This window comes from Heptranchias perlo, chromosome 42 (assembly GCF_035084215.1).
Source record: "Heptranchias perlo isolate sHepPer1 chromosome 42, sHepPer1.hap1, whole genome shotgun sequence".
Taxonomy (NCBI): domain Eukaryota; kingdom Metazoa; phylum Chordata; class Chondrichthyes; order Hexanchiformes; family Hexanchidae; genus Heptranchias; species Heptranchias perlo.
The window spans coordinates 11,941,738-12,066,737 of record NC_090366.1 but is presented as its reverse complement, the minus strand read 5'-3'; the positions used below and the strand labels follow the sequence as shown (position 1 = coordinate 12,066,737).

Below are 125,000 nucleotides of genomic sequence, written 5' to 3'. Positions count from 1 at the left end.
CGGGTTAGATCGAGAGTAAAGCTCCCTCTACACTGTCCCATCAAACACTCCCAGGGCAGGTACAGCACGGGTTAGATACAGAGTAAAGCTCCCTCTACATTGTCCCATCAAACACTCCCAGGGCAGGTACAGCACGGGTTAGATACAGAGTAAAGCTCCCTCTACACTGTCCCGTCCAACACTCCCAGGGCAGGTACAGCACGGGTTAGATACAGAGTAAAGCTCCCTCTACACTGTCCCGTCAAACACTCCCAGGGCAGGTACAGCACGGGTTAGATACAGAGTAAAGCTCCCTCTACACTGTCCCATCAAACACTCCCAGGACAGGTACAGCACAGGTTAGATACAGGGTAAAGCTCCCTCCACACTGTCCGGTCAAACACTCCCAAGGCAGGTACAGCACAGGTTAGATACAGAGTAAAGCTCCCTCTACACGGTCCAGTCAAACACTCCCGGGGCAGGTACAGCACAGGTTAGATACAGAGTAAAGCTCCCTCTACACTGTCCCATCAAACACTCCCAGGGCAGGTACAGGGTTAGATACAGAGCAAAGCTCCCTCTACACTGTCCTATCAAACACTCCCAGGGCAGGTACAGCACGGGTTAGATACAGAGTAAAGCTCCCTCTACACTGTCCTATCAAACACTCCCAGGGCAGGTACAGCACGTGTTAGATACAGAGGAAAGCTCCTTCTACACTGTCCCATCAAACACTCCCAGGGCAGGTACAGCACGTGTTAGATACAGAGGAAAGCTCCCTCTACACTGTCCCGTCAAACACTCCCAGGGCAGGTACAGCATGGGTTAGATACAGAGTAAAGCTCCCTCTGCACTGTCCCATCAAACACTCCCAGGACAGGTACAGCACAGGTTAGATACAGGGTAAAGCTCCCTCTACACTGTCCAGTCAAACACTCCCAGGACAGGTACAGCACAGGTTAGATACAGGGTAAAGCTCCCTCTACACGGTCCAGTCAAACACTCCCGGGGCAGGTACAGCACGGGTTAGATACAGAGTAAAGCTCCCTCTACACTGTCGCATCAAACACTCCCAGGGCAGGTACATAAGATGGAAAGTCTGACTATCCAATAGCACAGGCGTTTTGTCTCATGGTTCCTTAGGGACCCACATTAGGATAAAATCCCTGTTCTCATTAATTTCCATCTTTCCTAAGTTTCTTACACGAACAGATCTGATTTAGGAATTTTTTATATCAACCAGGCAAGGCCACCAAGAACAGTCTTTTCGAAACCTCAAGGCCCCAAAAAAAACTCAAACAGGGTAAACCAGTCAGTAAGAAAAGGAAACACAAATCAGACTGAGTTACCTGGATGTCGAGGACTGAAATTTTCGGACTGATGGGTCTTTAGATCGGATACCCGAACTGCAAAATTGTGCTAAATGTCTGAATTAGTGTTTGCTGAGGTTTTCTCTTATACATCTGAGACAAGGAAATAATTCTCGTGTCCGTCACGCTCACACCCATGTAAAGTTGAACCATTTCCAATTTGTAATGTAACTATATCGTTCTGTTTGACATCCACTCCCCTCGGGTGTGACGATCATTCGTGCTTTACCGAAGGTTAACACACCTGTTTCTCAACTCTCAGTGGGTCTTGTTCTGGGCTGCTCCGAGGAACATAGGAACAGGAGGAGGCCATTCAGCCCCTCGAGTCTGTTCCGCCATTTAATGAGATCATGGATGATCCGTCCCCTCACTCCATTTACCCGCCTTGGATCCATATCCCTTGGTGAGCAAAAATCTATCGATCTCAGATTTAACATTATTAATTGAGCGAGCATCTACTGCTTTTTGTGGGAGTGAGTTCCACACTTCTACCACCCTTTGTGTGAAGAAGTGTCTCCTAACTTCTCTCCTGAATGGCCTGGCTCTGATTTCAAGGTTATGTCCCCTTCTCCTAGACTCTCCCACCAGCAGAAAAGGTTTCTCTCTATCTACCCTATCAATTCCTTCCAAAATGCTAAAAACCTCAGTCAAATCACCCCTTAACCGTCTATATTCCAGGGAATCGGAGCCCAGTTTATGTAATCTCTCCTCATAATTTAACCCTTGCAGCCCTGGTAACGTTCTGGTCAATCTGCACTGCACTCCTTCCAAGGCCAATATATCCTTTCGAAGGTGCGGTGTCCAGACCTGTAAACACTGCTCCAGTGGCCTCTCCCATCCTTCCCGATAGTGTGTGTTGAGGGTGTGGATGTGGCAGGGTGGTGAAGAGGGCACGCAAGGCACAACCTGCGAGAGATTAACCGATTACTAACCATCAGGCAAATATCTACCAAAGTCCTTCCTTGTTCCTGCACATCCATTTGGCTTATTTTCCCAACATCAAAGTTTTTATTAATTCTTGGGATGTGGGCGTCGCTGGCGAGGCCGGCATTTATTGCCCATCCCCTAGTTGCCCCTTGAGAAGGTGGTGGTGAGCCGCCTTCTTGAACCGCTGCTGTCCGTGTGGTGAAGGTTCTCCCACAGTGCTGTTCGGCCGGGAGTTCCAGGATCTGGACCCAGCGATGGCGAAGGAACGGCCGATCTGTGTCCAAGTCGGGATGGCGTGTGTGTGACTCGGAGGGGAACTTGGAGCTGATGGTGTTCCCGTGCACCTGCTGCCCTTGTCCTGTTGCTGCAGTGCGTCCTGTAGATAGGACACACTGCACTAAAGTGTGATACGATTCCCTCACCTCATGTTCCCTGATACCACAGTCTCCCAAGCTCTTCAGTTCTGATGATACCACGGAATGTGTCAAAGGACTTGTGTTGATGTCCATCTCAGGATGCCCCAAAGCACTTTACAGTGATGTTGTACAGTCATTATATTGAGATGCTGTCACCATTGTTATGTGGGTAAATATAGCAGCTGATTTGCATATAAAGTCCCACAAACAGCAAGTGAGATAAATGATAAGATAATCTGTGTTTGAGGGAGGAATATTGACTGTGCACCAATCACTGAAAGCAAACATGCAGGTGCAGCAAGCAGTTAGGAAGGCAAATGGTATGTTGGCCTTCGTTGCAAGAGGATTTGAGTACAGGAACAAGGATGTCTTACTGCAGTTGTACAGGGCCTTGGTGAGACCACACCTGGAGTATTGTGCACAGTTTTGGTCTCATTATCTAAGAAAGGATAATCTTGTCATAGAGGGAGTGCAGCGAAGGTTCACCAGACTGATTCCTGGGATGGCAGGACTGTCGTATGAGGAGAGATTGGGTCGACTCGGCCTGTATTCACTCGAGTTTATAAGAATGAGAGGGGATCTCATCGAAACATATAAAATTCTGACAGGGCTAGACAGACTGGATGCAGGGAGGATGTGTCCCCTGGCTGGGGTGTCCAGAACGAGGGGTCACAGTCTCAGGATACGGGGTAGGACATTTAGGACTGAGATGAGGAGAAATTTCTTCACTCAGAGGGTGGTGAACCTGTGGAATTCTCTACCACAGAAGGCAGTGGAGGCCAAGTCATTGAATATATTTAAGAAGGAGCTCGATAGATTTCTAGACACAAAAGGCCCCAAGAGGTATGGGGAGAGAACGGGAATATGGTATTGAGATAGAGAATCAGCCATGATCATATTGAATGGCAGAGCAGGCTCGAAGGGCCGAATGGCCTACTCCTGCTCCTATTTTCTATGTTTCTCTTATAGTTCCGAGACAATGAAATAATTCTCGTGTCCGTCACGCTCACACCCATGTAAAGTTCAACCATTTCCAATTTATAATGTAACTATATTGTTCTGTTTGACATCCACTCCCCTCGGGCGTGAAGATCATTCTTGCTTTACCGAAAGTTCAAACCTGTTTCTCAACTCTCAGTGGATCTTGTTCTGGGCTGCTCCTCGGAACATAGGAACAGGAGGAGGCCATTCAGCCCCTCGAGCCTGTTCCGCCATTTAATGAGATCATGGATGATCCGTCCCCTCACTCCATTTACCTGCCTTGGATCCATATCCCTTGGTGAGCAAAAATCTATCGATCTCAGATTTAACATTATTAATTGAGCGAGCATCTACTGCTTTTTGTGGGAGTGAGTTCCACACTTCTACCACCCTTTGTGTGAAGAAGTGTCTCCTAACTTCTCTCCTGAATGGCCTGGCTCTGACTTTAACGTTATGTCCCCTTCTCCTAGACTCCCCCACCAGCAGAAAAGGTTTCTCTCAATCGACCCTATCAATTCCTTCCAAAATGCTGAACACCTCAGTCAAATCACCCCTTAACCGTCTATATTCCAGGGAATCGGAGCCCAGTTTATGTAATCTCGCCTCATAATTTAACCCTTGGAGCCCTGGTAACGTTCTGGTCAATCTGCACTGCACTCCTTCCAAGGCCAATATATCCTTTCTAAGGTGCGGTGTCCAGACCTGTAAACACTGCTCCAGTGGCCTCTCCCATCCTTCCCGATAGTGTGTGTGGAGGGTGTGGATGCGGCAGGGTGGTGAAGAGGGCACGCAAGGCACAACCTGCGAGAGATTAACCGATTACTAACCATCAGGCAAATATCAACCAAAGTCCTTCCTTGTTCCTGCACATCCACTTGGCTTATTTTCCCAACATCAAAGTTTTTATTGATTCTTGGGATGCGGGCGTCGCTGGCGAGGCCGGCATTTATTGCCCATCCCCTAGTTGCCCCTTGAGAAGGTGGTGGTGAGCCGCCTTCTTGAACCGCTGCAGTCCGTGTGGTGAAGGTTCTCCCACAGTGCTGTTCGGCCGGGAGTTCCAGGATCTGGACCCAGCGATGGCGGAGGAACGGCCGATCTGCGTCCAAGTCGGGATGGCGTGTGTGTGACTCGGAGGGGAACTTGGAGCTGATGGTGTTCCCGTGCACCTGCTGCCCTTGTCCTGTTGCTGCAGTGCGTCCTGTAGATAGGACACACTGCACTAAAGTGTGATACGATTCCCTCCCCTCATGTTCCCCGATACCACAGTCTCCCAAGCTCTTCAGTTCTGATGATACCACGGAATGTGTCAAAGGACTTGTGTTGATGTCCATCTCAGGATGCCCCAAAGCACTTTACAGTGATGTTGTACAGTCATTATATTGAGATGCTGTCACCATTGTTATGTGGGTAAATATAGCAGCTGATTTGCATATAAAGTCCCACAAACAGCAAGTGAGATAAATGATAAGATAATCTGTGTTTGAGGGAGGAATATTGACTGTGCACCAATCACTGAAAGCAAACATGCAGGTGCAGCAAGCAGTTAGGAAGGCAAATGATATGTTGGCCTTCGTTGCAAGAGGATTTGAATACAGGAACAAGGATGTCTTACTGCAGTTATACAGGGCCTTGGTGAGACCACACCTGGAGTATTGTACACAGTTTTGGTCTCATTACCTAAGAAAGGATAAACTTGTCATAGAGGGAGTGCAGCGAAGGTTCACCTGACTGATTCCTGGGATGGCAGGACTGTCGTATGAGGAGAGGAGCCGAGCCGAGCGGAGGGACCGTCCGATAAAAGGCGGGATTTCAGAGCGCTGAGTGCAGCTGAGAGGAGCCGAGCCGAGCGGAGGGAGCGTCCGATAAAAGGCGGGATTTCAGAGCGCTGAGAGGAGCCGAGCCGAGCGGAGGGAGCGTCCGATAAAAGGCGGGATTTCAGAGCGCTGAGAACAGCTGAGAGGAGCCGAGCCGAGCGGAGGGAGCGTCCGATAAAAGGCGGGATTTCAGAGCGCTGAGAGGAGCCGAGCCGAGCGGAGGGAGCGTCCGATAAAAGGCGGGATTTCAGAGCGCTGAGAACAGCTGAGAGGAGCCGAGCCGAGCGGAGGGAGCGTCCGATAAAAGGCGGGATTTCAGAGCGCTGAGAACAGCTGAGAGGAGCCGAGCCGAGCGGAGGGAGCGTCCGATAAAAGGCGGGATTTCAGAGCGCTGAGAACAGCTGAGAGGAGCCGAGCCGAGCGGAGCTGCGACCGAGTTCGAAGTGACGTCAGGAATCAGATCGGGACGCGACACAGGGGAGGCACCTGATTGGTGAGTAGGTTCAGGTGAGTATTTCTCCTTATCTACAGTAACTGAAGTAAAAGGAAAGGGAAGGTCTGCAGGTCTTATAGGAAGTAGCGTTTATTTTTTAGTGAATCAAGGTCCCTAGTGTAGTTAACATTCTCTAAATTGAGAACAATTTAAAGGAGTAAACTCCTTAAAGGGAGTGGTAAGTAGTTTTTCTTTCCTTTTTTTTTCTCTTGACATTGTAGTTGTTCTTAAGCTAATTTAAGGGTTAAGTCATGGCAGGAGATCCCAGCGCCGTGTCATGTTCCTCTTGTGGGATGTGGGAATTCAGGGCTCCTTCCTGTATCCCTGATTCCTTCACCTGCGGGAAGTGTGTCCAGCTGCAGCTATTGTTTGACCGCTTGACGGCTCTGGAGCTGCGGATGGACTCACTTTGGAGCATCCGCGATGCTGAGAAAGTCGTGGATAGCACGTTCAGTGAGTTGGTCACACCGCAGATAAAAATTACTGAGGGAGATAGTGAATGGGTGACCAACAGACAGAGGAAGAGTAGGAAGGCAGTGCAGGGGTCCCCTGCGGTCATCTCCCTCCAAAACAGGTATACCGTTTTGGATACTGTTGGCGGAGATGGCTCACCAGGGGAAGGTGGCAGTGGCCAGGTTCATGGCACCGTGGCTGGCTCTGCTGCACAGGAGGGCAGGAAAAAGAGTGGCAGAGCTATAGTGATAGGGGACTCGATTGTAAGGGGAATAGACAGGCGTTTCTGCGGACGCAACCGAGACTCCAGGATGGTATGTTGCCTCCCTGGTGCAAGGGTCAAGGATGTCTCGGAGCGGCTGCAGGACATTCTGGAGGGGGAGGGTGAACAGCCAGTTGTCGTGGTGCATATAGGCACCAACGATATAGGTAAAAAACAGGATGAGGTCCTACAAGCTGAATTTAGTGAGTTAGGAGTTAAACTAAAGAGTAGGACCTCAAAGGTAGTAATCTCAGGATTGCTACCAGTGCCACGGGTTAGTCAGAGTAGGAATGACAGGATAGCTAAGATGAATACGTGGCTTGAGAGATGGTGCAAGCTGGAGGGATTCAAATTCCTGGGCCATTGGAACCGGTTCTGGGGGAGGTGGGACCAGTACAAATTGGACGGTCTGCATCTGGGCAGGACTGGAACCAATGTCCTAGGGGGAGTGTTTGCCAGTGCTGTTGGGGAGGGTTTAAACTAATGTGGCAGGGGGATGGGAACCGATGCAGGAAGTCAGTGGGAAATAAAGTGGTGACAGAAACAAAAGGCAGTAAGGGAGAGTGTACAGAACATGACCGGACAGATGGTCTGAGAAAGCAGGGCAAAGACCAAGGGAAGTCTAGATTAAACTGCATTTATTTCAATGCAAGAAGTCTGATGGGCAAGGCAGATGAACTCAGGGCATGGATGGGTACATGGGACTGGGATGTTATAGCTATTACTGAAACATGGCTAAGGGAGGGGCAGGACTGGCAGCTCAATGTTCCAGGGTACAGATGCTATAGGAAAGATAGAGCAGGAGGTAAGAGAGGAGGGGGAGTTGCGTTCTTGATTAGGGAGAACATCACGGCAGTAGTGAGAGGGGATATATCCGAGGGTTCGCCCACTGAGTCCATATGGGTAGAACTGAAAAATAAGAAGGGAGAGATCACTTTGATAGGATTGTACTACAGACCCCCAAATAGTCAACGGGAAATTGAGGAGCAAATATGTAAGGAGATTACAGACAGCTGCAAGAAAAATAGGGTGGTAATAGTAGGGGACTTTAACTTTCCCAACATTGACTGGGACAGCCATAGCATTAGGGGCTTGGATGGAGAGAAATTTGTTGAGTGTATTCAGGAGGAATTTCTCATTCAGTATGTGGATGGCCCGACTAGAGAGGGGGCAAAACTTGACCTCCTCTTGGGAAATAAGGAAGGGCAGGTGACAGAAGTGTTAGTGAGGGATCACTTTGGGACCAGTGATCATAATTCCATTAGTTTTAAGATAGCTATGGAGAAGGATAGGTCTGGCCCAAAAGTTAAAATTCTAAATTGGGGAAAGGCCAATTTTGATGGTATTAGACAGGAACTTTCAGAAGTTGATTGGGAGAGTCTGTTGGCAGGCAAAGGGACGTCTGGTAAGTGGGAGGCTTTCAAAAGTGTGTTAACCAGGGTTCAGGGTAAGCACATTCCTTATAAAGTGAAGGGCAAGGCTGGTAGAAGTAGGGAACCTTGGATGACTCGGGAGATTGAGGCACTAGTCAAAAATAAGAAGGAGGCATATGACATGCATAGGCAGCTGGGATCAAGTGGATCCCTTGAAGAGTATAGAGATTGCCGGAGTAGAGTTAAGAGAGAAATCAGGAGGGCAAAAAGGGGATATGAGATTGCTTTGGCAGATCAGGCAAAGGTGAATCCAAAGAGCTTCTACAAATACATAAAGGGCAAAAGGGTAACTAGGGAGAGAGTAGGGCCTCTTAAGGATCAACAAGGTCATCTATGTGCGGAACCACAAGAGATGGGTGAGATCCTGAATGAATATTTCACATCGGTATTTACGGTTGAGAAAGGCATGGATGTTAGGGAACTTGGGGAAATAAATAGTGATGTCTTGAGGAGTGTACATATTACAGAGAGGGAGGTGCTGGAAGTCTTAACGCGTATCAAGGTAGATAAATCTCCGGGACCTGATGAAATGTATCCCAGGACGTTATGGGAGGTTAGGGAGGAAATTGCGGGTCCCCTAGCAGAGATATTTGAATCATCCACCGCTACAGGTGAGGTGCCTGAAGATTGGAGGGTAGCAAATGTTGTGCCTTTGTTTAAGAAGGGCGGCAGGGAAAAGCCTGGGAACTACAGACCAGTGAGCCTGACATCTGTAGTGGGTAAGTTGTTAGAGGGTATTCTGACGGACAGGATCTACAGGCATTTGGAGAGGCAGGGACTGATTAGGAACAGTCAGCATGGTTTTGTGAGAGGAAAATCATGTCTCACAAATTTGATTGAGTTTTTTGAAGGGGTAACCAAGAAGATAGATGAGGGCTGTGCAGTAGACGTGGTCTACATGGACTTCAGCAAAGCATTTGACAAGGTACCGCATGGTAGGTTGTTACATAAGGTTAAATCTCATGGGATCCAAGGTGAGGTAGCCAATTGGATACAAAATTGGCTTGACGACAGAAGACAGAGGGTGGTTGTCGAGGGTTGTTTTTCAAACTGGATGCCTGTGTCCAGCGGTGTGCCTCAGGGATCGGTGCTGGGTCCGCTGTTATTTGTTATTTATATTAATGATTTGGATGAAAATTTAGGAGGCATGGTTAGTAAGTTTGCAGATGACACCAAGATTGGTGGCATTGTGGACAGTGAAGAAGGTTATCTAGGATTGCAACGGGATCTTGATAAATTGGGCCAGTGGGCCGATGAATGGCAGATGGAGTTTAATTTAGATAAATGTGAGGTGATGCATTTTGGTAGATCGAATCGGGCCAGGACCTACTCCGTTAATGGTAGGGCATTGGGGAGAGTTATCGAACAAAGAGATCTAGGAGTACAGATTCATAGCTCCTTGAAAGTGGAGTCACAGGTGGATAGGGTGGTGAAGAAGGCATTCAGCATGCTTGGTTTCATTGGTCAGAACATTGAATGCAGGAGTTGGGATGTCTTGTTGAAGTTGTACAGGGCATTGGTGAGGCCACACTTGGAGTACTGTGTACAGTTCTGGTCACCCTATTATAGAAAGGATATTATTAAACTAGAAAGAGTGCAGAAAAGATTTACTAGGATGCTACCGGGACTTGATGGTTTGACTTACAGGGAGAGGTTAGACAGACTGGGACTTTATTCCCTGGAGAGTAGGAGGTTAAGGGGTGATCTTATAGAAGTCTATAAAATAATGAGGGGCATAGATAAGGTCGATAGTCAAAATCTTTTCCCAAAGGTAGGGGAGTCTATAACGAGGGGGCAAAGATTTAAGGTGAGAGGGGAGAGATACAAAAGGATCCAGAGGGGCAATTTTTTCACTCAAAGGGTGGTGAGTGTCTGGAACGAGCTGCCAGAGGCAGTAGTAGAGGCGGGTACAATTTTGTCTTTTAAAAAGCATTTGGACAGTTACATGGGGAAGATGGGTATCGAGGGATATGGGCCAAGTGCAGGCAATTGGGACTAGCTTAGTGGTATAAACTGGGCGACATGGACATGTTGGGCCGAAGGGCCTGTTTCCATGTTGTAACTTCTATGATTCTATGATTGGGTCGACTCGGCCTGTATTCACTCGAGTTTATAAGAATGAGAGGGGATCTCATCGAAACATATAAAATTCTGACAGGGCTAGACAGACTGGATGCAGGGAATATGTGTCCCCTGGCTGGGGGGTCCAGAACGAGGGGTCACAGTCTCAGGATACGGGGTAGGACATTTAGGACTGAGATGAGGAGAAATTTCTTCACTCAGAGGGTGGTGAACCTGTGGAATTCTCTACCACAGAAGGCTGTGGAGGCCAAGTCACTGAATATATTTAAGAAGGAGCTCGATAGATTTCTAGACACAAAAGGCCCCAAGGGGTATGGGGAGAGAGCGGGAATATGGTATTGAGATAGAGGATCAGCCATGATCATATTGAATGGCAGAGCAGGCTCGAAGGGCCGAATGGCCTACTCCTGCTCCTATTTTCTATGTTTCTCTTATAGTTCCGAGACAATGAAATAATTCTCGTGTCCGTCACGCTCACACCCATGTAAAGTTCAACCATTTCCAATTTATAATGTAACTATATTGTTCTGTTTGACATCCACTCCCCTCGGGCGTGAAGATCATTCTTGCTTTACCGAAAATTCAAACCTGTTTCTCAACTCTCAGTGGGTCTTGTTCTGGGCTGCTCCTCGGAACATAGGAACAGGAGGAGGCCATTCAGCCCCTCGAGCCTGTTCCGCCATTTAATGAGATCATGGATGATCCGTCCCCTCACTCCATTTACCTGCCTTGGATCCATATCCCTTGGTGAGCAAAAATCTATCGATCTCAGATTTAACATTATTAATTGAGCGAGCATCTACTGCTTTTCGTGGGAGAGAGTCCCACACTTCTACCACCCTTTGTGTGAAGAAGTGTCTCCTAACTTCTCTCCTGAATGGCCTGGCTCTGATTTTAAGGTTATGTCCCCTTCTCCTAGACTCTCCCACCAGCAGAAAAAGTTTTCTCTCAATCGACCCTATCAATTCCTTCCAAAATGCTAAAAACCTCGGTCGAATCACCCCTTAACCGTCTCTATTCCAGGGAATACGAGCCCAGTTTATGTAATCTCGCCTCATAATTTAACCCTTGGAGCCCTGGTAACGTTCTGGTCAATCTGCACTGCACTCCTTCCAAGGCCAATATATCCTTTCTAAGGTGCGGTGTCCAGACCTGTAAACACTGCTCCAGTGGCCTCTCCCATCCTTCCCGATAGTGTGTGTTGAGGGTGTGGATGTGGCAGGGTGGTGAAGAGGGCACGCAAGTAACAACCTGCGAGAGATTAACCGATTACTAACCATCAGGCAAATATCAACCAAAGTCCTTCCTTGTTCCTGCACATCCATTTGGCTTATTTTCCCAACATCAAAGTTTTTATTGATTCTTGGGATGTGGGCGTCGCTGGCGAGGCCGGCATTTATTGCCCATCCCCTAGTTGCCCCTTGAGAAGGTGGTGGTGAGCCGCCTTCTTGAACCGCTGCAGTCCGTGTGGTGAAGGTTCTCCCACAGTGCTGTTCGGCCGGGAGTTCCAGGATCTGGACCCAGCGATGGCGAAGGAACGGCCGATCTGTGTCCAAGTCGGGATGGCGTGTGTGTGACTCGGAGGGGAACTTGGAGCTGATGGTGTTCCCGTGCACCTGCTGCCCTTGTCCTGTTGCTGCAGTGCGTCCTGTAGATAGGACACACTGCACTAAAGTGTGATACGATTCCCTCACCTCATGTTCCCCGATACCACAGTCTCCCAAGCTCTTCAGTTCTGATGATACCACGGAATGTGTCAAAGGACTTGTGTTGATGTCCATCTCAGGATGCCCCAAAGCACTTTACAGTGATGTTGTACAGTCATTATATTGAGATGCTGTCACCATTGTTATGTGGGTAAATATAGCAGCTGATTTGCATATAAAGTCCCACAAACAGCAAGTGAGATAAATGATAAGATAATCTGTGTTTGAGGGAGGAATATTGACTGGACACCAATCACTGAAAGCAAACATGCAGGTGCAGCAAGCAGTTAGGAAGGTAAATGGTATGTCGGCCTTCGATGCAAGAGGATTTGAGTACAGGAGCAAGGATGTCTTACTGCAGTTATACAGGGCCTTGGTGAGACCACACCTGGAGGATTGTGCACAGTTTTGGTCTCATTACCTAAGAAAGGATAAACTTGTCATAGAGGGAGTGCAGCGAAGGTTCACCAGACTGATTCCTGGGATGGCAGGACTGTCGTATGAGGAGAGATTGGGTCGACTCGGCCTGTATTCACTCGAGTTTATAAGAATGAGAGGGGATCTCATCGAAACATATAAAATTCTGACAGGGCTAGACAGACTGGATGCAGGGAATATGTGTCCCCTGACTGGGGGGTCCAGAACGAGGGGTCACAGTCTCAGGATACGGGGTAGGACATTTAGGACTGAGATGAGGAGAAATTTCTTCACTCAGAGGTTGGTGAACCTGTGGAATTCTCTACCACAGAAGGCTGTGGAGGCCAAGTCACTGAATATATTTAAGAAGGAGCTCGATAGATTTCTAGACACAAAAGGCACCAAGGGGTATGGGGAGAGCGCGGGAATATGGTATTGAGATAGAGAATCAGCCATGATCATATTAAATGGCAGAGCAGGCTCGAAGGGCCGAATGGCCTACTCCTGCTCCTATTTTCTATGTTTCTCTTATAGTTCCGAGACAATGAAATAATTCTCGTGTCCGTCACGCTCACACCCATGTAAAGTTCAACCATTTCCAATTTATAATGTAACGATATTGTTCTGTTTGACATCCACTCCCCTCGGGCGTGAAGATCATTCTGGCTTTACCGAAAGTTCAAACCTGTTTCTCAACTCTCAGTGGGTCTTGTTCTGGGCTGCTCCTCGGAACATAGGAACAGGAGGAGGCCATTCAGCCCCTCGAGCCTGTTCCGCCATTTAATGAGATCATGGATGATCCGTCCCCTCACTCCATTTACCCGCCTTGGATCCATATCCCTTGGTGAGCAAAAATCTATCGATCTCAGATTTAACATTATTAATTGAGCGAGCATCTACTGCTTTTTGTGGGAGAGAGTCCCACACTTCTACCACCCTTTGTGTGAAGAAGTGTCTCCTAACTTCTCTCCTGAATGGCCTGGCTCTGATTTTAAGGTCATGTCCCCTTCTCCAAGACTCCCCCACCAGCAGAAAAGGTTTCTCTCAATCGACCCTATCAATTCCTTCCAAAATGCTAAAAACCTCGGTCGAATCACCCCTTAACCGTCTCTATTCCAGGGAATACGAACCCAGTTTATGTAATCTCTCCTCATAATTTAACCCTTGGAGCCCTGGTAACGTTTTGGTCAATCTGCACTGCACTCCTTCCAAGGCCAATATATCCTTTCTAAGGTGCGGTGTCCAGACCTGTAAACACTGCTCCAGTGGCCTCTCCCATCCTTCCCGATAGTGTGTGTTGAGGGTGTGGATGTGGCAGGGTGGTGAAGAGGGCACGCAAGTAACAAGCTGCGAGAGATTAACCGATTACTAACCATCAGGCAAATATCTACCAAAGTCCTTCCTTGTTCCTGCACATCCACTTGGCTTATTTTCCCAACATCAAAGTTTTTATTGATTCTTGGGATGAGGGCGTCGCTGGCGAGGCCGGCATTTATTGCCCATCCCCTAGTTGCCCCTTGAGAAGGTGGTGGTGAGCCGCCTTCTTGAACCGTTGCTGTCCGTGTGGTGAAGGTTCTCCCACAGTGCTGTTCGGCCGGGAGTTCCAGGATCTGGACCCAGCGATGGCGAAGGAACGGCCGATCTGTGTCCAAGTCGGGATGGCGTGTGTGTGACTCGGAGGGGAACTTGGAGCTGATGGTGTTCCCGTGCACCTGCTGCCCTTGTCCTGTTGCTGCAGTGCGTCCTGTGGATAGGACACACTGCACTAAAGTGTGATACGATTCCCTCACCTCATGTTCCCCGATACCACAGTCTCCCAAGCTCTTCAGTTCTGATGATACCACGGAATGTGTCAAAGGACTTGTGTTGATGTCCATCTCAGGATGCCCCAAGGCGCTTTACAGTGATGTTGTACAGTCATTATATTGAGATGCTGTCACCATTGTTATGTGGGTAAATATAGCAGCTGATTTGCATATAAAGTCCCACAAACAGCAAGTGAGATAAATGATAAGATAATCTGTGTTTGAGGGAGGAATATTAACTGGACACCAATCACTGAAAGCAAACATGCAGGTGCAGCAAGCAGTTAGGAAGGCAAATGGTATGTTGGCCTTCATTGCAAGAGGATTTGAGTACAGGAACAAGGATGTCTTACTGCAGTTGTACAGGGCCTTGGTGAGACCACACCTGGAGTATTGTGCACAGTTTTGGTCTCATTACCTAAGAAAGGATAATCTTGTCATAGAGGGAGTGCAGCGAAGGTTCACCAGACTGATTCCTGGGATGGCAGGACTGTCGTATGAGGAGAGATTGGGTCGACTCGGCCTGTATTCACTCGAGTTTATAAGAATGAGAGGGGATCTCATCGAAACATATAAAATTCTGACAGGGCTAGACAGACTGGATGCAGGGAGGATGTGTCCCCTGGCTGGGGTGTCCAGAACGAGGGGTCACAGTCTCAGGATACGGGGTAGGACATTTAGGACTGAGATGAGGAGAAATTTCTTCACTCAGAGGGTGGTGAACCTGTGGAATTCTCTACCACAGAAGGCTGTGGAGGCCAAGTCACTGAATATATTTAAGAAGGAGCTCGATAGATTTCTAGACACAAAAGGCCCCAAGAGGTATGGGGAGAGAGCGGGAATATGGTATTGAGATAGAGAATCAGCCATGATCATATTGAATGGCAGAGCAGGCTCGAAGGGCCGAATGGCCTACTCCTGCTCCTATTTTCTATGTTTCTCTTATAGTTCCGAGACAATGAAATAATTCTCGTGTCCGTCACGCTCACACCCATGTAAAGTTCAACCATTTCCAATTTATAATGTAACTATATTGTTCTGTTTGACATCCACTCCCCTCGGGCGTGAAGATCATTCTTGCTTTACCGAAAGTTCAAACCTGTTTCTCAACTCTCAGTGGATCTTGTTCTGGGCTGCTCCTCGGAACATAGGAACAGAAGGAGGCCATTCAGCCCCTCGAGCCTGTTCCGCCATTTAATGAGATCATGGATGATCCGTCCCCTCACTCCATTTACCTGCCTTGGATCCATATCCCTTGGTGAGCAAAAATCTATCGATCTCAGATTTAACATTATTAATTGAGCGAGCATCTACTGCTTTTTGTGGGAGTGAGTTCCACACTTCTACCACCCTTTGTGTGAAGAAGTGTCTCCTAACTTCTCTCCTGAATGGCCTGGCTCTGACTTTAACGTTATGTCCCCTTCTCCTAGACTCCCCCACCAGCAGAAAAGGTTTCTCTCAATCGACCCTATCAATTCCTTCCAAAATGCTGAACACCTCAGTCAAATCACCCCTTAACCGTCTATATTCCAGGGAATCGGAGCCCAGTTTATGTAATCTCGCCTCATAATTTAACCCTTGGAGCCCTGGTAACGTTCTGGTCAATCTGCACTGCACTCCTTCCAAGGCCAATATATCCTTTCTAAGGTGCGGTGTCCAGACCTGTAAACACTGCTCCAGTGGCCTCTCCCATCCTTCCCGATAGTGTGTGTTGAGGGTGTGGATGCGGCAGGGTGGTGAAGAGGGCACGCAAGGCACAACCTGCGAGAGATTAACCGATTACTAACCATCAGGCAAATATCAACCAAAGTCCTTCCTTGTTCCTGCACATCCACTTGGCTTATTTTCCCAACATCAAAGTTTTTATTGATTCTTGGGATGCGGGCGTCGCTGGCGAGGCCGGCATTTATTGCCCATCCCCTAGTTGCCCCTTGAGAAGGTGGTGGTGAGCCGCCTTCTTGAACCGCTGCAGTCCGTGTGGTGAAGGTTCTCCCACAGTGCTGTTCGGCCGGGAGTTCCAGGATCTGGACCCAGCGATGGCGGAGGAACGGCCGATCTGCGTCCAAGTCGGGATGGCGTGTGTGTGACTCGGAGGGGAACTTGGAGCTGATGGTGTTCCCGTGCACCTGCTGCCCTTGTCCTGTTGCTGCAGTGCGTCCTGTAGATAGGACACACTGCACTAAAGTGTGATACGATTCCCTCCCCTCATGTTCCCCGATACCACAGTCTCCCAAGCTCTTCAGTTCTGATGATACCACGGAATGTGTCAAAGGACTTGTGTTGATGTCCATCTCAGGATGCCCCAAAGCACTTTACAGTGATGTTGTACAGTCATTATATTGAGATGCTGTCACCATTGTTATGTGGGTAAATATAGCAGCTGATTTGCATATAAAGTCCCACAAACAGCAAGTGAGATAAATGATAAGATAATCTGTGTTTGAGGGAGGAATATTGACTGTGCACCAATCACTGAAAGCAAACATGCAGGTGCAGCAAGCAGTTAGGAAGGCAAATGATATGTTGGCCTTCGTTGCAAGAGGATTTGAATACAGGAACAAGGATGTCTTACTGCAGTTATACAGGGCCTTGGTGAGACCACACCTGGAGTATTGTACACAGTTTTGGTCTCATTACCGAAGAAAGGATAAACTTGTCATAGAGGGAGTGCAGCGAAGGTTCACCTGACTGATTCCTGGGATGGCAGGACTGTCGTATGAGGAGAGGAGCCGAGCCGAGCGGAGGGAGCGTCCGATAAAAGGCGGGATTTCAGAGCGCTGAGTGCAGCTGAGAGGAGCCGAGCCGAGCGGAGGGAGCGTCCGATAAAAGGCGGGATTTCAGAGCGCTGAGAGGAGCCGAGCCGAGCGGAGGGAGCGTCCGATAAAAGGCGGGATTTCAGAGCGCTGAGAACAGCTGAGAGGAGCCGAGCCGAGCGGAGGGAGCGTCCGATAAAAGGCGGGATTTCAGAGCGCTGAGAGGAGCCGAGCCGAGCGGAGGGAGCGTCCGATAAAAGGCGGGATTTCAGAGCGCTGAGAACAGCTGAGAGGAGCCGAGCCGAGCGGAGGGAGCGTCCGATAAAAGGCGGGATTTCAGAGCGCTGAGAACAGCTGAGAGGAGCCGAGCCGAGCGGAGGGAGCGTCCGATAAAAGGCGGGATTTCAGAGCGCTGAGAACAGCTGAGAGGAGCCGAGCCGAGCGGAGCTGCGACCGAGTTCGAAGTGACGTCAGGAATCAGATCGGGACGCGACACAGGGGAGGCACCTGATTGGTGAGTAGGTTCAGGTGAGTATTTCTCCTTATCTACAGTAACTGAAGTAAAAGGAAAGGGAAGGTCTGCAGGTCTTATAGGAAGTAGCGTTTATTTTTTAGTGAATCAAGGTCCCTAGTGTAGTTAACATTCTCTAAATTGAGAACAATTTAAAGGAGTAAACTCCTTAAAGGGAGTGGTAAGTAGTTTTTCTTTCCTTTTTTTTTCTCTTGACATTGTAGTTGTTCTTAAGCTAATTTAAGGGTTAAGTCATGGCAGGAGATCCCAGCGCCGTGTCATGTTCCTCTTGTGGGATGTGGGAATTCAGGGCTCCTTCCTGTATCCCTGATTCCTTCACCTGCGGGAAGTGTGTCCAGCTGCAGCTATTGTTTGACCGCTTGACGGCTCTGGAGCTGCGGATGGACTCACTTTGGAGCATCCGCGATGCTGAGAAAGTCGTGGATAGCACGTTCAGTGAGTTGGTCACACCGCAGATAAAAATTACTGAGGGAGATAGTGAATGGGTGACCAACAGACAGAGGAAGAGTAGGAAGGCAGTGCAGGGGTCCCCTGCGGTCATCTCCCTCCAAAACAGGTATACCGTTTTGGATACTGTTGGCGGAGATGGCTCACCAGGGGAAGGTGGCAGTGGCCAGGTTCATGGCACCGTGGCTGGCTCTGCTGCACAGGAGGGCAGGAAAAAGAGTGGCAGAGCTATAGTGATAGGGGACTCGATTGTAAGGGGAATAGACAGGCGTTTCTGCGGACGCAACCGAGACTCCAGGATGGTATGTTGCTTCCCTGGTGCAAGGGTCAAGGATGTCTCGGAGCGGCTGCAGGACATTCTGGAGGGGGAGGGTGAACAGCCAGTTGTCGTGGTGCATATAGGCACCAACGATATAGGTAAAAAACAGGATGAGGTCCTACAAGCTGAATTTAGTGAGTTAGGAGTTAAACTAAAGAGTAGGACCTCAAAGGTAGTAATCTCAGGATTGCTACCAGTGCCACGGGTTAGTCAGAGTAGGAATGACAGGATAGCTAGGATGAATACGTGGCTTGAGAGATGGTGCAAGCTGGAGGGATTCAAATTCCTGGGCCATTGGAACCGGTTCTGGGGGAGGTGGGACCAGTACAAATTGGACGGTCTGCATCTGGGCAGGACTGGAACCAATGTCCTCGGGGGAGTGTTTGCCAGTGCTGTTGGGGAGGGTTTAAACTAATGTGGCAGGGGGATGGGAACCGATGCAGGAAGTCAGTGGGAAATAAAGTGGTGACAGAAACAAAAGGCAGTAAGGGAGAGTGTACAGAACATGACCGGACAGATGGTCTGAGAAAGCAGGGCAAAGACCAAGGGAAGTCTAGATTAAACTGCATTTATTTCAATGCAAGAAGTCTGATGGGCAAGGCAGATGAACTCAGGGCATGGATGGGTACATGGGACTGGGATGTTATAGCTATTACTGAAACATGGCTAAGGGAGGGGCAGGACTGGCAGCTCAATGTTCCAGGGTACAGATGCTATAGGAAAGATAGAGCAGGAGGTAAGAGAGGAGGGGGAGTTGCGTTCTTGATTAGGGAGAACATCACGGCAGTAGTGAGAGGGGATATATCCGAGGGTTCGCCCACTGAGTCCATATGGGTAGAACTGAAAAATAAGAAGGGAGAGATCACTTTGATAGGATTGTACTACAGACCCCCAAATAGTCAACGGGAAATTGAGGAGCAAATATGTAAGGAGATTACAGACAGCTGCAAGAAAAATAGGGTGGTAATAGTAGGGGACTTTAACTTTCCCAACATTGACTGGGACAGCCATAGCATTAGGGGCTTGGATGGAGAGAAATTTGTTGAGTGTATTCAGGAGGAATTTCTCATTCAGTATGTGGATGGCCCGACTAGAGAGGGGGCAAAACTTGACCTCCTCTTGGGAAATAAGGAAGGGCAGGTGACAGAAGTGTTAGTGAGGGATCACTTTGGGACCAGTGATCATAATTCCATTAGTTTTAAGATAGCTATGGAGAAGGATAGGTCTGGCCCAAAAGTTAAAATTCTAAATTGGGGAAAGGCCAATTTTGATGGTATTAGACAGGAACTTTCAGAAGTTGATTGGGAGAGTCTGTTGGCAGGCAAAGGGACGTCTGGTAAGTGGGAGGCTTTCAAAAGTGTGTTAACCAGGGTTCAGGGTAAGCACATTCCTTATAAAGTGAAGGGCAAGGCTGGTAGAAGTAGGGAACCTTGGATGACTCGGGAGATTGAGGCACTAGTCAAAAATAAGAAGGAGGCATATGACATGCATAGGCAGCTGGGATCAAGTGGATCCCTTGAAGAGTATAGAGATTGCCGGAGTAGAGTTAAGAGAGAAATCAGGAGGGCAAAAAGGGGATATGAGATTGCTTTGGCAGATCAGGCAAAGGTGAATCCAAAGAGCTTCTACAAATACATAAAGGGCAAAAGGGTAACTAGGGAGAGAGTAGGGCCTCTTAAGGATCAACAAGGTCATCTATGTGCGGAACCACAAGAGATGGGTGAGATCCTGAATGAATATTTCACATCGGTATTTACGGTTGAGAAAGGCATGGATGTTAGGGAACTTGGGGAAATAAATAGTGATGTCTTGAGGAGTGTACATATTACAGAGAGGGAGGTGCTGGAAGTCTTAACGCGCATCAAGGTAGATAAATCTCCGGGACCTGATGAAATGTATCCCAGGACGTTATGGGAGGTTAGGGAGGAAATTGCGGGTCCCCTAGCAGAGATATTTGAATCATCCACCGCTACAGGTGAGGTGCCTGAAGATTGGAGGGTAGCAAATGTTGTGCCTTTGTTTAAGAAGGGCGGCAGGGAAAAGCCTGGGAACTACAGACCAGTGAGCCTGACATCTGTAGTGGGTAAGTTGTTAGAGGGTATTCTGACGGACAGGATCTACAGGCATTTGGAGAGGCAGGGACTGATTAGGAACAGTCAGCATGGTTTTGTGAGAGGAAAATCATGTCTCACAAATTTGATTGAGTTTTTTGAAGGGGTAACCAAGAAGATAGATGAGGGCTGTGCAGTAGACGTGGTCTACATGGACTTCAGCAAAGCATTTGACAAGGTACCGCATGGTAGGTTGTTACATAAGGTTAAATCTCATGGGATCCAAGGTGAGGTAGCCAATTGGATACAAAATTGGCTTGACGACAGAAGACAGAGGGTGGTTGTCGAGGGTTGTTTTTCAAACTGGATGCCTGTGTCCAGCGGTGTGCCTCAGGGATCGGTGCTGGGTCCGCTGTTATTTGTTATTTATATTAATGATTTGGATGAAAATTTAGGAGGCATGGTTAGTAAGTTTGCAGATGACACCAAGATTGGTGGCATTGTGGACAGTGAAGAAGGTTATCTAGGATTGCAACGGGATCTTGATAAATTGGGCCAGTGGGCCGATGAATGGCAGATGGAGTTTAATTTAGATAAATGTGAGGTGATGCATTTTGGTAGATCGAATCGGGCCAGGACCTACTCCGTTAATGGTAGGGCGTTGGGGAGAGTTATCGAACAAAGAGATCTAGGAGTACAGATTCATAGCTCCTTGAAAGTGGAGTCACAGGTGGATAGGGTGGTGAAGAAGGCATTCAGCATGCTTGGTTTCATTGGTCAGAACATTGAATGCAGGAGTTGGGATGTCTTGTTGAAGTTGTACAGGGCATTGGTGAGGCCACACTTGGAGTACTGTGTACAGTTCTGGTCACCCTATTATAGAAAGGATATTATTAAACTAGAAAGAGTGCAGAAAAGATTTACTAGGATGCTACCGGGACTTGATGGTTTGACTTACAGGGAGAGGTTAGACAGACTGGGACTTTATTCCCTGGAGAGTAGGAGGTTAAGGGGTGATCTTATAGAAGTCTATAAAATAATGAGGGGCATAGATAAGGTCGATAGTCAAAATCTTTTCCCAAAGGTAGGGGAGTCTATAACGAGGGGGCACAGATTTAAGGTGAGAGGGGAGAGATACAAAAGGATCCAGAGGGGCAATTTTTTCACTCAAAGGGTGGTGAGTGTCTGGAACGAGCTGCCAGAGGCAGTAGTAGAGGCGGGTACAATTTTGTCTTTTAAAAAGCATTTGGACAGTTACATGGGGAAGATGGGTATCGAGGGATATGGGCCAAGTGCAGGCAATTGGGACTAGCTTAGTGGTATAAACTGGGCGACATGGACATGTTGGGCCGAAGGGCCTGTTTCCATGTTGTAACTTCTATGATTCTATGATTGGGTCGACTCGGCCTGTATTCACTCGAGTTTATAAGAATGAGAGGGGATCTCATCGAAACATATAAAATTCTGACAGGGCTAGACAGACTGGATGCAGGGAATATGTGTCCCCTGGCTGGGGGGTCCAGAACGAGGGGTCACAGTCTCAGGATACGGGGTAGGACATTTAGGACTGAGATGAGGAGAAATTTCTTCACTCAGAGGGTGGTGAACCTGTGGAATTCTCTACCACAGAAGGCTGTGGAGGCCAAGTCACTGAATATATTTAAGAAGGAGCTCGATAGATTTCTAGACACAAAAGGCCCCAAGGGGTATGGGGAGAGAGCGGGAATATGGTATTGAGATAGAGGATCAGCCATGATCATATTGAATGGCAGAGCAGGCTCGAAGGGCCGAATGGCCTACTCCTGCTCCTATTTTCTATGTTTCTCTTATAGTTCCGAGACAATGAAATAATTCTCGTGTCCGTCACGCTCACACCCATGTAAAGTTCAACCATTTCCAATTTATAATGTAACTATATTGTTCTGTTTGACATCCACTCCCCTCGGGCGTGAAGATCATTCTTGCTTTACCGAAAATTCAAACCTGTTTCTCAACTCTCAGTGGGTCTTGTTCTGGGCTGCTCCTCGGAACATAGGAACAGGAGGAGGCCATTCAGCCCCTCGAGCCTGTTCCGCCATTTAATGAGATCATGGATGATCCGTCCCCTCACTCCATTTACCTGCCTTGGATCCATATCCCTTGGTGAGCAAAAATCTATCGATCTCAGATTTAACATTATTAATTGAGCGAGCATCTACTGCTTTTCGTGGGAGAGAGTCCCACACTTCTACCACCCTTTGTGTGAAGAAGTGTCTCCTAACTTCTCTCCTGAATGGCCTGGCTCTGATTTTAAGGTTATGTCCCCTTCTCCTAGACTCTCCCACCAGCAGAAAAAGTTTTCTCTCAATCGACCCTATCAATTCCTTCCAAAATGCTAAAAACCTCGGTCGAATCACCCCTTAACCGTCTCTATTCCAGGGAATACGAGCCCAGTTTATGTAATCTCGCCTCATAATTTAACCCTTGGAGCCCTGGTAACGTTCTGGTCAATCTGCACTGCACTCCTTCCAAGGCCAATATATCCTTTCTAAGGTGCGGTGTCCAGACCTGTAAACACTGCTCCAGTGGCCTCTCCCATCCTTCCCGATAGTGTGTGTTGAGGGTGTGGATGTGGCAGGGTGGTGAAGAGGGCACGCAAGTAACAACCTGCGAGAGATTAACCGATTACTAACCATCAGGCAAATATCAACCAAAGTCCTTCCTTGTTCCTGCACATCCATTTGGCTTATTTTCCCAACATCAAAGTTTTTATTCATTCTTGGGATGCGGGCGTCGCTGGCGAGGCCGGCATTTATTGCCCATCCCCTAGTTGCCCCTTGAGAAGGTGGTGGTGAGCCGCCTTCTTGAACCGCTGCAGTCCGTGTGGTGAAGGTTCTCCCACAGTGCTGTTCGGCCGGGAGTTCCAGGATCTGGACCCAGCGATGGCGAAGGAACGGCCGATCTGTGTCCAAGTCGGGATGGCGTGTGTGTGACTCGGAGGGGAACTTGGAGCTGATGGTGTTCCCGTGCACCTGCTGCCCTTGTCCTGTTGCTGCAGTGCGTCCTGTAGATAGGACACACTGCACTAAAGTGTGATACGATTCCCTCACCTCATGTTCCCCGATACCACAGTCTCCCAAGCTCTTCAGTTCTGATGATACCACGGAATGTGTCAAAGGACTTGTGTTGATGTCCATCTCAGGATGCCCCAAAGCACTTTACAGTGATGTTGTACAGTCATTATATTGAGATGCTGTCACCATTGTTATGTGGGTAAATATAGCAGCTGATTTGCATATAAAGTCCCACAAACAGCAAGTGAGATAAATGATAAGATAATCTGTGTTTGAGGGAGGAATATTGACTGGACACCAATCACTGAAAGCAAACATGCAGGTGCAGCAAGCAGTTAGGAAGGTAAATGGTATGTCGGCCTTCGATGCAAGAGGATTTGAGTACAGGAGCAAGGATGTCTTACTGCAGTTATACAGGGCCTTGGTGAGACCACACCTGGAGTATTGTGCACAGTTTTGGTCTCATTACCTAAGAAAGGATAATCTTGTCATAGAGGGAGTGCAGCGAAGGTTCACCAGACTGATTCCTGGGATGGCAGGACTGTCGTATGAGGAGAGATTGGGTCGACTCGGCCTGTATTCACTCGAGTTTATAAGAATGAGAGGGGATCTCATCGAAACATATAAAATTCTGACAGGGCTAGACAGACTGGATGCAGGGAATATGTGTCCCCTGACTGGGGGGTCCAGAACGAGGGGTCACAGTCTCAGGATACGGGGTAGGACATTTAGGACTGAGATGAGGAGAAATTTCTTCACTCAGAGGTTGGTGAACCTGTGGAATTCTCTACCACAGAAGGCTGTGGAGGCCAAGTCACTGAATATATTTAAGAAGGAGCTCGATAGATTTCTAGACACAAAAGGCCCCAAGGGGTATGGGGAGAGCGCGGGAATATGATATTGAGATAGAGAATCAGCCATGATCATATTAAATGGCAGAGCAGGCTCGAAGGGCCGAATGGCCTACTCCTGCTCCTATTTTCTATGTTTCTCTTATAGTTCCGAGACAATGAAATAATTCTCGTGTCCGTCACGCTCACACCCATGTAAAGTTCAACCATTTCCAATTTATAATGTAACGATATTGTTCTGTTTGACATCCACTCCCCTCGGGCGTGAAGATCATTCTGGCTTTACCGAAAGTTCAAACCTGTTTCTCAACTCTCAGTGGGTCTTGTTCTGGGCTGCTCCTCGGAACATAGGAACAGGAGGAGGCCATTCAGCCCCTCGAGCCTGTTCCGCCATTTAATGAGATCATGGATGATCCGTCCCCTCACTCCATTTACCCGCCTTGGATCCATATCCCTTGGTGAGCAGAAACCTATCGATCTCAGATTTAACATTATTAATTGAGCGAGCATCTCCTGCTTTTTGTGGGAGAGAGTCCCACACTTCTACCACCCTTTGTGTGAAGAAGTGTCTCCTAACTTCTCTCCTGAATGGCCTGGCTCTGACTTTAACGTTATGTCCCCTTCTCCTAGACTCCCCCACCAGCCGAAAATGATGTGGCGATGCCGGTGATGGACTGGGGTTGACAATTGTAAACAATTTTACAACACCAAGGTATAGTCCAACAATTTTATTTTAAATTCACAAGCTTTCGGAGGCTTCCTCCTTCCTCAGGTGAATGTAAATTCCTCCTTCCTCACATTTACCTGAGGAAGGAGGAAGCCTCCGAAAGCTTGTGAATTTAAAATAAAATTGCTGGACTATAACTTGGTGTTGTAAAATTGTTTACAACCAGCAGAAAAGGTTTCTCTCAATCTACCCTATCAATTCCTTCCAAAATGCTAAAAACCTCAGTCAAATCACCCGTTAACCGTCTATATTCCAGGGAATACGAGCCCAGTTTATGTAATCTCGCCTCATAATTTAACCCTTGGAGCCCTGGTAACGTTCTGGTCAATCTGCACTGCACTCCTTCCAAGGCCAATATATCCTTTCTAAGGTGCGGTGTCCAGACCTGTAAACACTGCTCCAGTGGCCTCTCCCATCCTTCCCGATAGTGTGTGTTGAGGGTGTGGATGCGGCAGGGTGGTGAAGAGGGCACGCAAGTAACAAGCTGCGAGAGATCAACCGATTACTAACCATCAGGCAAATATCTACCAAAGTCCTTCCTTGTACCTGCTCATCCGCTTGGCTTATTTTCCCAACATCAAAGTTTTTATTGATTCTTGGGATGTGGGCGTCGCTGGCGAGGCCGGCATTTATTGCCCGTCCCCTAGTTGCCCCTTGAGAAGGTGGTGGTGAGCCGCCTTCTTGAACCGCTGCAGTCCGTGTGGTGAAGGTTCTCCCACAGTGCTGTTCGGCCGGGAGTTCCAGGATCTGGACCCAGCGATGGCGAAGGAACGGCCGATCTGTGTCCAAGTCGGGATGGCGTGTGTGTGACTCGGAGGGGAACTTGGAGCTGATGGTGTTCCCGTGCACCTGCTGCCCTTGTCCTGTTGCTGCAGTGCGTCCTGTAGATAGGACACACTGCACTAAAGTGTGATACGATTCCCTCCCCTCATGTTCCCCGATACCACAGTCTCCCAAGCTCTTCAGTTCTGATGATACCACGGAATGTGTCAAAGGACTTGTGTTGATGTCCATCTCAGGATGACCCAAGGCGCTTTACAGTGATGTTGTACAGTCATTATATTGAGATGCTGTCACCATTGTTATGTGGGCAAACATGGCAGCTGATTTGCACACAAGGTCCCACAAACAGCAAGTGAGATAAATGATAGGATAATCTGTGTTTGTTGAGGGAGGAATATTGACCCCAGGACACCGGGAGAACTCACTGCTCTTCTTCCAATAGTGGCCATGGGATCTTTTTCACCCACATGAGCCCGCAGATGGGCCACAAAGAATCATCTTCCTTTGCGCTAGGTGTGACTCCAGCCACTGGAGAGTTTTCCCCCTGATTCCCATTGACTTCAATTTTACTCGGGCTCCTTGGTGCCACACTCGGTCAAATGATGCCTTGATGTCAAGGGCAGTCACTCTCACCTCACCTCTAGAATTCAGCTCTTTTGTCCATGTTTGGACCAAGGCTGTAATGAGGTCTGGAGCCGAGTGGTCCTGGCGGAACCCAAACTGAGCATCGGTGAGCAGGTTATTGGTGAGTAAAAGTCGCTTGATAGCACTGTCGACGACACCTTCCATCACTTTGCTGATGATTGAGAGTAGACTGATGGGGCGGTAATTGGCCGGATTGGATTTGTCCTGTTTTTTGTCGACAGGACATATCTGGGCAATTTCCCACATTGTCGGGTAGATGCCAGTGTTGTAGCTGTACTGGAACAGCTTGGCTTGAGGCACAGCTAGTTCTGGAGCACAAGTCTTCAGCACTACAGCTGGGATGTTGTCCGAGCCCATTGCCTTTGCCGTATCCAGTGCACTCAGCCGTTTCTTGATATCACGTGGAGTGAATCGATTTGGCTGAAGACTGGCTTCCGTGATGGTGGGGATATCGGGAGGAGGCCGAGATGGATCGTCCACTCGGCACTTCTGGCTGAAGATGGTTGCAAACGCTTCAGCCTTGTCTTTTGCACTCACGTGCTGGACTCCGCCATCATTGAGGGTGGGGATGTTTACAGAGCCTCCTCCTCCCGTTAGTTGTTTAATTGTCCACCACCATTCACGACTGGACGTGGCAGGACTGCAGAGCTTTGATCTGATCCGTTGGTTGTGGGATCGCTTAACTTTGTCTATAACCTGCTGTTTACCATCGCATATACACCAGTGTTGTAGATTCACCAGGTTGGCACCTCATTTTCAGTTAAGCCTGGTGCTGCTCTTCTGCACTCCTTATTGAACCAGGGTTGATCCCCTGGCTTGTTGGTAATGGTAGAGTGAGGAATATGCCGGGCCATGAGGTTACAGATTGTGCTGGAATACAATTCTGCTGCTGCTGATGGCCCACAGCGCCTCATGGATGCCCAGTTTACAGCTGCTAGATCTGTTCTGAATCTATCCCATTTAGCATGGTGGTAGTGCCAGACGACATGATGAATGGTGTGAAGAGGGGACTTTATCTCCACAAGGACTGTTCGGTGGTCACTCCTACCAATACTGTCATGGACAGATGTATCTGCGACAGGTAGATTGGTGAGGACAAAGTCAAATAGGTTATTCCCTCGTGTTGGTTCTCTCACCACCTGCCGCAGGCCCAGTCAGGCAATAACCTTCAGGACTTGACCAGCTTGGTCAGTAGTGGTGCTGCCAAGCCACTCTTGGTGATGGACATTGAAGTCCCCCACCCAGAGTACATTCTGTGCCCTTGCTACCCTCAGTGCTTCCTCCAAGTGGTGCTCAACATGGAGGAGGACTGATTCATCAGCTGAGGGAGGACGGTTGGTGGTAATCAGCAGGAGGTTTCCTTGCCCATGTTTGACCTGATGCCATGAGACTTCATGGGGTCCGGAGTCAATGTTGAGGACTCCCAGGGCCACTCCCTCCTGACTGTATATCACTGTACCGCCACCTCTGGTGGGCCTGTCCTGCCGGTGGGACAGGACATACCCAGGGATGGTGATGGAAGAGTCTGGGACGTTGGCTGAAAGGTATGATTCTGTGAGTATGGCTGTCAGGCTGTTGCTAGACTAGCCTGTGGGACATCTCTGCCAATTTTGTCCCCAGTCCCCAGATGTTAGTGAGGAGGACTTTGCAGGGTCGACTGGGCTCGGTTTGCCTTCGTCGTGTCCGCGTTTGATGCCTTGCCAATCAAGAACAAACATAAGAAAACATGCGATTACAACTTCGAAACAATCGATTGGCTTTGAACACTTTTAATTCCTAATTTAGCTCTGAGTCTCTCCAACCCCGTCACGGGCCTGCACTGTAGGCCTTAGGCCTGGATCTAGGTTTCTCAGTAAGAGCTGCTTTTATGTTGATGCGGACAAAGATAATTGGCACCAGCTCCCAATACCCACACCCCAAACAGTTTTAACACAACCTGTTGGGAAAGTTGCCAGGATTTGTTAAACCAGTGGAACAGGAAGAACTGTAAACTCTCAGGTGGCATCAGAATATAATCGCAGCCAGAATAGAGTTAAATTCCGAGGACAGGTTGCACAGACTAGGCTTGTATTCCCTCGAGTGCAGACGAATAAGGGGTGAGGTGAGGTTTAATTGAGGTGTTTAAGATGATTAAAAGGAGTTGAGAGGATAGATAGAGAGAAACCATTTCCTCTGATGGGGGGAGTCCAGAACAAGGGGGCAGAACCTTAAAATTAGAGCCAGGCCGTTCAGGGGTGATGTCGGGAAGCACTTCTTCACACAAAGGGGAGTGGGAATCTGGAACTCTCTCCCCCAAAATGGCGGGTAGATGGAGTTAAGATACAGATCAGCCATGACGAATGGCGGAACAGGCTCGAGGGGCTGAATGGCCTCGTTCCGTTCCTATTCTCTACCCAGAATGAAACATGACACAATCGCACATGATTAATGGAAACTTGCCAGGATTTTCTAAAGCCAGTGGAACATGAAGAACTTGTGAATAAATCTCGGATGCGAGCAGAGTATCATAGCAGGCAGAGAGAAATGAGACCATCACACACGATTAATGGTACAGAGTAAAGCTCCCTCTACACTGTCCCATCAAACACTCCCAGGGCAGGCACAGCACAGGTTAGATACAGAGTAAAGCTCCCTCTACACTGTCCCGTCAAACACTCCTCTGCTACTCTGTAGCACAAATCAGTTTTTTTTTTATTTATTCGTTCTCGGGATGTGGGCGTCGCTGGCGAGGCCGGCATTTATTGCCCATCCCTAATTGCCCTTGAGAAGGTGGTGGTGAGCCGCCTTCTTGAACCGCTGCAGTCCGTGTGGTGAAGGTTCTCCCACATTGCTGTTAGGAAGGGAGTTCCAGGATTTTGACCCAGCGACGATGAAGGAACGGCGATATATTTCCAAGTCGGGATGGTGTGTGACTTGGAGGGGAACGTGCAGGTGGTGTTGTTCCCATGCGCCTGCTGCTCTTGTCCTTCTAGGTCGCAGAGGTCGCGGGTTTGGGAGGTGCTGTTGAAGAAGCCTTGGCGAATTGCTGCAGTGCATCCTGTGGATGGTACACACTGCAGCCACTGTGCGCCGGTGGTGAAGGGAGTGAATGTTTAGGGTGGTGGATGGGGTGCCAATCAAGCGGGCTGCTTAATCCTGGATGGTGTCAAGCTTCTTGAGTGTTGTTGGAGCTGCACTCATCCAGACAAGTGGAGAGTATTCCATCACACTCCTGACTTGTGCCTTGTAGATGGTGGAAAGGCTTTGGGGAGTCAGGAGGTGAGTCACTCGCCGCAGAATACCCAGCCTCTGACCTGCTCTTGTAGCCACAGTATTTATATGGCTGGTCCAGTTAAGTTTCTGGTCAATGGTGACCCCCAGGATGTTGATGGTGGGGGATTCGGTGACGGTAATGCCGCTGAATGTCAAGGGGAGGTGGTTAGACTCTCTCTTGTTGGAGATGGTCATTGCCTGGCACTTGTCTGGCGTGAATGTCACTTGCCACTTATGAGCCCAAGCCTGGATGTTGTCCAGGTCTTGCTGCATGCGGGCTCGGACTGCTTCATTATTTGAGGGGTTGCGAATGGAACTGAACACTGTGCAATCATCAGTGAACATCCCCATTTCTGACCTTATGATGGAGGGAAGGTCATTGATGAAGCAGCTGAAGATGGTTGGGCCTAGGACACTGCCCTGAGGAACTCCTGCAGCAATGCCCTGGGGCTGAGATGATTGGCCTCCCACAACCACTACCATCTTCCTTTGCGCTAGGTATGACTCCAGCCACTGGAGAGTTTTCCCCCTGATTCCCATGGACTTCAATTTTACCAGGGTTCCTTGGTGCCACACTCGGTCAAATGCTGCCTTGATGTCAAGGGCAGTCACTCTCACCTCACCTCTGGAATTCAGCTCTTTTGTCCATGTTTGGACCAAGGCTGTAATGAGGTCTGGAGCCGAGTGGTCCTGGCGGAACCCAAACTGAGCATCGGTGAGCAGGTTATTGGTGAGTAAGTGCCGCTTGATAGCACTGTCGACAACACCTTCCATCACTTTGCTGATGATTGAGAGTAGACTGATGGGGCGGTAATTGGCCGGATTGGATTTGTCCTGCTTTTTGTGGGCAGGACATACCTGGGCAATTTTCCACATTGTCGGGTAGATGCCAGTGTTGTAGCTGTACTGGAACAGCTTGGCTAGAGGCGCAGCTAGTTCTGGAGCACAAGTCTTCAGCACTACAGCCGGTTTGTTGTCGGGCCCCATAGCCTTTGCTGTATCCAGTGCACTCAGCCGTTTCTTGATATCACGTGGAGTGAATCGAATTGTCTGAAGACTGGCTTCTGTGATGGTGGGGATATCGGGAGGAGGCTGAGTTGGATCGTCCACTCGGCACTTCTGGCTGAAGATGGTTGCAAACGCTTCAGCCTTGTCTTTTGCACTCACACGCTGGACTCCGCCATCATTGAGGATGGGGATGTTTACAGAGCCTCCTCCTCCCGTTAGTTGTTTAATTGTCCACCACCATTCACGACTGGACGTGGCAGGACTGCAGAGCTTTGATCTGATCCGTTGGTTGTGGAATCGCTTAGCTCTGTCTATAGCAGGAACACAGTCTAATGAGACTTGTCACATGTGATTGAACTGAACTCGTGCCTGGTTAATATAGATGTCGATCAGTTCGATAAGGCAACCAATAACTTTAATGCTCAACTACAATTAGTTACAGACAGCTACAAGACAATAAGTGCAAAAGGTGACGATCGCCTCAATCCTTTGGGGAATGGGCAGACATATGTTGGAACGTGTTGTTCTCTGCCTCTTTACGCTCGTTCTTTATCGACCCACAACCACATGCGGCATCCACATGACCATGACATCATCCACGCTCGGACAATCCGTGGCCCCATTTAATCCATATACGGACCTGCTTCCATTTTGCTTCTCCCCGAATCATTCCAAACAGGCCCAAATCGAAAGAAACTGCATCAGGACAGTTTGGGATTTGGGTGTCGGTCGGCCAATCGTGCCTCAGCCGAGCTGGCGCGGCATTGAGTCCGCGGGCTATTCGACCATGTGTGCCAGGAGGGGAGGTGGGGTGGGGGGGGTGGAGATTGTAGCTGAGACCAATGCAGTCTACATCTGACCTCTACACACCTCCAAGGGTCACAGGATAGCCATCGTCTGCCTGATGTTGCCGAGCCCAGTTACGATGAGTCCAGATGTAACCCACCTTCCCCCCCACCCATGCCCCCTCCCGCCCCCCTCCAATTGAGATCAGACAACTCAGTACAAGACCAGGGATTAAACGTAGCACCCCCTGGCCTGTATGGTTTAGTCCCAAAACCCAATGAGAGTTTTACTCACTCGAGCCTCATAATGAAGTTTAAATGTGGTTAAAGTAAGCAGAGGAGGTGACATCATCTTAATGCTCCAACAATTTGCATTTATATAGCGCCTTTAACGTAGTAAAACGTCCCAAGGCGCTTCACAGGAACGATTATCAGACAAAATTTGACACCGAGCCACATAAGGAGATATTAGGACAGGCGACCAAAAGCTTGGTCAAAGAGGTAGGTTTTAAGGAGCGTCTTAAAGGAGGAGAGAGAGAGGCGGAGAGGTTTAGGGAGGGAATTCCAGAGCTTAGGGCCCGGGCAGCTGAAGGCACGGCCGCCAATGGTGGAGCGATGGAAATCGGGGGATGCGCAAGAGGCCAGAATTGGAGGAGCGCAGAGATCTCGGAGGGTCGTAGGGCTGGAGGAGGTCACAGAGGGACCGAGGCCGTGGAGGGGTTTGAACACGAGGGCGAGAATTTTAAAATGGAGGCGTTGCCGTACTGGGAGCGGATGTAGGTCAGCGAGCACGGGGGTGGGGGGACGATGGGCGAACAGGACGTGGTGCGAGTTAGGATACGGGGGGGGGCACCAGCGTTTCGGATGAGCTGAAGTTTAGGGCGAGCCGAAGGTGAAGGTTTGAGAAGAGATTTGCCGAAGGTGGGGGGAGATGCTGGGTTGGCTCCAGAGGCTGGCGACCGTGCAAAAACCCCACATTTCCTGAAGCTCTTCATCGCACTGTTGCAGTTCGGTGCAAACTCCTCGTGCAAGACGCAACTCGAGAACGTTAAGGACAGGAGGAGGACCCCTTGCCTCTGCTGCTCTGCCGACTCACGATGAGCGTCGGCTTGAAGCAGCTGAACTGAGCCAGGACCTTCGCCATCTCGTGTCGGAACTTGACCCCGATAAAAGCGTAGAGGAGCGGGTTTAAGCAGCAGTGGATGAGCCCCAGGCTCTGGGTTATGGTCCAACTAATGTCCAGGGTGTTCAGCATGGAGCAATGGGTCTCAATCGCGCCCAGCGACTGGAGGGTGTCGACGAAAATCACCGCGTTGTAAGGGAACCAACAAGCGATGAAGGCAATGACAATGGCCACGATAACCTTCAGCGTCTTCTGCTTCTCAAACATGTTGGCGTGCCAGAGTGTCTTGAATATCATACAGTAGCAGTGCAGCATGGTCACCACTGGGAGGAAGAACCCAATGACGTGGTGAACCATGCGCAGGGCAAGCTTCCATTGCTCTGCGCTCTCCAGGCTGAAGGAGTAGGTGCAGGCTTTCATGCCCGAATAGCTGGGCTTGTAGACTTCGCGGAAGATGAGCTCAATGACCGCCAGGAGAACGCAGAAGACCCACACGAAGAGGCAGGTGGCGTGTACGTAGACAGGCTTGCGTTTCTTGTACATGTGGACGGCGTGCACGATGGTGAGGTACCGGTCGAAGCTGATGCAGACCAGGAAGAGGATGCTGCCGTACAGGTTGAGGGCGAAGACACCCCCCATTATTTTGCACATCGCGTTCCCAAACACCCAACCTTTGACAGCCTCCACCATCCAGAACGGGAGAGTGAAGACCAGAAGGAGATCAGCGATGGCCAAGTGGAGAATGAAGGTGTCGGTGATGGTCCTCGATTGTTTGTAGCGGCCAATAATGAAGATCAACATGCCATTCCCGAAAGCCCCCAGTAGCAGGACAATGGAGTAGACAATCGGGATGAAAAGGCTGTTGAAATGTCCGATCATTATCGGTTTGCAAGGCTGGGCGATCATCAAGTTACCTGGCCATGTATCATAATAGTCCTCCTTCAAAAGAGCAGAGTTCGATTATAGACCAACAATGGATTGCAGTTCCACCCGCTTCAAATTCCTCATTCATTGTTGAGGATTTTTACGCTGCTCACAGTAACAGGTGCCAGTGTAGATAAAAGAAAATATCGTCTCATTTTGGGCACCCAGAGTGGAGACTGAAGCATGGGTTAGATACAGAGTAAAGCTCCCTCTACACTGTCCCGTCAAACACTCCCAGGGCAGGTACAGGGTTAGATACAGAGGAAAGCTCCCTCTACACTGTCCCGTCAAACACTCCCAGGGCAGGTACAGGGTTAGATACAGAGTAAAGCTCCCTCTACACTGTCCCGTCAAACACTCCCAGGGCAGGTACAGGGTTAGATACAGAGTAAAGCTCCCTCCACACTGTCCCATCAAACACTCCCAGGGCAGGTACAGGGGGTTAGATACAGAGTAAAGCTCCCTCTACACTGTCCTGTCAAACACTCCCAGGGCAGGTACAGCACGGGTTAGATACAGAGTAAAGTTCCCTCTACACTGTCTCATCAATCACTCCCAGGGCAGGTACAGCACAGGTTAGATGCAGAGTAAAGCTCCCTCTACACTGTCCCATCAAACACTCCCAGGGCAGGTACAGGGTTAGATACAGAGTAAAGCCCCCTCCACGCTGTCCCATCAAACACTCCCAGGGCAGGTACAGGGTTAGATACAGAGTAAAGCTCCCTCCACACTGTCCCATCAAACACTCCCAGGGCAGGTACAGGGTTAGATACAGAGTAAAGCTCCCTCCACGCTGTCCCATCAAACACTCCCAGGGCAGGTACAGGGGGTTAGATACAGAGTAAAGCTCCCTCTACACTGTCCTGTCAAACACTCCCAGGGCAGGTACAGCACGGGTTAGATACAGAGTAAAGTTCCCTCTACACTGTCTCATCAATCACTCCCAGGGCAGGTACAGCACAGGTTAGATGCAGAGTAAAGCTCCCTCTACACTGTCCCAGCTAACACTCCCAGGGCAGGTACAGCACGGGTTGGATACAGAGTAAAGCTCCCTCTGCATTGTCCCATCAAACACTCCCAGGGCAGGTACAGCACTGGTTAGATACAGAGTAAAGCTCCTTCTATACTGTCCGATCAAACACTCCCAGGCCAGGTACAGGGTTAGATACAGAGTAAAGCTCCCTCTACACTGTCCCATCAAACTCTCCCAGGGCAGGTACAGCACGGGTTGGATACAGAGTAAAGCTCCCTCTACACTGTCCCATCAAACACTCCCAGGGCAGGTACAGCACGGGTTAGATACAGAGTAAAGCTCCCTCTACACTGTCCCATCAAACACTCCCAGGGCAGGTACAGGGTTAGATACAGAGTAAAGCTCCCTCCACACTGTCTCATCAATCACTCCCAGGGCAGGTACAGCACGGGTTAGATACAGAGTAAAGTTCCCTCTACACTGTCTCATCAATCACTCCCAGGGCAGGTACAGCACAGGTTAGATGCAGAGTAAAGCTCCCTCTACACTGCCCTGTCAAACACTCCCAGGGCAGGTACAGGGTTAGATACAGAGTAAAGCTCCCTCTACACTGTCCCGTCAAACACTCCCAGGGCAGGTACAGGGTTAGATACAGAGTAAAGCTCCCTCTACACTGTCCCGTCAAACACTCCCAGGGCAGGTACAGGGTTAGATACAGAGTAAAGCTCCCTCTACACTGTCCCATCAAACACTCCCAGGGCAGGTACAGCACGGGTTAGATACAGAGTAAAGCTCCCTCTACACTGTCCCATCAAACACTCCCAGGGCAGGTACAGCACGGGTTAGATACAGAGTAAAGCTCCCTCTACACTGTCCTGTCAATACTGGAAGTCATGCCCTGTACATTATCTGGGAGTGCATTGTATAGCACAATCCTTACCGTGGCACTCGATATAACACGATTCTGAGTGTAACACTCGCTATACAATACACCTCTCACTGTGACACTCTGTTTATTATGGACACTCCCCTGATCCCTGTGTTATGCAGGGATGGGTTGTACATTGATAAATGCAAAAGTACACCTTTTCACTCGCTTTATTGCACAGTGCACAAACACAATAGTGCAGTGAGCATGTTATACGCAGTACAATGTATATTATTACATAAACAACCTGATTATAATGCTTGGAAAAGTTTAGATTAATATTAATAACATATCTCAAATTCTGAGTGATTTGGTTACAGTTTCTGCGAGATGCACTTTAATGGCAGGTCTAACAAAAGAGGTTTAGAGAGAAATTGTTCTGGGCGTAGCTTTTTAATATTCTGTTAATGAAGCTTTCTTTATGATTTTGTGCGCAAATGTATCAGCTCGTGTGCGACTGAGCGACTCGGCTGGGATGACTCAGGAGTTAATGTCCAGTCAGTGCTCTGTTAGTTGTCCAGGGTGAGTCTGGGAGAGAGAGAACAGCAAATTCTGCCAAGGTGCCTGCTCCCGATCACTTTTCAGTGAGGCCTTGTCATAGAATCATAGAATGATACAGAAGGAGGCCATTCGGCCCATCATGCCTGTGCTGGCTCTCTGAAAGAGAGATCCAATTAGTCCCACTCCCCCACTGCTCTTTCCCCGTAGCCCTGCAAATTTTTCCTTTTCAAGTATTTATCCAATTCCCCTTTTGAAAGTCATTATTGAATCTGCTTCCACCGCCCTTTCAGGCAGCGCATTCCAGATCAGAACAACTCGCTGCGTAAAAGACATTTCTCCTCATCTCCCCCCTCTGGAGGACGGAACTGACGTCAGCTGTGACACCCTCCGTGTCCAAACGACCCGCTGACGCTAACCATCGAAGGTCGCACATGAAGAAGGGGGAATTATCCACCAGGGAGCATGAGCACTTCAGGAGCGAGGGGAGGGGAGTGGGGGGAGGTGGCGGTGGTGGGGTTTGGGGGTTACGGCGGGGGAGGCGGTGAGTGGGGGAGCAGAGAAAGAATCTCGAGTAGAGGGGACTGAAGTACGATGAGAGAGAAAATAAGACTTTGGTGCGTTGACATTGTGTTGAGTGAGGCGATGGATATTTGAGTCTTGTCGAGGCGAATAATCTTCTCCTGAATGAAAAGATTCATTCTCCTTCAACCAACAAAAAAAATAGCATATTAATGGCTCATTCAATTCATTGCTTCTACGCAAAAACAGTCGCCAATTTTCCTCACATGGCAACATGCACTGCATTTGATTGTTTGTAAATCACTTGGGACGGGGGCCGGGAGGACGACCTTCCTTCGAAAAGTTACAAGGGTCTGGGTAAGTGCGTTTTCTGTATTGGTCAGGGGCCCGGAAGCTTTTGGATGAGAAAGTTAATGCCTGGCGATGAGTTTGGGGCTGCTTTCACCACATCATCGAGTAGGAGGTTGAAGTCTCGGAGTCTGAGATGGCAGAGGACGCCCGCTTATTTCTCGCGGTGCGGCGATTAACCGACACCGTCCTCTTCCAGCAGCCGATGCCCACCAGGACCCTCACCATCTCGTGTCGGAACTTGACCCCGATGAAAGCGTAGAGGAGCGGGTTTAAGCAGCAGTGGATGAGCCCCAGGCTCTGAGTTATGGTCCGACTGATGTCCAGGATGTTCAGCATGGAGCAATACGTCTCGATCGCGCCCAGCGACTGGAGGGTGTCGACGAAAATCACCGCGTTGTAAGGGAGCCAGCAAGCGATGAAGACGATGACAATGGCTATGATGAGCTTCAGAGTCTTCTGCTTCTCAAACATTTGGGCGTGACATAGAGTTTTGAATATCATGCAGTAGCAATACAGCATGGTGCCCATCGGCAAAAAGAACCCAACTACGTGATGAGCTATTTGAATGGTGACCTTCCACGCCACTGCGCTTTCCGGGTTGAACATGTAGGTGCAGATCGTCAGATTAAGGTAGGATGAGCTGTACTCCTCGCGGAAGATGAGGTCAATGACCGCCAGGAGGAGGCAGAAGACCCACACGAAGAGGCAGGTGACGTGTATGTAGACGGGTTTGCGTTTCTTGTACATGTGGACGGCGTGCACGATGGCCAGGTACCGGTCGAAGCTGATGCAGACCAGGAAGAGGATGCTGCCGTACAGGTTGAGGGCGAAGATGGCGCCAATCAACTTGCACATCACGGTACCAAAGACCCAGCCGTTGACCGACTCCACGGCCCAGAATGGGAGGGTGAAAACCAAGAGCAAGTCCGCAATGGCCAAGTGGAGGATGAAGGTGTCGGTGACAGTTCTCCGAGCTCTCTTGTAGCGACCAATGACAAGGATCACCATCACGTTGCCTGAAACCCCCAACTGGAGGACAAGGGAGTACAGAACAGGTACAAAGATCCGGACAAAGTTCTCCACAACAATAGGTCTGCAAGGTTGGGCCTTACTGAAATCAGGAATATAAGTGTCATAATCATATTCGGTGTAGTCCTTCAAATAAAAAGAACAGAAAGATTACTTCATGCAGTGGGCCTGTGTTTTAGGTTTATTCATGTCCTCTCTCTGAATATCTCCCCTTTTGTTTTTTGGAGACGTGTGGCTCTTTTTGAGGTACAATTTCATAGGTACCTCACCCCGGTGGGCAATCTCCAGGTGCGAGGGACCAAAAGGGTTAAATTACGAGGACGGGTCGCACAGACCGGGCTTGTATTCCCTCGAGTGTAGAAGATTAAGGGGTGATCTAATCGAGGGGTTTGAGACGATTAAAGGATTTGATAGGGTCGATAGAGAGAAACTATTTCCTCTGGTGGGGGGAGTCCAGAACAAGGGGGCATAACCTTAAAATTAGAGCCGGGCCGTTCAGGGGTGATGTCGGGAAGCACTTCTTCACACAAAGGGGGGTGGGAATCTGGAACTCTCTCCCCCAAAAAGCTGTTGAGGCCGGGGGTCAATTGGAAATTTCAAAGGCTGAGTTTGATGGATTTTTGTTGGGTGAGGGGATTAAGGGTTATGGAACCAAGGCGGGTAAATGGAGTTAAGATACAGATCAGCCATGATTGAATTGAATGGTGGAACAGGCTCGAGGGGCTGAATGGCCTCCCCCTGCTCCTAGACACCAAGTGTTGACTATTTGGACCTGTGGAGGGAGGGGCCATGAAAGCTGGGAATGATCCTGTTCTCACTCAACATCTACAGACACACACAGAGACAGACACACACACAGACACACACACACACACACACACACAGACACACACACACAGAGACACACACAGAGACACACACACACACAGACGCACACACACAGACAGACGCGCACACACACACAGACGCACACACACACACACACAAACACACGGAGACATACAGAGACACACAGAGACACACGCACAGACAGAAACACAGAGACACACACACACACACACACACACACACACACACACTTTCCAGCAAGGGGTAGGAGGATGGGGTCTTTCTGTAGCAATCAAGAGCAGTAATTATGGCTGACCTTTCCTTCTCTCTGACCCAGGGGGACTGAGGCCAACTGTAACGGCTCAATTCTCACTAACTGCCGCCCCGTGTCAGGCGGGGCAAAACGCCAACTGAACCATGCCCGGGGGGAGGGGAGAAGCTCGTATTTCAGTTGAGTCGACTTAAACCAATGTGCAGTCTGGTGAAAAATGGGAACTCTAGTGTCAGAGCAGGCTGGCAGCCCACTTAAATATTGCCCTTAAACTCGCCCGCAAGCAACCTAGAGGCTAATTGCTGTAAGTAAGCACAGCCTGAGGTCACCTAGAGGCTAATTGCTGTAAGTAAGCACAGCCTGAGGTCACCTGGAGGCTAATTGCTGTAAGTAAGCACAGCCTGAGGTCACCTGGAGGCTAATTTCTGTAAGTACGCACACCCTTAGGTCAGTTAGATACCAACTGCCATTGATTCTTGCAGGTTGGCAGCTACTTGTAAATTCCTAGGTCCAAGGCAAAAGCAACCAGCAGGGAATGACTGTGTTTTTATCTCTTCGTAAATATTTTTGTAAGCGTGACACAAGAATTTGCAAGTGTGACAGACATGCCTCAAAACATATTCATATACAGCCAGCACACCAGTCAATATATCTTTTCTAGCGTTTCTAAGTTGTCCCCGCTTGCTGTATGTTTTAAGAGTGCAGTCCTGCTCATCTCCAGTGACATGACGAAAGGGATGACGGTCTCGTCATTTGATAGGGGCAGTCAGGCAGGGGTGCAATCTGCTGCTCACGGGGGTCGAGGAGGGAAGAATTTGGGGGGAAAGTCCGGGCTGCGTTGGCTGCTCCCAGCTCGGGATGCTGCAATCGGAGCTTCTGAGCCTCTTGGTTAAGTCGGGGGAAAGATCAGCCCTGGTTCCTGCTCCTGATTGCTATTTAGGGACTAGACATCTGCCAGTCTCACACTAATCATTTAATATAATACCCGGGGGACTGTGGAACTGTACCCCAGCCAGAGTCAGTGCCTTTGGCAGAAGGAGGGGAGTAAACCAGAGTTTGATCCAGGGAGGCAGTCACGCCCCCTTAGACTAAATACTGTCGAATTGGCCCGTGGTCAGGGACAGGAGGGTGTGACCGCGAGTGAGGCAGGAGGTAGCACTCACCTCTGCACTTGTCCAATAGATGCGAGGTTCCTGCAGCCCTCGTGGACGAGTGCAGGGACTTCAGGGAGGACGAGCAAACTGGCCACGGCACCGTGGTTCAGGGGGCCGTTCAAGGCGGGGGGAGTAAAAAGGAATGTGGTTGTAGTGGGCGACAGTATAGTTAGAGGGATAGACACTGTTCTCTACAGCCAAGAGCGAGAGTCCCGAAGGCTGTGTTGCCGACCCGGTGCCAGGGTTAAGGACATCTCCTCAGGGCTGGAGAGAAACTTGGAGTGGGAGGGGGAGGATCCAGTTGTCGTGGTCCATGTAGGTACCAACGACATAGGTAGGAGGTTCTGCTGAGGGAGTTTGAGCAGCTCGGGACTAAATTAAAAAGCAGAACCACAAAGGTGATAATCTCCGGATTATTACCTGAGCTACGAGCAAATTGGCACAGGGTAAATCAGATCAGAGAGATGAATGTGTGGCTCAAAGATTGGTGTGGGGGAAGTGGGTTTCGATTCATGGGGCACTGGCACCAGTACTGGGGAAAGAGGGGGCTGTTCCTTCGGGAGGGGCTTCACCTGAACCATGCTGGGACCAGTGTTCTGGCAAACCGAATATCAAGGGTGGTAGAGAAGGCTTTAAACTAAATAGAGGGGGGGAGGGCTCAGGTGGGGCGAAGTTTAGATTGATAAATGGAAAAGACAAGGAAGTAGTACAGGAAAGTGATGGGGGTAATGATAAACACAGTGTGTCAGGAAGGGACAGAGCGTAGAAACATAAGAGTGCACCAGCAAATGGGGCCGGGGTAGGAAAGAATGGTAAAAAGACAAAATTAAAGGTTCTTTATCTGAATGCACGCAGCATTCGTAATAAGATAGATGAATTGACGGCACAAATAGAAACAAATGGGTCTGATCTCGTGGCCATTACAGAGACGTGGTTGCAAGGTGACCAAGGTTGGGAGCTAAATATTCAGGGTTATTTAACATTTTGGAAGGATAGGAAAAAAGGTAAAGGTGGTGGGGTAGCTCTGTTAATAAAGGATGAAATTGGTATAATAGTGAGAAATGATCTTGGCTCAGAAGATCAAGATGTCGAATCAATTTGGGTGGAGGTAAGAAATAGCAAGGGAAAGAAATCACTGGTGGGAGTGGTATATAGGCCCCCTAACAGTAGCTACACTGTAGGGCAAAATATTAATCAGGAAATAAGGGGGGCTTGTAAAAAAAGGTAATGCAATAATCATGGGCGATTTTAAGTTTCACATAGATTGGACAAATCAAATTGGCAAAAATAGCCCTGAGGAGGAGTTCATAGAGTGTATTAGGGACTGTTTCTTAGACCAATACGTCGGGGAACCAACCAGGGAACAGGCCATTTTGGATCTGGTAATGGGTAACGAAACAGGATTAATTAATGATCTCAAAGTAAAGGATCCCTTAGGAAGCAGTGATCATAACATGATAGAATTTCACATCCAGTTTGAGAGTGAGGATCTTGGGTCTGAAACTACTGCATTAAACTTAAATAAGGGCAATTATAAAGGAATGAGGGTGGAATTGGCTAAAGTGGACTGGGTAAACAGATTAGATGGTATGATGGTGGATAAGCAGTGGTAAACATTTAAAAAGATATTTTATGACTCGCAACAAAAATATATCCCTGTGAGGAGGAAAGACTCCACAAAAAGGGTGAACCAACCATGGCTAACTGAGGAAGTCAAGGATGGTATCAGGTTAAAAGAAAAAGCACACAACATGGCAAAGATTACTGGTAAGCCCGAAGATTGGGAAAACTTTAAAAACCAGCAAAGGATGACTAAAAGAATAATAAAGAGGGAGAAAATAAATTATGAGAATAAACTAGCAAGAAATATAAAAACTGACAGTAAAAGCTTCTACAAGTATATAAAAAGGAAGAGGGTAGCTAAAGTAAACATTGGTCCCTTAGAGGATGAGACTGGGGAAATAATAATGGAAAACAATGAAATGGCAGAGGAATTGAACAGATATTTTGTATCTGTCTTCACAGTAGAAGACACTAATAACATACCAATAATAGTAGAAAATCAAGGGGCAAAGGGGAGGGAGGAACTGAAAACAATCACTATCACTAGAGAAAAAGTACTAGGTAAACTAATGGGTCTAAAGGCTGACAAGTCCCCTGGACCTGATGGCTTGCATCCGAGGGTCTTAAAGGAAGTGGCTACAGAGATAGTGGATGCATTGGTTGTAATCTTCCAGAATTCACTAGATTCTGGAAAGGTCCCAGCGGATTGGAAAACCGCAAACGTAACATCCCTATTCAAGAAGGGAGTGAGACAGAAAGCAGGTAACTATAGACCAGTTAGCCTAACATCTGTCATTGGGAAAATGCTAGATTCCATTATTAAGGAAGTAGTAGCAGGACATTTGGAGACTCATAATACAATCAAGGAGAGTCAACATGGTTTTATGAAGGGGAAATCGTGTCTGACAAATTTATTAGAGTTCTTTGAGGAAGTAACGGGCAGGGTGGATAAAGGGGAACCAATGGATGCAGTATATTTGGATTTCCAAAAGGCATTCGATAAGGTGCCACATTAAAGATTACTGCACAAGATAAGAGCTCATGGTGTTGGGGATAATATACTGGTGTGGATAGAGGATTGGCTTTATGGTTGTGGTCTTATAGTTTGAATAACAAATGAACTTTACATTATCCATGAATCTCGTTTGATTTTTTTCATGATAAACAGTTGTTAAGTGCGATGCCACTCTCAATATCCAGGCTGCTTTCCCCATCCCCAGTCCAGACAGCACATGTTGGTGGAACCTGCCAGCTTCCTGTTCTGTCTGAATCACGATTGGAAGCGAGTTAGTCTCTTTCAAACCAGATTTAATGGGAATTTCCTGGAACTACAATCATTCCCGTTCCCAATCCTCAGTGACCATAAACGGTGGGTAAACAGCACCCCCTGGTGATCTGGTGAGTAAATAGCAACCGTGGTGGCTCAGTGGGAAATAGTGCCCCCTGGTGGCTCAGTGGGAAATAGTGCCCCCTGGTGGCTCAGTGGGAAATAGTGCCCCCTGGTGGCTCAGTGGGAAATAGTGCCCCCTGGTGGCTCAGTGGGAAATAGTGCCCCCTGGTGGCTCAGTGGGAAATAGTGCCCCCTGGTGGCTCAGTGGGAAATAGTGCCCCCTGGTGGCTCAGTGGGAAATAGTGCCCCCTGGTGGCTCAGTGGGAAATAGTGCCCCCTGGTGGCTCAGTGGGAAATAGTGCCCCCTGGTGGCTCAGTGGGAAATAGTGCCCCCTGGTGGCTCAGTGGGAAATAGTGCTCCCTGGTGGCACAGTGGGAAATAGTGCCCCCTGGTGGCTCAGTGGGAAATAGTGCCCCCTGGTGGCTCAGTGGGAAATAGTGCCCCCTGGTGGTTCAGTGGGAAAAGAGCGCCCCCTGGTGGCTCAGTGGGAAATAGTGCCCCCTGGTGGCTCAGTGGGAAATAGTGCCCCCTGGTGGTTCAGTGGGAAAAGAGCGCCCCCTGGTGGCTCAGTGGGAAATAGTGCCCCCTGGTGGCTCAGTGGGAAAAGAGTGCCCCCTGGTGGCTCAGTGGGAAATAGTGCCCCCTGGTGGCTCAGTGGGAAAAGAGCGCCCCCTGGTGGCTCAGTGGGAAAAGAGCGCCCCCCTGGTGGCTCAGTGGGAAAAGAGCACCCCCTGGTGGCTCAGTGGGAAAAGAGTGCCCCCTGGTGGCTCAGTGGGAAAAGAGCGCCCCCCTGGTGGCTCAGTGGGAAATAGTGCCCCCTGGTGGCTCAGTGGGAAATAGTGCCCCCTGGTGGCTCAGTGGGAAATAGTGCCCCCTGGTGGCTCAGTGGGAAAAGAGCGCCCCCTGGTGGCTCAGTGGGAAAAGAGTGCCCCCTGGTGGCTCAGTGGGAAATAGTGCCCCCTGGTGGCTCAGTGGGAAATAGTGCCCCCTGGTGGCTCAGTGGGAAAAGAGCGCCCCCTGGTGGCTCAGTGGGAAAAGAGTGCCCCCTGGTGGCTCAGTGGGAAAAGAGCGCCCCCTGGTGGCGCAGTGGGAAATAGTGCCCCCTGGTGGCTCAGTGGGAAAAGAGCGCCCCCCCCTGGTGGCTCAGTGGGAAAAGAGCGCCCCCTGGTGGCTCAGTGGGAAAAGAGTGCCCCCTGGTGGCTCAGTGGGAAAAGAGCGCCCCCCCACCCTGGTGGCTCAGTGGGAAAATAGCACCCCCCCACCAGCAGCTCAGTGGGAAAAGAGCGCCCCCTGCTGGCTCAGTGGGAAAATAGCGCCCCCCCCCCCACCCCCGCCGTGGCTCATTGGGAAAAGAGCGTCCCCTGGTGGCTCATTGGGAAAAGAGCGTCCCCTGGTGGCTCAGTGGGAAAATAGCGCCCCCCTTGGTGGCTCAGTGGGAAAATAGCGCCCCCCCCACCCCACCCTCCGGTGGCTCAGTCGCACTCCCCGGTGTGACGTTGTGCAGTGAGAGCAGGCTATTCGACCGTTCGGGTGGCATCATTGGATATCCACACCCATTTTCCAGCATGGGTCACTTGAAACGTTCAAGAGTGGGATCCAGGCTGATTTGCTCATCCAGGAGGCCCATTGGATCCCCTATTGATGCTCTGGCTGAGATCAGAGCAGACCAGGGGTTGAAGTTAGGCCTCTGGTCTGTGTGACCCAGTAGAATGCGGAGCAGCACATTTACCCACCAAGCCACGAAATCAGCTCAAACAAAAATACCGTAAAGCATATTAAAATTTAGAAACCCAAATTAGACAGAGAGACATTTTGTTTGCTGTTTGTCCATGAGGATATTTCTCCCTTTGCAGAAGGTTAGTTATCAGACCTTTAAATGGACTCAATTTAGGCTATTTGCTCACATCCTTCAAGGGCGTTATTCACCCACTGAGCCACCAGAGGGCGCTATTTATCCATTGAGTCAATGGGGGTGGTATTTGCTCAATGCGCCACCAGGCGGCGCTATTTTCCCATTGGGTCAATGGGGGTGGTATTTGCTCATGGCGCCACCAGAGGGCGCTATTTTCCCATTGGGTCAACAGGGTGGTATTTGCTCACTGAGCCACCAGGCGGCGCTATTTTCCCATTGGGTCAACGGGGGTGGTATTTGCTCACTGAGACACCAGGGGGCGCTATTTACCCATTGGGTCAACAGGGTGGTATTTGCTCACTGAGACACCAGGGGGCGCTATTTACCCATTGGGTCAACAGGGTGGTATTTGCTCACTGAGACACCAGGGGGCGCTATTTACCCATTGGGTCAACAGGGTGGTATTTGCTCACTGAGACACCAGGGGGCGCTATTTACCCATTGGGTCAATGGGGATGGTATTTGCTCACTGAGCCACCAGGCAGCGCTATTTATGGCCATGTCGCCCAGTCTCAGTCCACATCTTCGGGAGAGGAGAGTGGAGAGTCCGGGAGGAAAGTATTTCCCTTTCTAGACGCCCTTCATGGACATCCTGTCCAGGCAGAAGTGTGGAGTGGAGCAGAAACACTGGAGGGAGGGAGGGAGGGAGGGAGGGAGGCTACAATGGGATCTTCCTGCAAAGTGCCCACTCTGTGGCATTAGGGTTAGTGTTTCTCATCTTAGAGACCAATCGCAGGCAGGCTGCAAACCTTGCTCCCTGAAGCCAGAACATCTACACACTGGCCATCGAACTGCCAACCTCCAATATCTAACACCATGCTCCCAACATGAAGGGACACAGCATGACTGAGCTCAAGGGCAATAACTGAACTCTTAATTCCCCCGAGACGTCCCAGTCTTGGTGGACAATTTGATGATCAAAGTCCAGTCTGATCTGTGCAGTACCTGGAAATTTGATGCTGTTCTTTGGTAGGGAGTTGATGGGGTTCCAGGACACATTAGTACAAGGATCCTTCAGGCTTCTTTAATCTCTCAAGGACTGCGACTCCTTTCTATATTCCAGAGTTTTGACCAGTCGATCCTGTGTTGGACCATCGCAAGAGGGACATCCTCGGTAAGATTGTCAAACTGTGGTGGGACCGTTGTTCTTAATAAGGATTAATTTGGCACTGGGGAGAAGGGACCGTTTTATTAAATGCTTTGAGACGATGAAACCGGCTTTTATGGCGGGTTAACATTGATAGCGTTAAGGATGAAGTGTAAAGTTCTTCCTTGGTTGTGATTCTCCAAGGTTGGGAAGGAGCATCACATTCTGTGGAGAAAGAGGGACATCTGACATCTCATCTTCCAAATGGAGACTTTTGGCTAACCTTCGAAGTTAACTTATTCATTCTAACACAGCAGACCCAGTGCTTTGAAGAGCGTCCAATCTCTGTCTGTGAATTGGCCAATATCGGTCCAATCTCTGTCCGTGATTTGGCCAATATCGGTCCAATCTCTGTCCGTGATTTGACCAATATCGGTCCAATCTCTGTCCGTGATTTGGCCAATATCGGTCCAATCTCTGTCCGGGGTTTGACCAATATCGGTCCAATCTCTGTCCGGGATTTGACCAATATCGGTCCAATCTCTGTCCATGATTTGACCAATATCGGTCCAATCTCTGTCCGGGATTTGGCCAGTATCGGTCCAATCTCTGTCCGGGGTTTGACCAATATCGGTCCAATCTCTGTCCGTGATTTGACCAATATCGGTCCAATCTCTGTCCGGGGCTTGACCAATATCGGTCCAATCTCTGTCCGGGTTTGACCAATATCGGTCCAATCTCTGTCCATGATTTGACCAATATCGGTCCAATCTCTGTCCGGGTTTGACCAATATCGGTCCAATCTCTGTCCGGGGTTTGACCAATATCGGTCCAATCTCTGTCCGGGGTTTGGCCAATATCGGTCCAATCTCAGTCCGTGATTTGGCCAATATCGGTCCAATCTCTGTCCGGGGTTTGACCAATATCGGTCCAATCTCTGTCCATGATTCGACCAATATCGGTCCAATCTCTGTCCGGGATTTGGCCAGTATTGGTCCAATCTCTGTCCGGGATTTGACCAATATCGGTCCAATCTCTGTCCGTGATTGGACCAATATCGGTCCAATCTCTGTCCGGGATTTGACCAATATGGGTCCAATCTCTGTCCGTGATTGGACCAATATCGGTCCAACCTCTGTCCGGGATTTGACCAATATCGGTCCAATCTCTGTCCGTGATTTGACCAATATCGGTCCAATCTCTGTCCGAGATTTGGCCAATATCGGTCCAATCTCTGTCCGTGATTTGACAAATATCGGTCCAATCTCTGTCCGGGATTTGACCAATATCGGTCCAATCTCTGTCCGGGGTTTGACCAATATCGGTCCAATCTCTGTCCGGGGTTTGACCAATATCGGTCCAATCTCTGTCCGGGATTTGACCAATATCGGTCCAATCTCTGTCCGGGGTTTGACCAATATCGGTCCAATCTCTGTCCGTGATTTGACCAATATCGGTCCAATCTCTGTCCGGGGTTTGACCAATATCGGTCCAATCTCTGTCCGTGATTTGACCAATATCGGTCCAATCTCTGTCTGTGATTTGGCCAATATCGGTCCAATCTCTGTCCGTGATTTGACCAATGTCGGTCCAAACTCTGTCCGTGATTTGACCAATATCGGTTCAATCTCTGTCCGGGATTTGACCAATATCGGTCCAATCTCTGTCCGGGGTTTGACCAATATCGGTCCAATCTCTGTCCGGGGTTTGACCAATAACGGTCCAATCTCTGTCCGGGGTTTGACCAATATCGGTCCAATCTCTGTCCGGGATTTGGCCAATATCGGTCCAATCTCTGTCCGTGATTTGACCAATATCGGTCCAATCTCTGTCCGGGGTTTGACCAATATCGGTCCAATCTCTGTCCGGGGTTTGACCAATATCGGTCCAATCTCTGTCCGGGGTTTGACCAATATCGGTCCAATCTCTGTCCGGGATTTGACCAATATCGGTCCAATCTCTGTCCGTGATTTGACCAATATCGGTCCAATCTCTGTCCGGGGTTTGACCAATATCGGTCCAATCTCTGTCCGGGGTTTGACCAATATCGGTCCAATCTCTGTCCGTGATTGGACCAATATCGGTCCAACCTCTGTCCGGGATTTGACCAATATGGGTCCAATCTCTGTCCGTGATTGGACCAATATCGGTCCAACCTCTGTCCGGGATTTGACCAATATCGGTCCAATCTCTGTCTGGGATTTGGCCAATATCGGTCCAATCTCTGTCCGGGATTTGGCCAATATCGGTCCAATCTCTGTCCGTGATTTGACCAATATCGGTCCAATCTCTGTCCGGGATTTGACCAATATCGGTCCAATCTCTGTCCGAGATTTGGCCAATATCGGTCCAATCTCTGTCCGTGATTTGACCAATATCGGTCCAATCTCTGTCCGTGATTTGACCAATATCGGTCCAATCTCTGTCCGGGGTTTGACCAACATCGTTCCAATCTCTGTCCGGGGTTTGACCAATATCGGTCCAATCTCTGTCCGGGGTTTGACCAATATCGGTCCAATCTCTGTCCGTGATTTGACCAATATCGGTCCAATCTCTGTCCGGGATTTGGCCAATATCGGTCCAATCTCTGTCCGGGATTTGACCAATATCGGTCCAATCTCTGTCCGAGATTTGGCCAATATCGGTCCAATCTCTGTCCGTGATTTGACCAATATCGGTCCAATCACTGTCCGGGGTTTGACCAATATCGGTCCAATCTCTGTCCGTGATTTGACCAATATCGGTCCAATCTCTGTCCGGGGTTTGACCAATATCGGTCCAATCTCTGTCCGTGATTTGACCAATATCGGTCCAATCTCTGTCCGGGATTTGACCAATATCGGTCCAATCTCTGTCCGTGATTTGACCAATATCGGTCCAATCTCTGTCCGTGATTTGGCCAATATCGGTCCAATCTCTGTCCGGGGTTTGACCAATATCGGTCCAATCTCTGTCCGGGGTTTGACCAATATCGGTCCAATCTCTGTCCGGGGTTTGACCAATATCGGTCCAATCTCTGTCCGTGATTTGACCAATATCGGTCCAATCTCTGTCCGGGATTTGACCAATATCGGTCCAATCTCTGTCCGGGGTTTGACCAATATCGTTCCAATCTCTGTCCGGGGTTTGGCCAATATCGGTCCAATCTCTGTCCGTGATTTGGCCAATATCGGTCCAATCTCTGTCCGGGGTTTGACCAATATCGGTCCAATCTCTGTCCATGATTTGACCAATATCGGTCCAATCTCTGTCCGGGATTTGGCCAGTATCGGTCCAATCTCTGTCCGGGATTTGACCAAGATCGGTCCAATCTCTGTCCGTGATTGGACCAATATCGGTCCAATCTCTGTCCGGGATTTGACCAATATGGGTCCAATCTCTGTCCGTGATTGGACCAATATCGGTCCAACCTCTGTCCGGGATTTGACCAATATCGGTCCAATCTCTGTCCGTGATTTGACCAATATCGGTCCAATCTCTGTCCGAGATTTGGCCAATATCGGTCCAATCTCTGTCCGTGATTTGACCAATATCGGTCCAATCTCTGTCCGGGGTTTGACCAATATCGGTCCAATCTCTGTCCGGGGTTTGACCAATATCGGTCCAATCTCTGTCCGGGGTTTGACCAATATCGGTCCAATCTCTGTCCGTGATTGGACCAATATCGGTCCAACCTCTGTCCGGGATTTGACCAATATGGGTCCAATCTCTGTCCGTGATTGGACCAATATCGGTCCAACCTCTGTCCGGGATTTGACCAATATCGGTCCAATCTCTGTCTGGGATTTGGCCAATATCGGTCCAATCTCTGTCCGGGATTTGGCCAATATCGGTCCAATCTCTGTCCGTGATTTGACCAATATCGGTCCAATCTCTGTCCGGGATTTGACCAATATCGGTCCAATCTCTGTCCGAGATTTGGCCAATATCGGTCCAATCTCTGTCCGTGATTTGACCAATATCGGTCCAATCTCTGTCCGTGATTTGACCAATATCGGTCCAATCTCTGTCCGGGGTTTGACCAACATCGTTCCAATCTCTGTCCGGGGTTTGACCAATATCGGTCCAATCTCTGTCCGGGGTTTGACCAATATCGGTCCAATCTCTGTCCGTGATTTGACCAATATCGGTCCAATCTCTGTCCGGGATTTGGCCAATATCGGTCCAATCTCTGTCCGGGATTTGACCAATATCGGTCCAATCTCTGTCCGAGATTTGGCCAATATCGGTCCAATCTCTGTCCGTGATTTGACCAATATCGGTCCAATCACTGTCCGGGGTTTGACCAATATCGGTCCAATCTCTGTCCGTGATTTGACCAATATCGGTCCAATCTCTGTCCGGGGTTTGACCAATATCGGTCCAATCTCTGTCCGTGATTTGACCAATATCGGTCCAATCTCTGTCCGGGATTTGACCAATATCGGTCCAATCTCTGTCCGTGATTTGACCAATATCGGTCCAATCTCTGTCCGTGATTTGGCCAATATCGGTCCAATCTCTGTCCGGGGTTTGACCAATATCGGTCCAATCTCTGTCCGGGGTTTGACCAATATCGGTCCAATCTCTGTCCGGGGTTTGACCAATATCGGTCCAATCTCTGTCCGTGATTTGACCAATATCGGTCCAATCTCTGTCCGGGATTTGACCAATATCGGTCCAATCTCTGTCCGGGGTTTGACCAATATCGTTCCAATCTCTGTCCGGGGTTTGGCCAATATCGGTCCAATCTCTGTCCGTGATTTGGCCAATATCGGTCCAATCTCTGTCCGGGGTTTGACCAATATCGGTCCAATCTCTGTCCATGATTTGACCAATATCGGTCCAATCTCTGTCCGGGATTTGGCCAGTATCGGTCCAATCTCTGTCCGGGATTTGACCAATATCGGTCCAATCTCTGTCCGTGATTGGACCAATATCGGTCCAATCTCTGTCCGGGATTTGACCAATATGGGTCCAATCTCTGTCCGTGATTGGACCAATATCGGTCCAACCTCTGTCCGGGATTTGACCAATATCGGTCCAATCTCTGTCCGTGATTTGACCAATATCGGTCCAATCTCTGTCCGAGATTTGGCCAATATCGGTCCAATCTCTGTCCGTGATTTGACCAATATCGGTCCAATCTCTGTCCGTGATTTGACCAATATCGGTCCAATCTCTGTCCGGGGTTTGACCAATATCGGTCCAATCTCTGTCCGGGGTTTGACCAATATCGGTCCAATCTCTGTCCGGGATTTGACCAAAATCGGTCCAATCTCTGTCCGGGGTTTGACCAATATCGGTCCAATCTCTGTCCGTGATTTGACCAATATCGGTCCAATCTCTGTCCGGGGTTTGACCAATATCGGTCCAATCTCTGTCCGTGATTGGACCAATATCGGTCCAACCTCTGACCGGGATTTGACCAATATCGGTCCAATCTCTGTCCGGGATTTGGCCAATATCGGTCCAATCTCTGTCCGGGATTTGACCAATATCGGTCCAATCTCTGTCCGAGATTTGGCCAATATCGGTCCAATCTCTGTCCGAGATTTGGCCAACATCGGTCCAATCTCTGTCTGTGATTTGACAAATATCGGTCCAATCTCTGTCCGGGATTTGACCAATATCGGTCCAATCTCTGTCCGGGGTTTGACCAATATCGGTCCAATCTCTGTCCGGGGTTTGACCAATATCGGTCCAATCTCTGTCCGTGATTTGACCAATATCGGTCCAATCTCTGTCCGGGGTTTGACCAATATCGGTCCAATCTCTGTCCATGATTTGACCAATATCGGTCCAATCTCTGTCCGTGATTTGGCCAATATCGGTCCAATCTCTGTCCGTGATTTGACCAATGTCGGTCCAAACTCTGTCCGTGATTTGACCAATATCGGTCCAATCTCTGTCCGCAATTTGACCAATATCGGTCCAATCTCTGTCCGAGATTTGGCCAATATCGGTCCAATCTCTGTCCGTGATTTGACCAATATCGGTCCAATCTCTGTCCGTGATTTGACCAATGTCGGTCCAATCTCTGTCCGGGGTTTGACCAATATCGGTCCAATCTCTGTCCGGGGTTTCACCAATATCGGTCCAATCTATGTCCGGGATTTGACCAATATCGGTCCAATCTCTGTCTGGGGTTTGACCAATATCGGTCCAATCTCTGTCCGTGATTTGACGAATATCGGTCCAAACTCTGTCCGGGGTTTGACCAATATCGGTCCAATCTCTGTTCGTGATTTGACCAATATCGGTCCAATCTCTGTCCGGGGTTTGACCAATATCGGTCCAATCTCTGTTCGTGATTTGACCAATATCGGTCCAATCTCTGTCCGTGATTTGGCCAATATCGGTCCAATCTCTGTCCGTGATTTGACCAATGTCGGTCCAATCTCTGTCCGTGATTTGACCAATATCGGTCCAATCTCTGTCCGGGATTTGACCAATATCGGTCCAATCTCTGTCCGGGGTTTGACAAATATCGGTCCAATCTCTGTCCGGGGTTTGACCAATATCGGTCCAATCTCTGTCCGGGGTTTGACCAATATCGGTCCAATCTCTGTCCGGGATTTGGCCAATATCGGTCCAATCTCTGTCCGTGATTTGACCAATATCGGTCCAACCTCTGTCCAGGATTTGACCATAATCGGTCCAATCTCTGTCCGGGATTTGGCCAATATCGTTCCAATCTCTGTCCGGGATTTGACCAATATCGGTCCAATCTCTGTCCGGGATTTGGCCAATATCGGTCCAATCTCTGTCCGTGATTTGACCAATATCGGTCCAATCTCTGTCCGTGATTTGACCAATATCGGTCCAATCTCTGTCCGGGGTTTGACCAATATCAGTCCAATCTCTGTCCGGGGTTTGACCAATATCGGTCCAATCTCTGTGCGGGGTTTGACCAATATCGGTCCAATCTCCGTCCGGGATTTGACCAATATCGGTCCAATCTCTGTCCGTGATTTGACCAATATCGGTCCAATCACTGTCCGGTGTTTGACAAATATCGGTCCAATCTCTGTCCGGGGTTTGACCAATATCGGTCCAATCTCTGTCCGTGATTGGACCAATATCGGTCCAACCTCTGTCCGGTATTTGACCAATATGGGTCCAATCTCTGTCCGTGATTGGACCAATATCGGTCCAACCTCTGTCCGGGATTTGACCAATATCGGTCCAATCTCTGTCCGGGATTTGGCCAATATCGGTCCAATCTCTGTCCTGGATTTGACCAATATCGGTCCAATCTCTGTCCGGGATTTGGCCAATATCGGTCCAATCTCTGTCCGTGATTTGACCAATATCGGTCCAATCTCTGTCCGGGGTTTGACCAATATCGGTCCAATCTCTGTCCGGGGTTTGACCAATATCGGTCCAATCTCTGTCCGTGATTTGACCAATATCGGTCCAATCTCTGTCCGGGATTTGACCAATATCGGTCCAATCTCTGTCCGGGGTTTGACCAATATCGGTCCAATCTCTGTCCGGGGTTTGACCAATATCGGTCCAATCTCTGTCCGTGATTGGACCAATATCGGTCCAATCTCTGTCCGGGATTTGGCCAATATCGGTCCAATCTCTGTCCATGATTTGACCAATGTCGGTCCAATCTCTGTCCGTGATTTGACCAATATCGGTCCAATCTCTGTCCGGGGTTTGACCAATATCGGTCCAATCTCTGTCCGGGGTTTGACCAATATCGGTCCAATCTCTGTCCGGGGTTTGACCAATATCGGTCCAATCTCTGTCCGTGATTTGACCAATATCGGTCCAATCTCTGTCCGGGGTTTGACCAATATCGGTCCAATCTCTGTCCGGGGTTTGACCAATATCGGTCCAATCTCTGTCCGGGGTTTGACCAATATCGGTCCAATCTCTGTCCGGGATTTGGCCAATATCGGTCCAATCTCTGTCCGTGATTTGACCAATATCGGTCCAATCTCTGTCCGGGGTTTGACCAATATCAGTCCAATCTCTGTCCGGGGTTTGACCAATATCGGTCCAATCTCTGTGCGGGGTTTGACCAATATCGGTCCGATCTCTGTCCGGGATTTGACCAATATCGGTCCAATCTCTGTCCGTGATTTGACCAATATCGGTCCAATCTCTGTCCGGGGTTTGACCAATATCGGTCCAATCTCTGTCCGGGGTTTGACCAATATCGGTCCAATCTCTGTCCGTGATTGGACCAATATCGGTCGAACCTCTGTCCGGGATTTGACCAATATGGGTCCAATCTCTGTCCGTGATTGGACCAATATCGGTCCAACCTCTGTCCGGGATTTGACCAATATTGGTCCAATCTCTGTCCGGGATTTGGCCAATATCGGTCCAATCTCTGTCCTGGATTTGACCAATATCGGTCCAATCTCTGTCCGGGATTTGGCCAATGTCGGTCCAATCTCTGTCCGTGATTTGACCAATATCGGTCCAATCTCTGTACGGGGTTTGACCAATATCGGTCCAATCTCTGTCCGGGGTTTGACCAATATCGGTCCAATCTCTGTCCGGGGTTTGACCAATATCGGTCCAATCTCTGTCCGTGATTTGACCAATATCGGTCCAATCTCTGTCCTGGATTTGACCAATATCGGTCCAATCTCTGTCCGGGGTTTGACCAATATCGGTCCAATCTCTGTCCGGGGTTTGGCCAATATCGGTCCAATCTCTGTCCGTGATTTGGCCAATATCGGTCTAATCTCTGTCCTGAGTTTGACCAATATCGGTCCAATCTCTGTCCGTGATTTGACCAATATCGGTCCAATCTCTGTCCGGGATTTGACCAATATCGGTCCAATCTCTGTCCGGGATTTGGCCAGTATCGGTCCAATCTCTGTCCGGGATTTGACCAATATCGGTCCAATCTCTGTCCGTGATTGGACCAATATCGGTCCAATCTCTGTCCGGGATTTGGCCAATATCGGTCCAATCTCTGTCCATGATTTGACCAATATCGGTCCAATCTCTGTCCGCGATTTGACCAATATCGGTCCAATCTCTGTCCGCGGTTTGACCAATATCGGTCCAATCTCTGTCCGGGGTTTGACCAATATCGGTCCAATCTCTGTCCGGGGTTTGACCAATATCGGTCCAATCTCTGTCCGTGATTTGACCAATATCGATCCAATCTCTGTCCGGGGTTTGACCAATATCGGTCCAATCTCTGTCCGGGGTTTGACCAATATCGGTCCAATCTCTGTCCGGGGTTTGACCAATATCGGTCCAATCTCTGTCCGGGATTTGGCCAATATCGGTCCAATCTCTGTCCGTGATTTGACCAATATCGGTCCAATCTCTGTCCGGGGTTTGACCAATATCTGTCCAATCTCTGTCCGGGGTTTGACCAATATCGGTCCAATCTCTGTGCGGGGTTTGACCAATATCGGTCCAATCTCTGTCCGGGATTTGACCAATATCGGTCCAATCTCTGTCCGTGATTTGACCAATATCGGTCCAATCTCTGTCCGGGGTTTGACCAATATCGGTCCAATCTCTGTCCGGGGTTTGACCAATATCGGTCCAATCTCTGTCCGTGATTGGACCAATATCGGTCCAACATCTGTCCGGGATTTGACCAATATGGGTCCAATCTCTGTCCGTGATTGGACCAATATCGGTCCAACCTCTGTCCGGGATTTGACCAATATCGGTCCAATCTCTGTCCGGGATCTGGCCAATATCGGTCCAATCTCTGTCCTGGATTTGACCAATATCGGTCCAATCTCTGTCCGGGATTTGGCCAATATCGGTCCAATCTCTGTCCGTGATTTGACCAATATCGGTCCAATCTCTGTCCGGGGTTTGACCAATATCAGTCCAATCTCTGTCCGGGGTTTGACCAATATCGGTCCAATCTCTGTCCGGGGTTTGACCAATATCGGTCCAATCTCTGTCCGTGATTTGACCAATATCGGTCCAATCTCTGTCCGGGATTTGACCAATATCGGTCCAATCTCTGTCCGGGGTTTGACCAATATCGGTCCAATCTCTGTCCGGGGTTTGGCCAATATCGGTCCAATCTCTGTCCGGGATTTGGCCAATATCGGTCCAATCTCTGTCCGGGGTTTGACCAATATCGGTCCAATCTCTGTCCATGATTTGACCAATATCGGTCCAATCTCTGTCCGGGATTTGGCCAGTATCGGTCCAATCTCTGTCCAGGATTTGACCAATATCGGTCCAATCTCTGTCCGTGATTGGACCAATATCGGTCCAATCTCTGTCCCGGATTTGGCCAATATCGGTCCAATCTCTGTCCATGATTTGACCAATGTCGGTCCAATCTCTGTCCGTGATTTGACCAATATCGGTCAAATCTCTGTCCAGGATTTGACCAATATCGGTCCAATCTCTGTCCGGGGTTTGACCAATATCGGTCCAATCTCTGTCCGGGGTTTGACCAATATCGGTCCAATCTCTGTCCGGGGTTTGACCAATATCGGTCCAATCTCTGTCCGGGGTTTGACCAATATCAGTCCAATCTCTGTCCGGGGTTTGACCAATATCGGTCCAATCTCTGTGCGGGGTTTGACCAATATCGGTCCAATCTCTGTCCGGGATTTGACCAATATCGGTCCAATCTCTGTCCGTGATTTGACCAATATCGGTCCAATCTCTGTCCGGGGTTTGACCAATATCGGTCCAATCTCTGTCCGGGGTTTGACCAATATCGGTCCAATCTCTGTCCGTGATTGGACCAATATCGGTCCAATCTCTGTCCTGGATTTGACCAATATCGGTCCAATCTCTGTCCGGGATTTGGCCAATATCGGTCCAATCTCTGTCCGTGATTTGACCAATATCGGTCCAATCTCTGTACGGGGTTTGACCAATATCGGTCCAATCTCTGTCCGGTGTTTGACCAATATCGGTCCAATCTGTGTCCGGGGTTTGACCAATATCGGTCCAATCTCTGTCCGTGATTTGACCAATATCGGTCCAATCTCTGTCCGGGGTTTGAACAATATCGGTCCAATCTCTGTCCGGGATTTGGCCAGTATCGGTCCAATCTCTGTCCGGGATTTGACCAATATCGGTCCAATCTCTGTCCGTGATTGGACCAATATCGGTCCAATCTCTGTCCGGGATTTGGCCAATATCGGTCCAATCTCTGTCCATGATTTGACCAATGTCGGTCCAATCTCTGTCCGTGATTTGACCAATATCGGTCCAATCTCTGTCCGGGATTTGACCAATATCGGTCCAATCTCTGTCCGGGGTTTGACCAATATCGGTCCAATCTCTGTCCGGGGTTTGACCAATATCGGTCCAATCTCTGTCCGGGGTTTGACCAATATGGGTCCAATCTCTGACTGGGATTTGGCCAATATCGGTCCAATCTCTGTCCGGGGTTTGACCAATATCGGTCCAATCTCTGTCCGGGATTTGGCCAATATCGGTCCAATCTCTGTCCGTGATTTGACCAATATCGGTCCAATCTCTGTCCGGGGTTTGACCAATATCTGTCCAATCTCTGTCCGGGGTTTGACCAATATCGGTCCAATCTCTGTGCGGGGTTTGACCAATATCGGTCCAATCTCTGTCCGGGATTTGACCAATATCGGTCCAATCTCTGTCCGTGATTTGACCAATATCGGTCCAATCTCTGTCCGGGGTATGACCAATATCGGTCCAATCTCTGTCCGGGGTTTGACCAATATCGGTCCAATCTCTGTCCGTGATTGGACCAATATCGGTCCAACATCTGTCCGGGATTTGACCAATATGGGTCCAATCTCTGTCCGTGATTGGACCAATATCGGTCCAACCTCTGTCCGGGATTTGACCAATATCGGTCCAATCTCTGTCCGGGATTTGGCCAATATCGGTCCAATCTCTGTCCTGGATTTGACCAATATCGGTCCAATCTCTGTCCGGGATTTGGCCAATATCGGTCCAATCTCTGTCCGTGATTTGACCAATATCGGTCCAATCTCTGTCCGGGGTTTGACCAATATCAGTCCAATCTCTGTCCGGGGTTTGACCAATATCGGTCCAATCTCTGTCCGGGGTTTGACCAATATCGGTCCAATCTCTGTCCGTGATTTGACCAATATCGGTCCAATCTCTGTCCGGGATTTGACCAATATCGGTCCAATCTCTGTCCGGGGTTTGACCAATATCGGTCCAATCTCTGTCCGGGGTTTGGCCAATATCGGTCCAATCTCTGTCCGGGATTTGGCCAATATCGGTCCAATCTCTGTCCGGGGTTTGACCAATATCGGTCCAATCTCTGTCCATGATTTGACCAATATCGGTCCAATCTCTGTCCGGGATTTGGCCAGTATCGGTCCAATCTCTGTCCAGGATTTGACCAATATCGGTCCAATCTCTGTCCGTGATTGGACCAATATCGGTCCAATCTCTGTCCCGGATTTGGCCAATATCGGTCCAATCTCTGTCCATGATTTGACCAATGTCGGTCCAATCTCTGTCCGTGATTTGACCAATATCGGTCAAATCTCTGTCCGGGATTTGACCAATATCGGTCCAATCTCTGTCCGGGGTTTGACCAATATCGGTCCAATCTCTGTCCGGGGTTTGACCAATATCGGTCCAATCTCTGTCCGGGGTTTGACCAATATCGGTCCAATCTCTGTCCGGGGTTTGACCAATATCAGTCCAATCTCTGTCCGGGGTTTGACCAATATCGGTCCAATCTCTGTGCGGGGTTTGACCAATATCGGTCCAATCTCTGTCCGGGATTTGACCAATATCGGTCCAATCTCTGTCCGTGATTTGACCAATATCGGTCCAATCTCTGTCCGGGGTTTGACCAATATCGGTCCAATCTCTGTCCGGGGTTTGACCAATATCGGTCCAATCTCTGTCCGTGATTGGACCAATATCGGTCCAATCTCTGTCCTGGATTTGACCAATATCAGTCCAATCTCTGTCCGGGATTTGGCCAATATCGGTCCAATCTCTGTCCGTGATTTGACCAATATCGGTCCAATCTCTGTACGGGGTTTGACCAATATCGGTCCAATCTCTGTCCGGTGTTTGACCAATATCGGTCCAATCTGTGTCCGGGGTTTGACCAATATCGGTCCAATCTCTGTCCGTGATTTGACCAATATCGGTCCAATCTCTGTCCGGGATTTGACCAATATCGGTCCAATCTCTGTCCGGGGTTTGACCAATATCGGTCCAATCTCTGTCCGGGGTTTGGCCAATATCGGTCCAATCTCTGTCCGTGATTTGGCCAATATCGGTCCAATCTCTGTCCGGGGTTTGAACAATATCGGTCCAATCTCTGTCCGGGATTTGGCCAGTATCGGTCCAATCTCTGTCCGGGATTTGACCAATATCGGTCCAATCTCTGTCCGTGATTGGACCAATATCGGTCCAATCTCTGTCCGGGATTTGGCCAATATCGGTCCAATCTCTGTCCATGATTTGACCAATGTCGGTCCAATCTCTGTCCGTGATTTGACCAATATCGGTCCAATCTCTGTCCGGGATTTGACCAATATCGGTCCAATCTCTGTCCGGGGTTTGACCAATATCGGTCCAATCTCTGTCCGGGGTTTGACCAATATCGGTCCAATCTCTGTCCGGGGTTTGACCAATATGGGTCCAATCTCTGACTGGGATTTGGCCAATATCGGTCCAATCTCTGTCCGTGATTTGACCAATATCGGTCCAATCTCTGTCCGGGGTTTGACCAATATCGGTCCAATCTCTGTCCGGAGTTTGACCAATATCGGTCCAATCTCTGTCCGGGGTTTGACCAATATCGGTCCAATCTCTGTCCGTGATTTGACCAATATCGGTCCAATCTCTGTCCGGGATTTGACCAATATCGGTCCAATCTCTGTACGGGGTTTGACCAATATCGGTCCAATCTCTGTCCGGGGTTTGGCCAATATCGGTCCAATCTCTGTCCGTGATTTGGCCAATATCGGTCCAATCTCTGTCCGGGGTTTGACCAATATCGGTCCAATCTCTGTCCATGATTTGACCAATATCGGTCCAATCTCTGTCCGGGATTTGGCCAGTATCGGTCCAATCTCTGTCTGGGATTTGACCAATATCGGTCCAATCTCTGTCCGTGATTGGACCAATATCGGTCCAATCTCTGTCCGGGATTTGACCAATATGGGTCCAATCTCTGTCCGTGATTGGACCAATATCGGTCCAACCTCTGTCCGGGATTTGACCAATATCGGTCCAATCTCTGTCCGGGATTTGACCAATATCGGTCCAATCTCTGTCCGAGATTTGGCCAATATCGGTCCAATCTCTGTCCGTGATTTGACCAATATCGGTCCAATCTCTGTCCGTGATTTGACCAATATCGGTCCAATCTCTGTCCGGGGTTTGACCAACATCGGTCCAATCTCTGTCCGGGGTTTGACCAATATCGGTCCAATCTCTGTCCGTGATTTGACCAATATCGGTCCAATCTCTGTCCGGGGTTTGACCAATATCGGTCCAATCTCTGTCCGGAGTTTGACCAATATCGGTCCAATCTCTGTCCGGGGTTTGACCAATATCGGTCCAATCTCTGTCCGTGATTTGACCAATATCGGTCCAATCTCTGTCCGGGATTTGACCAATATCGGTCCAATCTCTGTCCGGGGTTTGACCAATATCGGTCCAATCTCTGTCCGGGGTTTGGCCAATATCGGTCCAATCTCTGTCCGTGATTTGGCCAATATCGGTCCAATCTCTGTCCGGGGTTTGACCAATATCGGTCCAATCTCTGTCCATGATTTGACCAATATCGGTCCAATCTCTGTCCGGGATTTGACCAATATGGGTCCAATCTCTGTCCGTGATTGGACCAATATCGGTCCAACCTCTGTCCGGGATTTGACCAATATCGGTCCAATCTCTGTCCGGGGTTTGACCAATATCGGTCCAATCACTGTCCGGGGTTTGACCAATATCGGTCCAATCTCTGTCCGGGATTTGGCCAATATCGGTCCAATCTCTGTCCGTGATTTGACCAATATCGGTCCAATCTCTGTCCGGGGTTTGACCAATATCGGTCCAATCTCTGTCCGGGGTTTGACCAATATCGGTCCAATCTCTGTGCGGGGTTTGACCAATATCGGTCCAATCTCTGTCCGGGGTTTGACCAATATCGGTCCAATCTCTGTCCGTGATTGGACCAATATCGGTCCAATCTCTGTCCTGGATTTGACCAATATCGGTCCAATCTCTGTCCGAGATTTGGCCAATATCGGTCCAATCTCTGTCCGTGATTTGACCAATATCGGACCAATCTCTGTCCGAGGTTTGACCAATATCGGTCCAATCTCTGTCCGGTGTTTGACCAATATCGGTCCAATCTCTGTCCGGGGTTTAACCAATATCGGTCCAATCTCTGTCCGTGATTTGACCAATATCGGTCCAATCTCTGTCCGGGATTTGACCAATATCGGTCCAATCTCTGTCCGGGGTTTGACCAATATCGGTCCAATCTCTGTCCGGGGTTTGACCAATATCGGTCCAATCTCTGTCCGGGATTTGGCCAATATCGGTCCAATCTCTGTCCGTGATTTGACCAATATCGGTCCAATCTCTGTCCGGGGTTTGACCAATATCGGTCCAATCTCTGTCCGGGGTTTGACCAATATCGGTCCAATCTCTGTCCGGGGTTTGACCAATATCGGTCCAATCTCTGTCCGGGATTTGACCAATATCGGTCCAATCTCTGTCCGTGATTTGACCAATATCGGTCCAATCTCTGTCCGGGGTTTGACCAATATCGGTCCAATCTCTGTCCGGGGTTTGACCAATATCGGTCCAATCTCTGTCCGTGATTGGACCAATATCGGTCCAACCTCTGTCCGGGATTTGACCAATATGGGTCCAATCTCTGTCCGTGATTGGACCAATATCGGTCCAACCTCTGTCCGGGATTTGACCAATATCGGTCCAATCTCTGTCCGGGATTTGGCCAATATCGGTCCAATCTCTGTCCGGGATTTGACCAATATCGGTCCAATCTCTGTCCGAGATTTGGCCAATATCGGTCCAATCTCTCTCCGTGATTTGACCAATATCGGTCCAATCTCTGTCCGTGATTTGACCAATATCGGTCCAATCTCTGTCCGGGGTTTGACCAATATCGGTCCAATCTCTGTCCGGGGTTTGACCAATATCGGTCCAATCTCTGTCCGTGATTTGACCAATATCGGTCCAATCTCTGTCCGGGGTTTGACCAATATCGGTCCAATCTCTGTCCGTGATTTGACCAATATCGGTCCAATCTCTGTCCGGGGTTTGACCAATATCGGTCCAATCTCTGTCCGTGATTTGACCAATATCGGTCCAATCTCTGTCCGGGATTTGACCAATATCGTTCCAATCTCTGTCCGTGATTTGACCAATATCGGTCCAATCTCTGTCCGTGATTTGGCCAATGTCGGTCCAATCTCTGTCCGTGATTTGACCAATGTCGGTCCAATCTCTGTCCGTGATTTGACCAATATCGGTCCAATCTCTGTCCGGGATTTGACCAATATCGGTCCAATCTCTGTCCGGGGTTTGACCAATATCGGTCCAATCTCTGTCCGGGGTTTGACCAATATCGGTCCAATCTCTGTCCGGGATTTGGCCAATATCGGTCCAATCTCTGTCCGTGATTTGACCAATATCGGTCCAATCTCTGTCCGGGGTTTGACCAATATCGGTCCAATCTCTGTCCGGGGTTTGACCAATATCGGTCCAATCTCTGTCCGGGGTTTGACCAATATCGGTCCAATCTCTGTCCGGGTTTTGACCAATATCGGTACAATCTCTGTCCGGGGTTTGACCAATATCGGTCCAATCTCTGTGCGTGGTTTGACCAATATCGGTCCAATCTCTGTCCGGGATTTGACCAATATCAGTCCAATCTCTGTCCGTGATTTGACCAATATCGGTCCAATCTCTGTCCGGGGTTTGACCAATATCGGTCCAATCTCTGTCCGGGGTTTGACCAATATCGGTCCAATCTCTGTCCGTGATTGGACCAATATCGGTCCAACCTCTGTCCGGGATTTGACCAATATGGGTCCAATCTCTGTCCGTGATTGGACCAATATCGGTCCAACCTCTGTCCGGGATTTGACCAATATCGGTCCAATCTCTGTCCGGGATTTGGACAATATCGGTCCAATCTCTGTCCGGGATTTGACCAATATCGGTCCAATCTCTGTCCGGGATTTGGCCAATATCGGTCCAATCTCTGTCCGTGATTTGACCAATATCGGTCCAATCTCTGTCCGGGGTTTGACCAATATCGGTCCAATCTCTGTCCGGGGTTTGACCAATATCGGTCCAATCTCTGTCCGGGGTTTGACCAATATCGGTCCAATCTCTGTCCGGGGTTTGACCAATATCGGTCCAATCTCTGTCCGGGTTTTGACCAATATCGGTACAATCTCTGTCCGGGGTTTGACCAATATCGGTCCAATCTCTGTCCGGGGTTTGGCCAATGTCGGTCCAATCTCTGTCCGTGATTTGACCAATATCGGTCCAATCTCTGTCCGGGATTTGACCAATATCGGTCCAATCTCTGTCCGGGGTTTGACCAATATCGGTCCAATCTCTGTCCGGGGTTTGACCAATATCGGTCCAATCTCTGTCCGGGATTTGGCCAATATCGTTCCAATCTCTGTCCGTGATTTGACCAATATCGGTCCAATCTCTGTCCGTGATTTGACCAATATCGGTCCAATCTCTGTCCGGGATTTGACCAATATCGGTACAATCTCTGTCCGGGGTTTGACCAATATCGGTCCAATCTCTGTCCGGGGTTTGACCAATATCGGTCCAATCTCTGTCCGGGATTTGACCAATATCGGTACAATCTCTGTCCGGGGTTTGACCAATATCGGTCCAATCTCTGTCCGGGGTTTGACCAATATCGGTCCAATCTCTGTCCGTGATTTGACCAATATCGGTCCAATCTCTGTCCGGGATTTGACCAATATCGGTCCAATCTCTGTCCGGGGTTTGACCAATATCGGTCCAATCTCTGTCCGGGATTTGACGAAAATCGGTCCAATCTCTGTCCGTGATTTGACCAATATCGGTCCAATCTCTGTCCGTGATTTGACCAATATCGGTCCAATCTCTGTCCGGGATTTGACCAAAATCGGTCCAATCTCTGTCCGCGATTTGACCAAAATCGGTCCAATCTCTGTCCGCGATTTGACCAATATTGGTCCAATCTCTGTCCGCGATTTGACCAATATCGGTCCAATCTCTGTCCGTGATTTGACCAATATCGGTCCAATCTCTGTCTGTGATTTGAACAATATCGGTCCAATCTCTGTCCGGGGTTTGACCAATATCGGTCCAATCTCTGTCCGGGGTTTGACCAATATCGGTCCAATCTCTGTCCGGGGTTTGACCAATATCGGTCCAATCTCTGTCCGGGATTTGGCCAATATCGGTCCAATCTCTGTCCGTGATTTGACCAATATCGGTCCAATCTCTGTCCGGGGTTTGACCAATATCGGTCCAATCTCTGTCCGGGGTTTGACCAATATCGGTCCAATCTCTGTCCGGGGTTTGACCAATATCGGTCCAATCTCTGTCCGGGATTTGACCAATATCGGTCCAATCTCTGTCCGTGATTTGACCAATATCGGTCCAATCTCTGTCCGGGGTTTGACCAATATCGGTCCAATCTCTGTCCGGGGTTTGACCAATATCGGTCCAATCTCTGTCCGTGATTGGACCAATATCGGTCCAACCTCTGTCCGGGATTTGACCAATATGGGTCCAATCTCTGTCCGTGATTGGACCAATATCGGTCCAACCTCTGTCCGGGATTTGGCCAATATCGGTCCAATCTCTGTCCGGGATTTGACCAATATCGGTCCAATCTCTGTCCTGGATTTGACCAATATCGGTCCAATCTCTGTCCGGGATTTGGCCAATATCGGTCCAATCTCTGTCCGTGATTTGACCAATATCGGACCAATCTCTGTCCGAGGTTTGACCAATATCGGTCCAATCTCTGTCCGGTGTTTGACCAATATCGGTCCAATCTCTGTCCGGGGTTTAACCAATATCGGTCCAATCTCTGTCCGTGATTTGACCAATATCGGTCCAATCTCTGTCCGGGATTTGACCAATATCGGTCCAATCTCTGTCCGGGGTTTGACCAATATCGGTCCAATCTCTGTCCGGGGTTTGACCAATATCGGTCCAATCTCTGTCCGGGATTTGGCCAATATCGGTCCAATCTCTGTCCGTGATTTGACCAATATCGGTCCAATCTCTGTCCGGGGTTTGACCAATATCGGTCCAATCTCTGTCCGGGGTTTGACCAATATCGGTCCAATCTCTGTCCGGGGTTTGACCAATATCGGTCCAATCTCTGTCCGGGATTTGACCAATATCGGTCCAATCTCTGTCCGTGATTTGACCAATATCGGTCCAATCTCTGTCCGGGGTTTGACCAATATCGGTCCAATCTCTGTCCGGGGTTTGACCAATATCGGTCCAATCTCTGTCCGTGATTGGACCAATATCGGTCCAACCTCTGTCCGGGATTTGACCAATATGGGTCCAATCTCTGTCCGTGATTGGACCAATATCGGTCCAACCTCTGTCCGGGATTTGACCAATATCGGTCCAATCTCTGTCCGGGATTTGGCCAATATCGGTCCAATCTCTGTCCGGGATTTGACCAATATCGGTCCAATCTCTGTCCGAGATTTGGCCAATATCGGTCCAATCTCTCTCCGTGATTTGACCAATATCGGTCCAATCTCTGTCCGTGATTTGACCAATATCGGTCCAATCTCTGTCCGGGGTTTGACCAATATCGGTCCAATCTCTGTCCGGGGTTTGACCAATATCGGTCCAATCTCTGTCCGTGATTTGACCAATATCGGTCCAATCTCTGTCCGGGGTTTGACCAATATCGGTCCAATCTCTGTCCGTGATTTGACCAATATCGGTCCAATCTCTGTCCGGGGTTTGACCAATATCGGTCCAATCTCTGTCCGTGATTTGACCAATATCGGTCCAATCTCTGTCCGGGATTTGACCAATATCGTTCCAATCTCTGTCCGTGATTTGACCAATATCGGTCCAATCTCTGTCCGTGATTTGGCCAATGTCGGTCCAATCTCTGTCCGTGATTTGACCAATGTCGGTCCAATCTCTGTCCGTGATTTGACCAATATCGGTCCAATCTCTGTCCGGGATTTGACCAATATCGGTCCAATCTCTGTCCGGGGTTTGACCAATATCGGTCCAATCTCTGTCCGGGGTTTGACCAATATCGGTCCAATCTCTGTCCGGGATTTGGCCAATATCGGTCCAATCTCTGTCCGTGATTTGACCAATATCGGTCCAATCTCTGTCCGGGGTTTGACCAATATCGGTCCAATCTCTGTCCGGGGTTTGACCAATATCGGTCCAATCTCTGTCCGTGATTTGACCAATATCGGTCCAATCTCTGTCCGGGGTTTGACCAATATCGGTCCAATCTCTGTCCGGGGTTTGACCAATATCGGTCCAATCTCTGTCCGGGGTTTGACCAATATCGGTCCAATCTCTGTCCGGGATTTGACCAATATCGGTCCAATCTCTGTCCGTGATTTGACCAATATCGGTCCAATCTCTGTCCGGGGTTTGACCAATATCGGTCCAATCTCTGTCCGTGGTTTGACCAATATCGGTCCAATCTCTGTCCGTGATTGGACCAATATCGGTCCAACCTCTGTCCGGGATTTGACCAATATGGGTCCAATCTCTGTCCGTGATTGGACCAATATCGGTCCAACCTCTGTCCGGGATTTGACCAATATCGGTCCAATCTCTGTCCGGGATTTGGCCAATATCGGTCCAATCTCTGTCCGGGATTTGACCAATATCGGTCCAATCTCTGTCCGAGATTTGGCCAATATCGGTCCAATCTCTCTCCGTGATTTGACCAATATCGGTCCAATCTCTGTCCGTGATTTGACCAATATCGGTCCAATCTCTGTCCGGGGTTTGACCAATATCGGTCCAATCTCTGTCCGGGGTTTGACCAATATCGGTCCAATCTCTGTCCGTGATTTGACCAATATCGGTCCAATCTCTGTCCGGGGTTTGACCAATATCGGTCCAATCTCTGTCCGTGATTTGACCAATATCGGTCCAATCTCTGTCCGGGGTTTGACCAATATCGGTCCAATCTCTGTCCGTGATTTGACCAATATCGGTCCAATCTCTGTCCGGGATTTGACCAATATCGTTCCAATCTCTGTCCGTGATTTGACCAATATCGGTCCAATCTCTGTCCGTGATTTGGCCAATGTCGGTCCAATCTCTGTCCGTGATTTGACCAATGTCGGTCCAATCTCTGTCCGTGATTTGACCAATATCGGTCCAATCTCTGTCCGGGATTTGACCAATATCGGTCCAATCTCTGTCCGGGGTTTGACCAATATCGGTCCAATCTCTGTCCGGGGTTTGACCAATATCGGTCCAATCTCTGTCCGGGATTTGGCCAATATCGGTCCAATCTCTGTCCGTGATTTGACCAATATCGGTCCAATCTCTGTCCGGGGTTTGACCAATATCGGTCCAATCTCTGTCCGGGGTTTGACCAATATCGGTCCAATCTCTGTCCGGGGTTTGACCAATATCGGTCCAATCTCTGTCCGGGTTTTGACCAATATCGGTACAATCTCTGTCCGGGGTTTGACCAATATCGGTCCAATCTCTGTGCGTGGTTTGACCAATATCGGTCCAATCTCTGTCCGGGATTTGACCAATATCAGTCCAATCTCTGTCCGTGATTTGACCAATATCGGTCCAATCTCTGTCCGGGGTTTGACCAATATCGGTCCAATCTCTGTCCGGGGTTTGACCAATATCGGTCCAATCTCTGTCCGTGATTGGACCAATATCGGTCCAACCTCTGTCCGGGATTTGACCAATATGGGTCCAATCTCTGTCCGTGATTGGACCAATATCGGTCCAACCTCTGTCCGGGATTTGACCAATATCGGTCCAATCTCTGTCCGGGATTTGGACAATATCGGTCCAATCTCTGTCCGGGATTTGACCAATATCGGTCCAATCTCTGTCCGGGATTTGGCCAATATCGGTCCAATCTCTGTCCGTGATTTGACCAATATCGGTCCAATCTCTGTCCGGGGTTTGACCAATATCGGTCCAATCTCTGTCCGGGGTTTGACCAATATCGGTCCAATCTCTGTCCGGGGTTTGACCAATATCGGTCCAATCTCTGTCCGGGGTTTGACCAATATCGGTCCAATCTCTGTCCGGGTTTTGACCAATATCGGTACAATCTCTGTCCGGGGTTTGACCAATATCGGTCCAATCTCTGTCCGGGGTTTGGCCAATGTCGGTCCAATCTCTGTCCGTGATTTGACCAATATCGGTCCAATCTCTGTCCGGGATTTGACCAATATCGGTCCAATCTCTGTCCGGGGTTTGACCAATATCGGTCCAATCTCTGTCCGGGGTTTGACCAATATCGGTCCAATCTCTGTCCGGGATTTGGCCAATATCGTTCCAATCTCTGTCCGTGATTTGACCAATATCGGTCCAATCTCTGTCCGTGATTTGACCAATATCGGTCCAATCTCTGTCCGGGATTTGACCAATATCGGTACAATCTCTGTCCGGGGTTTGACCAATATCGGTCCAATCTCTGTCCGGGGTTTGACCAATATCGGTCCAATCTCTGTCCGGGATTTGACCAATATCGGTACAATCTCTGTCCGGGGTTTGACCAATATCGGTCCAATCTCTGTCCGGGGTTTGACCAATATCGGTCCAATCTCTGTCCGTGATTTGACCAATATCGGTCCAATCTCTGTCCGGGATTTGACCAATATCGGTCCAATCTCTGTCCGGGGTTTGACCAATATCGGTCCAATCTCTGTCCGGGATTTGACGAAAATCGGTCCAATCTCTGTCCGTGATTTGACCAATATCGGTCCAATCTCTGTCCGTGATTTGACCAATATCGGTCCAATCTCTGTCCGGGATTTGACCAAAATCGGTCCAATCTCTGTCCGCGATTTGACCAAAATCGGTCCAATCTCTGTCCGCGATTTGACCAATATTGGTCCAATCTCTGTCCGCGATTTGACCAATATCGGTCCAATCTCTGTCCGTGATTTGACCAATATCGGTCCAATCTCTGTCTGTGATTTGAACAATATCGGTCCAATCTCTGTCCGGGGTTTGACCAATATCGGTCCAATCTCTGTCCGGGGTTTGACCAATATCGGTCCAATCTCTGTCCGGGGTTTGACCAATATCGGTCCAATCTCTGTCCGGGATTTGGCCAATATCGGTCCAATCTCTGTCCGTGATTTGACCAATATCGGTCCAATCTCTGTCCGGGGTTTGACCAATATCGGTCCAATCTCTGTCCGGGGTTTGACCAATATCGGTCCAATCTCTGTCCGGGGTTTGACCAATATCGGTCCAATCTCTGTCCGGGATTTGACCAATATCGGTCCAATCTCTGTCCGTGATTTGACCAATATCGGTCCAATCTCTGTCCGGGGTTTGACCAATATCGGTCCAATCTCTGTCCGGGGTTTGACCAATATCGGTCCAATCTCTGTCCGTGATTGGACCAATATCGGTCCAACCTCTGTCCGGGATTTGACCAATATGGGTCCAATCTCTGTCCGTGATTGGACCAATATCGGTCCAACCTCTGTCCGGGATTTGGCCAATATCGGTCCAATCTCTGTCCGGGATTTGACCAATATCGGTCCAATCTCTGTCCGAGATTTGGCCAATATCGGTCCAATCTCTGTCCGTGATTTGACCAATATCGGTCCAATCTCTGTCCGGGGTTTGACCAATATCGGTCCAATCTCTGTCCGGGGTTTGACCAATATCGGTCCAATCTCTGTCCGGGGTTTGACCAATATCGGTCCAATCTCTGTCCGGGGTTTGACCAATATCGGTCCAATCTCTGTCCGTGATTTGGCCAATATCGGTCCAATCTCTGTCCGTGATTTGACCAATATCGGTCCAATCTCTGTCCGAGGTTTGACCAATATCGGTCCAATCTCTGTCCGGTGTTTGACCAATATCGGTCCAATCTCTGTCCGGGGTTTAACCAATATCGGTCCAATCTCTGTCCGTGATTTGACCAATATCGGTCCAATCTCTGTCCGGGATTTGACCAATATCGGTCCAATCTCTGTCCGGGGTTTGACCAATATCGGTCCAATCTCTGTCCGGGGTTTGACCAATATCGGTCCAATCTCTGTCCGGGGTTTGGCCAATATCGGTCCAATCTCTGTCCGTGATTTGACCAATATCGGTCCAATCTCTGTCCGGGGTTTGACCAATATCGGTCCAATCTCTGTCCGGGGTTTGACCAATATCGGTCCAATCTCTGTCCGGGGTTTGACCAATATCGGTCCAATCTCTGTCCGGGATTTGACCAATATCGGTCCAATCTCTGTCCGTGATTTGACCAATATCGGTCCAATCTCTGTCCGGGGTTTGACCAATATCGGTCCAATCTCTGTCCGGGGTTTGAACAATATCGGTCCAATCTCTGTCCGGGGTTTGACCAATATCGGTCCAATCTCTGTCCGTGATTGGACCAATATCGGTCCAACCTCTGTCCGGGATTTGACCAATATGGGTCCAATCTCTGTCCCTGATTGGACCAATATCGGTCCAACCTCTGTCCGGGATTTGACCAATATCGGTCCAATCTCTGTCCGGGATTTGGCCAATATCGGTCCAATCTCTGTCCGGGATTTGACCAATATCGGTCCAATCTCTGTCCGAGATTTGGCCAATATCGGTCCAATCTCTCTCCGTGATTTGACCAATATCGGTCCAATCTCTGTCCGTGATTTGACCAATATCGGTCCAATCTCTGTCCGGGGTTTGACCAATATCGGTCCAATCTCTGTCCGGGGTTTGACCAATATCGGTCCAATCTCTGTCCGTGATTTGACCAATATCGGTCCAATCTCTGTCCGGGGTTTGACCAATATCGGTCCAATCTCTGTCCGTGATTTGACCAATATCGGTCCAATCTCTGTCCGGGGTTTGACCAATATCGGTCCAATCTCTGTCCGTGATTTGACCAATATCGGTCCAATCTCTGTCCGGGATTTGACCAATATCGTTCCAATCTCTGTCCGTGATTTGACCAATATCGGTCCAATCTCTGTCCGTGATTTGGCCAATGTCGGTCCAATCTCTGTCCGTGATTTGACCAATGTCGGTCCAATCTCTGTCCGTGATTTGACCAATATCGGTCCAATCTCTGTCCGGGATTTGACCAATATCGGTCCAATCTCTGTCCGGGGTTTGACCAATATCGGTCCAATCTCTGTCCGGGGTTTGACCAATATCGGTCCAATCTCTGTCCGGGATTTGGCCAATATCGGTCCAATCTCTGTCCGTGATTTGACCAATATCGGTCCAATCTCTGTCCGGGGTTTGACCAATATCGGTCCAATCTCTGTCCGGGGTTTGACCAATATCGGTCCAATCTCTGTCCGGGGTTTGACCAATATCGGTCCAATCTCTGTCCGGGTTTTGACCAATATCGGTACAATCTCTGTCCGGGGTTTGACCAATATCGGTCCAATCTCTGTGCGTGGTTTGACCAATATCGGTCCAATCTCTGTCCGGGATTTGACCAATATCAGTCCAATCTCTGTCCGTGATTTGACCAATATCGGTCCAATCTCTGTCCGGGGTTTGACCAATATCGGTCCAATCTCTGTCCGGGGTTTGACCAATATCGGTCCAATCTCTGTCCGTGATTGGACCAATATCGGTCCAACCTCTGTCCGGGATTTGACCAATATGGGTCCAATCTCTGTCCGTGATTGGACCAATATCGGTCCAACCTCTGTCCGGGATTTGACCAATATCGGTCCAATCTCTGTCCGGGATTTGGACAATATCGGTCCAATCTCTGTCCGGGATTTGACCAATATCGGTCCAATCTCTGTCCGGGATTTGGCCAATATCGGTCCAATCTCTGTCCGTGATTTGACCAATATCGGTCCAATCTCTGTCCGGGGTTTGACCAATATCGGTCCAATCTCTGTCCGGGGTTTGACCAATATCGGTCCAATCTCTGTCCGGGGTTTGACCAATATCGGTCCAATCTCTGTCCGGGGTTTGACCAATATCGGTCCAATCTCTGTCCGGGTTTTGACCAATATCGGTACAATCTCTGTCTGGGGTTTGACCAATATCGGTCCAATCTCTGTCCGGGGTTTGGCCAATGTCGGTCCAATCTCTGTCCGTGATTTGACCAATATCGGTCCAATCTCTGTCCGGGATTTGACCAATATCGGTCCAATCTCTGTCCGGGGTTTGACCAATATCGGTCCAATCTCTGTCCGGGGTTTGACCAATATCGGTCCAATCTCTGTCCGGGATTTGGCCAATATCGTTCCAATCTCTGTCCGTGATTTGACCAATATCGGTCCAATCTCTGTCCGTGATTTGACCAATATCGGTCCAATCTCTGTCCGGGATTTGACCAATATCGGTACAATCTCTGTCCGGGTTTTGACCAATATCGGTCCAATCTCTGTCCGGGGTTTGACCAATATCGGTCCAATCTCTGTCCGGGATTTGACCAATATCGGTACAATCTCTGTCCGGGGTTTGACCAATATCGGTCCAATCTCTGTCCGGGGTTTGACCAATATCGGTCCAATCTCTGTCCGTGATTTGACCAATATCGGTCCAATCTCTGTCCGGGATTTGACCAATATCGGTCCAATCTCTGTCCGGGGTTTGACCAATATCGGTCCAATCTCTGTCCGGGATTTGACGAAAATCGGTCCAATCTCTGTCCGTGATTTGACCAATATCGGTCCAATCTCTGTCCGTGATTTGACCAATATCGGTCCAATCTCTGTCCGGGATTTGACCAAAATCGGTCCAATCTCTGTCCGCGATTTGACCAAAATCGGTCCAATCTCTGTCCGCGATTTGACCAATATTGGTCCAATCTCTGTCCGCGATTTGACCAATATCGGTCCAATCTCTGTCCGTGATTTGACCAATATCGGTCCAATCTCTGTCTGTGATTTGAACAATATCGGTCCAATCTCTGTCCGGGGTTTGACCAATATCGGTCCAATCTCTGTCCGGGGTTTGACCAATATCGGTCCAATCTCTGTCCGGGGTTTGACCAATATCGGTCCAATCTCTGTCCGGGATTTGGCCAATATCGGTCCAATCTCTGTCCGTGATTTGACCAATATCGGTCCAATCTCTGTCCGGGGTTTGACCAATATCGGTCCAATCTCTGTCCGGGGTTTGACCAATATCGGTCCAATCTCTGTCCGGGGTTTGACCAATATCGGTCCAATCTCTGTCCGGGATTTGACCAATATCGGTCCAATCTCTGTCCGTGATTTGACCAATATCGGTCCAATCTCTGTCCGGGGTTTGACCAATATCGGTCCAATCTCTGTCCGGGGTTTGACCAATATCGGTCCAATCTCTGTCCGTGATTGGACCAATATCGGTCCAACCTCTGTCCGGGATTTGACCAATATGGGTCCAATCTCTGTCCGTGATTGGACCAATATCGGTCCAACCTCTGTCCGGGATTTGACCAATATCGGTCCAATCTCTGTCCGGGATTTGACCAATATCGGTCCAATCTCTGTCCGAGATTTGGCCAATATCGGTCCAATCTCTGTCCGTGATTTGACCAATATCGGTCCAATCTCTGTCCGTGATTTGACCAATATCGGTCCAATCTCTGTCCGGGGTTTGACCAATATCGGTCCAATCTCTGTCCGGGGTTTGACCAATATCGGTCCAATCTCTGTCCGTGATTTGACCAATATCGGTCCAATCTCTGTCCGGGGTTTGACCAATATCGGTCCAATCTCTGTCCGTGATTTGACCAATATCGGTCCAATCTCTGTCCGGGGTTTGACCAATATCGGTCCAATCTCTGTCCGTGATTTGACCAATATCGGTCCAATCTCTGTCCGGGATTTGACCAATATCGTTCCAATCTCTGTCCGTGATTTGACCAATATCGGTCCAATCTCTGTCCGTGATTTGGCCAATGTCGGTCCAATCTCTGTCCGTGATTTGACCAATGTCGGTCCAATCTCTGTCCGTGATTTGACCAATATCGGTCCAATCTCTGTCCGGGATTTGACCAATATCGGTCCAATCTCTGTCCGGGGTTTGACCAATATCGGTCCAATCTCTGTCCGGGGTTTGACCAATATCGGTCCAATCTCTGTCCGGGATTTGGCCAATATCGGTCCAATCTCTGTCCGTGATTTGACCAATATCGGTCCAATCTCTGTCCGGGGTTTGACCAATATCGGTCCAATCTCTGTCCGGGGTTTGACCAATATCGGTCCAATCTCTGTCTGGGGTTTGACCAATATCGGTCCAATCTCTGTCCGTGTTTTGACCAATATCGGTACAATCTCTGTCCGGGGTTTGACCAATATCGGTCCAATCTCTGTGCGGGGTTTGACCAATATCGGTCCAATCTCTGTCCGGGATTTGACCAATATCAGTCCAATCTCTGTCCGTGATTTGACCAATATCGGTCCAATCTCTGTCCGGGGTTTGACCAATATCGGTCCAATCTCTGTCCGGGGTTTGACCAATATCGGTCCAATCTCTGTCCGTGATTGGACCAATATTGGTCCAACCTCTGTCCGGGATTTGACCAATATGGGTCCAATCTCTGTCCGTGATTGGACCAATATCGGTCCAACCTCTGTCCGGGATTTGACCAATATCGGTCCAATATCTGTCCGGGATTTGGACAATATCGGTCCAATCTCTGTCCGGGATTTGACCAATATCGGTCCAATCTCTGTCCGGGATTTGGCCAATATCGGTCCAATCTCTGTCCGTGATTTGACCAATATCGGTCCAATCTCTGTCCGGGGTTTGACCAATATCGGTCCAATCTCTGTCCGGGGTTTGACCAATATCGGTCCAAAATCTGTCCGGGGTTTGACCAATATCGGTCCAATCTCTGTCCGGGGTTTGACCAATATCGGTCCAATCTCTGTCCGGGTTTTGACCAATATCGGTACAATCTCTGTCCGGGGTTTGACCAATATCGGTCCAATCTCTGTGCGGGGTTTGGCCAATGTCGGTCCAATCTCTGTCCGTGATTTGACCAATATCGGTCCAATCTCTGTCCGGGATTTGACCAATATCGGTCCAATCTCTGTCCGGGGTTTGACCAATATCGGTCCAATCTCTGTCCGGGGTTTGACCAATATCGGTCCAATCTCTGTCCGGGATTTGGCCAATATCGGTCCAATCTCTGTCCGTGATTTGACCAATATCGGTCCAATCTCTGTCCGTGATTTGGCCAATGTCGGTCTAATCTCTGTCCGTGATTTGACCAATATCGGTCCAATCTCTGTCCGGGATTTGACCAATATCGGTCCAATCTCTGTCCGGGGTTTGACCAATATCGGTCCAATCTCTGTCCGGGGTTTGACCAATATCGGTCCAATCTCTGTCCGGGATTTGACCAATATTGGTACAATCTCTGTCCGGGGTTTGACCAATATCGGTCCAATCTCTGTCCGGGGTTTGACCAATATCGGTCCAATCTCTGTCCGGGGTTTGACCAATATCGGTCCAATCTCTGTCCGTGATTTGACCAATATCGGTCCAATCTCTGTCCGGGGTTTGACCAATATCGGTCCAATCTCTGTCCGGGGTTTGACCAATATCGGTCCAATCTCTGTCCGTGATTTGACCAATATCGGTACAATCTCTGTCCGGGGTTTGACCAATATCGGTCCAATCTCTGTCCGGGGTTTGACCAATATCGGTCCAATCTCTGTCCGTGATTTGACCAATATCGGTCCAATCTCTGTCCGGGATTTGACCAATATCGGTCCAATCTCTGTCCGGGGCTTGACCAATATCGGTCCAATCTCTGTCCGGGATTTGACGAAAATCGGTCCAATCTCTGTCCGTGATTTGACCAATATCGGTCCAATCTCTGTCCGTGATTTGACCAATATCGGTCCAATCTCTGTCCGGGATTTGACCAAAATCGGTCCAATCTCTGTCCGCGATTTGACCAAAATCGGTCCAATCTCTGTCCGCGATTTGACCAATATTGGTCCAATCTCTGTCCGCGATTTGACCAATATCGGTCCAATCTCTGTCCTTGATTTGACCAATATCGGTCCAATCTCTGTCCGGGGTTTGACCAATATCGGTCCAATCTCTGTCCGTGATTTGACCAATATCGGTCCAATCTCTGTCCGGGGTTTGACCAATATCGGTCCAATCTCTGTCCGTGATTTGACCAATATCGGTCCAATCTCTGTCCGGGATTTGACCAATATCGTTCCAATCTCTGTCCGTGATTTGACCAATATCGGTCCAATCTCTGTCCGTGATTTGGCCAATGTCGGTCCAATCTCTGTCCGTGATTTGACCAATGTCGGTCCAATCTCTGTCCGTGATTTGACCAATATCGGTCCAATCTCTGTCCGGGATTTGACCAATATCGGTCCAATCTCTGTCCGGGGTTTGACCAATATCGGTCCAATCTCTGTCCGGGGTTTGACCAATATCGGTCCAATCTCTGTCCGGGATTTGGCCAATATCGGTCCAATCTCTGTCCGTGATTTGACCAATATCGGTCCAATCTCTGTCCGGGGTTTGACCAATATCGGTCCAATCTCTGTCCGGGGTTTGACCAATATCGGTCCAATCTCTGTCTGGGGTTTGACCAATATCGGTCCAATCTCTGTCCGTGTTTTGACCAATATCGGTACAATCTCTGTCCGGGGTTTGACCAATATCGGTCCAATCTCTGTGCGGGGTTTGACCAATATCGGTCCAATCTCTGTCCGGGATTTGACCAATATCAGTCCAATCTCTGTCCGTGATTTGACCAATATCGGTCCAATCTCTGTCCGGGGTTTGACCAATATCGGTCCAATCTCTGTCCGGGGTTTGACCAATATCGGTCCAATCTCTGTCCGTGATTGGACCAATATTGGTCCAACCTCTGTCCGGGATTTGACCAATATGGGTCCAATCTCTGTCCGTGATTGGACCAATATCGGTCCAACCTCTGTCCGGGATTTGACCAATATCGGTCCAATATCTGTCCGGGATTTGGACAATATCGGTCCAATCTCTGTCCGGGATTTGACCAATATCGGTCCAATCTCTGTCCGGGATTTGGCCAATATCGGTCCAATCTCTGTCCGTGATTTGACCAATATCGGTCCAATCTCTGTCCGGGGTTTGACCAATATCGGTCCAATCTCTGTCCGGGGTTTGACCAATATCGGTCCAAAATCTGTCCGGGGTTTGACCAATATCGGTCCAATCTCTGTCCGGGGTTTGACCAATATCGGTCCAATCTCTGTCCGGGTTTTGACCAATATCGGTACAATCTCTGTCCGGGGTTTGACCAATATCGGTCCAATCTCTGTGCGGGGTTTGGCCAATGTCGGTCCAATCTCTGTCCGTGATTTGACCAATATCGGTCCAATCTCTGTCCGGGATTTGACCAATATCGGTCCAATCTCTGTCCGGGGTTTGACCAATATCGGTCCAATCTCTGTCCGGGGTTTGACCAATATCGGTCCAATCTCTGTCCGGGATTTGGCCAATATCGGTCCAATCTCTGTCCGTGATTTGACCAATATCGGTCCAATCTCTGTCCGTGATTTGGCCAATGTCGGTCTAATCTCTGTCCGTGATTTGACCAATATCGGTCCAATCTCTGTCCGGGATTTGACCAATATCGGTCCAATCTCTGTCCGGGGTTTGACCAATATCGGTCCAATCTCTGTCCGGGGTTTGACCAATATCGGTCCAATCTCTGTCCGGGATTTGACCAATATTGGTACAATCTCTGTCCGGGGTTTGACCAATATCGGTCCAATCTCTGTCCGGGGTTTGACCAATATCGGTCCAATCTCTGTCCGGGGTTTGACCAATATCGGTCCAATCTCTGTCCGTGATTTGACCAATATCGGTCCAATCTCTGTCCGGGGTTTGACCAATATCGGTCCAATCTCTGTCCGGGGTTTGACCAATATCGGTCCAATCTCTGTCCGTGATTTGACCAATATCGGTACAATCTCTGTCCGGGGTTTGACCAATATCGGTCCAATCTCTGTCCGGGGTTTGACCAATATCGGTCCAATCTCTGTCCGTGATTTGACCAATATCGGTCCAATCTCTGTCCGGGATTTGACCAATATCGGTCCAATCTCTGTCCGGGGCTTGACCAATATCGGTCCAATCTCTGTCCGGGATTTGACGAAAATCGGTCCAATCTCTGTCCGTGATTTGACCAATATCGGTCCAATCTCTGTCCGTGATTTGACCAATATCGGTCCAATCTCTGTCCGGGATTTGACCAAAATCGGTCCAATCTCTGTCCGCGATTTGACCAAAATCGGTCCAATCTCTGTCCGCGATTTGACCAATATTGGTCCAATCTCTGTCCGCGATTTGACCAATATCGGTCCAATCTCTGTCCTTGATTTGACCAATATCGGTCCAATCTCTGTCTGTGATTTGAACAATATCGGTCCAATCTCTGTCCTTGATTTGACCAATATCGGTCCAATCTCTGTCTGTGATTTGAACAATATCGGTCCAATCTCTGTCCGTGATTTGACCAATATCGGTCCAATCTCTGTCTGTGATTTGAACAGCTTCTCTCAATCTCTGTCACAACCACAGAGAATCCCCAATTTATGCCCAATCGACGACATCTTGGAGCTGGTTGTCTGACAGAGAGTGTTGACTATCCCTTAATCTTCTCCTCGATAAAAGACCATCAGATAGAGAAGCCCCTCATGGACAACTTGGAGAATTCATCGAATCTGTGAAGACCTCAGGTAGGCGGACATACTCCAGAACTAGTATAAGATGGGAGGGCCCCACATGGACTGTACTGCAAGCAGGAGGTGATCCTGGTCCCTCCGGCCTCTGTCCAAAAGACAACTCAATATAATAGCGATATTATTACTGTCCAGTCGATCCTGGGTAAGATCGCCAAAGTGTGGTGAGACCCTTATTACAGTGTTTGACAATGCTTCCAACAGAGAAAGTTGCGGAGAACGAACTAACTTGCATTTGTAATGCACTTTTCATGTCCTCAGGATGTCCCAAAGCACGTCACAGCCAATAATTTACTTCTGAAGTGGAGTCACAGTTGTAATGTAGCAAACGCGGCGGCCAATTTGTGCAGAGCAAGATCCCATCAACGGCAACGAGATGAATGGTTGATAATCTGTTTTTAGTGGTGTTGGTTGAGGGATAAATTTGGGCCAGGACACCGGGGAGAACTCCCCCCCTGCTTTTCTTCCAATAGTGACCATGGAATCCTTAACGTACAACTGAGTAGGTAGATAGGGCCTCGTTTTAACGTCTCATCATAAAGACAGTACCTTTGACGACTTGGTTGTCCCCCAGTACTGTCTTGGAGTGTCAGCCTAGCTTATGTGCTGCTCAAATCTTGGGTGGGGGATTAACATGGTGCCTCCGGGTGACTGAGTGACCACTGATCTAAACTCGGGGAGCAGCATCTTGCCCTGCAAATAATGAAACGCTGGGCAATTTCAAACAAATTCACTGTCAGCTCAAATCACGTCACAAAACTACCCACCGATAAAATGCCAAAGGTTGGCATGAAATTTGTAATCTTATTCGAACGGTGGAACAGTAGGAGAAATGACCCCGGGAGTGTTGGACCTGCCCTGGGAGTGTTTGACGGGACAGTGTAGAGGGAGTTTTACTCTGTCTCTAACCGTGTACCTGCCCCGGGAGTGTTTGACGGGACAGTGTAGAGAGAGCTTTACTCTGTATCTAACCCTGTACCTGCCCCGGGAGTGTTTGACGGGACAGTGTAGAGGGAGTTTTACTCTGTATCTAACCCTGTACCTGCCCTGGGAGTGTTTGACGGGACAGTGTAGAGAGAGCTTTACTCTGTATCTAACCCTGTACCTGCCCTGGGAGTGTTTGATGGGACAGTGTAGAGGGAGCTTTACTCTGTCTCTAACCCTGTACCTGCCCCGGGAGTGTTTGACGGGACAGTGTAGAGGGAGATTTACTCTGTATCTAACCCTGTACCTGCCCCGGGAGTGTTTGACAGTACATTGTAGAGGGAGCTTTACTCTGTATCTAACCCTGTACCTTCCCCGGGAGTGTTTGACGGGACAGTGTAGAGGGAGCTTTACTCTGTATCTAACCCTGTACCTGCCCCGGGAGTGTTTGATGGGACAGTGTAGAGGGAGCTTTACTCTGTATCTAACCATGTACCTGCCCCGGGAGTGTTTGATGGGACAGTGTAGAGGGAGCTTTACTCTGTATCTAACCCTGTACCTTCCTCGGGAGTGTTTGATGGGACAGTGTAGAGGGAGATTTACTCTGTATCTAACCCGTGCTGTACCTGCCCCGGGAGTGTTTGACAGGACATTGTAGAGGGAGCTTTACTCTGTATCTAACCCTGTACCTTCCCTGGGAGTGTTTGATGGGACAGTGTAGAGGGAGCTTTACTCTGTATCTAACCCTGTACCTTCCTCGGGAGTGTTTGACGGGACAGTGTAGAGGGAGATTTACTCTTTTCCTGATTCCAGGCACTGAAACCAAAATGCTTCACTGTTGATGAATGTAACAAATGAGGAAAATGATAAATGACTGCAGCGGTTCAAGAAGGCGGCTCACCACCACCTTCTCAAGGGCGATTAGGGATGGGCAATAAATGCCGGCCTCGCCAGCGACGCCCACATCCCACGAAGGAATAAAACAAAAAACTAAATTCCCCCACAAGACAAAGGTTCCCAGACTCTTAAAATAACTGGAAGAGGAAGTAAATGCCAGGAGGAGGAATTGGGCCTGAGTTGCTTGGAACAGATGATGGTCAGATACTTGATGATGGAGCAGAAATGGATTTGAGACAATGCGTCATTGACAGCTGCCCTCAATTGCAAGACTCTGCGTATTTATTCCTTAGACGTACGTTCAAGAGTTGGGCAATATTTCTGCTGTTCTTTGGTTAAAGTTGTGGTCTGGGCCGTGTCTCCGGGGAGATTTCAATCCATCCCCAACTTACACGCCATATCGGGGGGAGTGAATTCCCCGCCATTGTGGAACCAGCACACTAGTGAGGGCCAGACATGCCGACAGGTGCCCAGTTCGGTTCTCAGTCCGTTCCCTAGCTATCTGAGGTTCACTAGTGAAACAGTGAGGGGGGGGGTGGGGAAGACAGGGGTTGTGTGAAGGGGGGGCGTTAGGGCTGTATTTGCCCTCAGTCTCCCTGGGCCAGGGAAAAGGAAATCAGTCGGAGTTTCCCGCTCCAGATCACCGACCGTTAACTCCAGCGAAAAGTTGACAATAAGTGGGCACTGGGGGCTGGTTGCAGATGGAGCTCCCACTCTGACCTCTCTGTCCTCGGCCTCTTACGCTGTTCCAATGAAGCTCAACAGAAGCTCGAGGAACAGAACCTCATCTTTCAATGAGACACTTTACAGCCTTCCGGACTCAACACTGATTTCAATAACTTCAGATCATAATCACTGCTCCCATTTTCTGGTAGAGCAAGTGCTGGTGATGGTTCTGCTGTCGTCATTTCCCTCCTCTTGCCCCATCTCTTGTTTCTTTACTTGTCCCATTACCACCCCCTTTTGCCTTGCACATTTGTCCCTTTTGTCATTTAATCACCCCCACCCTATCGCAAACCTTCCCCTTTTGTTCCCCCCTGCCCCTTTCCCTGGCTCTGCCCCTTGCTTACAAACTGTTAATTCTCAAACTTCTGACGAGACCTGACACGTTAACTCTGTTTCTCTCTGAGGGTTTCCTGCATTTTCTGTTGCTAACCCAGGCAGCTCTCGCTGTCCAGGGCCACGCATGCAGAGCGGATAAATTACTTTTACACAGGGGTTTGGAGCCCAATCGAGAGGCTTGTGACTTTGGGAGAGGAGAGAGAACGTTAGCAATAAAAAAAGGCAAAGCTACCAGGTCCTGGGCTTTATAAATAGAAGCAGAGAGTACAAAAGCAAGGAAGTTATGCTAAACCTTTATAAAACACTGGGTGAGGCCTCAGTTGGAGAATTGTGTCCAATTCTGGGCTCTGCACTTTAGGAAGGATGTCAAGGCCTTGGAGAGGGTGCGGAGGAGATTTACCAGAACGGTCTCGCAGTGCAGTGCTGTCTGCCCTGAATCGATGCGAGATTTAACATCCGCAAATTGTTTCGTTGTCGAGCGAGTGGCCTTTTTACTCTGTGAAACGGGTCCCCCTCTGCTGTTACGCGGGGCAGGCGCCATTTTGCGCACGGTGAGATCCCACGGGCCACAATAAAAAGAAAGCTCTCGCTTTTCTGTAGCCCCTCTCACCACCTCCGGGCATCCCAAAACGCTTCACAGCCAATGAAATACTTTATCTGAAGTTCGGACATTGTTTCAATGTCGGAAGTGTGGCAGTCAATCCCACCATCGGAAGAAGAGCAGGTCGTTTATCACATCGCTGGTTGTGGGATCTTGCTGTGCGCAAATTGGCCGCCGCGTTTCCCACATTACAGCATTTGCCACCGTTCAAAAAGTACTTAATCGGCTGGGACGTCCTGAGGTTGTGAAAGGCGCTATATAAATGCGAGACCTTTCTGCCAATGAACAGCCCCAAGATGATTGGAGAGAAAAGGCACATCTGCCTCGAGTATTCACCCCACCGCTGCATTTTCTCAGGAAAAAAGTGTTGCCCCCCTTGCCCCTAATTCCTCGCCCCCACCCCCCCACCCACCTTGCGAAGGCTCTGAGTGGTGAACAGCTTTCTCCCAGCCTATTGCTGACCTCGGTCATTTGGGACAGAATCGACCTTGGAGCTTCTGGGTCAGCGAGAAGGAGAGAGAGAGCGAGAGAGAGAGAGAGAGAGAGAGAAACGTTAAGCAGGGTCCCTATCCCTGGTGGCTGTCCAGCGGATGTGAGTTGGCGCACGGGTGCCCGGCTCCGCCGCGATGCCCCCCCCCCCCACGGTCGAATAGCCGGCCGAGACCCGAAGCCGATCCTCGAGGGCAGCCATTATTTGCCCCTCTGTGTTCGGGTTTTTGGGGGAGGGGGAGGAGTGGGACGTTGTGGGGGGGAGGGGGGTGATGGGGGAGGGTGAGATTGACCAAAAGGACAAGTGAAATTGAAGAGCCTGAAGATTGGGGAATATGATTGAAACCCACTTCTGCGTTTCTGTGGTTTTTGAACTGTGACTAAGTGTTGCCTTGTCAGTGAAATCAGGTCGGTTTAACAGACACCGACCACAGCAACACACAAAGGCCCCGTTCCCTCACAGGCTGCACCTCAGTCACTCCTGCTGACAGATTCCTCCAAACATCCCTGCTCCAATTCAATCTGAACCCATCAAAGCAACATTTCTTCATCTGTGTAGAATCCTAGAGTCTATCCTTTAATTGTGTTTGAGCAATATATATAAATCATAGAATCGTAAAATCATACAGCACAGAAGGAGGCCATTCGGCCCATTGTTCCTGTGCCGTCTCTTTGAAAGAGCTGTCCAATTAGTCCCACTCCCCACCCTGCTCTTTCCCCGTAGCCCTGCAAATTTTTCCTTTTCAAGTATTTATCCAATTCCCCTTTTGAAAGTTATTATTGAATCTGCTTCCACCGCCCTTTCAGGCAGCGCATTCCAGATCAGAACAACTCGCTGCGTAAAAAACATTCTCCTCATCTCCCCCTCTGGTTCTTTCGCCAATTATCTTAAATCTGTGTCCTCTGGTTACCGACCCTCCTGCCACTGGAAACAGTTTCTCCTTATTTACTCTATCAAAACCCTTCATGATTTTGAACACCTCGATTAAATCTCCCCTTAACCTTCTCTGCTCTAAGGAGAACAATCCCAGCTTCTCCAGTCTCTCCACATAACTCTATTTAAAAAAAAGTTGTGTGTAACCTGTACTCTTCAGGCCACAGAATGAGTCTGGGGTATAACGGTGTGTTACATACAGCACAGTGGAAGATTTTATAATCAGTGTTGCATGTTGGGATTTAAGACTGGTCTACCATGGGAGCATCTTGATGTAACACGTCCCCACTCCAGAGACCTGAGCACAAAATCCAGGCCGACGCTCCCAGTGCCACTACTGAGGGAGTGCTGCACTGTCGGAGGTGCCGTCTTTCAGATGAGATGATAAATTTAGGCCCCGTCCGCCCTCTCAGGTGGATGTAACAAGATCCCAAGGTCACTATTTCGAAGGAGAGCAGGGGGGAGTTCTCCCCGGTGTCCTGGGGCCAATATTTATCCCTCAACCAACATCACTAAAACAGATTATTTATCTCGTTGCTGTTTGTGGGATCTTACTGTGCGCAAATTGGCTGCTGTGTTTCCTACAGTGACTACACTTCAAAAAGTACTTCATTGGCTGTAAAGCGCTTTGGGACGTCCTGAGTTCGTGAGAGGCACGATAGAAATTCTTTCCTCTCTTTTTCATATGTTAAAAATGCTTGAATAATAAATTCAATAATAAATAAATTCACAGGACAGGAGGGAGGTGTAGATTAAGCTCTAGGGGAGGGTCTGAGCCAGCGTGCTTCAGACAATTAAAGTTAGTTTGGATAATTCAGCGGTCATTTAGCCCGATTCCGGTTGAGATGCCTCGAGCTTATGATGAACAGTCGCCTCGCTGCTCCAGAGTTGACAAAAAGGGAGGAGAGGATCCCATGGTCAGGGAGAGTCAGGTTGTTAAGATGGAAGCTGTTTGGGTAGGCTTTGTTGGGTCACGTCCAGCAAAGGCTGTGAGAAGGTTAGATTGAAGGAGATACTTTGCTTAAGTCAAGCAAGATGACTCAGTGTTGTGGGGAAACATGGCGTGTTCCTTATTTTGTATCACTACACAAAGACAAGTCCCACAGGTTGAATGGAACGAGTGGGAGCAAAGCTGGTGCTTTCTTCCTTCCCCTTCAGGTGAAATATTTTTTCAGCTCTCATTTGAAAAATTTTGCAGAAACATACATGAGGGCAGGAGAATTATCTCCAGTTCCTTCATTAAGTCGGAGGGGAGGGGGCTCCGTATTATTACTGGTCTATACCATAGTACAAGTAGATAAGATTCAGTGTGAGTCAACTCCAGCACGTCCAGTAAGGTTCACTTACGGGAGTGACAACCTGAACCAGAGATTCTGTCTGCAGTACACCTCAACTTTTAACATGAGTTCCATACAGTGTAACAAGAAGCATTATACACCGGGTAATAGGGAGAATTATACACAGGGTAATAGGGAGTATTATACACAGGGTAATAGGGAGCATTATATATGGGTAATAGGGAGTATTATACACAGGGTAATAGGGAGTATTATACACAGGGTAATAGGGAGTATTATACACTGGGTAATAGGGAGAATTATACACAGGGTAATAGGGAGTATTATACACAGGGTAATAGGGAGCATTGTACACAGGGTAATAGGGAGTATTATACACAGGGTAATAGGGAGTATTATACACAGGGTTATAGAGAGTATTATACACTGGGTAATAGGGAGCATTATACACAGGGTAATAGGGAGCATTATAAACGGGTAATAGGGAGTATTATACACAGGGTAATAGGGAGCATTATACACAGGGTAATAGGGAGTATTATACACAGGGTAATAGGGAGCATTATATAAGGGTAATAGGGAGTATTATACACAGGGTAATAGGGAGCATTATATACAGGGTAATAGGGAGTATTATACACAGGGTAATAGGGAGCATTATATACGGGTAATAGGGAGTATTATACACAGGGTAATAGGGAGCATTATATACAGGGTAATAGGGAGTATTAGACACAGGGTAATAGGGAGCATTATATACGGGTAATAGGGAGTATTATATACAGGGTAATAGGGAGCATTATATACGGGTAATAGGGAGTACTATACATTGGGTAATACGGAGCGTTATACACAGGGTAATAGGGAGCATTATACACAGGGTAATGAGGAGCATTATACACAGGGTAATAGGGAGCATTATACACTGGGTAATAGGGAGCATTATACACAGGGTAATAGGAAGCATTATACACAGGGTAAAAGGGAGCATTATACACAGGGCAATATGGAGCATTATACACAGGGTAATAGGGAGTATTATACGCAGGGTAATAGGAAGCATTATATATGGGTAATAGGGAGAATTATACACAGGCTAATAGGAAGCATTATACACAGGGTAATGGGAAGCATTATATATGGGTAATAGGGAGCATTACACACAGGTAATAAGGAGCATTATACACAGGGTAATAGGGAGAATTATACACAGGCTAATAGGGAGCATTATATACAGGGTAATAGGGAGCATTATATACGGGTAATAGGGAGTATTATACACTGGGTAACAGGGAGTATTATACACCGGGTAATATGGAGCATTATACACTGGGTAATAGGAAGTATTATACACAGGGTAATAGGGAGCATTATACACTGGGTAATAGGGAGCATTATATACGGGTAATAGGGAGCATTATATACGGGTAATAGGGAGCATTATATACGGGTAATAGGGAGCATTATACACAGGGTAATAGGTAGTATTATATAAGGGTAATAGGGAGTATTATATACGGGTAATAGGGAGCATTATATATGGGCAATAGGGAGCATTATACAGAGGGTAATAGGGAGCGTTATACAGCGGGTAATAGGAAGCATTATACACAGGGTAATAGGGAGCATTATACAAAAGGGTAATAGGAAGCATTATATACGGGTAATAGGGAGCATTATATACAGGTAATAGGAGGCATTATACACAGGGTAATAGGGAGCATTATACACAGGGTAATAGGGAGCATTATACACAGGGCAATATGGAGCATTATACACAGGGTAATAGGGAGTATTATACGCAGGGTAATAGGAAGCATTATATATGGGTAATAGGGAGAATTATACACAGGCTAATAGGAAGCATTATACACAGGGTAATGGGAAGCATTATATATGGGTAATAGGGAGCATTACACACAGGTAATAAGGAGCATTATACACAGGGTAATAGGGAGAATTATACACAGGCTAATAGGGGGCATTATATACAGGGTAATAGGGAGCATTATATATGGGTAATAGGGAGTATTATAAACTGGGTAACAGGGAGTATTATACACCGGGTAATATGGAGCATTATACACTGGGTAACAGGAAGTATTATACACAGGGTAATAGGGAGCATTATTTAATAGGACAAAGTCAGCATGGCTTTATGAAGGGGAAGTCATGTCTGACAAATTTGCTTGAGTTCTTCGAGGATATAACGTATAGGGTGGATAAAGGGGAACCAGTGGACGTAGTGTATTTAGACTTCCAGAAGGCATTCGACAAGGTGCCACATAAAAGATTATTACTTAAGATAAAAAATCACGGGATTGGGGGTAATATTCTGGCATGGGTGGAGGATTGGTTATCAAACAGGAAGCAGAGAGTTGGGATAAATGGTTCATTTTCGGACTGGCAACCAGTAACCAGTGGTGTTCCACAGGGGTCGGTGCTGGGTCCCCAACTCTTTACAATCTATATTAACGATTTGGAGGAGGGGACCGAGTGCAACATATCAAAATTTGCAGATGATACAAAGATGGGAGGGAAAGTAGAGAGTGAGGAGGACATAAAAAACCTGCAAGGGGATATAGACAGGCTGGGTGAGTGGGCGGAGATTTGGCAGATGCAATATAATATTGGAAAATGTGAGGTTATGCACTTTGGCAGGAAAAATCAGAGAGCAAGTTATTTTCTTAATGGCGAGAGACTGGAAAGTACTGCAGTACAAAGGGATCTGGGGGTCCTAGTGCAAGAAAATCAAAAAGTTGGTATGTAGGTGCAGCAGGTGATCAAGAAAGCCAACGGAATGTTGGCTTTTATTGCTAGGGGGATAGAATATATAAACAAGGAGGTATTGCTGCAGTTATATAAGGTATTGGTGAGACCGCACCTGGAATACTGCATACAGTTTTGGTCTCCATACTTAAGAAAAGACATACTTGCTCTCGAGGCAGTACAAAGAAGGTTCACTCGGTTAATCCCGGGGATGAGGGGGCGGACATATGAGGAGAGGTTGAGTAGATTGGGACTCTACTCATTGGAGTTCAGAAGAATGAGAGGCGATCTTATTGAAACATATAAGATTGTGAAGGGGCTTGATCGGGTGGATGCGGTAAGGATGTTCCCAAAGATGGGTGAAACTAGAACTAGGGGGCATAATCTTAGAATAAGGGGCTGCTCTTTCAAAACTGAGATGAGGAGAAACTTCTTCACTCAGAGGGTGGTAGGTCTGTGGAATTTGCTGCCCCAGGAAGCTGTGGAAGCTACATCATTAGATAAATTTAAAAAAGAAATAGACAGTTTCCTAGAAGTAAAGGGAATTAGGGGTTATGGGGAGCGGGCAGGAAATTGGACATGAAGCTGAGTTCGGATCGGTCAATGCCCTGTGGGTGGCGGAGAGGGCCCAGGGGCTATGTGGCCGGGTCCTGCTCCGACTTCTTGTGTTCTTTAGATTTGTGGTTGGGATCAGATCAGCCATGATCTTATTGAATGGCGGAGCAGGCTCGAGGGGCCGATTGGCCTACTCCTGCTCCAATTTCTTATGTTCTTATGTTCTTATTATACACTGGGTAATAGGGAGCATTATATACGGGTAATAGGGAGCATTATATACGGGTAATAGGGAGCATTATATACGGGTAATAGGGAGCATTATACACAGGGTAATAGGTAGTATTATATAAGGGTAATAGGGAGTATTATATACGAGTAATAGGGAGCATTATATACAGGTAATAGGAGGCATTATACACAGGGTAATAGGGAGCATTATACACAGGGTAATAGGGAGCATTATACACAGGGCAGTAGGAAGCAAAATACACAGGTAATAGGGAGCATTATACATTGGGTAATACGGAGCGTTATACACAGGGTAATAGGGAGCATTATACACAGGGTAATGAGGAGCATTATACACAGGGTAATAGGGAGCATTATACACTGGGTAATAGGGAGCATTATACACAGGGTAATAGGAAGCATTATACACAGGGTAAAAGGGAGCATTATACACAGGGCAATATGGAGCATTATACACAGGGTAATAGGGAGTATTATACGCAGGGTAATAGGAAGCATTATATATGGGTAATAGGGAGAATTATACACAGGCTAATAGTAGGCATTATACACAGGGTAATGGGAAGCATTATATATGGGTAATAGGGAGCATTACACACAGGTAATAAGGAGCATTATACAGAGGGCAATAGGGAGAATTATACACAGGCTAATAGGGAGCATTATACACAGGGTTATAGGGAGTATTATACACAGGCTAATAGGGAGCATTAAACACAGGGTAATAGGAAGCATTATATACAGGGTAATAGGGAGCATTATACACAGGGTATTAGGGAGCATTATACACAGGGTAATAGGGAGTATTATACGCAGGGTAATAGGAAGCATTATACACAGGGTCATAGGGAGCATTATAGACAGGGTAATGAGGAGCATTATACACAGGGTAATAGGGAGCATTATACACCAGGTAATAGGAAGCATTATATATGGATAATAGGGAGCATTATACACAGGGTAATAGGGAGCATTATACACTGGGTAAAAGGGAGCATTATACACAGGGTAATAGGAAGCATTATACACAGGGTAAAAGGGAGCATTATACACAGGGCATTAGGGAGCATTATACACAGGGTAATAGGGAGTATTATACGCAGGGTAATAGGAAGCATTATATATGGGTAATAGGGAGAATTATACACAGGCCAATAGGAAGCATTATACACAGGGTAATGGGAAGCATTATATATGGGTAATAGGGAGCATTATGCACAGATAATAAGGAGCATTATACACAGGGTAATAGGGAGAATTGTACACAGGCTAATAGGGAGCATTATACACAGGGTAATAGGGAGTATTATACACAGGCTAATAGGGAGCATTATACAGAGGGTAACAGGAAGCATTATACACAGGGTAATAGGGAGCATTATACACAGGGTAATAGGGAGTATTATACACAGGCTAATTGGAAGCATTATACACAGGGTAATAGGGAGCATTATAGACAGGGTAATGAGGAGCATTATACACAGGGTAATAGGGAGTATTATACACAGGGTAATAGGAAGCATTATATATGGATAATAGGGAGCATTAAACACAGGGTAATAGGGAGCATTGTACACAGGGTAATGAGGAGCATTATACACAGGGTAATAGTAAGCATTATATATGGGTAATAGGGAGCATTATACACAGGGTAATAGGAAGCTTTATACACAGGGTAATGGGAAGCATTATACACAGGGTAATAGGAAGCATTATACACAGTGTAATAGGAAGCATTATATATGAGTAATAGGGAGCATTATACACAGGGTAATGGGGAGCATTATACACAGCGTAATAGGAAGCATTATATATGGGTAATAGGGAGCATTATACACAGAGTAATAGGAAGCATTATACACAGGTAATAGAAGCATTATATATGGGTAATGGGGAGCATTATGCAAAGGATAATAGGGAGCATTATGTACGGGTAATAGGGAGCATTATACACAGGGTAATAGGGAGCATTATACACAGGGTAATAGGGAGCATTATACACAGGGTAATAGGGAGCATGATACACAGGGTAATAGGGAGCATTATACACAGGGTAATAGGGAGCATTATACACAGGGTAATAGGAAGTATTATACACAGGGTAATATGGAGCATTATACACAGGGTAATAGGGAGCATTATACACAGGGTAATAGGAAGTATTATACACAGGGTAATAGGGAGCATTACACACCGGGTAATAGGGAGCATTATATATGGGTAATAGGGAATATTATACACAGGGTAATGGGAAGCATTATACACAGGGTAATGAGGAGCGCTTTACACAGGGTAATAGGGAGCATTATACACAGGGCAATAGGAAGCATTATATATGGGTAATAGGGAGCATTATACACAGGGTAATAGGAAACATTATACACAGGGTAATAGGAAGCATTATACACAGGGTAATGGGAAGCATTATACAAAGGGTAATAGGAAGCATTATACGCAGGGTAATAGGGAGCATTTTACCCAGGGTAATAGGGAGCATTATATATGTGTAATAGGGAACATTATACACTGGGTAATATGGAGCATTATACACAGGGTAATGGGAAGCATTATACACAGAGTAATAGGAAGCATTATACACAGGGTAATAGGGAGCATTATATATGGGTAATAGGGAATATTATACACTGGGTAATAGGGAGCATTATATACAGGGTAATGGGAAGCATTATACACAGGGTAATAGGGAGCATTATATATGGGGAATAGGGAACATTATACACTGGGTAATAGGGAGCATTATACACAGGGTAATAGGGAGAATTATACACCAGGTAATAGGGAGAATTATACACAGGGTAATAGGGAGTATTATACACAGGGTAATAGGGAGCATTATATATGGGTAATAGGGAGTATTATACACAGGGTAATAGGGAGCATTATGCACCGGGTAATAGGGAGAATTATACACAGGGTAATAGGGTGCATTATACACAGGGTAATAGGGAGCATTATATATGGGTAATAGGGAGCATGATACACAGGGTAATAGGAAGCATTTTACCCAGGGTAATAGGGAGCATTACACACAGGGTAATAGGGAGCATTATATATGGGTAATAGGGAACATTATACACAGGGTAATAGGGAGCATTATACACAGGGTAATAGGGATCATTATACACAGGGTAATAGGAAGCAGTATACACAGTGTAATAGGGAGCATTACACACAGGTTAATAGGGAGTATTATACACAGGGTAATAGGGAGCATTATACACAGGGTAATAGGGAGCATTATACACAGGGTAATAGGGAGAATTATACACCGGGTAATAGGGAGAATTATCGACAGGGTAATAGGGAGAATTATACACCGGGTAATAGGGAGAATTTTTCACAGGGTAATAGGGAGCATTATATATGGGTAATAGGGAGTATTATACACAGGGTAATAGGGAGAATTATACACAGGGTAATAGGGAGCATTATACACCGGGTAATAGGGAGAATTATACACAGGGTAACAGGGAGTATTATACACAGGGTAATAGGGAGCATTATATATGGGTAATAGGGAGTATTATGCACAGGGTAATAGTGAGTATTATACACAGGGTAATAGAGAGTATTATACACTGGGTAATAGGGAGAATTATACACAGGGTAACAGGGAGTATTATACACAGGGTAATAGGGAGCATTGTACACAGGGTAATAGGGAGTATTATACACAGGGTAATAGGGAGTATTATACACAGGGTAATAGGGAGCGTTATACAGCGGGTAATAGGAAGCATTATACACAGGGTAATAGGGAGCATTATACAAAAGGGTAATAGGAAGCATTATATACGGGTAATAGGGAGCATTATATACAGGTAATAGGAAGCATTATACACAGGGTAATGGGGAGCATTATACACAGGGCAGTAGGAAGCATTATACACAGGGTAATAGGGAGCATTATACACAGGTAATAGGGAGCATTATACACAGGCTAATAGGAAGCATAATACACAGGTAATAGGGAGCATTATACATTGGGTAATATGGAGCGTTATACACAGGGTAATAGGGAGCATTATACACAGGGTAATGAGGAGCATTATACACAGGCTAATAGGGAGCATTATACACAGGGTAATAGGGAGCATTATACACAGGGTAATAGGGAGCATTATACACAGGGTAATATGGAGTATTATACACAGGCTAATAGGAAGCATTATACACAGGGTAATAGGGAGCATTATAGACAGGGTAATGAGGAGCATTATACACAGGGTAATAGGGAGCATTATACACAGGGTAATAGGAAGCATTATACACAGGGTAATGGGAAGCATTATACACAGGGTAATAGGAAGCATTATACACAGGGTAATGGGAAGCATTATACACAGTGTAATGGGAAGCATTATATATGAGTAATAGGGAGCATTATACACAGGGTAATGGGGAGCATTATACACAGCGTAATAGGAAGCATTATATATGGGTAATAGGGAGCATTATAGACAGGGTAATAGGAAGCATTGCACACCGGGTAATAGGGAGCATTATACACAGAGTAATAGGAAGCATTATACACAAGTAATAGAAGCATTATCTATGGGTAATAGGGAGCATTATACACACGAAAATAGGGAACATTATGTAAGGGTAATAGGGAGCATTATACACAGGGTAATAGGTAGCTTTATATACGGGTAATTGGAAGCATTATACACAGGGTAATAGGGAGCATTATACACAGGGTAATAGGGAGTATTATACACAGGGTAATCGGGAGCATTATATACGGGTAATAGGAAGCATTATACACAGGGTAATAGGGAGCATTATACACAGGGTAATAAGGAGCATTATATACAGGGTAATAGGGAGCATTATACACAGGGTAATAGGGAGCATTATATACGGGGTAATAGGGAGCATTATATATGGGTAATAGGGAGCATTATACACAGGGTAATAGGGAGCATTTTACCCAGGGTAATAGGGAGCATTACACACAGGGTAATAGGGAGCATTATATATGGGTAATAGGGAGCATTATACACAGGGTAATAGGGAGCATTATACACAGGGTAATAGGAAGCATTATATATGGGTAATAGGGAGCATTATACACAGGGTAATAGGAAGCATTACACACAGGGTAATGGGAAGCATTATACACAGGGTAGTAGGAAGCATTATACACAGGGTAATAGGGACCATTTTATCCAGGGTAATAGGAAGCATTATGCACAGGGTAATAGGGAGCATTATATATGGGTAATAGGGAGCATTATACACAGGGTAATAGGAAGCATTATACACAGGGTAATGGGAAGCATTATACACAGGGTAATAGGAAGCATTATACACAGGGTAATAGGGACCATTTTACCCAGGGTAATAGGAAGCATTATGCACAGGGTAATAGGGAGCATTATATATGGGTAATAGGGAGCATTATACACAGGGTAATAGGAAGCATTTTACCCAGGGTAATAGGGAGCATTACACACAGGGTAATAGGGAGCATTATATATGGGTAATAGGGAACATGAAACACAGGGTAATAGGGAGCATTATACACAGTGTAATAGGGAGCATTATATACGGGTAATAGGGAGCATTATACACAGGATAATAGGAAGCATTTTACCCAGGGTAATAGGGAGCATTACACACAGGGTAATAGGGAGCTTTATATATGGGTAATAGGGAACATGAAACACAGGGTAATAGGGAGCATTATACACAGGGTAATAGGGATCATTATACACAGGGTAATAGGGAGCATTACACACAGGGTAATAGGGAGTATTATACACAGTGTAATAGGGAGCATTACACACAGGGTAACAGGGAGTATTATACACAGGGTAATAGGAAGTAATATACACAGGGTAATAGGAAGTATTATACACCGGGTAATAAGGAGCATTTTACCCATGGTAATAGGGAGCATTATATATGGGTAATAGGGAACATTATACACTGGGTAATAGGGAGCATTATACACAGGGTAATGGGAAGCATTATACACAGAGTAATAGGAAGCATTATACACAGGGTAATAGGGAGCATTATATATGGGTAATAGGGAGCATTATACACAGGGTAATAGGAAGCATTTTACCCAGGGTAATAGGGAGCATTACACACAGGGTAATAGGGAGCATTATATATGGGTAATAGGGAACATTATACACAGGGTAATAGGGAGCATTATACACAGGGTAATAGGGATCATTGTGCACAGGGTAATAGGAAGCAGTGTACACAGGGTAATAGGGAGCATTACACACAGTATAAATGGAGCATTATACACAGGGTAATAGGGAGTATTATACACAGGGTAATAGGAAGTAATATACACAGGGTAATAGGAAGTATTATACACCGGGTAATAAGGAGCATTTTACCCATGGTAATAGGGAGCATTATATATGGGTAATAGGGAACATTATACACTGGGTAATAGGGAGCATTATACACAGGGTAATGGGAAGCATTATACACAGAGTAATAGGAAGCATTATACACAGGGTAATAGGGAGCATTATATATGGGTAATAGGGAGCATTATACACAGGGTAATAGGAAGCATTTTACCCAGGGTAATAGGGAGCATTACACACAGGGTAATAGGGAGCATTATATATGGGTAATAGGGAACATTATACACAGGGTAATAGGGAGCATTATACACAGGGTAATAGGGATCATTGTGCACAGGGTAATAGGAAGCAGTGTACACAGGGTAATAGGGAGCATTACACACAGTATAAATGGAGCATTATACACAGGGTAATAGGGACCATTATACACAGGGTAATAGGGAGCATTATACACAGGGTAATAGGGAGCATTATACACAGGGTAATTGGGAGCATTATACACAGGGTAATAGGGAGTATTATGCACCCAGCAATAGGGAGTATTATACACCGGGTAATAGGGAGCATTATACGCAGGGTAATAGGGAGCATTTTACCCAGGGTAATAGGGAGCATTATACACTGGGTAACAGGGAGCATTATACACAGGGTAATGGGAAGCATTATACACAGAGTAATAGGAAGCATTATACACAGGGTAATAGGGAGCATTATATATGGGTAATAGGGAACATTATACACTGGGTAATAGGGAGCATTATACACAGGGTAATAGGGAGCATTATACACAGGGTAATAGGGAGCATTGTATACGGGTAATAGGGAGCATTATACACAGGGTAATAGGAAGCATTTTACCCAGGGTAATAGGGAGCATTACACACAGGGTAATAGGGAGCATTATATATGGGTAATAGGGAACATTATACACAGGGTAATAGGGAGCATTATACACAGGGTAATAGGGATCATTATACACAGGGTAATAGGAATCAGTATACACAGGGTAATAGGGAGCATTACACACAGTGTAATAGGGAGCATTACACACAGGGTAATAGGGAGCATTACACACAGGGTAATAGGGAGTATTATACACAGGGTAATAGGGAGCATTATACACAGGGTAATTGGGAGCATTATACACAGGGTAATAGGGAGTATTGTACACTGGGTAATAGGGACCATTATACACAGGGTAATAGGAAGTATTATATACAGGGTAATAGGAAGTATTATACACCGGGTAATAAGGAGCATTATACACAGGGTAATAGGGAGCATTATACACAGGGTAATAGGGAGTATTATACACAAGGTAATAGGGAGTATTATACACCGGGTAATAGGGAACATTATACACCGGGTAATAGGAAGTATTATACACCGGGTAATAGGAAGTATTATACACAGGGTAATAGGGAGCATTATGTACGGGTAATAGGAAGCAGTATACACAGGGTGATAGGGAGCATTATACACAGGGTAATAGGAAGCATTATACACCGGGTAATAGGGAGTATTATACACCGGGTAATAGGGAGTATTATACACAGGGTAATAGGAAGCAGTATACACAGGGTGATAGGGAGCATTATACACAGGGTGATAGGAAGCATTATATACGGGGTAATAGGGAGTGTTATACACAGGGTAATGGGGAGTATTATGCACCGGGTAATAGGGAGTATTATACACAGGGTAATAGGAAGCATTATACACTGTTGATAGATTAAAGGCCCTTCATTCTCTGTGTGACTCAGACACTCTCCGTGTTAACCTTACTGAGCTATCCAGTGCAATCCACAGAGCTGAGGGCGTTTGCAGACTTTATCTACACACATGAAAGGAATTCACTGGAAACTTAACAAGATCTGCAAACGAGTGAAGAGGATTACTATCGTCGAAGATCTTGCAAAATCATCGCTTTTTTTATCCATTTATAATTTGATCGGTGAAAATCGGACAAGAAAAGCAGAGGTGGGAGGAAATGATCTTTGAGGTGGGGGAGGAAATGGAAAACCATTTCGAAATCAGATTGCCACAAATTGACACCAATTACCAAAACATCAAGAGGCCCCAGACTGGGGCGAGGCTTTTTTTTTACAAAAGTTGAGGCAGCAAAGCTTAAGGGAAGGAAAGAATTGCTATTTCTATCGCACCTTTCACCACCTCAAGATGTCCCAAAGGGCTTCGCATAGATCATTGAAGTGTCATGAACAGGTGCAGAAAATAATCAAGAAGGCTAATGGAATGCTGGCCTTTATATCCAGAGGACTGGAGTACAAGGGGGCAGAAGTTATGCTGCAGCTATACAAAACCCTGGTTAGACCGCACCTGGAGTACTGTGAGCAGTTCTGGGCACCGCACCTTCGGAAGGACATATTGGCCTTGGAGGGAGTGCAGCGTAGGTTTACTGGAATGATACCCGGACTTCAAGGGTTAAGTTACGAGGAGAGATTGCACAAATTGGGTTTGTATTCTCTGGAGTTTCGAAGGTTAAGGGGTGATCTGATCGAAGTTTATAAGATATTAAGGGGAACAGATAGGGTGGATAGAGAGAAACTATTTCCGCTGGTTGGGGATTCTAGGAGTAGGGGGCACAGTCTAAAAATTAGAGCCAGACCTTTCAGAAGTGAGATTAGAAAACATTTCTACACACAAAGGGTGGTAGAAGTTTGGAACTCTCTCCCGCAAACGGCAATTGATACTAGCTCAATTGCTAAATTTAAATCTGAGATAGATGGCTTTTTGGCAACCAAAGGTATGAAGGGATATGGGCCAAAGGCAGGTATATGGAGTTAGATCACAGATCAGCCATGATCTTATCAAATGGCGGAGCAGGCACGAGGGGCTGAATGGCCTCCTTCTGTTCCTATGATGTACTGGGAGCTGCTGTATGATCTCCTATGTTGCTATGTTTGCAGCCAATGAAGTATGTTTTGAAATGTAGTAATGTAGGAAGTGAGGCAGCCAATTTGCGCACAGCAAGCTCCCACGAACAGCAACGTGATAAATGACCAGTTAATCTGTTTGAGTGATGTCGGTTGAGGGAGAGATAATGGCCCAGGGCATCAGGGAGAACTCCCCCTCCCCCTGCACTTCTTCCAATAGCGGCCGTGGGATCTTTTACATCCACCTGCGAGGCCTCGGCTTCAGGTCTCATCTGAAAGACGGCACCTCCAACAGTGCAGCACTCCCTCAGCACTGCACTGAAGTGTAAGCCTGGATTATGTGCTCCACTCTCTGGAGTGGGACTATGAACACATGACCCTCTGACTTGGAGGCGAGAGAGATTGTGAACCACTGAGGCACAACTGACAACTAAACACAAGGGATAATGGCGAGCTGGGAGTGAGTTTCACAGTGAATAATGGATAACTATGTTCTGGTCTTACTGCCTCTCCCTCCTCCTTAAGACCAACTTCTTTGGCCAAGCTTTTGGTCACCTGTCTGAATATCTCCTCATGTGGCTCGGTCTCAAATTTTGTTTGATGATCGCTCCTGTGAAGCGCCTTGGGACGTTTTACTGCGTTGAAGGCGCTATATAAATGCAGGTAGTTGTGCTGTAGTGAGACCTTTGTTAATGCTATCTCAACCTCTTCCCTTTTCTCCTACTCTATGCCTCCTGAACAGTTTGTAGCGAATGATTTTTTTTTCTCTATCAGAGAAGCCGCGTGGCTCAGTGGGTGCCTCTCTCTTGCCTCTGACTCGGATGGTCGAGGGTTCGAGACCCCGCCCCAGAGACTTGAGCCCTGCAATCAAGGCCAACGCTCCTAGTGCCTGGACTGAGAGAGCGCTGCACTGTCGGAGGCTTGGGATGAGATGTTAAACCGAGGCCTCGTATGCCCTCCTACGGTCTACATGGTGTTAAAAAGCAGTACACAGCTCACAGAACCACAAGGGATTTACCAGTAATTGGTTAAAAATAGCTCCTCAACCTCAATAGTTCCACACAGGGCGCCACACTTGTGAGATGCATTGGAAAATGACAGAGTTGGTCAATATTTTCAAACTCTTTATTGACTTTAAGAACCACACGCAAGAAAGACACAAAGACTGAGTCATGGCCGGAAAACCTAAAGGACAACGGCCTCACTAGGTGTTGACTTGACAGAAATCGAACTCTGTGATCTTAGAAAGCCCCTCCCTCCCCCACCAGCTACACTTTAGCAGCAGAATAATACGTCGTGCATCACATAACGAATGAACTCGCATTTATATAGCGCCTTTCACGACCTCAGGACGTCCCGAAGCGCTTTACAGCCCATGAAGTACTTTTTTGAAGTGCGGTCACTGTTGTAATGTAGGAAACGCGGCAGCCAATTTGCGCACAGCAAGATCCCACAAACAGCAGTGTGATAAATGACCAGATCATCTGTTTTTTTTTTAAGTGATGTTGGTTGAGGGATGAATATTGGCCCCAGGACACCGGGGAGAACTCTTCTCCGGATTGAGCCCCATTTGCCACTTTTCTGCCCACCCGACCAGTCCGTTGATATCTTCCTGCAGTCTACAGCTTTCCTCCTCACTATCAACCACACGGCCAATTTTTGTATCATCTGCAAACTTCTTAATCATGCCCCCTACGTTTAAGTCTAAATCATTGATATATACCACAAAAAGCAAGGGACCTGGTACTGAGCCTTGCGGCACCCCACTGGAAACAGCCTTGCAGTCACAAAAACACCCGTCGACCATTACCCTTTGCTTCCTGCCACTGAGCCAATTTTGGATCCAACTTGCCACTTTCCCTTGGATCCCATGGGCTTTTACTTTACTTTACAGTCTGCCATGTGGGACCTTGTCAAAAGCCTTGCTAAAATCCATGTGGACTACATCAAACGTGCTCCCCTCATCGACCCTCCTTGTTACCTCCTCAAAAAATCCAATCAAGTTAGTCAGACACCACCTTCCCTTAACAAATCCATGCTGACCGTCCTTCATTAATCCGTGCCTTTCTAAATGATGATTAATACCGTCCCGCAGAATTGATTCCAATAATTTGCCCACCACCGAGGTTAGACTGACTGGCCTGTAATTACTCGGTCTATCTCTTTCTCCCTTTTTAAACAATGGTACAACGTTAGCAGTCCTCCAATCCTCTGGCACCACACCTGTAGCCAGGGAGGATTGCAAAATGATGGTCAGTGCTCAGTCTGCACTTTAAAGGGATTAGTGGCGTCTAAATATGGAACACAGGAAGTCCAGCCCCGTATAATGTAAAGAGTATCGTAGCTAAGTAATACATAATGGGGTAGAAATCTCCCTTGGCTGATAGGATGGGATGGGGTATCACATCAGGCACCTGTTAGACACCCCGTCGATGTTCAGTTCTGTTGAACTCATGCAGCGTGGCGTATAACAGGTGGTCGATGCATCACAATACGTTATAACACACTCAACAACAACAATTTGCATTTATATAGCGCCTTTAACGTAGTAAAACGTCCCAAGGCGCTTCACAGGAGCGATTATCAGACAGAATTTGACACCGAGCCCCATAAGGAGATATTAGGACAGGTGACCAAAGGCTTGGCCAATGAAGTGGGTTTTAAGGAGCGTCTTAAAGGAGGAGAGAGAGAGGCGGAGAGGTTTAGGGAGGGAATTCCAGAGCTTCGGGCCCAGGCAGCTGAAGGCACGGCCGCCAATGGTGGAGCGATGGAAATCGGGGCTGTGCAAGAGGCCAGAGTTGGAGGAGCGCAGAGATCTCGGAGGGTCGTAGGGGCTGGAGGAGGTTACAGAGATAGGGAGGGGGGCGAGGGACATGGAGGGGATTTGAAAACGAGGATGAGAATTTTAAAATCGAGGCGTTCCCGGACCGGGAGCCAATGTGGGTCAGCGAGCACAGGGGGTGATGGGTGAACGGGACTCGGTGCGAGTTAGGACACGGGGGGAGCAGAGTTTTGGATGAGGTGAAGTTTACGGGAGGGTGGGAGATGGGAGGCCGGGCAGGAGAGCATTGGAATAGTCGAGTCTGGAGATAACAAAGGCACGGATGAGGGTTTCAGCAGCAGATGAGCTGAGGCAGGGGCGGAGACGGCCGACGTTAGGGAGGTGGAAAGCTCACTGAAGGAAATAAGGCTACCACTGTTTCGAACATTGAGTCAAAAGCAGAAAATGTTTGAGACAGCCAGGAGGTGAGTCAGTGTCTGTGGAGGAGTCAGACAGGATAAAGCTACGAGTACAAACGCTTCTTCAAAAGCATCTTCATCGGGACCTCAAACCTGCATGTTCTCTCCGCTGATGTTGTGATTAATCTGTTGCTCCTTTCTAACATTTTCTGCAGATGTTTGAAATGTGCTCTGTTTCCCCTTTTGCTTTTTAATTGCCTTTGAGCCTCTGTCTTTCTTTTTTTGTCTTTGTTCACACATTTCTGATGACAATCTCGAGCAGCTTTTGTTCTTCAAAAAGACAGATAAAGATAAATTCAACCACAGAAAACCTCCTCCCAGCTGGGATGAGGAATTGTGAAAGTAATGATCGCTGAGCGGCAGGTGTGAGGACACATCTGGTGCTGTGGATTGATGCCACGTCTCTGACAACTCTCAAAGGGGAACCCATTACTAAGTGAGAGACTATTTCATCATCTGCACAGCACAGGCAGCGGAGTAAAGAAAGGGTCTGTGAGGATTGCGGCTGCTTCTGTCTATAGTCTTCGAAAGGCTGGTCACTGCTCACCCCATCCACACACACAGGTACACACACACACACACACACACACACTCACGTACACACACACACACTCACACACTCACACTCACGTACACACACACACACTCACACACTCACGTACACACACTCACGTACACACACACACACTCACACACTCACGTACACACACTCACGTACACACACACACACTCACACACTCACGTACACACGCACTCACACACACACACACAGGTACACACACACACACTCACACACTCACACACACACACACTCACGTACACACACACACACTCACACACTCACGTACACACACTCACGTACACACACACACTCACACACTCACGTACACACACTCACGTACACACACACACACTCACACACTCACGTACACACGCACTCACACTCACACACTCACGTACACACACACACACACACACACTCTCACGTACACACACACACACACACAGGTACACACACACACTCACACACACACACACACACTCACGTACACACACACACTCACACACTCACACACACACACACACTCACACACTCACGTACACACGCACTCACGTACACACACACACACACACACACACTCACGTACACCTACACTCACATACACACACACACTCACACCCACACTCACACACACACACACGTACACACGCACTCACGTACACACACACTCACTCACACTCACACACTCACATACACACATACACACACACACTCACACCCACACTCACATACACACACACATACACACTCATGTACACACTCACATACACACATGCTCACACACACATGTACACACTCATGTACACACACACATACACACTCATATACACCCACACTCACATACACACACACACTCACACCCACACTCACATACACACACACATACACACTCATGTACACACACACACTCACACACACTCATGTACACCCACACTCACATACACACACACACATACACACTCATGTACACACACACTCACACACACACTCACATACACACACACATACACACTCATGTACACACACACACTCAGACTCACATACACACACACACACACTCACGTACACACACTCACACACATACACACATACACACTCACATACACACATGCTCACACACATGTACACACTCATGTACACACACATACACACTCACGTACACACACACTCACATACACACTCGCACACACACACACACACTCACATATACACTCACGTACACACTCGCACACACACACTCACATAAACACTCACGTACACACTCGCACACACACACGCTCACATACACACTCACGTACACACACACGTACACACTCATGTACACACACATGTACACACTCACGTACACACACTCATGTACACACTCGCACACACACATACACACTCATGTACACACACACGTACACACTCACGTACACACACACTCACGTACACACTCGCACACACACATGTACACACTCATGTACACACACACGTACACACACACGTACACACACACTCATGTACACACTCGCACACACACTCACATACACACTCGCACACACACACACGTACACACTCATGTACACACTCACGTACACACACGTACACACACTCATGTACACACTCGCACACGCACACACTCACGTACACACTCATGTACACACACACATGTACACACTCACGTACACACACACTCACGTGCACACTCATGTACACACACACACTCACGTGCACACACTCACGTGCACATACTCTCACACGCACAAAATAGACGCAGAGTTTTGAGATTTATCTGTCACATTTTTAAAACTTTTTTTAGGTCAGAATTAAAGAATCTGGGTGTGGGAGAGCGGGTGAGACCGATCCTGGGAGGACTATAAAACGGGTGATTGCAATGGGAAAGAAACTTGGGCGGGGTGTGAAACTGGCCTGATTCGCTTTAAAAACCAATTTCAGCCCAAGGTTTTTCAACGGGTATCGATGAAGGTGATTTTGGAGACTGCGTCTTCAGTCAGAGTTTTAAGATTAAGTTTCATTTGGATGGCAGTTACTGATTTGAGAGCGGTAAAGAGAAAGAATGAACGTGCATTTCTATAGCGCCTTTCACAACCTCAGGACGTTCCAAAGCGCTTTACAGCCAATGAAGTACTTTTTGAAGTGTAGTCACTGTTGTAATGTAGGAAACGCGGCAGCCAATTTGCGCACAGCAAGATCCCACAAACAGCAATGTGATAAATGACCAGATCATCTGGTTTAGTGATGTTGGTTGAGGGATAAATATCGGCCGCAGGACACCACAGTATGGGTTTCAGCCAGCCAGCGGCTAGATCTTACTGCTTGCTTTGAGTGGCACTCGCCTGACCAGGAGAAAGCTTTGTTTGTGCGCAGAACTCCCCCTCGCTTCCCCCAGTGTGCAGTCTGAAATACAGCCAAGGATCGAGCGCTCTCTCAACATTAAAACCGACCCCCCGGGGGGGTAGGCTGACATCTGCCCCGCGGGTCCAACTGAGAATCGTCAGACCCGAGCAGTGTAATGCGTGCCCCCTCCTGGGGATTAGGGGGTGGGAGGGGCACAGGGATTGGAGGGGTTTCAGGTAGTCTCGCGTCACGGCCCTCGAAAGTCAAGGAAGCAACCAACTTCAAGTTGGAGTGCGACTTTAGTGTGGCATCGTACGGTCCCTGGAGCCAACATTGCAACTTAAACGGGCTGCCGGGGAGACCAGATCTGGCAGGAGGAGAACTGGGAGGCAGGTGTTCCGTTATCTAAAAGGACAAGTTCCTTTGAACTGCAGAATTGGAGGAGGGCAGAGATCTCGGAGGGTCGTAGGGCTCCAGCCCTACGACCCTCCGAGATCTCTGCGCTCCTCCAATTCTGGCCTCTTGCGCATCCCCCGATTTCCATCGCTCCACCATTGGCGGCCGTGCCTTCAGCTGCCTGGGCCCTAAGCTCTGGAATTCCCTCCCTAAACCTCTCCGCCCCTCTCTCTCCTCCTTTAAGACGCTCCTTAAAACCCACCTCTTTGATTTCACCTGTCCTAATATCTCCTTATGTGGCTCAGTGTTTGATTACAATATTTAAGATCAGCATCTCAACAGAGGTAAAAATCGCTCGTGCTACCGATCCCTTTAAGATTGATAAGCCAGAAATATGTCACCACTCCAATCCTGCATCTTAAATGTTTCTATAAAACCAACTGTTACTCTCTACCTTGGCTTGAGGCACTTGCAGTAAATGAAAATGGATAAACATTTCTGTTTGAGGTAACACACGTCAGTTTTTATCTTATCTTCACACGAGGAAGTTAACAATCCAAAGACACCAAAGCTAGTTTAACTTGATACCGCAAGGAGAATTATAAGTAGAGGATGGAGCTGGCTTAAGGCAGCAGCAATTAACTTTGAGTTTTATCCCACGATCTGGAATGCGCTGCCTGAAAGGGCGGTGGAAGCAGATTCAATAATAACTTTCAAAAGGGGAAGTGGATAAATACTTGAAAAGGGAAAATTTGCCGGGCTACGGGGGAAAGAGTGGGGGAGTGGGACTAATTGGATAACTCTTTCAAAGAGCCAGCACAGGCACGATGGGCCAAACGGCCTCCTTCTGTGCTGAACTTACTATGAAGTGCCTTGGGACATTTTAAAGATGTTATATCAATACAAGTTGATGTCGGTAAGTTTAGAAATTGTTGCTTATGACATAAACTGACAACCGGGTTGTCTTATTACAGGCTAAAGCCGATTAAAATAAACACCCACCATTAAACCAGGGATGAGGGACTTCAGTTACGTGGAGAGACTGGAGAAGCTGGGATTGTTCTCCTTAGAGCAGAGAAGGTTAAGGGGAGATTTAACAGAGGTGTTCGAAATCATGAAGGGTTTTGATAGAGTAAATAAGGAGAAACTGTTTCCAGTGGCAGGAGGGTCGGTGACCAGAGGACACAGATTTAAAATAATCGGCAGAAGAACCAGAGGGGGAGATGAGGAGAGATTTTTATGCAGCGAGTTGTTGTGATCTGGAATGCGCTGCCTGAAAGGACGGTGGGAGCAGATTCAATAATAACTTTCAAAAGTAAACAATTTTACAACACCAAGTTATAGTCCAGCAATTTTATTTTAAATTCACAAGCTTTCGGAGGCTTCCTCCTTCCTCAGGTGAATGTTCAGGAGCTCCTCGAAGCCTACGCATTTATACATATAGAACAATACATGGTGTTTACAGAATGCCCCTGCAACTGCCCCTGCATTCTGTAAACACCATGTATTGTTCTATATGTATAAATGCGTAGGCTTTGAGGAGCTCCTGAACATTTACCTGAGGAAGGAGGAAGCCTCCGAAAGCTTGTGAATTTAAAATAAAATTGCTGGACTATAACTTGGTGTTGTAAAATTGTTTACAATTGTCAACCCCAGTCCATCACCGGCATCTCCACATCATAACTTTCAAAAGGGAATTGGATAAATACTTGAAAAGGAAAAATTTGCAGGGGCTATGGGGGGAGAGCAGGGGGGGAAGTGGGACTAATTGGATAGCTCTTTCAAAGAGCCAGCACAGGCACAATGGGCTGAATGGCCTCCTTCTGTGCTGTCAGATTCTCTGATTGTATAAGCAGTGCAGGACTGAACCCCATGTAGTGTTTTAATAGTCCACCTGCCGATGTCACCAACAGTCATTTCTAGAAAGCTTTTCTTTATGATGAATTGTGAGCATTAAAACTACTTCTGACTGTCTAATTTTGAAAGTGCAAAATGGAATTATTGGAATCAATATTTTAAATATTATTATTATTGATTGTTAAAGTAATTTTGGCTGAAGAATTTGTCCCCTCAAAGGTTAGCCAGTAAAGACCCAGATAAATATTAATAAATCAGAAATATGGAATACAATACATATATCAATATAAAAGAGATTAATGAACATGTTACGAGTCCCTTACCGTGGTTACCTCATCATTTGGTTGTTTGGTGGAATGTTCCATGGTTTTGATGATACGATGTCCAATACGGGGAGGTGAGTGACAGAGAGTGGATCTGAAAGCAGATTGAGTTTATTTAAAACTGTTCTTAACTTCCTGAACACGTGCAACTGGTGACTCACAGTTCGAACTGAGTGAGCTTTTTTTAACCTTTAAAGATTTCCCCCTACCTTGTTCACAATCAGGCTGATCTATCAGGCAAATTGTTACAGAGGTGAACACAATTGTTATAATTGCACGATTTATAAATCGTGTGTACCTATCAGCTTTTTATCCATTGTAAATTCCTATGTCCACAGTTACAATATGAATTTCCTATGTAAACGCGTCACGCTGTAATTACACCCTCCCACCAGTGGAGGTGCTGCAACGCCACACTGGGGAAGAGGGGGGAAGGGGAAGAGGGTGTAATTACATCATCGTGAGTTTACACAGGCAGTTTGCATCATAAATGTGGACGTAGGAACCTGTCACGGGAAAAATAAAACTAAGCACGGAAAGTCGGGTCCAGAAATTCGTTTAGGCCAGTTTTCAGGCGCCAAATGGGCCGGAGGCTGGAGGCCTGAAGATGGAGGATTGAGAGAAATTGGTCCTCGGGCCTCATTGAAACGCTCAGGGCGAGCTGCCTGTGGAGGTGAGCTGGCCGACTGCAGAAGCGAATTTCGAGCCTTCTGCCTCGCCCCACAGTTAAGTCCTGGGACGGGGGGGATATGTGGGGGGTGGGCGCGGGGGGTGGGCGAGCACAGCGGGAGAGGGACGAGGGGGGGGGAGCAATCTCGCTCACAACGGCCATCAGGAGTGTTAGCATCGGCGCAGGCCCCAGGGATTTACAAACAGACATTTTGTGGACTTTTGTGTTTTAAGATTTTTCTGCTGACAAAAAAAAACCAGCAGCCCGTTTGAAAAGTGGGTGCAGCCCAGGGGTGTGTAATGGACAAGGGATTCGGACCAGACCCCTAAGCCAATTAAGGGAAATGTCCGAGCGGACAGAGTTTCTCTGGGGACACAGTGAGCCAGGAAGGGCAATGCATGCGGTAATCGGCAGGAGATGGAGACACCGTTGTTAATCACTTAACCCAGGATCGGGTGAGAAGGGAAACCCACCATCAGCCATTACCACCATTGCCTCGATGAGGTAACCCCGAAGGGCGGGAAACCAAATGAAGGAGGGCCATCAAAATCCCAGGCTGGTTGGAAGCAAAAAGGACATCACTGTAAGATTACTGACTGCACAAAAAACAGCATCGCAGGGAAAGGAAGGTTTCATTCTTTTGGGGCGATGAAGTTTGGAACTTTGGGGGGTGTAAGAGGAGGCAGTTTTGGGACTTTTCGCTCTCTTGCTTCCTCGCCTGCTCTCGTCTTCGCTCGTCCTCACCTTCGCAACAAGAACCGAGCCCTCCGCCCGGGGCAGAGGGAGGAAACCGCCAAGAGAAGCAGAGCCTCGCTGTTCAACTGGACGGACGGACCTCAAACTGAGACTTGGACGCTGCGTCGGCGGTACGGAATCAGGAGGCACGTTTTCTACAAGGGGAAACGGCGAGAAAGTTAAGGGGCAATCGGGGTGAGCATTGTCCAAGTCCACATCCTTAAGATCACCGGGATTGTGTGAAAGGGTGTTGCGTGTTCCAACCAAAGCCATAGGGGTTTAGTGGGAAGGTTCTGTGGGGTGGGGTGTAGCGTATACTTTTTTTTTAATTCGTTCATGGGATGTGGGCATCGCTGGCGAGGCCGGCATTTATTGCCCATCCCTAATTGCCCCTTGAGAAGGTGGTGGTGAGCCGCCTTCTTGAACCGCTGCAGTCCGTGTGGTGAAGGTTCTCCCACAGTGCTGTTCGGGAGGGAGTTCCAGGGTTTTGACCCAGCGACGATGAAGGAACGGCGATATATTTCCAAGTCGGGATGGTGTGTGACTTGGAGGGGAACGTGCAGGTGGTGTTGTTCCCATGTGCCTGCTGCCCATGTCCTTCGAGGTGGTAGAGGTTGTGGGTCTGGGAGGTGCTGTCGAAGAAGCCTTGGCGAGTTGCTGCAGTGCATCCTGGGGATGGTACACACTGCAGCCACTGTGCGCCGGTGGCGAAGGGAGTGAATGTTTAGGGTGGTGGATGGGGTGCCAATCAAGCAGACTGCTTTGTCCTGGATGGTGTCGAGCTACTTGAGTGTTGTTGGAGCTGCACTCATCCAGGCAAGTGGAGAGTATTCCATCACACTCCTGACTTGTGCCTTGTAGATGGTGGAAAGGCTTTGGGGAGTCAGGAGGTGAGTCACTCACCGCAGAATACCCAGCCTCTGACCTGCTCTTGTAGCCACAGTATTTATATGGCTGGTCCAGTTAAGTTTCTGGCCAATGGTGACCCCCAGGATGTTGATGGTGGGGGATTTGGCAATGGTAATGCCGTTGAATGTCAAGGGGAGGTGGTTAGACTCTCTCTTGTTGAAGATGGTCATTGCCTGGCACTTGCCTGACGCGAATGTTACTTGCCACTTATCAGCCCAAGCCTGGATGTTGTCCAGGTCTTGCTGCATGCGGGCTCGGACTGCTTCATTATTTGCGGGGTTGCGAATGGAACTGAACACTGTGCAATCATCAGCGAACATCCCCATTTCTGATCTTACGATGGAGGGGAGGTCATTGATGAAGCAGCTGAAGATGGTTGGGCCGAGGACACTGCCCTGAGGAACTCCTGCAGCAATGTCCTGGGGCTGAGATGACTGGCCTCCAACAACCACTACCATCTTCCTTTGTGCCAGGTATGACTCCAGCCACTGGAGAGTTTTCCCCCTGATTCCCATTGACTCCAATTTTACTCGGGCTCTTTGATGCCACACTCGGTCAGATGCTGCCTTGATGTCAAGGGCAGTCACTCTCACCTCACCTCTGGAATTCAGCTCTTTTGTCCATGTTTGGACCAAGGCTGTAATGAGGTCTGGAGCTGAGTGGTCCTGGCGGAACCCAAACTGAGCGTCGGTGAGCAGGTTATTGGTGAGTAAGTGCCGCTTGATAGCACTGTCGACGACACCTTCCATCACTTTGCTGATGATTGAGAGTAGACTGATGGGGCGGTAATTGGCCGGATTGGATTCATCCTGCTTTATGTGGACAGGACATACCTGGGCAATTTTGCACATTGTCTGGTTGATGCTCTACTCTGGGTAGTGACGTAGTGTACTGTACTGTCTGACGCCACCGTTTGTTTTTGATATTGAAGAAGGCGGTGTGTGTTAACCTTAATAAACACTGTACGATTGAGTCTGAAAAACTTGTCCGTGGGTCAGTTCTGTTCACCGTAATTCCTGTGGTCTAGAACTGTGTAAGGGTGGAGGGTGATTGGAACCACCAAGGCAAACCACTTACAGGAGCCCAGAGGAGCTCTCCTATTTACCTTCTGGGTGGCAACCATTGGCCCTGTCATGGGCATGGCAAGGGGCCTAATGCCTGTTTTGGGCAGCCGCCTTGAACGCCTGTGAAACGGACGGACCCACTTTCGGGCGTCCTTGTGTCGCAGAACGTTAGTCCCCCCCGAGATTGGTCCTAGCTGCGCCCATTTCACGTTGGAGGATTAGAAACAGGAGGAGGCCATTCAGCCCCTCGAGCCTGCACCGCCACTCAATCAGATCTGCACCTCAACTCCATTTCCCCGCCTTTGCTCCGTATCCCTCGATACCCTGACCCGACAAAAATCTACCGATCTCAGTCTTGAAAGGTCCAATTGATCCCTGGTCTCCTCAGCCTTCTGGGGGGAGAGAGTTCCAGATTTCCTCTCCCCTTTGTGTGAAGAAGTGCTTCCTGATTTCGCTTCTGAACGGCCAGGCTCTAATTTTAAGATTATGCTTCCTTCAGCTGGATTTCCCCCCACCAGAGGAAATAGTTTCTCCGCATCTAACCTATCAAATCCTTTTAAGGTTTTAAACATCCCTCCTCGAAATTTAACCCTTTCAGCCCAGGTATCATTTACGTTGCAAGGCGGGTGCAAAGAGGCCCAATTTCTACCGCTTTAAAATGGGGACTCAATTATCTCGGGGCGCCCCGGTCCGTTAACCCCTGCCCTCTGACCCCTGCTTCACCTGAAGACGGCCCTTTGGTCTCGACTCCCCGTGTGCATCGCCAAGGGAGGTCGACTAGTCTGAATGAGAAAGATTTGGTCAGCCCCTCACCACTCCTGGAGGTGCCTCCTTTTTCGACACTGCGCGCGGGTGGAGCTGCTCGACCATGGGGTGCATCGCGGCTGAACCCGATCCTATCCTCCCCACGCAGGGGTCCCTGGCACTGAGGTCTATTGCAGAACCCAGCTGCCACCCTGACTGGCCTCCTCAGTTACCTCAGCGCACACCAGGAATCAAGCCTGACGCCCTCCCCAGGCCTGGGCATTCACCCATCGAGGCATGGAGGTTTGGAAAAGGTGCAGGAGAGGGGTGCGGCAAGGAGAGCTGGGTCATTAAGGTGTCAGCCGTGGCTCAGTGGGGCGCACTCTTGCCTCTGATGTCCAGAAGATCGTGGGTTCGAGCCCCCGCTGTACAGAGTTGAGCACCACAAACCAGGCCGACACTCCCGGTGCCAGTACTGAGGGAGTGCTGCACTGTCGGAGGTGCCGTCTTTCGGATAAGATGTGGCCTTGCTGTCCTCTCAAGTGGATGTAGGTACTATTTTGAAGAAGAGCAGGAGGAGTTCTCCCCGGTGTCCTGGGGCCAATATTTATCCATCAACTGAAAAAACAGGTGATCTGGTCATTTATCACATCGCTGTTTGTGGGATCTTGCTGTGCGCAAATTGCCCGCAGCGTTTCCTACATTACAACAGTGACTACACGTCAAAAAAGTACCTCATTGGCTGTAAAGTGCTTTGGGATGTTGTGAAAGGTGCTATAAAAATGCGAGTTCTTTCTTTATTCGATGATGCCTTGTTTTATTCTGATTTACCTCATTGTACCATGATTCCAAGCCAAGATGGCTTCCCGAAGACCACTGCGTTGACTCCCTCTTCACCCTCTCTCTCCGCTTTGCAAGGTCTCTGTGCTCTTCACAGGTCTTTGCACCCTCCCATCGCGTCATCTCGCTGTCCTCTTCCCACCCTGGTCTTCAGTAACTCTTCACTCACTCTCACCCTCCAATGATGTGCTCAAAGGGTTGGCCCTTTTCCCATGTCTGGGTATGGTCTAGGCGTCGCCAACTCCGGTTGGACGGATTCCTGGAGGTTTCATCACATGACCTCCTGCCTCCAAACACTCCGCCCCCACACTCCCACCATTGGTGGCCCATCGCGTCCCTCCTGCGCCAATCGGAACGCTATTGACTCTTCGTTCCCCGATTGGATGATTCTTGACTGCCAATAAAAGTCTGGTCTCAGTAAGAGTGACCGTGAAGCTGTCAGATTGTGGTAAAAAACCCCAACTGGTTCACTAATGTCCCTTTAGGGGAGGAAACCTGCCGTCCTTACCCGGTCTGGGCCTACATGTGACTCCAGTCCCCGCACCGACCTGGCTGTCTCTTAACTGCCCTCTGAAGTGGGTCCAGTGAGACGCTCAGTTGTATCAGACTAAGGAAGGGCGATAAATGCCGGCCTTGCCAGTGATGCTTATATCCTGAGAATGAGCTAAAAAAAATATAGATATAATCACCCTTGCCATTTTCCCTTCCTTGTGCTAATTTAAGGAGCGCCTTATGATTCATTTTACATAGATTTACAGCACAGAAACAGGCCATTCGGCCCATCTGGTCCATGCCGGTGTTTATGCTCCACACGAGCCTCCTCCCTCCCTGCTTCATCTCACCCTATCAGCCTATCCTTCTATTCCTTTCTCCCTCATGTGTTTATCCAGCTTCCCCTTAAATGCATTTGAGCTGATTTCAACTTGCGTCTGTAATCAGGACTCCAACATCTGCAGTCTTCATGACTCAGAGTTCGAGACCCATCTAAGCCCCGCTAGATACACAAAGTTTAGGGTGATATTTCAGTACCGAGGGCATACATTACCATCTTTTGCAAGAGACGCTCAACCAAGGCCCTGTCTGCCCTCTCTTGCGGATGTAAAAGATCCCATGGTCACTATTTCGAAGAAGAGCAGGGGGGGGGAGTTCTCCCCTGTGCCCTGGTCAATATTTTTTATCCCTCAACTAAAATCACTGAAAAACAGACGATCTGGTCAGTTATCACATTGGCTGTTTGTGGGATCTTGCTGTGCTCAAATTGGCTGCCGCGTTTCCCCACATTACAACAGTGACCACACTTTAGAAAAAAAAGTACTTCATTGGCTGTAAAGCGCTTTGGGACATCCTGAGGTTGTGAAAGGCTCTATATAAATGCAACTTCTTCCATCATGAGGACGTAGAGTCAGAGCTATCATGGACCCTGGGTGACACAAATAGAAAAGGAGGTGGGAGGATGTGATGGGCCTCATTGTTTCTTTATTTCTTCTTGAGCCATGAGTGACACAGACAAGGCTACAATAATTGTCGATCCCTAGTTGCCCTGAAGGCGTTAGGATTTAACTGCATAATATGGGACTGGAGTCAAACCTAGGCCCAGAATGGGCAGTGATCCCATGTTCCCTTCACGGAAGGCCATTGGTAGCCCAGTTGGTGTTTTGACGTCAAATGGAAGCTTTCAATGGTCATCTTTCTGGTCCTACAAATTTCCAGATTTATTGGATTAAATGTCACAACTTGCCAGGGCAGGAATGGGACCAGGACCTTTGGGTTGCTAGACCAGCACCGTAAATACTAGACTACCAAGAAATGGTGGAGGGGTCGACCCGATAGGCTAATCAAAAGCATCATTGGGTTGTGCTGAGCTATCTACTCGGTCCCACTCCAGAGACTCGAGCACAAAATCCAGGCCGACACTCCCAGCGCCAGTACTGAGGGAGCGCTGCACTGTCGGAGGTGCCGTCTTTCGGATGAGACGTTAAACCGAGGCCCCAGGTGGACGTAAAAAATCCCACAGGCCACTATTTCGAAGAAGAGCGGGGGGGTGGGGGGAGTTCTCCCCCCCCCCGGTGTCCTGGGGCCAAAATTTATCCCTCGACCAACATCACTAAGATGGTGAAAGGCGATGAGTAAATGAAAGTTTTCTTTCGTTGCGACATTGTAAAAAAAGCAAGAGCAGATGAGGAACAAGGAATAAACTGAAAGAGGTTTGGCAAGAAGGGGCCAAGATAGAGTCCAATTGTGCAATGGCTGTCATTGAAATGCGTCAAATGTGTTTCAGTCCGAGATTATTCAGAGGGAAGCCTCGCTCGGAATGGATCGTAAATCAACCTGTGTGAAGCCCTCGGTCCTGTTAAAGTGCCATCTAAGTAACTGTCCTATTGCCCCCCTGTCTCGCCTCACGCTCGGGTACAGTCCTACGGGCATGAGTGGAGGAAAGCTATTCCACCATGAGATGCATCACCGTTTCCCCTGGCTGGAGAGCCTAGAACTAGGGGGGGCATAGTCTCAGGATAAGGGGGTCGGCCATTTAAGACTGAGATGAGGAGGAATTTCTTCGCTCAGAGGGTTGTGAATCTTTGGAATTCTCTACCCCAGAGGGCTGTGGATGCCCAGTCGTTGAGGATATTCAAGGCTGAGATCGATGGATATTTGGAATCTAATCAAGGGATATGGGGATCGGGCGGGAAAATGGAGTTGAGGTCGAAGATCAGCCATGATGTTACTGAATGGCGTAGCAGGCTCGAGGGGCCGAATGGCCGACTCCTGCTCCTATTTCTTATGTTCTTAAATAGCTGAGGCCCAAGATCTGATCCTTGAGGCACCCCACTAGTTACAACCAGTCACAGGACAGTAAGTAAGCTTCCCTTCCCTTCCTCCCCTCCTAGCCCACAGTTGTGAAGGCCGATTGTTGACGCTCTCTATCCCCTGATCCGTTAACTCAATAAGGCCCAAGATTTAACATGGTTTCTCCCTGGGGCTCAGGACCACAGAATTTACCCATTGAGAGCCATCAGCAAAGCTGCATCATCTCGCACCGAGTCCCGTTCTCCCATCACCCCCTGAGCTCGCTGACCCACATTGGCTCCCGGTCCTGGAACGCCTCGATTTTAAAATTCTCATCCTCCTGTTCAAACACTTCCATGTCCTTGCCCCCCATCACTATCTCTGTAACCTCCTACGACCCTCCGAGATCTCTGCGCTCCTCCAATTCTGGCCTCTTGCGCATCCCCCGATTTCCATCGCTCCACCATTGGCGGCCGTGCCTTCAGCTGCCTGGGCCCTAAGCTCTGGAATTCCCTCCCTAAACCTCTCCGCCTCTCTCTCTCCTCCTTAAAGACGCTCCTTAAAACCTGCCTCTTTGACCAAGCTTTTGGTCACCTGTCCTAATGTCTCCTTATGTGGCTCGGTGTCAAATTTTTGTTTGATAATCGCTCCTGTGAAGCACCTTGGGACGTTTTACTACATTAAAGGCGCTATATAAATGCAAGTTGTTGTTGTTTTAAGGATTGGCGTTGGATTCTGTCTAAATGGAGCCCTGTGCTTTCTGAACCTTTTTTTTATTCGTTCATGGGATGTGGGCGTCGCTGGCGAGGCCGGCATTTATTGCCCATCCCTAATTGCCCCTTGAGAAGGTGGTGGTGAGCCGCCTTCTTGAACCGCTGCAGTCCGTGTGGTGACGGTTCTCCCACAATGCTGTTAGGAAGGGAGTTCCAGGATTTTGACCCAGCGACGATGAAGGAACGGCCGATATATTTCCAAGTCGGGATGGTGTGTGACTTGGAGGGGAACGTGCAGGTGGTGTTGTTCCCATGTGCCTGCTGCCCTTGTCCTTCTAGGTGGTAGAGGTCGCGGGTTTGGGAGGTGCTGTCGAAGAAGCCTTGGCGAGTTGCTGCAGTGCATCCTGTGGATGGTACACACTGCAGCCACAGTGCGCCGGTGGTGAAGGGAGTGAATGTTTAGGGTGGTGGATGGGGTGCCAATCAAGCGGGCTGCTTTGTCCTGGATGGTGTCGAGCTTCTTGAGTGTTGTTGGAGCTGTACTCATCCAGGCAAGTGGAGAGTATTCCATCACACTCCTGACTTGTGCCTTGTAGATGGTGGAAAGGCTTTGGGGAATCAGGAGGTGAGTCACTCGCTGCAGAATACCCAGCCTCTGACCTGCTCTTGTAGCCACAGTATTTATATGGCTGGTCCAGTTAAGTTTCTGGTCAATGGTGACCCCCAGGATGTTGATGGTGGGGGAATTCGACGATGGTAATGCCGTTGAATGTCAAGGGGAGGTGGTTAGACTCTCTCTTTATAATTCTGGCCCTAAGTTTTATTTAAATTCATTCTCAGGATGTGGGCGTCGCTGGCAAGGCTGGCATTTATTGCCCATCCCCTAAGAAAATGGTGATACAAACTCATGGTTCTCTGGCACACTTCAGAGGGCAGTTAAGAGTCAACCGGGTCGGTGTGGGGACTGGAGTCACATATAGGCCCGGACCGGGTAAGGACGACAGGTTTCCTCCCCTAAAGGGTCATTAGTGAACCATTTGGGTTTTTATAACGATCTGACAGCTTCACGGTCATTTTCACTGAGACCAGATTTTTAAAAATTTAAATACAAATTCTCAGATGGCCATGGTGGGATTTGAACTCACATTCTCTAGGATTATTAGTCTAGGTCTCTGGATTACTAGTCCAACTAACATAAGCAATACACTACCGCACCCTGCGTTTTGGGAATGACGTGTTACGTTAAGGTATAAAGCATTGATGGTGCCTCTCCAACCAGTGCAGGACTGAGGGAGTGCTGCACTGTCGGAGGTGCCGTCTTTCGAATGAGACATTAGACTGAGGGCCCCGTCTGCCCCTCTCTCAGGCGGACGTAAAAGATCCCACGGCCGCTATTTGAAGAAGAGCAAAGGGGGGGAGTTCTCCCCGGTGTCCAGGGGGCCGATATTCATCCCTCAACCAACATCACTAAAAAAAAAACAGATGATCTGGCCATTATCACATTGGGATCTTGCTGTGCGCAAATTGGCTGCCGCGTTTCCTACGTTACAACAGTGACCACACTTCAAAAAGTACTTCATTGGCTGCAAAGCGCTTTGGGACATCCTGAGGTTGTGAAAGGCGCTATACGAATGCAAGTTCTATCTTTTTTTTGTCACACACATCATTTCCAAGTCTGACGGACGAACTTTCTTTGTGCTCAGACACTTTTCTGAACCCACATCTTGACAGCTCTGAATATTGAATGACCAATGACCTTGAACGTGCTCAATCAACATGAAAGTAACAGATGTTTCCTTGTTCTGAGTTTTGGTTACTAATTTCCCGTTGATGTCCCGTTGCCCGGTTATCTTTGTACCTTTTCCACTGGGGGCGGGGGGCCGCGTGGCCCCTGGTCACATGACTAGAAAAACTTGCATTTATATCGTGCCTTTTGATGTTGTAAAACGTCCCAAGGAGCTTCACAGGAGCGATTATCAGACAAAATTTGACACCGAGCCACATAAGGAGACATTAGGACAGGTGACCAAAAGCTTGGTCAAAGAGGTAGGTTTTAAGGAGCGTCTTAAAGGAGGAGAGAGAGAGGCGGAGAGGGGGAGAAGGGGAGAAGGGGAAGAGGTGCGGATGGGGAGAGGTGGTGATGGGGAGAGGGGGAGAGGCGGAGAGGGGGAGAGGGGGGGAGAGGGGGAGGGGGGGAGAGGGGGAGAGGGGGAGAGGAGGGGAGAGGGGGAGAGGGGGGGAGAGGGGGAGAGGCGGGGAGAGGGGGAGGGGAGGGGAGGGGAGAAGGGGAGGGGTGGAGAGGGGGAGAGGCGGGGAGAGGCGGGGAGAGGGAGAGGTTTTGTCTCAACAAATCACTCAGCACAGCCACCAGACTGATTCCTCATCAGCCATGGGGGCTGGGAATGTCGGCATTAATCTCACTCTTGTCCCGGGTGCTGCAAACTCACGTTCTAATGGCTACAAAAGTACCATTGGCGCCTTTCCCCCTCACAACTGAGGAGCAGGATATGGGGAGGTACCTTAACTCTCCATCGAAGCCCATCCCTCCAGTCCCCTAACTCTCCCATCGAAGCCCATCCCTCCAGTCCCCTAACTCTCCCATCGAAGCCCATCCCTCCAGTCCCCTAACTCTCCCATCGAAGCCCATCCCTCCAGTCCCCTAACTCCCCCATCGAAGCCCATCCCTCCAGTCCCCTAACTCCCCCATCGAAGCCCATCCCTCCAGTCCCCTAACTCTCCCATCGAAGCCCATCCCTCCAGTCCCCTAACTCTCCCATCGAAGCCCATCCCTCCAGTCCCCTAACTCTCCCATCGAAGCCCATCCCTCCAGTCCCCTAACCCTCCCATCGAAGCCCATCCCTCCAGTCCCCCAACTCTCCCATCGATGCCCATCCCTCCAGTCCCCTAACTCTCCATCGAAGCCCATCCCTCCAGTCCCCTAACTCTCCCATCGAAGCCCATCCCTCCAGTCCCCTAACTCTCCCATCGAAGCCCATCGCTCCAGTCCCCCAACTCTCCCATCGAAGCCCATCCCTCCAATACCCTAACTCCCCCATCGAAGCCCATCCCTCCAGTCCCCCAACTCTCCCATCGAAGCCCATCCCTCCAGTCCCCTAACTCTCCCATCGAAGCCCATCCCTCCAGTCCCCTAACTCTCCCATCGAAGCCCATCCCTCCAGTCCCCTAACTCTCCCATCGAAGCCCATCCCTCCAGTACCCTAACTCTCCCATCAAAGCCCATCCCTCCAGTCCCCTAACTCTCCCATCGAAGCCCATCCCTCCAGTCCCCTAACTCTCCCATCGAAGCCCATCCCTCCAGTCCCTAACTCCCCCATCGAAGCCCATCCCTCCAGTCCCCTAACTCTCCCATCGAAGCCCATCCCTCCAGTCCCTAACTCTCCCATCGAAGCCCATCCCTCCAGTCCCCTAACTCCCCCATCGAAGCCCATCCCTCCAGTCCCCTAACTCTCCCATCAAAGCCCATCCCTCCAGTCCCTAACTCTCCCATCGAAGCCCATCCCTCCAGTCCCCTAACTCCCCCATCGAAGCCCATCCCTCCAGTCCCCTAACTCTCCCATCAAAGCCCATCCCTCCAGTCCCCTAACTCTCCCATCAAAGCCCATCCCTCCAGTCCCCGAACTCTCCCATCGAAGCCCATCCCTCCAGTCCCCTAACTCCCCCATCGAAGCCCATCCCTCCAGTCCCCGAACTCCCCCATCGAAGCCCATCCCTCCAGTCCCCTAACTCTCCCATCGAAGCCCATCCCTCCAGTCCCCTAACTCCCCCATCGAAGCCCATCCCTCCAGTCCCCTAACTCCCCCATCGAAGCCCATCCCTCCAGTCCCCTAACTCTCCCATCGAAGCCCATCCCTCCAGTCCCCTAACTCCCCCATCGAAGCCCATCCCTCCAGTCCCCTAACTCTCCCATCAAAGCCCATCCCTCCAGTCCCCTAACTCTCCCATCAAAGCCCATCCCTCCAGTCCCCGAACTCTCCCATCGAAGCCCATCCCTCCAGTCCCCCAACTCTCCCATCGAAGCCCATCCCTCCAGTCCCCTAACTCCCCCATCGAAGCCCATCCCTCCAGTCCCCTAACTCGCTCATCCCTCTCAGTGAAATGACCCTGATGAAATATCCCACTGACCCCCCCACTTGTGTTTCTCTCTTTCTTTATTCCGTGTGGTGATGGCGGGGGGGACCGACAGACACCAGTTGTGGTGAAGGACGTGAGTTTCGGAACGTAGCTACAAATGCCTGGGTGAAAGGTTCTCCCACACATATTGATTGAGCAATTGTGTCTCAAATTGTATTATGAATCAGTCAGAGACCACACTGAGGACTCTCCAAAGGCACAGAGGGAGAGACGGAGAGAGGGAGGGGGGAGAGAGAGAGAGACAGAGGGAGAGAGAGGGAGAGACAGAGAGAGAGGGAGTGAGAGAATGAGACAGAGACAGGGAGAGAGACAGAGGGAGAGACAGAAAGAGGGAGGGGGGGGGGGGGAGAGAGAGAGACAGAGGGAGAGAGATCGAGAGACAGAGAGACAGAAAGACAGAGAGAGAGGGAGAGAGATAGAGAGACAGAGAGAGAGAAAGACAGAGAGAGAGGGAGAGAGAGAAAACGAGACAGAGACAGGGAGAGAGACAGAGGGGGAGAGAGAGAGACAGAGAAAGAGAGAGAGACAGAGAGAGAGAAAGACAGAGGGAGAGGGAGAGAGATAGAGAGACAGAGAGAGAGAGAGACAGAGAGAGGGAGCGAGAGAACGAGACAGAGAGACAGAGACAGGGAGAGAGTTAGAGGGAGAGGGGGAGAGAGACAGACAGAGAAAGAGAGAGAGACAGAGAGAGAAAAGACAGAGGGAGAGGGAGAGAGAGAGAGAGACAGAGGGAGAGAGATAGAGAGGGAGTGAGAGAACGAGACAGAGACAGGGAGAGAGACAGAGGGAGAGGGGGAGAGAGAGAGACAGAGAAAGAGAGAGAGACAGAGAGAGAGAAAGATAGAGGGAGAGAGAGAGAGACAGAGGGAGAGGGAGAGAGAGACAGAGAGAGACAGGGAGACAGTGAGAGATAGAGACAGAGGGAGAGAGAGTCTGAGAGAGAAACAGATAGAGAGACAGAGGGAGGGAGAGAGAGAGAGGGACAGAGTGCGACAGAGAGAGAGATAGAGACAGAGAGAGAGTGGCAGAGAGAGAGAGAGAGCTAGAGAGAGAGACATAGAGGGATAGAGACAGAGAGAGAGAGACAGAGAGTGACAGAGAGAGGGAGATAGATAGATAGAGACAGAGGGAGAGAGAGAGAAACAAAGGGACAGTGAGAGATAGAGACAGTTACAGAGACAGAGGGAGAGACAGAGTGTGACAGACAGAAAGAGGGAGAGAGATAGAAACATAGGGAGAGAGAGATACTGAGATAGAGATAGAGAGACAGAGGGCGAGAGGGAGAGAGAGAGAGAGTGAAAGGGAGAAAAAGAGAGCAACATGGAGAAACAGAGAGACAGTCACAGAGAGTGAGAGAGCCAGAGAGAGACAGAGAGAAATAGAGACAGAGAGAGACAGAGGGACATGAAGAGAGAGAGACAGAGAGAGGCAGCGAGAGAGAGAATCACAGAGACAGACAGAGAAAAACAGAGGCAGAGAGAGGGAGAGCGAGACAGAGAGACAGAGAGTGAGAAAAGAGAGAGAGAGACAGAAAGAGACAGAAAAGAAAAGTCCTCACTCTGCTCACACTGGAACAGAGCTCCATGAGCGGGGGGCAAATGGGCAATCTTAATATGCGATTCAAACCATATGTGCGAGAGCAGGCTGTGCCGCTGTGGGAGGCATCACATCTTCTCCTGCCGCTGTAACCCGATCACTCAGTCGGAGACATTGGGTGAAGATTGGCTGTGGATATCCAAGCTGGCTTTCCCCATTCACTCCCTCCCCCACCGTAAACACCCGCTCCCTCCCCCACCCTAAACACCCGCTCCCTCCCCCACCATAAACACCCACTCCCTCCCCCACCCTAAACACCCGCTCCCTCCCCCACCATAAACACCCGCTCCCTCCCCCACCATAAACACCCACTCCCTCCCCCACCCTAAACACCCACTCCCTCCCCCACCCTAAACACCCGCTCCCTCCCCCACCATAAACACCCGCTCCCTCCCCCACCCTAAACACCCGCTCCCTCCCCCACCATAAACACCCGCTCCCTCCCCCACCCTAAACACCCACTCCCTCCCCCACCTTAAACACCCACTCCCTCCCCCACCCTAAACACCCACTCCCTCCCCCACCATAAACACCCGCTCCCTCCCCCACCTTAAACACCCGCTCCCTCCCCCAACTTAAACACCCACTCCCTCCCCCACCTTAAACACTCGCTCCCTCCCCCACCATAAACACCCACTCCCTCCCCCACCCTAAACACCCACTCCCTCCCCCACCTTAAACACCCGCTCCCTCCCCCACCATAAACACCCACTCCCTCCCCCACCCTAAACACCCACTCCCTCCCCCACCTTAAACACCCGCTCCCTCCCCCACCTTAAACACCCGCTCCCTCCCCCCACCTTAAACACCCGCTCCCTCCCCCACCTTAAACACCCGCTCCCTCCCCCACCTTAAACACCCACTCCCTCCCCCACCCTAAACACCCGCTCCCTTCCCCACCTTAAACACCCGCTCCCTCCCCCACCTTAAACACCCGCTCCCTCCCCCACCTTAAACACCCGCTCCCTCCCCCACCCTAAACACCCGCTCCTTCCCCACCTTAAACACCCGCTCCCTCCCCCACCCTAAACACCCACTCCCTCCCCCACCTTAAACACCCACTCCCTCCCCCACCCTAAACACCCACTCCCTCCCCCACCATAAACACCCGCTCCCTCCCCCACCTTAAACACCCGCTCCCTCCCCCACCTTAAACACCCGCTCCCTCCCCCACTTTAAACACCCGCTCCCTCCCCCACCTTAAACACCCGCTCCCTCCCCCATCTTAAACACCCGCTCCCTCCCCCACCTTAAACACCCGCTCCCTCCCCCATCTTAAACACCCGCTCCCTCCCCCACCCTAAACACCCACTCCCTCCCCCACCTTAAACACCCGCTCCCTCCCCCACCCTAAACACACACTCCCTCCCCCACCCTAAACACCCGCTCCCTTCCCCACCTTAAACACCCACTCCCTCCCCCACCGTAAACACCCGCTCCCTCCCCCACCCTAAACACCCACTCCCTCCCCCACCCTAAACACCCGCTCCCTCCCCCACCGTAAACACCCACTCCCTCCCCCACCGTAAACACCCGCTCCCTCCCCCACCCTAAACACCCACTCCCTCCCCCACCCTAAACACCCACTCCCTCCCCCACCCTAAACACCCGCTCCCTTCCCCACCTTAAACACCCACTCCCTCCCCCACCGTAAACACCCGCTCCCTCCCCCACCTTAAACACCCACTCCCTCCCCCACCGTAAACACCCGCTCCCTCCCCCACCGTAAACACCCGCTCCCTTCCCCACCGTAAACACCCGCTCCCTTCCCCACCCTAAACACCCACTCCCTCCCCCACCCTAAACACCCGCTCCCTCCCCCACCCTAAACACCCGCTCCCTCCCCCACCTTAAACACCCGCTCCCTCCCCCACCCTAAACACCCGCTCCCTCCCCCACCTTAAACACCCGCTCCCTCCCCCACCCTAAACACCCGCTCCCTTCCCCACCTTAAACACCCGCTCCCTCCCCCACCCTAAACACCCGCTCCCTCCCCCACCCTAAACACCCGCTCCCTCCCCCACCCTAAACACCCGCTCCCTCCCCCACCCTAAACACCCGCTCCCTCCCCCACCGTAAACACCCACTCCCTCCCCCACCCTAAACACCCGCTCCCTCCCGCACCGTAAACACCCGCTCCCTTCCCCACCCTAAACACCCGCTCCCTCCCCCACCTTAAACACCCGCTCCCTCCCCCACCCTAAACACCCGCTCCCTCCCCCACCCTAAACACCCGCTCCCTCCCCCACCGTAAACACCCGCTCCCTCCCCCACCGTAAACACCCGCTCCCTCCCCCACCCTAAACACCCGCTCCCTCCCCCACCGTAAACACCCGCTCCCTCCCCCACCGTAAACACCCGCTCCCTCCCCCACCCTAAACACCCGCTCCCTCCCCCACCTTAAACACCCGCTCCCTCCCCCACCTTAAACACCCGCTCCCTCCCCCACCTTAAACACCCGCTCCCTCCCCCACCTTAAACACCCACTCCCTCCCCCACCGTAAACACCCGCTCCCTCCCCCACCTTAAACACCCGCTCCCTCCCCCACCCTAAACACCCGCTCCCTCCCCCACCTTAAACACCCGCTCCCTCCCCCACCCTAAACACCCGCTCCTTCCCCACCTTAAACACCCGCTCCCTCCCCCACCTTAAACACCCGCTCCCTCCCCCACCCTAAACACCCGCTCCCTCCCCCACCCTAAACACCCGCTCCCTCCCCCACCTTAAACACCCGCTCCCTCCCCCACCCTAAACACCCGCTCCCTCCCCCACCCTAAACACCCGCTCCCTCCCCCACCCTAAACACCCGCTCCCTCCCCCACCGTAAACACCCACTCCCTCCCCCACCCTAAACACCCGCTCCCTCCCGCACCGTAAACACCCGCTCCCTTCCCCACCCTAAACACCCGCTCCCTCCCCCACCTTAAACACCCGCTCCCTCCCCCACCCTAAACACCCGCTCCCTCCCCCACCCGAAACACCCGCTCCCTCCCCCACCGTAAACACCCGCTCCCTCCCCCACCGTAAACACCCGCTCCCTCCCCCACCCTAAACACCCGCTCCCTCCCCCACCGTAAACACCCGCTCCCTCCCCCACCGTAAACACCCGCTCCCTCCCCCACCCTAAACACCCGCTCCCTCCCCCACCTTAAACACCCGCTCCCTCCCCCACCTTAAACACCCGCTCCCTCCCCCACCTTAAACACCCGCTCCCTCCCCCACCTTAAACACCCACTCCCTCCCCCACCATAAACACCCACTCCCTCCCCCACCTTAAACACCCGCTCCCTCCCCCACCATAAACACCCACTCCCTCCCCCACCCTAAACACCCACTCCCTCCCCCACCTTAAACACCCGCTCCCTCCCCCACCTTAAACACCCGCTCCCTCCCCCACCTTAAACACCCGCTCCCTCCCCCACCTTAAACACCCGCTCCCTCCCCCACCTTAAACACCCACTCCCTCCCCCACCCTAAACACCCGCTCCCTTCCCCACCTTAAACACCCGCTCCCTCCCCCACCTTAAACACCCGCTCCCTCCCCCACCTTAAACACCCGCTCCCTCCCCCACCCTAAACACCCGCTCCTTCCCCACCTTAAACACCCGCTCCCTCCCCCACCCTAAACACCCACTCCCTCCCCCACCTTAAACACCCACTCCCTCCCCCACCCTAAACACCCACTCCCTCCCCCACCATAAACACCCGCTCCCTCCCCCACCTTAAACACCCGCTCCCTCCCCCACCTTAAACACCCGCTCCCTCCCCCACTTTAAACACCCGCTCCCTCCCCCACCTTAAACACCCGCTCCCTCCCCCATCTTAAACACCCGCTCCCTCCCCCACCTTAAACACCCGCTCCCTCCCCCATCTTAAACACCCGCTCCCTCCCCCACCCTAAACACCCGCTCCCTCCCCCATCTTAAACACCCGCTCCCTCCCCCACCCTAAACACCCACTCCCTCCCCCACCCTAAACACCCGCTCCCTTCCCCACCTTAAACACCCACTCCCTCCCCCACCGTAAACACCCGCTCCCTCCCCCACCCTAAACACCCACTCCCTCCCCCACCCTAAACACCCGCTCCCTCCCCCACCCTAAACACCCACTCCCTCCCCCACCCTAAACACCCGCTCCCTCCCCCACCGTAAACACCCACTCCCTCCCCCACCGTAAACACCCGCTCCCTCCCCCACCCTAAACACCCACTCCCTCCCCCACCCTAAACACCCACTCCCTCCCCCACCCTAAACACCCGCTCCCTTCCCCACCTTAAACACCCACTCCCTCCCCCACCGTAAACACCCGCTCCCTCCA

The 125,000-nt window shown here is 48.9% G+C and overlaps 2 protein-coding genes across 8 annotated transcripts in view; both read right to left on the bottom strand.

The window, feature by feature from the left end:
- LOC137306205 (fish-egg lectin-like) overlaps positions 1-1,439 on the bottom strand; it is a 26,573-nt gene extending 25,134 nt beyond the window's left edge. The window contains exon 1 of the mRNA XM_067975303.1: positions 1,329-1,439. The gene's annotated coding sequence lies outside the window, so the exon portion shown is untranslated. The remainder of the gene's footprint in view (positions 1-1,328) is intronic.
- A 29,513-nt stretch (positions 1,440-30,952) lies between these two features.
- Positions 30,953-106,562, bottom strand: LOC137306211 (C-X-C chemokine receptor type 3-2-like). 7 transcript variants are annotated; one of them, XM_067975309.1, is made up of 3 exons: positions 106,476-106,514; positions 45,757-45,892; positions 35,447-37,818 (listed from the first exon to the last, which is right to left on the bottom strand). In XM_067975309.1, the coding sequence occupies exons 2-3, from the start codon at positions 45,808-45,810 to the stop codon at positions 36,754-36,756; spliced, it is 1,119 nt and encodes a 372-aa protein (XP_067831410.1). In that variant the 5' UTR covers positions 45,811-45,892; positions 106,476-106,514; the 3' UTR covers positions 35,447-36,753. The 7 variants fall into 7 exon arrangements, with proteins under 7 accessions (XP_067831413.1, XP_067831410.1, XP_067831416.1 ...); XM_067975315.1 differs by having other exon boundaries at positions 35,447-37,774; XM_067975312.1 differs by lacking the exons at positions 35,447-37,818; positions 45,757-45,892 and adding an exon at positions 30,953-33,406 and having other exon boundaries at positions 106,476-106,562.
- Positions 106,563-125,000: the final 18,438 nt, after the last annotated feature.

What these genes read in the sequence shown, in the direction of transcription:
- LOC137306211 (XM_067975309.1), bottom strand. Translation starts at nt 45,810, where the DNA reads ATGTGTCCTGGAACCCCATCAACTCCCTACCAAAGAACAGCATCAAAT. An exon ending in GAACAGCATCAAATTTCCAG is followed by an intron (nt 37,819 to 45,756) that starts GTACTGCACAGA and finishes TTTTATTTGAAG; the next exon opens with GACTACACCGAATATGATTA.